The sequence below is a fragment of the Cinclus cinclus genome, chromosome 12 (assembly GCF_963662255.1).
Source record: "Cinclus cinclus chromosome 12, bCinCin1.1, whole genome shotgun sequence".
In the NCBI taxonomy this organism is placed as follows: Eukaryota; Metazoa; Chordata; class Aves; order Passeriformes; family Cinclidae; genus Cinclus; species Cinclus cinclus.
In genome coordinates this window covers 6,547,797-6,674,241 of record NC_085057.1, presented here as the reverse complement: position 1 = coordinate 6,674,241, position 126,445 = coordinate 6,547,797, and the positions used below count along the sequence as shown (strand labels likewise).

The following is a 126,445-nucleotide window of genomic DNA, read 5'->3' as shown; positions in this document are numbered from 1 at the left end:
AGAAATAGCTCTAAAAAGTGGATCTGAAGGTTACCACCTCTCCATTTGCCCTACCTGAATGGAGCAGCAGCTCAAGTGAGAGTCAGCAGAGTGATCTGCAGATCACTGAGTGATCTGATCCACAGATCCGGGTGGACTGTCCCCCTGAGACACGTGGATTTGAGGAGACATGGCATGCTCAGGGATACCCTGGGAGGAGAACAGTGAAGGAGAGACAGACAGCAAAGTGTTTCAGCAGCTGAGCCCCAGCACAGGTAAGAAGAAAGGCCATTGCCTCCCGCTCCCACAGACAAGGCTCAGACTCACCATGCTGCTCCTGTGCTGCCAGGAAACAAACCTCCATGGCCACTGCTATCCTACATCTCCTTTCGGCAGCTCATGGTTTGTTATTCTAGGTCTCAGTTGTTTGCCAGCTCAGCTGTGCTGCATTTTCTGAAGCAGGGAAAGATTGCCACCAGTGTGTACCTGGTTGTTCTAAGCTGGTAAGGTGTCAGCCTCAGTGGGAAGTGCAGAGCTGCATGTTCCCACCACTACACGCGTGGATCCTGCTCCAAAGGGCTACTGAAACCTAGGGCCAAGCTGAGAAACTTCATCTGTGAAGTCCAAGCCATGCATGAGGCCACAGCTCCAGCCTCTGGCAGCACCTGGTACCTGCTTGTATCCTCTGCTGCAGGCGGCCTCGCTCCCACCTGCAGGGAGTGGGGGGACTTGGAGGCACCACTTGTATTTACTGCTACTTGCATTTGCCAGCAACAGCAACTAACCTGGACATGTCTGTTCCTGCCAGTGAGTGTGCAGGGAGCCATTCCCACTTCCCTGCTACCGGGAGTGGGAGCAATGAAAGCGTTTCACAGTCAATGCTCCTTTCTGCGTGGGGCTGGGGAAGGCAGGCAGCGAGCAGTGAATAGCTTCAAAGAGGAAGGTCAGCAAGCCAGCGAGGAAGGATTAGAAAAGGACAATGCAGAAAAGACCTGATTAATTTAATTGCTCATCTGAAATGTAGTCGCAGACTAAAGAAGGATGAAGAAATTATATGAATGGAGCCAAGTAGTGATTTTAAGAGAGAATGTCAGAGCCCTGCCTCTCCTTGCACCTTCTGCCCCCCCATACAAAGGGTTTTGTATTCAGAGATTACTCCAGACTGCTGGCTCTTCTCCTCACACTGTCTCTTCAGAAATGGAGACACTGACTACCAACACATGTTTAATTAGCTGCAGCTTGATCTTGCTGCTGGCGGCTCAGACTGATCATTAGAGCCAGGCGTGTGAGGAGATGTAATGTGGAAACCATTCTGCTCCCAGCAGAACTGAGGTTTTCCGGGTGGAAATGGATTGATGGGCATGGCCTCAGCCTCTGCACTTCATATCCTGCCTTGAAGGACCTGGATCAGTGTCAGAAAGAAGAAATACATTTCTACCTTCCCTTACTTAAAACGGTACCTACATCAGATTTTCTTCTACTTACAGTCAGCAGATCACATCTCCAAATACTTAAAAAAACAGTATTTATACCTAGAGAGGGGCAAAAGTAATTTCATGGAAAATTTCACAGGTGGGGCTTTTTGTTTGTTTGTTTTTCAATTGACACAAGCAAACAAAAGAAACCTCCCCAGGAAATATAAAAGGCATTTGGGTTAGGTCAATAAACTAATTTTTTTTCCCCAAAATCTGTGCCTTGTATTTGCTAATATTAAATAGCTGAAAAATTAAGCCAACTTGGAAGCGGAAACTCAGACTCTTCTGTGAAGGCTGAAAATAACTTCTTAGCATTCTTCATCTCGCTAATGAAAAGAGAGGTCAGAAACTTGTCAACTAAATCTGCTTCTGGAAGGCTACAATTCCAATTGCCTGGATCTCTTCACAGGCGAAAATACTTGGAAAACACCGGGGCGAGACTGACAGGCACCACTCTGGGAGATCAGCTTCTTCCTCCTGCTCAACGCAAGCCGGAGAGCTGCCTCCAGGAATTTCATCCCCTCCCACAGCGTGACCAATACTCCAAAGGGTTGTGGCTTCTGGATGAACTCACGTCTCTTACAACCTGGTTGAAAGACTCCTCCATTTGAAGAGTTCAAGTGATGGGAGAACTTAAGGCATGGGCTGAGCCACTTCAGCTGTTAATGACTCCTGGGTTGGGTTGAATTCCTGTGCCTTTGCCTGGTAATGGGAGCTGTCTCACCTCGGCGCTCTTCCCCTGACAGAATGCTTTTTTCTGAGTCAGCCCTCAATCATCTGTTTGAGTTGTGTTGGAAAGACACAGCAGAACAGGCCTCTCTGCACACTTCAATTAGATTTTCAAAGCGTGGCTGTGAGGAATGGAAGGAAAGGAATCAAATGTCCTGATTTAGGACTAATTCCTTGAGACATGCCTTTCCAACAGCCTTCAACAAAAAGCGCTTTATTTTTCTGTAGAAGAAAAATGCCCATCACTGGGGCAGAAAGCCAAAGCGATCAAACAATCACCTCTATCTCTGAAGCTGCACAAAGAGACTAAAGAAGAGTGCTGCAATTGTCACAGAACCTCAGCACTAAGCACACAGAACCTAAGCACTGAAAGTGTTAAAGTGACCGTTCATTGTACAGGGCTGAAAGGTTACACACGATTCAGAGTCTGTGTATTAATTCCACATCAGCTCACATTTAAAGTCTTTGTAATAATAATTTATTAAGGGTAAATGATAGAAAAACACTTTTATGAGACTGGTAATTTAAAATAAGAATTGAGCTTTTGAAACACGGCATGTTCTGTTTACTGCATCTGACAGTGTTTCAGACAGCACAAGGGAGGAATCCTCTCTCTTTGGAAAACACAGAAGCTGGAAAAGGCTGGACCTGTCAGCACTAAGAGATCTGCAGCATTTTCTGAAACAAAGCATGAGGAATATATAAGGAAAGACAGAAATTGCAACTTCACTCTTCTGTGCAGTATCTGGGGCAGTGGTGATGTAAGACTGGTTGCACTTCAACACTCGATTGCCATCCTGTGAGGCAGTTCCTACATTTGCTTCCTTTTAAACCAGATTTCTCCTGCCTGAATTATAGTGTGTATTTGATACTACTTTTTCCAGTTTAGAAAAGTTTATTTTCTTTTTTGCACGTTCCTTTCCATAATGATAGAAGTGGTGTGGGCCAGCACCATTATCCCAGTTCATCCTTCAAAAACATTTGCAAAATGAACTGCTTGACTCCCTTAAATGCCATGTCAAAGGATGTCCCTGGTCACTGAAGGCAGCACCAGCCACCAGACACATCTGAACAATACATGGGACATCTCTGATTTGTGCTTTGTATGTTATGCACCTTGGAGCAGTCTTCTCTGGACAGAAATTTGGGAGCATCAGTCTCTCCAACCCAAAGGACATGAGTGAGTGCTCATGGCCATTCTCCAAGGTGGTCCCTAGTCCATAGACTCCAGCATAGGTTTGGGGCAGGGCTCCATATAAACAACATTCTTTCCATCCCTCATTCCTTTTGCATGGGACAATCAAACCCAAACCTTGAAAATAAACACCAGCAAGGAAAGGAATGTTTATCATCCAATGTATTATTCCCTTGTGTACAAAGTATTTTGCCTCTATAGTAGCACACAGGTATTGAAATACGATGGCAAATGCAGCAAGACCATACAGACATGTCATACAGGTATTCTCATTTCCTTTTGAGTATAAGCAGAAAGAAAAGAAACATTGTACAGGAAAGTGCTTGCAAAAAAAATACCCCAGTTTGTAGAAAAATAATGGCATTGATATACAAAACCCAGAGTTCTTTCCTGAACAAGAAATGTCTTTTATCTATGATCCTCAAAATCTGCTCTATCTAATGATGACTGTTAAGGAATGTCAGGATCAATGGTCTGTCATTTTTTCCCTTATAGTTTATTTTGTATTTTTTGTAGGTTCTGCTAGCTCTGTTAATAGCTGTTCTGAAACTATACGGTAGAAATGAATGTGTATGGGTCAAAATAGCATTTCTTTTTATAAATGGCCATTCACTTCACTTCACTTACAGTGGTAAAGCATCACTATTTCTTTCTAAAGTCCATAGTGCAATGTTCCCTTTTCCCCTACAGAAATTATACATAAGCAATAATCATTAGAAAATCACTATTCTACTATTACTCCTTTCCCCTTTCCCTTTTTTCCTCTTTCTTTTTCCCTTTTTCCTCTTTCCTTCACCATCCTTTCCACAGACCTGCTTGCCTGTGAGATGTCTCCCAACTGACAGGAACGTGTCAGTCCTTGTCAGGCTGGCAGGTTGCACTCCAAAGGCTGAACACAGCCCGGCACACACAGGTTATGAATCCAGGGATCAGATCATTTATCGCCATTGATCTGACTGTTTTGTAACATACTGATTACACATCCTTTGGGGAGCTCTGTAAAAGACTCACACAAGATCTTGAGGTTGTGTTTGGTAACTGCTAGCATCCAAAATAGAGAGAGTTATCTGGAGCAGCAGATAAGTCTCTTTGGTTTTCCAAACCGCAGGTAATTTTGTGCTGAAAAGCTTCTTTTCCTTGTACTTTGTGCTCCTGGCTGCCTCGACATATAAGGTGAAATGGCAGCATCTCCCTATCACTAAGTGAAGTTGTGGAGAAGGAGAAAAGGGACACAGTCATAGACTACAACAGCCTGGTGACATCACCCCCCCGTTCCATGTGCTACGAAGCTCTGTGAAAGCGTGGAGTGCCACAGGCAGAGGGCTATGTACAGGCAGGACCCACCACACCTAAGGGACATGGCTCCTCAGCCTGATTCAAAAAAAGCCAACAGCAAATGTCTGGCTGTACATGGGAACGAGGAGAGGCAAGGAGCACAGATGCCTTACCAGGAAGATCCGAAGCAACACAGGAGTAGGCGTAAAGCAGCTTGCTTTTGAAGGGGGGGCAGAATCATCTGTAGGTACAGAGTGATCTTGTTGAAAGGAGGCAGCGAAGCCACCCTTTGCAGATGGTCTGGGAGTGAGTAGGAAGCTGGGGAAATGCTGCAAGTGCCTGCAGGGGAGTACCCTGGCCAAGAGAAGGGGTGGCTTGGCTGGGCGTGCTGTCCCCATCCCTGGGCGTGCTGTCCCCACAGCCCTCACCAGCCCCATGGGGAGGGAACACCACAGGGATGCTTTCAGCTTCATGCTAGGATTTTGGAACAAAGTCTGTAAGAAAGTACATCTCTTCTGAGCACACAGCCCAAGGAAACATATGGCCTGATCAGCCTGTCTGGGATGAGTTAATACCCTGCTTCCAGATGGAGTCAGGAAGCACAGTGGCACATGCAATTAGGAGACAAAGATACGTTTTTTTAAAAAAGTGAGTTCACTTCAGAACCCTAAAAAAAGGGGCTTGAGCTGAAGATCAATCTGCAGGAATTTTCCTAAACCCGGGGTAGATCTTAATTGATTTGAAGTGCCTGGCAATTTTTCTGCTTCATCCCCTTCTTCAATGATAAAGGCACTGGATTAACTTAAACTACAGAGCATTAATAAATATCATGTTAGCACCAAACCAGTGTTTTCAGCACTGGCCACAGAGGTCATGTGAAATTCAAAACATACCTAAAGATAAAGATTGCTGATGCAACTAGCACAGTATTCATTGTCATGTTTCCCTTGAGTGCTGTCAGCCTAATCCCTAAAAATAAAAATTTGAGCACATCTTGTCTAATTTCCTTGCATAAAGACAGATTGAAATGCCAAAAATACCCCTATGCAGATTGTGTAGCACCGTGGAGGGCCAAAGCAGCCCATAACTGAAGGAAAATTACAGACTGAAAGTAAACAACTGAACACAGTGACAATAAAGTATCACTTGTCATAATGCTACATATAATGTAGAGTATGCAAAATGCAGTGGTTTGACTGCAGGATTTAACAATAAAAAATAAAAATAGTAAAAGCAGCCTTAATATAATGATTTTACGTACAAAAATATTAAATCAAAATAAATAAACCCAAACATAAATATTATACTGTACATTAGGAATATGCAATCTATATACACATATACACAGATATAAAAGTGGAAGGCAGAGGTATTGCATCACTATCCTTCATCCATCTCTCATCTCCTTTGGCTGCTCCCAGAGAACCTGGAAAACAGAGAACAAGTGCACATTCAGAGTCATCCTCGCCTCTGGCACATGTCACTAAAGAAAGCCTAGAGAAACTGGCACAAGAGCAGAGCAAAAGTAAGTGGGGAGGTGTTTCCAGGTGACAGTGCTGTATCTACAAGGGTTCCTGGGGGAGCAGGGGATCCCACTGGGATGCTGTGTGGGTTGGGTGGCTGTCACCAATGCACTCAATGTCTTTTTGCAAGCATGGCCTGATGTGCTCCTTCAGGGCATTTTGGGGAAGATTTTCCTTCATGCAGAAGCAGCTGAGCACTCACCACTGCTATAACACCTGAATGTCGAGGCCTGTTCCAGATGATGGAGTGCACTTCCCACAGTAACCACCACATCTTCCTACTACTTTGGTACCATCCTGCATGCAAAATCAGAAATAACAGCTCAGCAAGAGCTCAGGGATTCCACACTTAGAAGGGCCAGAGCTGGGTTACTCAAGCCATGGTTTCTAGGGTGTGTAAGAAAACAAATGATGCCAGAATAAATCTATGAAATCACTGCTGCATTCAAATATACACAAATGTAATTCTCTTTAGTGCTAGCAGGTCAGCACTAAAGACAAATAGTGGACACAAATAGGAAAGGGTAGTTTTGATTTTTTAAATTGAAAGCTGCCCAAGGAGAAGGCCATTTGGAGGGAATCTCAAGGGTATCTGCTTTCTCCAGTTTGCCCCACAGTGAATAATAGTAATGAGTAGAAAACTTGGCTCATGCAAGAGCAAAACCACTCTGGGTTTTTTCTGCTCAGCTCTGCCTGACCATGGGAAAGGTATTTGCAGTTAATACCAGAAAACATCCACTGAGAAGAGGAAGTCCTGGAGTGGCTCCAGAGACAAGAAAGGAGGGAAAGTGGTGGGGTAAGGTGATGTCACTTGCTGAGATACCAACCCTCCTCTCCTTCCCACAGCCAGAAGGTGTAAGTATGGAGTGGTCCTGAGGTTAACCTGGTCTCCAGGTGAGCCCAGCAAGTAGGGTGCAACTCTGGGCTTGACTCGGAAGATTAATACCTCCATCTGGCTTTCCTTATCTCATCTCTGCAGAGTCTTTCTCCTCTTGGTCATTACAATGGACAGACAGTCCTTGAGGGGAATTCAACCCTCAATTACCAGAAAATTGGACTTAAGCACACAACAAGCTTGCACAAAGCGTTTATTTTTAAACAAGCTCCACCCTGCCCTTGACATTATCGATCTGTGACTGCAGCAGGCTGCTATCATCTCTTCTCACTATACCGTTCTTTCTTCTGCTCCTGCAGGCAATTACACCCTTGGAACAGCACTTGACAGATGCCACCAGGTGATGGAGGATTTTTGAGCACCCCTGTTCCTTAAAGTTTGTTTTAATTCTGCCAGCCATGATGTTTTCTGCAACCCCAAAGTTGACTTCTCTCCTTTTAGAAGGGGAGAATAGAAAAGCACCTGCTGGAACTGACATGCAGGACCTATGCTGGTCCTCTTCCACTTGGAGCGTGCTCAGAGCTGTGGCATTAGTTCTCCTCTAAAAGCACCAGCACAGAGTAGACTCATGCTCCCCAGAGCCATGGGGAGAGACTGAGAGCAGTTCAGGAGAAGATATTTTGCAAATTGCTGTTTATTAAATGATGGTGACCTCCTTTGGAGAGTTTTAACAGGGGCAATTGGGATGACTCACATGAAGTAACAGCCAAAAACGCAATCCTAGGTTTCTACCATTTCAGACTATGACACAGAAACAACAGAGTGAAGGCACACAGTGACTGCAGGAGGTGTTAGCAGGCAGGCAAATTAAGCAGTACGAGTACAAATTTGGCTATGAGAGATTGTGAAGGGCTGCCTGGCTTACCCTGAGGCTCCAGCCAGCAGAGCCACAGGCAGTGACAAGGGATGGTGCCTCTGCAGCCCTCCAGTGACTCGAGACTTTCCCAAGGAGATAAACCCAGACCAGAGCAGCAGGAAGGTCCACATCCTCCATGCTTTATCAGAGATGTGTTGGGAACAATTCCTACACAGGCCACTTGCTTGGCACCAGACCCTACCTGCAGATCCAACTCTGCTCTGCAGCCCTGACCCTGCCCTGCTGCCCTGCTGCCCTGCCCTGTGATGCACACTCCATGCTGGACATCTCAGGCAACTGATTAAGGATGTATCTGCCCCACAGCACTCAGTGCTTTCAGCTTCACAGTTAAGCAGACTAATTAATTGCAACAACTCTGATCAAGTTAAACCTGCAAGGGCCTGGCCCCAGTACAGTTACATGCAACACTTTAATGTCAGATGTTCATTTTTTGTTAGTCTCTATTGGAAGATGTTGCCATGAATGACAATGTTGTGATTAAAAACTCCTGATGAGCAGGTACAGCCATAATTAAAGTTACAACTTACTGGGGATTTCTGAATTTCTGACACAGCGTAATTCCCTTGTGAGAGCCACTTGGCTGTTCCCATTAGGGACAAGCCTGTCCCATACAGGTCTATGCTGAAGCGACCCTAAAAAACAAGAAGAGCTTGGTTATCCCAAAATGCCATGCTCCAGACTCCTGGCATGCCATGGTGTGACATGCAATGTTTTCCTTGTTTTCCATTGCTTTGACCATGATCACTGTACAAATCACAGCATGGCTCACATTAGGAATTTCTTCTCCTTGGTGGCTGCAGAGAAGCAGGAGCTTCAGATTGCTTTTGAACTGCCTTTCCCCCCGCCAGGTTTTGACTGTTTTACCCCAATTTCCCACTTTTTCTTGGTTTTGCACTGCTGCTTCCCTGCCGGCTGAGGGCATTGTTGGCTTTCCCATAGCAAACTGCAGAGCCTGACGTGCTCCAGCAGCAGATGGGAAGGAACATCAGGGATATGCTGCAGCCGCTGTCACTGCTCCCTCCTCAGCTGGAGAGGGCACACTTGTCCTTGTTTTCCTTATTTTCCACTGGTTTTTGCCCCCCCCCCCCCCCCCCCCAACACTAGTGAAATAGAAACTCTTCCATTTGCTTATTTCTTTAAAACACTTAATTCCACCCTTTCTCAAAACGAAAAAGATGGATGGAAAATGAAGGACTATACCAGCATCCAATGCTCAGCCCCCCCAGCCCTCCCCTCACCCCCATGGCAGATTCCAGCCCTGTTGATTTCTGGACCCGTGGAGGGATCCTTTGGACACATCCCCAGGCTGACCCACAGCCCAGCACAGCCGGCCAGTACCAGATGGCTGTTAGCTTTGCTCCTTGCACTTGATGCCTCGGGAATACTGATTTTCTGTAAGGAGCGAACTGTCTGGGTCGGGTGGATGGATATTAACATTTATGAGCGTTCCTGAGGTAAGGAGTCAATCCCTAAGCTGCTGAGCTGTGCAGGAAAGTGTCAGCTCTGAAAGCAGGGAGGGAAGGAGATGGAGAAGTTTGCCCTCTGCCGTCTGCTGCTGTGACTCCCTGTTAATGCCCTTTGCCAATAACACCCACCCAATACCTTGGACTATCCAAACAGATCACTTATCATCCCCAGCCCCACAAAAAGTAGGTGTGCTGGAAACATGCAGCAAGCCATCCCTAACACAGTGTTATTTATCTCTTACAGACTTTTGAAAAGTATCTACTCCCTACTGCTCTCTCTGCCCAGCATTTCCACCAAGTCCTGTCATGGACTGAACCCCCATCTTCAACTATGCAGGTAAAACCCAGTTTTCCCCCCACAGCCTCTTTCTTCTTCCTTTTCTCCTTTACTGGGAATGCCCTAGGGAATGTCTCTTAACCAGCCACCGGTTCAGAACTTCCCCCATTACTTTCTCTATCTTCACAAAGGGAAAAGTTTCAGACCGCTGAGATAAGGATGTGCCACTCACTGAAGTTGGGCTACTGCGATCGGCAGTAATTAATAGAGGGCCTGAACATAACAAATGGCACCAATTCCTGTTAAATGCTCTTGTCAAATACCTGCGGGCATTTGGCAGCACTGTAGCAGTCCCCAGCAGTGGCATAAGGAACAGGTCGTCCATCATGTGTCTGTGCAAACTGTAAATCAGTTGCTGTGGAGAAGAGATGGTGAATAACATGGACAGAAAGATGCAGGGAGAGAGACAAAATTAATGTAAACATGCCCTTTACTAATGTTTAAATTCACCAAAGCTGGCTTCCCATATTAATGTATGAAGTGAAGACTACTATATTTTTATGAAATCAAGATTACTATATTTTTTAATATTAAATCTTCTGATTCATCCCACATGTGATTCCCAGCACATGAGCACTGAATTTAACAGGACACTTACACTCAGGATTTACAGCTCAGTTTAAATCTGTTGGTGATTTAAGAACAAGGTATAAATAACAACAAAACTCAAACCCTTGGCTTGGGGTTTGTTTCCCTATCAAAAACTTCCCCACTTTCAAGAAGGCTACAGCACCTTCTAAATCTCTCTTTTAAACAAAAGCAAACAACATCCCTGCTCTCCCGGCTGCCCCAGCCCAGGGGTCGGGTTTTCAAAGGGAATTGAAGTATTTTGCTCTGAAGGGATCTGAAGTAACTGAGACTCATTTAGATGGGGATGTGAGATAGCTCCTGCCTGACAGAGGTAGGTGCCCAGCTCCTTTTGAAATTCAAAGGGAGCTGGTATCAAATTCCCAGAGGGTGGTTCCTTTGAGATCTTTACCTAGGAGCTTTTACAGATTATTAGTTGCTTTTTACAGATTGATAGACTGGGAGGTCTTGAAAATTAAGTGATAAAACCCACTTATCAGATAAAGAGTCGTTTTACAGGGAAGGATTTTGATTTGCTAAAAAACCACTTAGCTATTTACAGAATGAACTCCCAACAATATGTTGTATTTTTAAAACATTTGCTGGTAACTGATAGCAGTGGAGTCAGGGGGACTGAAACCATAACCCCGTGGAATGCTAAAGGGTCTCTGGTGGTGGGATGGGCTCCCAGCTCACAGGAATGACAAAAGAGACAGTGTGTTACTCATATTGTACAGCTATACTCTTTCTCCACTGCAAATCCATGTCCCCAGCCCTCAACACAAGTTATTCCCCCGTGGTCTGGCTCTGCCAAGAGACTCCTCTGCCCTGGCAACTGGGAAGAGCATCCCCACCCTGGTGGAGACACACACACTGGGATCTCCTGACACTTCTCTGAGTAAAATGAAGGGGGTGAGGGGGCGGGGCAGCTCCTTCCTGGTTAGGCTTTGTGTCTGAGTCCAGTCTGAAGAGAGGGGACCAAATGAAATAAATTTAAAATCCTTCACAAAATACACTGAGTTGCTGGGAGCATGCAAATAATCATTCTGCAGAGCAGATACACCAGCTTTAGTATCTTCCTGTTTTACAGAGAAGTAACACAAACATCTCTGATGATGTACTCAAGTTGCAGTCTCCAAGTATAAAGCAGCAAACAGGTGACCAAGTCTAAAAATGGCTTTTAACAGGAATTCTCAAGAATATTGCTCACTAGAGAACTATTGCTTGCTTGTAGTTACAGCTATATTTGTGTACAATAAACATTTTTTTAATGGCAAGGCCCTGTTTTTACTCACTTATTATTTGCATAGTGTTCAGGTCCAGCCTTACTTTGCTGAAGGTGGAAAACCCAGCTGCTGTGTAATCTTTCCTACACTGGCAGTCTTCTCGTCTGCTCCCGTTAAACGGACACTCGGTCGGGTTATGCAATCTAAATCAAAAGAAAATCCTTTCTACTCATGACCAGGAAATATTGCCACGGAAAAGAAAAACACTGTGAGGTTCATGATTACGGGATTTCTTACCTGTATCCATACACCTCTGAAAAATTCTCTGCATCCCCGTTTACAAGGGTCACATATTCCTTTGGGCTGTCAGTCTGCATCCCAGAGCAATACACCTGAGAGACAGAAGCCAGAATTGTGTCATGTGCAAAGAGAGAGAACCAAAGCCAGAAAATCCAAGAGTGGAAGTAAAGACCATATGCAGGGTCCTCTTGGACCTTTAGAAAATCAATTAACTATCATTCTGTTGCTGAAATGCACCTTTAATGTCTTTCCTTTGACTTGCAGGAAATATTCACCATCCTCAGTGACACCTTCAAGATTTTTAACATCTTTGCAACTCCTTGGTAATTCACCTGAAACAAAACAGAAATATTTGTAGTCACTGAACAACTATGCTTCAAATTTTTTTTTGGAACACTCTTAGGCTTCCAAAGCATCAAAACATCCTTTTTATTTTTAACAGGTTTCCCTGAAGTGTCTTAGTCCTTACTTGGATGGTTCCCAATGCTTGGAAATACTGCAAGTCTCTAGGAGTGTGATGGGAAAAGATGCTGAAGCCATGAGAAAGGCAAAAGAAGGTGTAAATCTGCAGACTTACAGTCATGGACATTGTGGCATGTCCTCCTCTCTTCAGGTTTCAGGTCCACATAGCACAAGCTGCTGACCTGGTCATCATTGGTCAAACACTGCACTGAGCGGTGCATGACCCCAACTCCACAGGTGACAGAGCACTGCAGGACACAAGACAGAGATTCCTGGTTTATCTCAAGGGTTTATGGGCTCCAGAAGAAAGAACAGAGACAGATGGTTTCCCTTGTACAGAGACAACAGCAAAGACTCCAGTCCTGTGAAGTGTTCAAACACAGGCTTAATTTTAATCAAATGAGTAGTCCTAATTAATCCCTTTCTTATTATCTTTGATTACTTCAAGATACCATACTCTGCTCAGTGTTTGCACACGTTGCTGGATGAGGCAGCGGGTTAAAGTGAACCATGTGCTCAAGTGAAATTGCTTATTTTTCACATTAGGAAGATTGTTGTTTTCTATGCCAATTGCACCAAAAAAAGAAGGAGCATCATAATCTTCTCTTCCCTCACCTGCTGGGAAAATGGCTACATCTGTGCAAACACTGGGTAATCCTCAAATCACCCAGACTAAGGGCAATCCTAAGGCTGAAATTGGACAAGTTACTGGAGCTACCAAGCAGCAGAGCATCCAGCTACTGAGTGTGGGCTATGGAAGATGGGAGCATCTTGCTCCCCATCCACAACTTCTTTCAAATACTTGAAAAATGAAAATCAGCTCTTTCTACAGCTACCAGGTTAGGCTATAAAGAAAATTAAGTTGCTCATCCATTTAGAAACGATTATTCTAAAGGAATACACCATGAAGAAATTAGTCTTCAATGGCTCATGGTATTCACAGCTTGGGCATTTGCCCTTTATCAAGTCCAGTTCCATAAAACTTAGCTAAAGTGTTGAGTAGGACTCTGTCCATCAAAGGTGATGGCATTTTACATTAAATCCTTTTCAAAAACACAGCTGACAAGGTCATGGCACTTGGTGGTCACTGGGACATTCAGCAGCTCCAAGTGACGAGAAAGGTCTTGCTCTCTGAAATGAATGCTCTTTGCAGTGAAGTTGGATTAATGAGTTGGATACTTTGCACTTAAATTCTGAGGGAAGATACCAATTAATTGAGGCTGAGCTCTTTGCTGTAACTCCTCTGTGCTGACTTGCAGGGAGGATCTGAAGATTCCTATGGGGCAGGAGGAACTTATGTTTCAAATGGCTTTGCCAGTTACCTTGACAACTTCTACTATGTTTTACTTGGCTTGACACTCATCACCTTGTAAAGGTTTGACAAATTCCTACAAATGCCTGAGCTGGGTTAATAAATCAAGTTTATGGGAGAAACATCACATTTCAAAGAATGTCAGAAGCCCTAAGAAGTGAAATGTTATCACCTTAACTAAAATTTGATCTTGTAGTTCAGGTCCCAGAAGAAGCTCAACACAAATAACTTTAGCAGAAAGGCCAAGTTCTTTCTCTTGACCCGTCCCAGCAGTTGTGAGAAGGAGGGGGAGAAAAGAAGACGAAAAAAATTCTTCTAAGGCTCAAATGACCAGTGTTTCAGCCTAATGCTGGCTCCCAAGACTTTGTCATACACGTGGCCAAGTGGGATCAACTGCAGTTGCCAGTGACCCACCAGTCCTTCGAGCACAAGGCTCTTTGTTTTCTGCAGTGACCCCACTTTCTGACTAAGCATTCAGCAAGGCCATCAACATGGCCACGAATGTTGGCTACATCCCAATTTTCATGAATGACTCTACTTGTAGCTGCTGGGACTCCCCCATTCAGATGGGTTCAGTGTGAAGTCTGGAGCCCTACACATACCTGCTGCTGCACCAGAGTATTCAATGCATTAATTTAAACAGCTCTAAAACATTCCCCTGCCAAACCTTCAGTCTTAAAAACCTCAGGTTGTTCCTCAGGTTGTTTGGCCAAAAAAGAAATTGCCCAACTTACGCTTCCCCAGTTGCCGACACGCCAGGAGGCTGAGATGGGGCACTCTCCGAGGTAGCAGGGCTGGATGTTGGGGGGCTGTGTGCCAGGACAGTTGACCATGTTCTGGTACCCATACTCGTAGTGGTCCTTCCCGGTGTAAATCTCACTGCAGGACACGAGGCGCTGCCTGTAGCCCTTGCCGCAGGTGACGGAGCACTGCGGGCAGAGGAAATACCAGTGAGCACCACTTCCACTTCAGGAAGGCTGCCCAAAACAGGAGGGGAGGAAACCAGGCCTGTCAGCTTTTAACACAGGAAACTGCTTCAAGGGATCACTGGTATCTATTTAAGGCAGTCATTAATATTTTAAGTGGCTACTATGAGTGGGCTGGTCCCCGACACTATCTTTGAGCACCTAGTTCCTCTCTGGGCTGGATCTACAGCTGGTCCAGGACTCCCTACTCCAGGCTGCCTCCTGGGCATGTGTTATTTCTTCCCAATCACAAAAAAAGGAGCAGAAGATCCTTGGGAATTTGGAAATGTCTCTATTAGTTGGTTTGGTTTGGTGGTGTTTTTTTGCCATGGGATACACAGAGATAGAAAATGGTCAAGGTTGGCCCTGAATTGCAGGTACTTGTCAGCAACTAGAAGAATGAGAAATTTTTCATTGTAATTAGAGGATAACAGCACTTCTGCCCTCCTCCTCAAAGGCCTGAGTGGGACGTGGGGAGAGCCAAACTCTGGCTCTGTAAGCCCTCTTCACCTCTCTGACTTCATGTGCTCTCAGGTGGTCTCCCAGGCACTGGGAATGGGTAGAGGGTGCCTGGACAGGGAACAGCCAGAACTCCAGCCTGAAAGGCACCTCAGTATTTCCCTTAAGAAACTGCTCAGGAGAACAGGCTGCTCTGAGATATTCTCATGTCTCCACGTTTCTCCCTCCTTGTGCTATCTCAGGTGACTTGTCTCTCCTCCCCCTCAGTCCTGGCATGTTTTCTTTTTTCCCTTTTCTCGTTCTTTCTTTTTAATCAGTGCTGTGTCAGCAGCTGCCTTGTCATTTGCCTCTGCTGTTTCTCCAACTGGAAAGTAATCCTTCACTGGCTGCAGAAGGAAACAGGCTGAGATTAGCCTGGGTCCTCCCGCATGTGGCGCCTGCTGCAAAGAAAACTCATCTATTTTCCTTGCCTCTCAGCTGTGAGGGTGAATGTCCTGCCTTCCCTCACTCTGGGTCCTTGCCCCTGCAAAGACACCACTGAGGAAGGATGTACCCTCATGGTCACCTCTAGGCTTGCCTCTCCCCCATGATGCACACCCGGACCCTTACACAACTCACAGGGCCCCAGAGCCCCCAAGGAGTGGATGGGAATCAAACCAATTAATTAAATAAATGAAATAAACCAGCAGAAAACCAAAGAGGGTGCCTGCTGAATGCACAGTGCTTTGGAAGAAAATTGCCTCCAGATAATATTAGCTAGGAGCCTGAGCATGCTGCTTTTAGTCTTTAATATCCTGGTTATCTCCCACAGCACTGCTCCTTTCCATCCAACAGGGAAACTGCCCACCGAAATAAACCAAAAATTAGCAATTAAAACCCACAGCGCTGCCTTGCCACTGTTGATTTGGGTTGCAATACCTCAGCAAGGGCAGTGCTGAGAGGAGGAGAGCGTGGCCTGGTGCAGGGGCGGGGATGGGGACTCACCTCTGACCACTCTCCCGTGATCCAGATGTACTCGCAGGGGGGCAGCCTGCAGCTCTCCATCTCGGGGGGGCGTGTGCTGCCGTCGCAGTAGCCGCTGTTCTGCAGCTGCTTGTCCTCATCCACACAGAACACCTTGCGGAACCGGGACGCCTCCCCGCACGTCTTTGTGCACTGTGGGCAAGAAACAACAGTTCAGGCAACCCCTTAGGGACTCCAGCAAATGAATCCATATCCAGAGCAAGCCCTCCTCCCAGTAGCCCCTGTAAACTGTCACAGGTATCACCTGGGAGAAAATTTTCCACCTGGACCCTGCTGTGCCACGTGCTGCTGTGCCAAACTGCTCCTGACCTCTGGAGGTACTGACCCACATCGACAGGAGAGAGGAGAAACCAGGGTCATAGGTATTGGGATGGGGCAGATGTGGGGTCCAGCTGTGATAAGATCAAAAGATGCAGGATTGGGCATGCTAGGCCAGGAGATAGGGCAAGGGGAGAAGAAAGGGGCCAAACCCCATTATTTCAGCCCCTAGTAAATACTGTTTGGAGAATGACAACTCAACCATCCCCCTTGAAAAATCACACTGCTGGTGGTTGGTATGGGAGGAACCCCTTCCCTAGCTCTCTGCCTTGGCATGGGGGGACACAGAATCATCATAGAACAGTTTGTGTGAAAAAGACCTTAGAGATCATCTCATTCCAACCCTCTGCCATGGGCAGGGACACCTTCCACTAGACCAGGCTGCTCAGAGCTTCACCCAGCCTAGCCTCGAACACAACTCTGCAACTACTGCACTGGAGGCAGACGGGCAGGTTTATTATTTTTTAAACACTGCCCTGCCTGATATTAAGAGCAACCCATGCTAGCCAAGTACAACTGCTCCCCAGATCCTTTTGGAGACTTCAAGGACTCATTTCTTTCTCTACTTGTCTTGGAAAAATGAGCCTGACTGTGAGGCTGTGTTTCTGGGAGTAAGGCTGTCCTTGGAGAGCATCTTAGAAAAACACGTACAACAAAATAAATCAGTGTAAGAGTAGCTGTCTAGATAAAACCCTATTTTCTTTTAGTTATTGCCTGTAATGGACTTCTAACACTTTCAACTAACTGGATTAACAAGGAGAAAAATGCATGAAAATAATCATTTTATAGAACATGTAGGAAATGTCTTCCCTTAAGGAAAAGGATAAAATGTCCAATCAGACCATCCCAATCTGTACAGAAAAAACATTTGAAGTCACCTAGGCTTGGAACACTGTGCCAGTTTAATCTAGTTAGAGCCTTACCCTCCAAACATCATTTTCAGCCTCCCTGAAGCAGCTCCTGCCCTCCTGGCCAGCCAGCAATTAGGAAGATCTTAGTGGGTTCAGCTAATTACAAAATGCAGGTGCTGTCATGGCCCTGTTTCTGTAATTAGCTGTCAGAACCAGGAGTGTAAATTATTAGAGAATATTGAAAAATCAGATCAGTCTGTGGCAGCAACAGCAAACCAGGAGAGCAAAGTGAGCACAACATCATGTTTAGTGTAAATATTTAAAACTGGGGCAAAGTGGAAAGGGATGGGGAAGGAGAGGCAGCTCCACAAAGCAGCATTTATTCCAAAGGAATAACTTAGGAGCTCTTAGGCAACAGTCAACATTGCAAAATCTGCAGTCTGCCAGAAGACCCCAAGGGCTTTGTGTGCTTTCAACCTTATTTACTCTCTTGCTTTGAGTCCTTGGAGTGGAAGCTCCTTCTAGGTCTGTGCTGAAACATGGCAATCCTACAGGGGCTGGAGGAATTTGCTGGAGTGTGATTTCCCCAGAAAGCAAACAAAGTGGCTGTATTTTCCCATCTCTGATTATCTCCCTATTACATAAGTAAAAACTGAAAGGGGGTCATTGTGTGTGAATATGGCACCACTACAGCTCCATCATCAGGGAACTTCCCTGACAGCTCTCCAGGCACCTTTTGGGGCAGCCTGAACTCTGACCTTCCTGCTCCTCTCTAAGGAGGGACTCTCCAGCACAGTGGGAGTGGGGGTCACAGGATGCTCAGAGCTTCCCTCCTCTTGGGTTTGGCTTTTCCAGCCCAGCAAGAGGTCAGCAATAGAGAGTGAATTGCTTCATGGTCCCTCACAGCCAAAGGACACACCCTGAAAGGAGTGGGAAGAACCAAGCCTGATTTTGTCTCATCTCCTTAATGTATACTTCAGACTAAATTTGCAAAGTACACTGAATCATGCTTCACTTTAAGATGGTAAACCATCTATATGCCATCAAGGCATCTTCTAACATTGGCAGTGAAGAGCTATCACATCAAAAGCCCATCCTTGTTTAAAATCATTACTTGCTGATGAGATACTGACACTTCCAAGCATAGGCCAGTGTGATTTGGGTTTGTCTGCAAATAACAGTTGTGTGGCCAAATAAACCTGAGCCAGCTCTGTGCATTTTGTCATCATCAGAAATTGAAAGTTTGGTTATTTGTATTTTTAAGGGTAACTGGCAAATAAAATAATCCCACTGAAATATTAAATGAGGCTCAAAGACAGTGAGACCATCATAAACTAAGTTAAAGAGAAACACTGCAGAGGTTCCAGTCAGCTACCCCCGAGTTATAAAACATTATTCATGTAGAAAGCAGACAGTTCAGCTAGCATGGAAAGGCTATTTTTCCTTTTAATGCAGTGCCAGATTTTGCATGAAATCTCATGTTCAAGACAGATTTTGCATGAAATCTCACGTTGAAGACTGATTTAAATCTCACACAAAACAGTGGGACCGGGCTATTACAGCTATTGATAGCAAAATCTGAAAAGCAGGTCAGGCATTTGACAATATTTGTCTCTTTTGCCTCATTTCCCAAATTCTGAACTGTTTTCCTGGCAGTTCAAATTAAGGATTATTTCAAGCACTCCTGAAACTGTTTTAGAAGAGCAATAACAGTAATTAAAATAACCCCAAAGGCACTGCTTTACAAAAGCATTGATTGTTTTCTTCTTTTTTAAAAATAACAATCTGACACAGATGAAATGTACCCCCCATGCAATGGACGCTTGAAACGTGCCTTGGGAAACTCTGCAATTCAAATCAGGCAAGGATGGCACAATTTCCCCCCAAAAGGCAAATGCCAAAGCTTCAGGAGTTGCAAGGCAGCTTACAGAGCTGTGCACTGTCCTTCCACACAGGCTCATATTAAAGAAAAAAAACCCCTTTCTTTCTCCAAATTTCCCCTTTTTCTTTGTGACTCCAGTCTGAATTTTATTTTGACATTAGCAAGGCTCTTTCTATTGACTTTCTTCTCCCTGGTGAGGGCACTGAGAACAGGTGATTAATGGTGATACACCAACAGAGCAGCAAATGGTTCCCAGTAAATTTCTTATTGCTTCTCATTGTCAAGACCAACACTTTTTTCTAAACAACAAAAACAACAAAAAGGAACAATTAAAAAACCCCAAACCCTCTATGACAGATTCCCTTTAAAGATAAGAAATCAAGAACAAGACAGCACTGAGATGTTATTTATATCCTGCCTTCCATGTCAATTAGGGTTCATTGCTGCTCCCTGCTCTGAGAATACCAATGCAATCTGTGCCTCTTCAGGGACAGTGCGTACGGCTGAGGGGGAGGTGCTACGGTGCTATTCCTTTTTTTTTTTCTTTTTTTTAAACTGTGTACACCAGAACAAAATAAAAAGTGCTTGGAAAAAATGCTTGGAATCAGCCAAAGGGGCAAGCTCACATTGGGCAGCTCCTGCATAGCTACTTATGAGAACTTATGAGGGTGAGGAAACTTCCAGTTCATCCTCCTACTAAAGCTCCCTTGGAGAAAAAAAAAATCTCCACAATATGTTCAAAATTTCCCCAGTGCAATGGGGAGTCCTGGAAAACGTCAGAAAACATCTGTATTTATATCCCATCAAGAGCTTGGAAGGGTCGAGGCAGGCACCTCTACAAACTGCTTTGTGGAGTTGCAAAAATAAGGGAGAGATGGCAAAATTTAGCTGAAAGTTGGATTTCATGATTTTGGAGGTCTTTTCCAACTTAATGGTTCAAAGATTCTACAAAAGAATGGGGTAGGACATGTTTCTTTTCAGGGCTGATTACACTAGTTACGGACCAGCACTACATGCTGTTTGGTGACCTCTTTGCTGCCTTTAAATTTATTAGTTGAAGAAGTTAATGGGCTCTGTAAAACTAAGAGATTGTTGCAAGGAAGTGACTGGAGCCCCCTCAGCCATTCCTACATTTCCTTTTCTGGCTGGGATGTTTCCATCGGGTACCGCTGTGTGACCAGCCTGGCTCTGCCTCCTGCTGCTTCCCATCACACTTCCCTGTGTACTGGGAAGCAGCTGAGAAAAGGCACAGCCCCCTCTGGCCTCCTGCAGTCCTGGCCGGGTTACACAGGATTATAAACCAAATTTCCCAGCACTGCTGAGATTGGGGAAATGAAACTAAACTTGTGTGTCCTGTTCCAGTCAGGCTGAGGTATCACATGCAGGGGCTAAAACCGGAAAAAAAACAGAATGAAAAGAATCATTTTGGTGTCTGGTCTGAACTGCATCTGCCAAAACCTGCCGTGTATTTGAAGACTGACACAGCACACTCTTGGCAGTGCATGGGAGGGCTCCTCCAGATCCGAATCTCTTCCTCCACTGACCACCCATCAGCCTTGAGACCACTCACTGCCCACTGCAGGAGAGTTGGAGTCACTCCCTAAACCACTGGAGCAGCAGCTTTATACTCAGTTCCAGTCCCGGCAGCTGTTTTCTATGGGAACTGATCCTGGTCACATAGAAAAGCATCACCTCCCAGAGAAGACTTGATCTCAGCACTGCTCGTGGCTTGATAAAGGAGCCAAGACCAGGAACTCTTGGCTAAAGGATAGGGACGTTAGATGGAGTAGATGGAGACAGAGTAATGGGGCAGGAAAGAGGGAATTGCCACAGCTCCCTAATTCCTCCAGGCATGGGGCTCAGGCTGGAGCAGCCCAGCAGGGCTCTGTCTCCTGGAAGAGACCCAAATCTGCCTTACTCAAAAACCTGCTCAGTATTTGTATAGGTCCCAGCCAAACACAGGGCAGCACGAAGCAATAAATTAACCCTACAGAGGCATTTCTCCGCTCTTCTTTCAGCCAGCATCGTGCACGAGACTTCCCTCTGCCTCCTTATTTTTTTTTTTGGCAACCCCAGGTTGTAACCCAAACACCAACCAACGCTCCCCAGCTTCGGCATCCAGCATCATCCACGCCTGAGAGCACAGGAGCAGTGACCCCAGGCCGGGGGAAGGGGGGGTCCCCGCTTACCGCCTGCCATTCTCCGGCTGCCCAGCGGTGCGTGGGGCACGCGGGGAGGTGACAGTCCCGCTGGGGGGGTGGCCGGCTGGCCGGGTCACACTCGGCCTCCTCGGCTGCCTTCGGGGTGCTGCTGTGGCACTGCACGGAGCGGCGCTGGACGCCCCGGCCGCAGGACACGGAGCACTGCAGGAAGGGACAGAAGGTGAGTGGAGCTCCCCATCGCGCCCACCGCGGTGAGTTCAGGGGGTTCAGTCTCTGCTCTGGGCTCCAGATAGCGACGCTCTATCGAACTTCCAAGTGAGGATTTTTCATTGTGCGAGGGAAAACTGAATCTGAAGCCAGTGGGAATATTTGCCATTGGCTTCAGTGGGGTCAGGACTTCCTGGACAGGATTTTTATTGAAAAATCTCTTTTTATTGCAAAATAGCGGCATTGCTAAACCACCCTGACACGCCAGAGGCGGCCAGGCTCTGAGTATTGCTCTGAGTATTGCTTCTCAGGCACTGGTTCAAAAAAGTAATAGTTCAAAATACATCAAATGCCACAAACAGAGTGGACTTTAATGAAAAGCAAACCTGGATTGTAGAGAAGAAAGTGTGTAGCTGTAGAGAGGGAAAGGTATGATACAGCTGGGATTTCTTTCAGCATGCATCTGAACGTGCACATGCACCAAGGCAGGGAACACAGTTTTTGAAAACAAATGCCTTTTAGAAATTAACTGCATTTCACATTTCCTTCATTACACCGTGGGTACACTTCTCCCAGTTTAAAGGCACAACGACTAATGCCTGAATTTTTTGTTTCTCAGACATCTTTAAATTATTATCTATACTGGAATACTATTAACAGCTTATTATTTTCTTTCATGCAACATTTCTTAGTGTTGTGACTGCACACTAATATGTTTAGCAATACTTAATATTCCTCTGGAACAGATTCCTCCTGGCTAGATCTTAAAGTATACTATACAGATTTGGAGTAAAGAGAATTTGCATTTATAGAGGAAAGTGCATAAAAATTAAAGGTATATATTAAAAACGCAGCTGAATTAACAACTAATATTACTTTTTAATATATCAGGAACTAAGAAAATAAGTTCATAGCCTGTTATTGCAATGCCCACTAAAATGAGAGTCTTCTTAAGGCAGGGAATTAAGTGCTGCCTAATGGGGAAGCAATTCCCTCTTCTGTATTCCTCCATAATGCTCTTTGCTTTACTATCCAAATGCCCCATAAAGCCAAGAGAACCAGAGGAAAGCTGACTGTGACTATTTGTCTGGCTTCAGATATTTGTAAGAGGGTGGGAGTACTTCTGTGTAGCTTTTGAAAGCAGCAGTGAGATTTCTGTCACTAGTGATGCAAATGCTTCCCATATGCTGCTGCTTCCCTGGGATTAGCAGTGCTCTTTGTCCTACACATTCCATAGGGGACTTTCAAACAGAATAAAGGCACAAACTTGGAGAAACATACACACCATATGAAACATACACATGCTCTAAGATATCTTTTGAGTTGCATTTATCACCAACATAAAAAGGCCAGGTATGGATAAAAGAGAATGAGCGACACAATGGCTTTTTTTATGAGGGGCTGCACTGTGTGTGACAACTGGGTTTGGGGAGTGGATGGTCCCTGAGCTGTGCCAGAAGCTGTACCTGGTGTTCTCCCTGTGTTTTTAGATAGGGCTGGATTTCAGCCTGTAGCTGAAGTATGCAAATAGCAGAATAAATATTGGCATTTTTGTTAAATGAAAGGTAAATGGCCATAATTGACACCAATTAGGAGAAAGGAACACATTAAATCTGACATTTCAGTGTGCAGACATAAACACACTTAAAACTTGGAGAAACAGCCTTTTTAGAGATATATCAAAAATTATTTGCTCCAGGGAAGTGGGTTCTTAACAATCTAGAAAAGAACTAACCACCCTCTGAATACAAAACATGCAAAGCAAAAAATCCCTAGGATTAGAGCACCAAGCACAGCCTGTGTCTGACTGAGATTTTTAACCATTCCTGTATTTTTTGATCTTTGTTTTCTCAGTAATTCCTCTTCCAAAAGGCAAAAACCCTAACACCTAAAGGTATATTGCAAAGGGTCCTGTGCATATACAGTGACACAAGGATGCACTTTTATGGAGAAACCTTGCCTTATTTCTCATGCAGACTTTTGCTGGTTTACTCAGGACAAAAAGCACAGCAGCTCAGCTTTGGGATTAACTTTCTGAGACAATTAGACCTTCATAAAGTTAGGGATTTTTGGATAATATCTAAGTGGAAACTGATCATGGTTCCTATTTGCAACACTGGCACTGGTGATGGGGAAAGTCACATGGCGTTTTCATGCCAAATTTATACCCTGATCTACTGTGTATTCAGAGCACCAAACTGTTTCATGCTCTTAATGAGAAGTTCAAGACCTAAATCCAGTTTGGCTCCAAGGTATTAAATCTCTGGCAAGGCCCTGAACACCCCTTACAAGGGACCCAGGGCCAGCACTCCCAACCTGTGACAGCCCCAACTCTTCATCTGTTACAGGCAAAATAAAAAAAAAATACTGCCAGCACCAGAGAGGCTCACAGATCCATATCACAGCATTTCACTGGGCTTTAAAAAGCCCAATTTGACATTGTAGCATAAGTGTTTCTACCCCTTTATTTTTACCCTAAGCAAGATGCAGGCATCAGGAAACTGGCCCGAGGAGCTCCTCCTGGAAAAGCCTGTTCTTAGCGTTATCATTAGCATACAAATATTCCTTAATTGCCCGGTCATAAGAGATTACCTCAGACTATAAATCGCCTCATCCTCCTACTAACATGGATTCCTTTCTCCAGTTGCATAAAATTAACATCCATGATGCAGCAGAAAGCTGGGAATTTTAAACCACTTACTTTTGCCAATTAATATTCGTGTATTATAATGCAATTGACAAACCATTACATTATCTTGCTTACAATTATTAGCTGTAAAAAGCTGCTTTCAGGAGCAGTCACTTTAAATAAGGTGCAAATTGGATACCACAAGACTGTCTAATGGCCTCGCATTTCATTTCAGTCTGGCTCCTGTATAAAATTGAGGTTTCAGCCCTGAAGGTAATAAAGGTAATAATATTGTCTTAATTTCCAATACGGGAGCAGTACTGTGGATTTCACAGGCTGGATTCGCCTATCCTCAGGAAAAGAACCCAGAAACTCCATGGTGATGAGCACTTAGTCCTTTTCCCACAAAATGGCAAATACTCCTATCTTGTGAATCCAAAGGTGAGGATTAAAAAAAAAAACCTAATACAAGTCTGAAAACAATCATAGATCATTAATGGGTTTATTGTCCTTTTTACTAGTGGACATTAATCAACAACATTCTGTCCTAGTCATAACATTTGCATGTGTACCTGTAGCAATGTTAATGGTTTGTCTTTCAGGGAACTTGAATATAGCAGGAATGGGTGTTTTGTACTTAAATTTGGAAGACAGAAGGCAAGGAAGCAGGATGTTCTTACAAGTTAACAGTTCATTCAGTCTGGGATTTTCAATAATTCCTCTGATTAGCACGCTAATGAGGTAAAGGGAAAAGCAAAGTTCAGAGTTAAAAATGTGATGCAGCAGATTCAAGGTGATGACAAAGACATTCTTTTCAGAAAAAACAAGGATTCAAGGTAAGCTTTCAGCAAGCAAGATGTTTAATAACTCAAAATACTGTTTCATTTCCAGGAGCCTCTGCTCTATGCATCACTGTCTGACTTTTTAATGAGAGAAAAATCAATCAATGAGTTTATTTCCCAAAACTGAGGAAGATTTTACTTGAGATAGGATATTTAAATGATATTAAAACCATGAATAAATAGTAGATTCTCCTTAATATTATATACTAATGATCTTTCTAGCAAAAACCTGAAATACACAACATGGAATATGCTTTCAGGCTGACACTAAAAGCAAGCTGCCTAGTTCTCAGCTGGTACAAATCTGTGCTGCTCCACTGCTCTCCATGAAGCTACACTGTTTTACACCAGAATGTGGCCCAAAACCTTTACCCTGAATAATTCATGAGGACAGAAGTGATTGGAAAACCAGGCTCTAACCAATTTGATGGAGCAAGAATACCAAAAAGGTGCAAAAGGGTACACAACATGGCTCACCTGGCCCCAATCTCCTGCTTTCCACTTCGGACATCTGCCCCCTCTGCATTTCTTTTGCACGTTGGGCTTAGCAAGGTGTTTACAATTCTCTTCTTCTACATGCCTCCCTTCCTTTGACAAACAGTACACACTGCGGTGCTTTTGGCCCCTTCCACAGGAGACAGAACACTGTAAATATAAAGTAACAACAGATCAGCTTTCACACTCATACAGGGGCCGTGGCTACCCAGGGCATTTTCTCTCAGCTGGAGCAAAAAGCACCTCCCCAGGACCCCGCCAGGCTACACAAAGCTTGAGGTGAGGGCAGACACTTAAGATCGCGTGATTTTCTTGGTCGAAGCCCCCAAAAACGCCAGTATCAAAATAGAGAATACATCTGACATTCAGCAGGGATAACAGGCTGAATTCCTGGCATTGCTCCAGTAGTTTCAAAAGAGCAGAGTCATCTTACAGGGATCAAGGCAGGAGCCCTTGGTATCTACTTAGGAGAACTTGAAAGGAACCATTTCCATTTACCTTGGTACAATGGGATGTCAAATATTGGTAAATCAGGAGGGTAAAGTATGCTCTGCACCTTCACAGAGGGAAATAACTGCACAAAGGACAAGGCAGAAAAGTGCAGCATTTCCTTGTCCTTAGTACAAAAGCTCGTGTTTGTTTTATCTGTGTAGTCTGACTTTTCTTTTTTCTTCACTAAACAGACTGAAACCAGGACATGTTCATCCTTAAGATTTATGCATTTTGAAAACAACTCAGAAGGTGGCAAGAAGGCAGAGCCTGGAGAATCAAAGTAAAAAGCAAACCAGCAGGTATGTTAACTGCAAGCTTTGTAGTGAAGCAACTAATTTCAACCTCCCTCTGCAGGTTCACTGAACTTTTTCAAATGTGACCACTTCTGGCATGCAAACCCCAAGCAACTTCACTTTGATTTCAGATTAGTCTCCTCCAAAGATTTAGGAATCAAAGGGGTCTGGAATCACGACATGAATTTAATATGACAGTTTCGTGTAGAACAAGCCTCTTACTCAGCATGATGCACCCAGAGACTCAGCTTCCATTTCTTCATTACATGCTACGTCATAAGCATACTGGTTTAATCCTTGAGGGCAAATACACTGTTTTAACCATCTCCTCACATAAAATGTTCTGCTTTCTTTTCAGAATGGAGAAAACACACAAAAATGAGGCTTCAACCTTCATTTTGGGGTCGCTCCATCAATGTATCTCCCAAGAAATATGTTACTGCTCAAGCTCTTCCCAGCCTATAAATACATTTAAAACCTAAAACATTTATATATAGAGCACCTCTGGAACATCCACTAGAATAGAAATTGGCATATACACTGACACCTGTGAATATTTTATATTACAGCCCTGCTTACAGCTCATTCAGCCCATAAAGAACCAGTGAGAGAACAGTTTTCTAAATGGAAAAGTTTAGACCAATGTGGAGAGAAATGCTCCTAAAACCAGACACTGATGCTTAAAAGCTTGTATAAAAGACACCCTGCAAAAGGTTGTTTTCCTGTTGCAAGAGTGCTACAGATTGACAAAAGATCACTGAGGTCCCACTGATCAACAGGTTTAAGAGCTGTTAAAAGCTGTTTAAAAGCTGAGAGGCTGAGCAGGGATAGTTTTCCTGAGCCCAGATCCAATTCGAAGACAGGCCAAAAAACCCAATAAGCAACATCTAACCTTGCACTGAAAAACAGAAGAAATGCTTCCCTCACAATAAAATAAAACTTCCACGAGTTACCCAGATCCATAAACTTCACTTATTTTCTTTAGCATCAGCAGAAGAAAGATCAAGCTAATGTTAACCTATTTTTATAAGCCTTCAAATTTCATCAGAATTTAATTTCTTCATTCTCTCTACTTCTCTCCCCAGGTAACAAAAGTCAGCATTAAGACAGAAATGCCACATCCAAAAATCCCAGTTCTAAACTTCTAGTATTTTTACCCATTTAACGTCTTTGGACTAAATACCAACAGTGATGCTTAAACAAAAATTCAAGTGCTCCTTAGTAGACAGTCTTCATGCAGGTTGTACCACTTTACTGTGACAGTCAAAGTTAAAGAGTAAATTTACAGCACTGATCAGGACTCTCGTGTCCCACATCCTGAGCTGGTGCAGCCCAGAGCATCCTTAATTTAAAAAATACATGGGATCCCACTTCTTATCCTAAAGTAAGACTAACCATACTTTGTAACAATACAAGCACCTTTCTAGGGACCTGAAGCTGGTTGATAAATACTCGATTTCACAAACATCTTGGTACTAGTTGTTTCCAAAACGATTACTCCCCTTCTACAAGATGCTTAACTTTGGTGTGGAGCCTGATTCTGACATTTATCTCATGATCCCATGATCAAACAAGTCTGCGTGCAAACCTCAGTGCACTCAGGTTGAGGCATAATTTGCTTAATTTTGTTAATACTTAAATGTAATTCCCAAGATGCTGGAATTAATCATTTCTATGTCTGCCTTTAATATAAATCAAATTTAGGCAGCTGTGCATTTTCAGATCTAAACCACCCGTTTGGTTTCATGCACGTTTGAGTTATGATCTCATTTGCACTGACAGAAAAGAAAGGTTGAATAATCTAATTTAACCAAGTATCAGAGACTGAAAATTCCTTTGCAAAGAGTCTACTTAATAACTACCATCTAATTCATCTCAGGTATTCAACTTTTATCTTGCACACAGATTTTAAGCATATGTGAGCCACATGCAAAGCATAATTTAATAGTGGGCTGCATCTCAACACCATGTGAGTCAGGGAAGTGCTACATCCAACTACCACCATCAGCCTCATCATTTATTTTGGACCCTGGAGAAATTTTGCATTTCATTAACAGGATTCTTCCTGGCTGCAAATGCTGCCTGCTTATGGTACCTACCAATAATAGTACCACAATGAGGTAAGCTTTGACCTTGCCTTCCTCAAAACATTTGGCAAAATCACTGTCTTCACATTCCTCTTTTTCTCCACTTCTTTCCCACACCCCCCCATAGAAAATGCTTCCAAGTACTGGGGGCAGACGGTGGTTCTCTGGAATAACAGACTCACCTTATCCAAGGCTCTCTGAGTCAACAGAAAAGCCTCTACCGGTTTTAAGCACCTCTGAGCCAGCCCTGAAGGTGTAGCCAGGTACTGCATGGAATTTTTTCACTAACCAGCTTTCTAGAGTCAAGGATCACGCACTTGAGCACACCTGTGGTCAACTTGCCTCTGCCTCCGCGTGGGAAAATGTTGCTCTGAAAGGCTGTTTACAGCCTGTGATTGAGGCACAACAGAAAATAGCACCCCTGGATGAACCTGGGAGGACAGTCAGGCATGGAGGAGGGTGCGAAAACAACAAACTGTGATTCTTCTGTAAAAAAAACAAAAAAATTTGCGGCACATAAAACAACGGAGAAACAATATTTTAAAAAATCACCTATGGCCATCACTCTAAAACTCTAGCAAACCTTTCCCTTGTTATTATCTACTAAACCCACCACAGATGCACCTGGCACTTTACATGGAGAACAAAAACAAGAGGTCTTTCCTAAGAGCATTAGGATCAAAGCACTTAGCACAAATTTAAGGGCTTTATGTTTATTGCATGATTAGTGTTGTTAACATGCCAAGAACTGAAGATTGGCATGCTGCTGATATTTTCAAATAAATATATTGCCGAGTTTAAACAAATGCAAGGAAAAAAGTTTAAATAAATACAGTGGAAATATTTCCATATCAACTGTTTCCATAAAGGTGCTAAACACGAGGCTAAGCATCTCCTGCAATGCCTTGCTCTGCTCTGCTTGTGTTTTTGTTTCTGCAAAAAAAGTTGTTTTCTGTTTCAGAGTTGAGGAGATGATCATTCTCTTTTACCAAGTATGTGCAAATTGCTTTATGTGCTGCATTTCCTGATCTAATAGTTTGGAAGATGAAGGTACATCTTGTTCATTAAGACCTCCCTAAAACAGAAAGGCTGCTACTTGATGCACAGGGCTGGCAGCACGGAAGAAAAAACACAGAATATGCTCAAAATCTCCTAAAAACTTGTACAAAATTTCTGGTGAATTTCTGGGAGTGGGGTCAGTCCAGCACCAAGAGGACGCCAAGAACTCTGGGCACAAATGAACAGATCTCAGCAAGGAGAAAAAGGCACCACAGAGCAGTCTAGAAGAAGTGGAACGACTGCTCCTTGTGAACTTTATGCTTTGAAGGGGCAGTTCCACAAAGGGCAGAAGAGCATATCCCAAGCAAGAACTTGGGAACACTCTCCCTCAGAAGTGAAAAGTGCAGAAAATGCTGTCAGACCACTTTTCAGACCCACAGTGCATCAGCTGACCATTTGGGAGGTATTTAAGACAATGAATGCAAGCTGTGGTGATCACCAAATGAATTCCCGAAGACTGCTATGCTCTGATAGCTCAGCAAGGGCAGGGCTGGGAAGGATTATACTAAAAATGGCTTTATCAGATTCTGCCAGGAGCAACTTTTTGAAAGGAAATTAAAATCAATCCTTGTAGATTTAGACTTCCCCACATTAAGGATTTGATGGAAAGGCAGCAGCTGTAACTAAGCCCTGGTTCATCCTTTCCAACAAGCTGAGACAAAATGTGTTGGATGAAATAAAGCAGAAAAGCAACAGGGCGGCTCCAACAATGCTTTACACCCATTTTCCAAGAGGTTCCTGGATTCCAGCAAACTTCTCCAACTATCAGCAAACCCAACTACCCTCATAGCTACCTTTCAGCAGCCTATTAGTCTGTATCACCTTTCAATACCACTAACACTACTGCTATCAGATACTGAAACCATATCCCGGTGACCGGTGACCGCTGTGCCTCTGAAGTCTCTTGAGCACAAAGGACATCACCAACAAACACATCACCAAGGAAAGCCTGGATCCTTCCTCACCACATGAACCTTTACCAGGAGTCTTAAAATGCTGGAACCTTTGCGTGCTGTCCAGCAACAGGGGTTCTGTGGCAACCAAACCCAATAAGCTTCACAAGAGCAAGTTATATCAGCAGGTAACTCCCTTGGCTTCAGTGAGACAGGCTGAAAGCAAGGCTTCAGCACTTTAGGAGATGTTTAGGAAATATTTATTGCTGCTCTGAAGCCCTGTGTCTCCCACCAATGTGTTTTAGCATGGCCTTGTGCCTATCTGCATTGGCATGGTGAGAAATCCATAAAATTGCATGGGGATACATGCAGGGCAGGAGTCACCCAGCTTGGCCTTCCTTTCCTGACAAACTAAAGAGCCATGACTTAAGGCACATGGGTGCTGAGTGTGTATGGTCATGGTGATTTTAGCTGGTGTATGGCCAGAAGATACATATGATTCTTGTACATTTAAAAGAGAAGAGGGGTTTTTACTTTCAAGGGAGGGCAAATGGACCGGAGACCTGAACAAAACACACCAAAGCACTGCACTGCAGTTTCAAAAGAGGCTTTAGAGATGTTTCATCCAAATTGACTCATCAGAGAAATGGGGTGGTTAAAAAAAAGTCAAGAATATTAGGGATTTTAGAATGTATAGTCCAAATGCATTTGTGAGCACTGTCCAGAGCCCCTGTGGAAGTGGGTTCTGAGGAACCCTCTTGGAGCTGGAGGACAGCCCCCAGTCTGAACAAGAGCAGGCTTTGCCCCAGTATTCCCACAGAGCCCTCACTGCCCTGGGCATGGGAACTTCCATGCTGACCTGCCCTGTCTCTTCAGTGCCCACAGGGTCTCCATCCTCTAGAGCTCTGCTTTTGACTTGGAGCAGAGGCACAGAGCTTCCCAAGTCATTAGTGCAAAAGGGAGAAATTAATCAATCCACTAAATCTTCACCTTCCCACCACCAAACTCAGCTGCAAGAACTGGTGAGTGGCCACAGATGATGTCTTATAACACGTTAAAAAAAAAAAAAAAGAAAAAAGAGGAAAATTTCTCAGTGAAAAGGGTCCAATTTGATGTGTTGCTGCAGCAAAAGCAAGAGCTGATGTGTCTGGAGCCTATTGCTCCAGCACAAATTGCCCAGAGGAAGAATGCTCTTGGGTTCTTTACTCCTGCAAGATTTAAGGCCCTGCTTGCCAAAGTCAACACAATAATTTTCCCAAGCTGGGAAACCTCACAAGATATATGGGGAGGAAGAGGTAACTGCAGCAGGAGAAGCCATGCATCTCCTCTTCTGCAGCATCCACTCAGTAAGCAGCACCTTGTCCCACTCTTTTCCCTGCCCTGTTGTTACACCACAAAAGACTTCACCAAGCACAGAAATTAGCATGGCCATGAGCACACAAAACTCTCCTAAAATCTGTGTCCCTGCCCTGCTCCCTTGAACAACAAACAAACAAAAGCCTATTGAACCGTTGCAGGTCTCTCCAGGGAGGGAGGCATTAGATGGCATTTCCTCAAATTAGGAGGAGATGTGTGAGCTACTGAAGGATGCCAATACAGTGGGATGTGGAAGGTACTGATGAAACCCATTTTCCATGCTGTGGCCCTTTCAGGAGAGTACCAATTGAAGCAGCAAGGTGCCTCAGCTAACTGACACTTCATATTTTTAGTGAACAGTGGTACTACAATGCCATTTAGATATTCTGTTCCAGAACAGGATTTCTCTTGTGTTGGATAGAATAAAACACAAAGAGCTCTCCAAGAAATGTCAGCCCTGTTTCACAGGTGTGCATCACACTGGGGAGCTGTAGGAGCACTGGGCTGCTGCTTGCTCCCCCATTTTATAAAGAACAATCTTGGCTTAATGCACTTGGGATAAATACTGCCAACCTGCATATATGGTCTTGGGCATCAGACAGATTTTCATCCATGGTGCTGGCTCACTCATCTTCCCTGTGAGCTAGTAAAATTAAAATATGAATAGAGCTTTAAGTGCCTTTAGAACAGGACTGACTATGCCATTTCTTCTTAATAACTGCACAAATCAGTCACTGGGAAAGTTAAAAGCAAAGAAAATCTCTTTGTGCTCAGTATCCCTCATTGTTATACATCTTTGTTTCTAAATACCTAGGATCTGAGCAACAGCAATGATTGCATTGTGGAGTATTCAGTGTGACTCTGGAAAATGGACAAAACCACAGGCAGACCTCCCAAAACCCAGCTCAGAGATCTGCCTGGAGACGCTGCTCATCCCTGAAAGTGTGCTACTGCTTCAATGCATCCCTTGCAGTCTAAAGCATTCCTGTACAGGAGATCCACAGCCAGGGATGGGCCACCCATAACACAAGGACTGAGGCCAGTCATTGCTGAACAGCAGCCTCACCACTTCTTGTTTGAGTGTAGGCCTGGAAAATTACTATTCCATTGAGAAAATGTGTAAGAGAGGAGGTGTAAAAAGGCAACCACAGAAGCATGCCAAATGCAGCCAAACAGCCACTGCAATATGGGACTAAAGAGACTGCTGAGTGGGTAAGTGCACTGAGGAACCTGGGGACAAGATCCACTGTTCTGGGGACAAAGGGATGAGAAGATTTTAAAGATATCTGAAAATAACCTTTGGGAGTCAAACCACTGGCCCAGCTCCTGTCTGTCCTGGCAGTGGCAACAGAATTGTTGAAGGACAACAGATGAGATTCTCTGCAGCTCCTTTCCCTGGTACTTCCCCTGCATTTAGTCACTGGATCAGGAAGGTCAGAAGGGACATTGCTGACCAGTCCTTTTACTTGTCCATCAGACTAAGAGGTCATGAGAGGTGTAAAGACCAATGGAGGCCTGCAAGGGGGAGAGTGGATTGCAACAGCTGACCTTTCAGTTGCAGGAAATCAGTCCTGTGAGGAGTTCATCCAGGAATCACTAAGGAGCTGGCTCCCTGTTAAGCACACAGTGCCCCAGGGTGGTCCCTCACTTGCAGGGTGTAGCTGATGGGCTTCCATGGTTGTTTTCCTGCTAATGGAGCATCAATACCAGCAAAGAGGGGACAGAGAACTGATAACAAAAGTATACCTGTATCGTTCTCCTTATTTAAATAGAAACAGAAAGAGCAATGAAAGATGTTGATAACAAACAAAAAACAAAAATGGGAAGGAAAATAAAAATTGGAGATTTTAGGGTAAAAAGAGAGGAAAAAATTATGTTCCTCTACTGGGCAGATGGGTACCACTGACTTTGCCCACTTGAGATTGCCTTGAAGCCACCAGCTGTGGGCACTGAGGTGAGGAGAGAGATGCATGAGCATCCATCACCACTGTCTCAGAGGAGCAACAGGCTGAAACTCTTCAAACAAAACCCCAACAGCAGTTCAGCAATGCTGCTGTCACAGCAAATTAATTTTCTGCAGAGGAGAAGGGAACAGCAGAGTTATATACACTTGCAACCAAATCTGTCCCTGGTTATCAGTTCTGCCTTAGCAAGACCTGACATCCTGCCTGCTATGAACATTATCAGAACAATGACACAGAGAATATTGCTGTTGAGCAGCCTATTTTCAGCCAGCTGCATGGAGAAGGCATTTTGCAAACAACATGTTGAGGCTTTGGCAGAATTAAACACAACCCAAAGTTTCCACTGACACCGACTTTAAGATTAAAATTCCAGAGTGCCAGATGCCTGACACAAATGTTGGTCAGGCAGTTCTTCCACTTCCCACCCAGTTCAGAGCCCCTTTCTGGCTCTATCCCTGCCTGCAGCCACAGAACCCTGCAGAGCCATCAATGTCACCAGCTTTCCTGCCAAGGGAAACCAATGTTGTCCCAGCCCACACCTGAACTCACATCCACAGTAACAGAGTTTGGAACTGAGCTGGTTAATGTTCTAATTACCTGACAGTAAGCTTCAGATTCTTCATTAGAGCAAAAAGCCTTCAAAGACTCTGATACCAGCACCTCTGCCTACAGAATACAGAGCTGAGAAGCACTGAGAGCTACACAACCACTGAACCAGCAACTTGAACTTCAGATACCCATGACTGACAAGTACTTGACAAAGCAGAGTACTTTTTAAATTATAATACTCTTTTAAAAACCAGGCAAACCCCAAATAAATCTAACCTTACCCACCCATTTTCCAGAGTTTAAAGTCAAATGATCACTGCCCTGTGCAGTGAAGCCCAAAGGACTCACCCAACTGAAGCAGGGTGCTGTGAGATGTAATTGTTTTACCTTATCTATGACCATTTCCTAACTCGGAAAGAATGAGAAGCCCACAACAAGTTAATTCAGCATTATTCATAAATTGTATCAGGTTACAGTTGGATATTATGGCAAACTCAGAATATCAGAGATTATTGCACAGTGCAAATCTGCTCCAAGACAAGTGCTGTAAGGAAGGTTATGCGTATATTTTATATATGTGGTACCTATATAGGTATATTTATTAAAGCCAAACCTCAGGTTTTAAGTGAAGCAATGGGTAATTCTTGTTGTGAACATCTCCCTTATTCTGGAGAACATGGCTAGATTTTCTCTCAGGATTCGAGAGTGTGTATGGAGATCTGTATTCATACCATAAAGCATTCAGAGGAGAAAAAACACTCTCTGTATTCTGGTGGCAGTCAGTGCACATTTTCTAAAGCATGGTTTTAATAAGAAGGTCAGGTCTATCACATGGTATACAATTCTGCAATGGTGAGTACATGTTCTTAAATAAGCAAGGGAATAAAAGTGTCACCTCCTCTTAGTCCTCTTTGAACATACATTATAATGACAAGACATCTCACCAGTCTCCTGTTGTAAAATTATCATTTACACATACAATCTGTTTATCCATTTAATTATCTCTTCCAAACCTGGATTTAACCAGCCAGATAAAGATCACTTGTTTACTGTATAAAATCCCAGTGGAATTTTGCCCGGTGACTGCGGGTTGGATGCTTCAGACTTTCTCTGTTTTAATTTGTATTTTATAGTACTAATTTCACTGAAACTTGAGTAATGCTAAGCCAGTCAGATGATTGCAAGAAATTTGTTATCCGAACTTTGTAATTCATACACTTTTAACTGTGTTTGTTTAATCATTGAGAATGACAACTTCTGTTGGAGAACAAAGCAAGTAAAATAAAAGCTAGATAAAAGATGGAACATTGCAGAACCGTTTCAGAAAATTTAGCAAAGTTACCAAAACTAAGTATATTATCTGAATTTAGCAAAAGACTCAAGAAATCATTATACAAAATCATTTATGATTACATTCTACGTGTCTTTAATTTTCACTGTTCAACATTAACATTAAACATTGTAAATGTATGCAATATTTATATAAAATTAAATAACAGTATTGGAAAAATAAATACACTTTTACATAAATACATAAATCCATACTGCTGAAAAGTTTCAGCTAACTATACTCTTGTTTCAAAAGTGACCAAAAAAATATGGTAGTGACACTCCATCCCAACAGATGAAGTATGTACAGCTACAGAATGATGTTTGCAACCGATGACAGAGCTAAAGCAAGTCCAGGTGATATCACACTAAAGGAGAAAAATTTGGCCGTTACTACCTACAGTAGTAGCACGAGGTAGACATACACGTGGAGTGTTCTGCTGGAGAGGCACGAAGCCCTGGGGAACCCACAGATACTTCTCAGTCTTCAAACAGCTCTGGGTCCCCTATGTCAGAGCCCAAGGACACCTCGGTGAATGAGACTGAAAAATCCAATCAGTTCATGGCAGTGACGGGGGCTCAGCCCTGCAGCCCCTTCCCCAGGGCTGTGACCCAGCACCAGCTGGGAGGACACTGCAGGCAGGACAGGGTGTCCCTGCTCTCCACCTGTCTGCCAGATGTCCCACCTGCTCCCAGGAGAGCAAGGATAACTCACTGAGACTCATACAACAGAGTGGAGCCAAGGGAACTTTTCCTGGGTGAAAAGAAAACCATCAGACTAGGGGACTGCACCCTGTGTTTGCAACAGAGAAGCAGGTGCAGCCCTGGAGCCTTCTCCTGAACAGCCATGAAGAGGCTGAGTGACACCAGAATGAAACACAACCCTGTCCACACATTTGGCTCTTACAAATGGTCCAGCACAGGTAAAAACCAAGGTTGGCAGCATCTCCCAGCTGGCAAATCCTGCAGGGCAGCCAGCACACACATCGCTACCTCTGCTCACCTCACCTTGCTCGTCCTTAGCACCAGCCAGGTTGATGGACAAGGGGTACATTAGCACCTCAAATGAAATACTTTATAGCACTGTCTCTTGTACTGGTGAAGCACCGGATACACACCAATTCAGCAGTTTTATGGCTATTGCAGAACTCACTGAGGTATGATAATACTGAAGAGGGTTACTGAAGGCATCCATGTTAATGAAAGCACCCACAGAAGGAGAGTAGGTTTTGGCAAGATGACTTTCTATGACAATTAAAGAAGTCCAATACATTAAAAAACAGGCCTCTTTTCTTTTCATATAAAGTGCTTTTGAATAAAAATTTAAAAAAAAATGTCTTCAAATGCTTTTGTAACAAAATACACAATAAAGATTGACATCTGTTTGAAGGCCACTCCAGAATGCACAGGTCCGTGGTTTTCCAGGGCTCCAGAAGCACCTCAGGTGGCACTTGCTTTGGTGCAGGATCAGAGCAGAGGTTGCTGCTCTGGGCAGGGAGAATTGCAAAGGTGTGGCACTCAAAATAACACCCCAACCCTGTGGTTCAGGGCTGCTCTGTCCTCACAAGAGCACCTCTGTAGCAGACTCCTCCAGCAGCAAAGGAGCAGTGTAAGACACCTTTGTCCAAACACTATTTTGTTATGGGTAAACTCCCAGGGTTTTAAGCCTTCCAGCACCTTGCTGATCATTTGCTGGTTTAGTGACAGAGCAGCAGCTGGGGATCAAGCTAGACAATTACTCTCCAGAACCAGAGAGATGCACGAGAATAGCTTACAGGTGCTTTTGCACTGTACATCAGAGTCTTTTTATATACACAGAAACAGAAATAGAGCACAGGTGTGAATGCACACGTTTCTAAGCAGGTCTGCGTGCGTGCAGGTAGGGACATCACACACATCTATACATACTTACACATGCCTGGGAATTTATGCTCTTTAGCACATTCTCCCCACTTATCTTGCTTTTGGCAGAGAACACAGTAGGTGCCCAGTACAGTATTACCATTAAAGAGCAGAACAATTTAACTTCAATGGAAATGTACTGCTTAATTTCCAGGTTTAAATCCATATGCAAAAACTTAGTCAGAACCAAGATTCATAATGCACAGCACTTGCACAGTGTAATAAAATGGACAAAGGTGGCTACTTAGCAGAAAGTGCCTTTTAAATTGAAGGACTCGAGCTCTCCTAACGTAAGCCCTTCCTGAAAAGGTGTTATTCTGAATATATTGTAAATAATCCTCTGTAAGTGCAGTTTTAAGACATGAAGCAGCATTAGCACCTTGGTTTGAAGCAAATTAAATGTTGTTAGGGGATATCTACAAAACGGTTCACAAAGAGAAAGAGTTTATGGTCGTACCGAGCTCCACGGACCAGCACTCCAGGCAGCATCTCTAGGACAGTCCTGCACATTGCACTGCTCTCTGTCTGGTGGCTTGTCAAGGATTTCACAGCTCAGATCCGTAAACCTTTCTCCATTAGGGCGCTGGCACACCACCAGCCGTGTCCTTGTCCCTGCTCCACATGGCTTTGTGCACTGCAAGTCAGCAGAGGACAGAGCAATCACCGTCGGGACAGCAAAAACACCACTCACTTGCTGTCCAAAGCACTAGCACCTCAAAAAACCAAGAGCAGTTTCTGTTCCCAACTAACCCACTCCAGCCAAACCCCAGTTGTGAGCCTCAGGTGGACCTTCAGCTGCACCAGCTTCTCTCCCCCTAAAGCTGTTCATGCTGCTCCACCACGGTATTGCCTGACTCAATGTGATAGTGGAGGATTACATCTCCAATTGCTCATCTCAGATTAATTTTCAAAAGGGAGCTGTGCTTTTATTAAGAAAAAGGGCCTTCAGTTAAACTAGGCTTCTCTTAAAAAAATAAGTCTTCATTTTTGTAAAACTTACTTTTGCCTGGGAAGAAAGTTTCCCCATGACAAATGGAAATGAAACTACCACTCAGCAATTGCTCAGCTTCACTCATTTACCAAAGGCTGCCCTTCAAGTTCCAATCTTTCTAATAAACGTCACCACAATACCCCTCTCCTCACCCATTTTTCAGTCACCTGCTAATGAAGTCTTGCCCTGGGCAGGGAGCTCAGATGGATGGTGCACTCACCTCTCCCCAGTTGCCATAGACCCACTGAGGGCAGGGGCCAGATTCGCACGATCTCTGCTCCATGGGTTTGCTTTTCTCATCACAGTTATTTGCGGTGTATCCGTTTTCATCCTGGCACACCACGACCCGCCGCTGGAACCCCCCTGCACATGTGCTAGAGCACTGGAAGACACAATTGCCCACGGCTTCACTGAGTCCAGTTACAGGTTTGCATTCCCAGCTCCTTCCCAGTGCCTTGCACCGTGGGAATGCACCGCTAGAAGTTTAATACAGCTAACAGGCATTATTAAACTTCAAAACCCAGCTATTGCTAATAGCAGTGCAATAACTCAGGTGCTGACTAAGCAAAGAAAGTAAATGCCAGCCTAGTTTTAAGCAGGTGAGTAATCCCTGCTGCAGTGCTTGACATCCCATTTGTGCTTAATTCCCTTTAGAGACTTCCCTGATAAAGCGTTGCATACTGTTTGCAGTGAGAGGAGCTGGCATCCAGGCTCTGCTGTGCTTTGGCAACAACTCTGCACAGCTGTCAGTGTCCCAGGAGACAGCCAAGAAGGAGAGGCTGGCCTTTGCCTCATGGAAAATGATGCTGTCAGGTTTCTGCCTAGACTACCTTGGAGATACCAGGTATGAGAGGTTGACAAGTAATGCCTGAGCCCTTCTGCAACATTGCTTGAGGAGAGAACAGTGGGGAGAAAAGTCCCTCTCTTTTCCCCTTGTGCTGACTTTAAGGAAAGACTGGATTAGCTTGGGAGAGAAACAAAACCCAACAAAACCCAAGAATAAGAGAATCAGGGCACTTACAGCACCCCAGGGGCCAATCCTCCACTGATTGCCTCCCGGTATATGTGCACGGTTTCGGTTAGGGCTGCCCCCAGGGGGCGGTTTGAGGCGATGATCTGGATAGAGGAAAGGGGGGATGGGCCTGCCGTAGTCATGGCTGTTTGGATGACAAGGAGACATGGAGCAGTCTTGCTCGGTGGCAGGGAGGTCATCTGGGTCACACTCGCTCCTATCCACCAGCTGGTCACTGTAATTGATGCAGATCACTTGTCGCGTTGCCTTACCTTGACCACAAGTCACCGAGCACTGCATTACAGTGGGAAAAGGAGACACAGTCACATTTCCAGTTTTGAAAACCAAATCTCGCTAATAATGAACAGCAGAAAACCCAAGTAACATCACTTATAAAAGGGCAAGTGCGACAGATTAATGAAGCACATTTCCAACAGTGAGGTCTCTTGCAAGAGACAGTGTGATGCTTACAGAGCTCCACTCCAAGGCTTTCCACTGCCCGCACGGTGTCACGGTGCACATTTCTGTGGCTGATGGCTTTGGAAGGTGGAAACAAGCTGACTCGTCAGCCACAGAGCCCTGGTCATCCCGGCAGCTGACGTATCTCATCCGGGTTCCCTTTCCGCAGGTTGCGGAACACTAGGGCAGAACAAAGAGCATTCCACTAGGAAGCTGCCTGACATACATTGCAAGGACTTTGTAATGAAAAGTGGGGCATATGCACTTAAAAATATCGTCTTGTCTACCGTAAAATAATCCTGAAAGTATTACAATGTGTGCTTACCGGCGTCCAGGATCCAAATCTCCACTGTGTCCTGTGAATGCCTGATATGGCTCTCTTGGCTTCGGGACTATTTGGATGGGAAGGACATGCAGCTATTTCACAGTCCTGTACAGGAAATACATGGGGGAAAAGCAGGAAATAAAGAATTTGCAGATGTTTTGATTAAACCACCTCTTCTTCAATGTAATTATGAAGAACATGTAACATCTTGAAACTGTGACCTGCACACATTGTGCAGGCAGGCTTCCTCCCTGCCTCCCTTTCCCGAATCAGCAAAATTTTGTTTCAGTATCCTCGGGTCTTCATATGCAGTAACAACCTATGTGGACTTTTGACTTAATAGGAACTCTACAATAGGGATCCCCATAACCATGTGCCATCTCCATGCATTAAAACCAGATGTTTTTGAGGCAAAAGACGAAAGTTCATTAAGGGTTCTGGCATGAACACACATCTGCAAAACAGCAACTTTATCTCTCTTCAAAGCTCTCTTCCTTCAGCGTGAGACCTGCAGCCCACACAATAAAGGTTATGCTGCTGATTGCAGCCCTTTGATTCCCTGCAGCCCACCAGACCACCTGTATCCATGTGCTGATCTCCACCACACACCAAGCAATAGGACAGACATGTCATTTTGGGGAGAGACATGTCATTCTGCTCAGTCTTTGTACAGTGCCTCACAGGAGGGCTCAGGTCCTGTCTGGACCTCCTGGGAGGTCTGGTGCCAGAAACTATGAACAGCCTGACTTTACTCCATTGAGTAATCCTTGCCAAAAAGGAAATGAATAGTGATTGTCCCTATGAGGGGGAGAGCACCTTCTGACAAATTGCAAATCCGATTTCCGTTTTGCTGTGATTTCACTTATGCTGGAGGCATGCATACCAAATGATGGCTGATGACAGGTGGGTTTGTTACCCCTTGACTGTAGTGCAACTGGTCTCCATACATGGGAAAAACTGCTCTTTCTCGAATGTTGTGGCTTTAGTTAAATTCTGAGTTAGTGCAAGACTGAAGCTGGGCTGGGCATGAGCACTACAACTCTCCTAGATGACAGATAGATGGTAATGTTCTGTTTTATTCAGCTCCTGCAGACACCTTGGACATATCCTCTGCTTGAAATGGGAATTTACATGTTTGCTTCCAAGTACACAGCATGGAAAGCCTCTTCAGCAAATTTGCAAAGGGTGTGCAACATTTCTCAATTTATCTGGGCAGGGAGGACGTGTCTGGAACTGTAGCTGTCAAAAACATTCCATTGTCACAGGCAGCAGACAAGAAATTATAGCCTCTCACCATCATTTGTGGTGAGGGGCAATAGAAACAGTCCTGCAGCCACATGAGCCCAGACTGCAGCCAAGCATCCTCGACTCCAGGCAAGCCAAAGGAAATGCCTGCTGTGTCAAGACCTGAACCTCTGAAGCTAGTAAGTATTGTCTCAACATTGTGGTCTCTTGTTATCTCATATTCATCCACTGCAGCTTCTTTAGCTTGTGAGCTCTTAAGAGCCCAGCTTTAATGCTGCATCTGAACACACCCTCACATCCCACTGTATGACTAGAGCTCCTTGGATATAAACCATAAGCAAAGGTAATTAATCTTCACCCACAAAGTCCTGATACCCTCATAGATTGTCCGTTTCCTTTCTGATAATCTGGTGCTTCAGAGTGTAAGGTGAACCACATGGAGAGAATCTGGATGGGAACTCCCTGAACACAGTTTATCTGTCCCATTTCTACCAAAGCAGGGTGCTGTGCTGCATCTTTCCAGCAGCCATGGAGGGCAAAGCATTCGGGTCAAAGCTTTGCTGCAGCAAGATGTCCCCTGAACCTGTAGCCTGGATGCCTCTATACACACACTGGGAAAAGATGGAGACAAGACAGCAGGATTTACCTGGGTATCTGTAGGCCTGGTTGCAGCATTACACTCATTATCATCCACCACTGACATGTAGGTGCCCACGACACACTTCACTGCTCTCATCTGGTAGCCTTGGCCACAAGTCACAGTGCACTGGGAGAAGACAGATGGGAGAAAAGAGCACTGGGTCTGACAAGGTGCTTTGGTTAGAAAGTATTAATCAGCCCAGCCACTCTTGAGGCACATAGCAAGAGCAGCAAAAATACAAGACAGTTTCACTTCTGGCTTCTCTTCACTTCATGCATTTCAGCTTTAAATTAGGTCAAAGTTTTAACTCACTGCAGCCACCAGTGCCTTGCATGCTTCACTTGCTTCTTTGGGAAGGAAGGTGCGAGCACTGAAATGATTTACTTTGCTGCACACATTAGAATCAGAGTCTGGTAGAACCTGCATGATTATCCTTCTTTAAAACTGGTTGTTCAGCCCCATGGCAGCATGAGCAGCTAATGAATAATTTTACTGATGGGAAATATGTCTGACTGGGACAACTGGTCTGGGTTTGTTGCTGTTTTTTAAGTCAAGAGCTAACAGCTTTGTGAAAAAGCAGATGCCAGAACACTCTGGGAGGAATGAATAACTTGTATTTTAACAGAAAAAAAAACCCTCACTAACCCAGAAACTGGAAAACATTAAAAGCAACAAAAGTTATTCAACGTGAGCAGCTTTTCTGTGAAAATTAGGCCACGTATTTATGTGCCTAAATATGGATTTAGGAGTGTAACCTTGGAAACCCCTTTTTTTGGAAAATCACAGCCAATTTAGTATGACAGAGATTAAATTTAGCACGAAGGGCAGGTACTGTTATTGCTGCCTATCCGCTGAACCCAAGCAAACAGAGGGCTGCTTTGGTGTGCAAATCAATTAACACAGTTATGCTGTTGAATTTGGATGAAAGCACAGTGCCCAGCCCCAGCCACCCTTATCCAGGTCTCCCCCAGCCAGGAGCCCTGTGGGGCTGTGTGGTACCTGGCCCCACGGCCCCACTTGCCACGAGGCACACTCCTGCTGCTGGCACATCTGCACCGACTCCGGCTTTGTCTTGGGGTCACAAAACCTGTCGTTCAACTGATCTTCTCCAAACTGGCACCACGTCTGGCGGTGCTTGTGCCCTTTTCCACAGGTGACCAAGCACTGTAAGGAGAAAAGTGCAAGCTCAGGTGATGCTGGGGATGCACTGCCAGTTCAGCACCTGCTTTGGCACTGGAAAATAAACTTGGAGACCTACTGCAACCACTGCTTAAAAAAGCCTGGTGCTGAAGTGCAGCTCTTTAGCTAACATTAACATGTCCTGGAAGACAGGGGAGTGTCTTGTAAACAAGAAGATTGCTCTCAGGAGCTGGTCTAGAGCAGGGGCTGGAGCATGGAGAACACAGCTGGGCCAGAATCCTTCAGCATGGGCAAAGTGAGACCACAAAGGCTCTTGATTTCCAGCATCTGTGAGGCATGGGGCAAAGGCACAGCACTGCCCTGTGGGGTTTTAGCTGTGCACAACAGGGTGGTTCTAAAAAACTTGTTCTTTCTGAGTGGGCATTTTAAGGGTTTTGGCTTCTGCAGGCTGTGAGTGCCTCTTCCACTGCTCTGGTGTGGTTTTGACTGCCACCAGCTCGAATCAGGAGACATGTTTGGTAGAGAACAGTCCCTGTTCTCATTTAATTACTTTCATTATTCCTTGAAAGAACACGACTCACAGAAACAAGAGATTTGGTGATGATGATGAGTACCCTTTGAAGACTTCGCTCCAGCACCCCCAGTCCTGCTGCAGAGACAAACCTATCAAGATTTGTTGCATTGCAAAAAACACCAGCAGCAGTGGAAGAGGTAATAAACAGCAGAGAGAGGCTGAGCAAAACATCAGCAGGGTGCAATCCTGCCCTCCAGTGACAGCCAGAGCTGCCAGGGCTCTTGAGGATAATCTCAAGGGAAAATGAGGGCAGAAGGTATTTTTATTCCCAAATATACAGAAGAACTAGAGAAAAGCAGTGGAGAAATTACTGCAAGATTGGAGAGACATTAAACCCCTGTAGCTTTGCAGGGAGGAAAGTGGACATTTGACCAGGCAAATGACTTTGCTGCCTGTGCACAGGCTTGCCACCTTATGCAGGAGGCACAAACAAATCATGACAAGCAGGAATGGAGACACCTCTTTGCAGATACCAGCCTCTCAGGATGGAGGACCGGCAGGGTGAGACCACTCTGGTGAGCAGGACCTACCTCAGACCAGTCACCAGTTTTCCACTGTGGGCACGAGAAGTCACTGCACCGTTGCACTGTCAGCTTCTCCTGCTGGCTGCACTTGCTGTCGTCCAGGACGTCGTTGTAGGTGTTGACACACATGGCTCGCCGCCGCCGCGTGCCCCCGCCGCAGCTCTTGGAGCACTGTGAGGGACACACACCCAGTCAGTATTTCCTGCCACTCTACTACTAGTGCCTCCTCCCTCTTAGCAGCTACTCCGGAGTGACTGTAAGAAACCTCCAGAACAAAAAATTATATTTCAACTAACAGGCTTTTACTTTATGTATTCCTTTAAAAAGCTAACCTTGCTAAGCTTAATAAAATGTCGTGACAATGTGCTTCACAAATTCTTTTCAGGTTATAACCCCATTATTATTTTTACAAGTGTTGCCTTTCAGTTCTCCTAAATGGCTGCTGCTTGTTCTCATTTTAAGAGAGATTAACTCTCTCTGACCAGCCAGCCTCCCTTCACTGTGCCCTCCCTGGAAATCCCCAGGATCGTCAATCTCTTGGTGCCTGCATTCAGGGATTTTCTTGTTCATTCAAAAGCTAATATATGTAAAGGAAAAAGAATTTCACAAGTCCTCTGATGATGGCAACATGTCCTCCCCAGCTCCTGGCAGTGGTGACAGCTTTGATGGCAAAAGACACCTAGCAGAGCTTCATGTAATGAAGACACATTATTATAGATTAATTGCAGTGGGAGGTAAGGAGTACCAGGCTGATTCAGACTAGAGTGTCCTCCAGAGGAAGCAATGAAAGCAGAACCACTGTGGCCATATTTTACATATATTCTGTTAGCAACCTAAACAGCCCATTGTACTCCTGTGCAAGGAGCAGCATTAGCTGTGCCATGGAGCATCCCTTACCTCAGTCCAGGCTGAGTACCGCCATCCTCCCACGTTACAGTCCCCAGTGCACTTCTCCCTCGTGCTGGGCTTGGCCTGGCTGCTGCAGAAGCGGTCATCCACCTTCTCTATCTTGCCCTCCGGCCTGCTGTACTTGGAGCAGTAAATCTCCAGGGTGCGGTAGCCCAGCCCGCACTGTGCCGTGCACTCGCTCTTCCTCGCGATGTGCCACCTGCGCCGAGGACAGCAGACATCAGCCCTGGCTCTGCAGGGAATGTGCTCAAGGGTGTTTGACAGAAATAAGGGATATATGCTCTTGAACAAGAAGCTTTGGCTCTGGGTCAGACTGCTCAGTGCTTTGGGACTTACTGTTGCCCTGGCATAGTTCCTTGAAGGGAAGGAACTGTCAGAAGGTCTCTCTTAAGCAAAAGAAAGACAGCAGAGCCACATGTAACCCTGTCAGACCAGCCAAAGTGGCAAGGGCTGTTCATGGCCAAAGGAACAGTGCTCTGAAAGCTTCTGAAAGCTTTCTACCCCACGTTCCCCTGACCTGCCACCTCAGCCACTAAAAACTAAAAGCTGGAAAATACAGCATCAGAAAATGATCTGCACAGGCTTGAGAGGTGTTCCACACCCACAAAGTTTCAGCTCTCCAAAGGACAAGCAAATTACTTTCTATAAGCGACTCAAGCCCTAGCTGTGTCAGCAGGGATTAGAAGTGTTCTCTCTTGACAGATTTCCACCCTGCTGCCTCTTCTGTGAGAAGAACAACAAGGATGGTGCTGGAGGCCCCCAGAGACCCACCTGGGGACACACCCCTGCTTCAGGTCAGCCCAGCTCTGGAAAGGGATGCTGAACATGAGGCCTGATCTAGGGAGGATCCTGGAGACCCTGAAGCTAACAGGAACCCATTATACCTTACACCTGGCAGGGATGGCTTCTGGGGCAGGAAGCAGTGATGTCCTCTGGGGGTCCTGGAGACCCTCTGGATGCTGCCTGTCCCTGTACAGGGAGCACAGAGCCGCACTCCTGAGCCAAGAGAGCAAACTCTATCACAGCCCAGAGAAGAATAAGATCAAGGGGATTTGGAATCAATAGCTCCTGACTGGTGGGAGCCTCACATCCCTGCGTGCTTTTCAGACTCCTGCTTTGCCCTTCTCAAGTTTCCAACCTGTTGCAATGGCAACAGCTGTTACCGCGACAACCCGGCCCTGCACAGCCCTGGTTTAACAGGGCTGGAGAAACCCCGCGGGAAACTCCTCCATCTGAATTACTTCACCAGCAGCCACTTAATGCCACCATATTTTAGTCCCAGAAAGGAAAACAGATTGCTTTTTGAAGGAAAGTGGGTTGCGATGATTTAGGCTGTGCTCCATCAATTCCAGCTTGCCAGGAATTGTCTGGGGACAGCCCCAAACCCATTCTACACTTAAGCCTATTCTTTACTTTAAATAAACAATGATAAATCCAAGTGTTAGCTAGGTTTTTGCTTTAAGTATATGTTTTCCCCTATTTGCAGGCTGTATGTAGAATGGTGCTGAGCATTTCTGATCCAGGAGATGCAAATTTCAGGCCCTGTATGCACAGGAAGATTTTTTCAACATTAGAGAATTTTTGTAAGAGGTAGCCCTAATTGAATCCAGCAAGAGAAATGTAAAAACATTGAAAAGTGCCTTTCAAAACACCACTGGTGGATGACAATCCCTCTTAGTTGACAAAGAGGCAACTACCGATCCTTTTCTTTTTCAAAATCTAATACAGGCTGGTGAGAAAGGGAATTATGGTGAGAAGCGAAAGGAAAGAGGAGTAAACAATAACTACACAATGTTATTTATACACATGGCTGAGCACCTTAATTCACATTCTGTGTTACAAGGCTCGGCGGTGGGGTCGGGCTGGGGAATTCGATCGCATCGCTGGTCTGACACTGTGAGCTGATCTGACTCTCTCTTACACACAGGCTTTCTTTTTCGTTCTCCTGCACAGAGAAAACCAGCACTTGGTTTGAGTCATGCACCGAAGTGATCAATTCAGTTATTTCTCTTACATATTTCACAATAGTATTTAAGAGATGCTTAGGCATGCTTTTCTACCTCTGTCAGAAACAGGAAGGGGGTCTAAGACTGAGTGGAACAGAAGGGGTTTATCACAGATGGGATGGACACAGGCAGAGAGCTGCAGTACCCCCGCAAGGATGGGCTCTGAGTGATTATTTAGCAGGGTGGACACTGGCAATGATTGGATGTCAGACCCAAAACCAGACACCGGGGCATTTTGCAGCCTTGGGAAATGCCTCATGACCTTTTCTATGCTTCAGCTTCTTCACCTGCAAACCAGGTTGTGAAGCTCACCTGGCTGAGAAGGGCTGTAAGGTGCCCTGCTCTGAAACTCAGAAGTACCTTGTAGGATGTTACCCTCCACTGCAGACCAGGGAAACAATCACACCCACAGGGTGAGAATCGCAAAGAAATCAAACAGAGAGGGATCTGATAGTAATGCCCAGACACCAAAGGAATCCAGGACAAAACTAAAACTTCCCAAGCACCCACCTTGACAGAGCTTACTGCAGGGCTGCCATGGGCCATGCTCATTCCAGTAAAACTGCTGAGGCTTGTCCTCAATAGGGATATTGAATGTGTAACGAACATCAGGATTGTACAAATTGCCCACTGATAAAACCTGAGAGGAAGAAAAATGAAGCAGAGTAAACCAAGAGATATCACTGCCCACTGTTTTCAGTCCAACAATGCTGGGCAGACTTGTCCATACACACAACATATACGTCACCTGAAGTGTTATTTCTTGCTCAATCCGATCTGTGGAATTAATCCTTTCAATAGTATTATCGGAGCCGCTGTATTCGATCACAGCATTCCCAACTTTGATTTCCCTTTTAAACATACTGACGACAAAGTCTCCATTTAATATAAAGTCTCCTTGACTGTTAGATAAGGCTGCATAGGTGCAAAAAACAAGAACTAAAAAGGCAGAATTAACTCATACGTACACAACAACGTGGGTCATGTGCTCTCAGTGCTCCTTTCCCATGGGGGTGGGGGGGGAAAGCCCACTGGCACTCTCAAACAGAAAGGATGTAAAGTGAGCAGCAGGGCTCTTGCAGATACTGTGCCTTCTCCTTTTTCCACTGGAAAGCCTCCTAAAAATGAAGGCTGAATTCCTGAAGTTGTTGCTAAACAGCTCATCCATAACTCAATGCAGAGATATCCAAAAGGCATTCTGGGCTGGCTACTGCAAGGAGCACACATAGGCTGTATCCCCACATGTACCACAGAAATAATCCTGCCCAAACTTTTCCATCAGCTGTGTGGATAGGGTGGCTTCCCTGGTGTCGCCCAGGTGTGTTCTTAGGGTTAATGTACACATCCTAGTTACCAAAGCATAATTTTCTGGTATATAATTACAGGGGGTTTGGTCAATATCCACCTCTTTGTCTGTCTCTCCCTCCTCCCCCCATACTTTTTATTATTCCAAATCTTAAGGTATGTGAGAGCACTGGAGGCTTAAAGCCTAAATGCTTTATAAAAGGAACAGTTTCCTGAAAACAGCAGTCTGCTGCACAACTTCACACTAATGCGATTATGTAGCTAATTTCCTAAGTTAGTTTCCCCACCATTTCACCCATCACAGCTACGTTACTAAAAAGCCCCTGTACTGAAAAATCTAAACACCAAAACACCAAAGGGAAGGTTTTTTCCATCAAATGAGGAGAGATAATGAAGCAAAACACTACTCCGTGGCAAACAGACATAGATGGAGAAAACTTCACAAAGCAGAGGCTACACTCAACCAAATTTTACACTTTGGAGGTTTTAATGTTATTAAGCAGTAATAAAACTCATTAAAGGATTCCTTCTCTTTTACTATATCTCCTACAACAGTAGGTACATCTTGGACTTGATGACAACATCAAATTCCTCCTAAATTGTTAAGCAACTACAAGGTTCACAGTAACCAAGGGCCCAAGATTTCACACTCAGTGAGCTGCAAAGTAAGTGGACACATGCACACTTCTAATTTTCTTCCAGTCAGGCCTAATATGAAGAGATGCTTCCCCACCAATATTAAAGCAACATTAAAGAAGATTTGACTTTATTGTTTCCCAAGAAGATTAAAGGCCCTCCAGGAAGAGCTGAGAAGTTGGGGGCTCATTCTGGGGTGAACCAGTTTGAATAGGAACAACACAGGGAGAATTGTTTTTTTTTTCCAGGAAAGAGGAAAATTAAAATTTGGCTCTCTCCTCCATGACAGAAAATTCTGAGATCTCAGTAACGCTTTTTTTTTGGTGCTGATGTGCACTCATGCTACACCACCGCAACTTTTTGCCTCAATGAAGGGTCCAGCCACATGGATGGCATTTCAGAGCAACAGCCAAGGCTGTCAGCATTGCCTCCCTTTGGTGAGTGGTAATCTGCTACTTGTTTCTCAAATGAGTCCCTTTACGTTTGATGGGCTAGAGAACGCCAGCCAGCTCCCCTTTTTAACATACCTAGTTACAGGAATTTGGTGAGATAGGACAAGATGAAATGCCCTGTTCAAAGATAAAAGTACAGGACCCTGTGCTACTGGAACACAGCTGGTGTGCAAAAGAGCAAGACCAGAGACTCTGAGAGACCCCAGACAGGACTTAATGGCAAAATCAGCCTTCAACTGGCAAGTGTAACATGAGTCATGTTCATTTGTATTATCTCTGCTATTGAACCCAAACAGAACTATCTGTGGGGTGAGTTAGTGATCACGGTGGAAAAGACATTCACGGCCATGCTAACAACATGTACGTGAATGTAGCAGAGTGGTCTAACACAGCAGCCCAAGCATTTTCATCTGCCTCTAAAGATACAGCCACAGATTAGAGAAAACAGAGACTATGAAAGTCCAATAGCCAAAGGCCAAGTTACGTTAGGTTTAAATCAAACCAACGTCTTTGGTGCAGGGTATTTCTCTACAGTTACATGTCACTATCAGGCAGGGACAAGAAGGCCTCACTCTAAGTGAAATCAGAATAATTATTATTCTCAGAAGAATAGGAAATAATTTCTCCTTGTAAGTGTTTGCACAAACATCTTTCAGGACATGGCACCAGCCAAAGCATGGTGATAGCAGAGATAAAGTTGCAATGAGGAGACTCCAGCAGAGCTCAGAATCCTGTTTGATTCTCAGCTTTGTCCCTTAGTTCCCACCCAGAATCAACAGTCCTACTCAGCCCTAGCCACACCCTAAGGGAATATTTATTAAAATTGATGAACCTCCCAAACTTTGCATCTAGGATGGCATGAACAAAAAATAAGGAAGAAGATAAGGCTGAATGTTTGGCAGATGTAGAAAAATTCTCACCAGGAAAACATCTCCCTTAAGTGAATTCTTCAACCTCCCTAGTGGAGAGCTGCCAGTAGATATATCACCACAACAGACAACCAAGCAGATTTCTGGAGTGAAATAAGGAGCACCACTCACCCAGGTAGTTGTCATCCTCTGGTTTCCCTGAGTAACTGTGCTGACGCACATCAATATTAGTGGCACCAGCTGGGATGCGAACCACAATGTTATAACCTAGGAAAGATTTAACAGAAAGTCAAGGCTATTACACAGGCATTTGATTTGTTTTCTACAGGGGAAGGGAAATGAGCTAAGTTACCACACATTACACAAGCTGATACTTTTCATTTAGGGATAGCATAAATAGTTATAAAATTGAATATACTACAGCTAGAAGGATTTTGTGTTTTACATCAGTGTTTTTGTAGATTAAGTGTCATAATGGCTTTTATAGACCCACATTTTTCACTATAAAGTTTTTAGCAACACATTCTTACCATAATGCACCGTGTTAAATGTGCCTGCAACAGTTTTGCATGAAGAATTATCCCCACCACAAACACCACATTTATCTCTTCTTGCTTTTGAATTCAGCACATGATCACATCCAGCTTGCTTTAAGAGAAAAATTGAAAACAATAGATTGAGCAAATACAGACTAGAACAGCACTGACAAATCTCCTAATTAAGACACACAAAAACTGCGCATGGAAAAGGCTGTGGTGAGATCAACTGGTTTGCTTCCCCACGTTTTTCCACTCATTTACAGTGTGGCCATCCCACAAGGTTTTACAACGAAAGGCTTTTTTTACAAAGCAAGAATCAGAACAATTGTTTGCACCAGGTAATGCCCTCACTAGAAAAATATTCTTGCATCAATTGTTCCCACAGAGAAAAGTTTGAAGAACAATTGTGATTGGAAATTTAGGGCTCTGGGGTCTGATCAGGAAGAACTGGGGCAAAGCACAGAAGGAAGCAACACAAGGATTTAGGCTGAGACTCCACAGCCCTCAGCAACTTCGGACAGATGTGCAAACATCCTGCATTTGAGAGTGTCCCAAGAAGAGCTCGTGAATGGTCTAGAGTAAGAGGAGGAATGGCAGCGGAGCTCAGCCTGGAGAAAAAGAGGCTCAGGAGAGACTTTCTCACTCTCTACAACTACCTGAAAGGAATTTGCAACCAGGTGGGGGTCAGGCTCTTTTCACAGGTAACAAGCAACAGGACAAGAGGAAACAGCCTCACGTTCAATAGGGGAGGTTTAGATTTGGTATTAGGAAATAATTCTTCACCAAAAAGGTTGTCAAACACTGGAACAGGCTGCTCAGGGCAGTGGTGGGAGTCACGCTCCCTGGTGGAATTAGAAGACATGTAGATATGGCACTTGGGGACATGGTTTAGTGGTGGACTTGGCAGTGCTAGGTTAATGGCTGGACTTGAGCTCAAAGGTCTTTTCCAACCTAAATGACCCTACGATTCCACGTGTGGCTCTTCAACAAGTCTGGAGGTTGGCACAAGTTTCAGACCATTTGGGGCTTACAGAGTCTGCAGATGCTGCTGGCATCCTTTGAGAGAAGATAACATGCCTGGAGCAGGGCGCTAAAGCGCCAGGCTGCCCTACAAAACTGCCACGGCCCTTTGGTGAAGAGGAAGGACAGCAATTACCCGGCAGAGGCCCTGCACGCAGATGTCGTCGGTGTCGGGGCCGCAGGGCGTCCCGTCGATGACGCGGTCCCGCAGCTGGTAATAGGCTGTGCTCCCCGCCACCCGGCAGAACAGCTTGCACCGATCCTTCATCAGGACTGCGGGGGAGGGAGGGACACCAGGAGCACGTTATCTGAACACCCTCACCCTTAGGCAGCAATCCAGGAGGCAGGAGCTGCATTCCCCCCAGCCACTTACTGCCGCTGTATTTGGGAACCCAGCGCACGTTTGTGGGCAGCCCGTTGATGTTGAAGTGCTTCCCATCAAATTCGGCACACTGCTCATCCCGGAAATCCTTCTTCAGCTTTGAGCACGGCTCCGTGTTGCAGGATTTAAACTTCATGCGGCGTCCCACACAGTATTTCCCACCGTTTTTGGGTCTGGAGAGACAACACCAGGCTGGAAATGAGGTGGAATTGCAATTCTGCAACCTGCTCAGTACAGTCAGGATTTGCAACAGTGTTTTGTGGGCTCTGTCTTTGTGCATGCTTTAATTAATATCCCAGGTCGATAAGCAGGAAATGCTATGTTGGCGTATAACATAAAAAAGCCCATAGGCAATAAAAAGGGAGGAAAAAGAGAATATTTATTTTCTGATGGATACCATGGTAGTGTGAGAAACCAGAAAGGAAGAGCAACATCTTCTTCCCCACCTGTGTAAGGATTTATTTTCACACTGAGGGATCCCACTCAGGCCCATGTCTCTTTACAACCCCATCAGCCCCATGAATTTTGTGGCTGACAATTTGTCTTTGATCTAGTGGGCTGCAAATAACTAAACGGTACAGGAAAAAAGGCTTCCTTCCCTTCAGAGGCTGAAAGGTCAGGCAGCACTTAGTCCTTCAGGATTTTCAGCCCCAAGTATTAGAAATGTAACGCTGAGCACTTTGAAACCACTTTACCTCCATATATTCCAGAAAGCACCAAAGACAAATAACTTACTCCCATTTTATAGCAGGATGACACAGGTATAAACTGGAAAGAGATATCCCATCCAAGCCATATAAAACCCAGTGGATAAGTCTAGGAGAAGCTGTCATTTTAAATTTCCTGACTCAAAGATTCAGGAGTGTAGTCATAAAACTATTTTTCTCATGTGTAGATGAAGTCTTTGCCAGAGAACATCACTCTGGGGACTGAAGGAGCCTGTGCCGTTCCATCTGCTGACAGCAGTGGTGCAAGAATGAGCTGCACATCAAAATAACCACCAAACCTACATCTTCTACCTACCCCCTGAGAAATGAGAGCTTGCACTAGCAAGAAGTGCAATTAGAAGAGTGACTTGCCAGGCTCCAACATCCTGGCACCCACAGCTCCTGCCTTCCAGGGCTGTTCTTCGGGATCAGCTCTGCCTTGCCTGGGGACCAGGTGCCCATCAGCGCCCCAGGGATGCTGGCAGAATGCTCCTTCCCTTGGAGCTCGGCTGGGAAGGAACACATACAAGGTTTGCACACTTGGAGAACCCTTCAAGATGCAGATAAATGGGAAGCACCCCTGCCTTCAGAACAGAGATGCTCACCTTGAGATCTCCATGTTGCATCGTTGCATGTTGCCAGCACCTCTAACAAAAGGGATGGCACCCCCCTGCACATGCACAATGGTCTCTACACACAGTGAGTCTACAAGTTTCTGCAGCTGAACACAATTTTTCAGCATCTCTGCACCTCCAGCACCTAGGAGACTCAGCAGTGCCTTTTCTCACACAAATAACAATTTTTCACTCTTATGCTTGAAAATTCATTGCGACTTTAAGTAGCAGAGTTCCTGTGAAACGGATGAGACAGAAGCACAGAACAGCTTGCCCTTGCCAAAAGATTGCTTGCAAAACTGGGAAAGGCAGGCAGACTTCCCACCACCCCATCAGCATCACACTAGGGATACTCACAGGTTTGGCAGAAAGAGTTGCCTCCTTGAGCAGCTGCAGGTGAGATGCTGAGCACCACCAGTTACACACATGGGATTTTTCCCATCAGCATCCTCCAGTCACTGAGATCCTCACTGCTGTGGTGCAGACCCCCCTAGTCCTATCCTAAATGCCACGGGGTATGATTTGTCCTCAGGCACAGCCCTGAGCAATAGCTACAAACACCAGCTCTACCTGCTCTCACGGCAGTTCTCACATGCCATCTGGAAGTCAAATGCCAATCACAAAGGTTTCTGGTATTTGCAATTAAGCAAGTACCAGTGATAAAAAACCCAAGCAACTGCAAAGTGCCCACTGCAGATTCCTGATTACAGACTGATTTTACTCCTTTACAGTTCCTAGTGAAGGAATAAGTCTAAACCTGTTTTTTACTGATATAGTCTGTTGTCCACTTTGTTACAACAAACAGCTTCAAGGAACTTACTTGATTACACTTGGGACAGCTCCAGGGCTATCCCAGCACAGCAGCCCCTGCAGACACAGCCCAAACTCCTCCTTGCCTTGCAGGCACAATGACAATTGCTGCGGGTTTCCCAATACCAGGGCCCATCCCATGGACTACTCCAATGCACGCACATGAGTTACCTCTAGCTACAAAAGGGCATCTCAATCATCTCACTACACAGCACACCGGGCAACTTCTTAATCACGGCAGCAGCACACTCCAGATCTGGGTCACTCTGAGTCATCCATGGGGGAACTAACAGGATTCATCATTTTCACTTCAAAAGCATTTATACCTCTGTAGAACTGTTGCAGTTTGACAAAGCCTCTGAGTTATACAAACTTTTAAGAGGGCATTTCTTTTAAAAACAACTGCAATTACAACCTTTTTATGGCAACCACATTGTTTCCAATATAAATTAATTTAACTAAAATGAAACTCCTAACTATTTAGTTAAGGAGAGCATAGAGAACATGCAGGAGCCTTTTTTTTTTTTTAAAGGTTATATCTGATAAAATCCAAGAGTCCCAAGCTACTATTTAGTTGTCTCTTCCCTAGACATGACCCCTGAGATTGGTATAACTTTGACACGTGGACACATCACAAACTGAAGGATCCTAAACCTTGCCACTGTGTTGCAAACCGTCAGCTTTGTAACCCTGGCAGTAAATCTCTTGCAGACAGTGCTGGGGGCCAAAGCACACACTTAAGACACTTAAAAACAGCTCCAAATTCCCTTGACAGTTTCAGAGCGTTTTTAACCAGCATTGCTTCTCACGGAATCTGAGGGACAAAAAGAGCTGACCCTGAAAAATAAGTCGCCCTCATAAAACATCAATTTTCAATGTGATGAAGTAATACAGCATACTCCATTCTGTGTAATATTTTTATGGATCATCAACAATGTACCACAGAAACAGAAGGGAAAACAGTACATGCATAGAAACCTCCTTGTTTTGCTTCCATTTCCCTTCTCTCTGAATTATCTCTTTGACCAATTAACAGCCAGCATGGACTCATTTTCAATTCAGTACCATTCCCCTGACAAGTTCCTGCACACACCCCAGACCCACTGCACTCCTGCCAGCAGCCCAGAAGCTCTCAGTCCCCGGGAATGATGGGGGTCTCATCCCATTCCCACCCCAACAGGTCTGAAATACATGATGCTTAATCCATCACCTTGAGCATATTCACTTGCAGATTTTGAGGCAGCACCCAACCCCCAGCAGTTCATGAGTACCAGGTACAGACACCCTGCCAAGAAGTGTTGTTTTGGGGGTGCTTTGCACCTGCCCCACGGGCAGCAGCTCTGCCTGGGAGCACTGAGGTTGTCACAAGGAGAAGCCCCAGGAGAATTAACTGCAGGGCACATTCGCCCAGGTACCTGTGCTCATGTGTGACTGCAGAAAAATCTGTGAAGCTCCAGTGCGCACAGATCAGTTTGTGATATCCTCCACACTGCAGGAAGCCCTAGGATTGGGAATTGGTTGGTGGCTAGCACATGTGTTTACATGTCAGGCTCAGGCAGTTTTCAGCACAGGTGGATACATCTGTGATGGACTAAAATGCAAATGTGATTTGACTCCCATCCAGAGATAACACTCCCCCAACCAAAAAGCCATTCCTGAAAACAGGGCTTCTGGTATTGACATCTTATCAAACATGCCCTTTCCCATAATTCTGCAACATGTCTTTCTTTGAAAACCAGGGCTTGCACCTCAGACCCTCTGATGAATCACCACAGCCATGAGCTTTGTCCACCAGCCAGGCTCGAATTCCCGTGTGGGCAATCTCAGTGGGAAGGGTCTGCTCTGGTTAGCAAACACATTCAACATTCCTTCAGGGTATGTCAAAACAGTCTGTTGCCATTCCAGAGACTTACAGCTCTTCCTGCAACCCTGCAGCATACTCATCCATGCAGGCATAAGAGCACTCTACAAAGAGAGGAAGGAACTGCAGCCTTAATTTCTGTACCACAGAGGGAATGGATGTACTTTTCAATGCCAGATTTAACACAATTTTTTACTGGACGCAAGATCCCACCCCAGATCCTCATGCACAGAAAAAGAACTTTAAAAATCTAAACCATCTTTGAATAGAAAATATTTATTGAGAATTATTTCAGACCTTCCTCTAGGTATCTAGGTGGGGTTTGCTAACTTCTACAACAGAGGAGAAACCGTCTCTTTTTGAAGTACTTTGAGAAGGGGAAAAGAAAAGGCAAGAGAGTATCCAGTGGGGTCTCATCCATTTGCATCCTTTTAGCAGCCCTATGATAATGGGGACACAGGTGGTGGGAGCTCACACTGTGTTGTCAAATTACAGGCACAAACCAACAATCAGTGGAAAGCTCTGTGGATGGTGCCAGGACAGACTTCTCCCTCCTTGTGAGGGGTTGGAGAAGAGAGGCCAGCACAAGGCTTAGGAAACGGGGCCTGGAAAAGAAACCACTATCAATCATGAGGATTTCTCGGGCAGCTTGGTGCCGAGTGTGTTTAGGTGCTTTTGCAAATCCCAGACACAGCAATACACCTACTGAAGCACCAGGATACAAACCATAAGCTATCAGGGAAGATGGAATTTCAAATCCCTTGGCTAGCCTTTAGGATAAAGGAGATTTTCTATCACAAAAAGCTATCAGTCTGAATAGATGCCTTTCAGAAGACAGGAATGCATCTCAGCTGACAGCAATGTTTCAGCAGAGCTGGCAAGATGCTTTGTTTTTGGCTTTCCATGGCTACCAAAGACCATATGGAGTGTGCTGACTCAGCACAGCCAGATGAGAGCTCTTTGCACTTGTGTTTTTCTTAGCGTTGTTTTAATTTACGTGCTGGTGTCCCACTCTCTCAGCCTCAACTTTTAACACTTGCCCAGCTCAACTTTTGACACTTGCACTGAGCAGCCTTTTCTGTTACTACACCACTAGTGTCATAGGTATAAGCTCTCCCTTCTCCCATTAGCAGTGATGAGACTATTACTGGCACGCCCCTAGTGGGAATTTCCTTGGCAATAAACCATCCAACACCAGTGATGAGGAAGGAATCTCTTTAAGACCCCTCAGTGCAACCAGCCCCACAGACCCCCTCTCCTCTCTGTATCTCAGACTCAAATAAAAGTCCAGAAAGCCTCCTGCCCACCCCTTCTCTTCTGCAAGAAGACATTTAAACAGAAACCAGCACAATTCACAATTCATGTAAACAGGATGCTTTCATACCAGTTGCTCAAGCTATTACTATTGCACCAACTACATATTTGTCTCCTTAAAGCCCACAGCAAAATTCCCTGCTGTTTCAAGGGTGCAGGATTTTGCATTCCATGCTGATAGCAAACATTTTTGAGTGCTACTTTTTAATAGGGCACAGATTTCTGCTGAGGTTTGGCTAGTCTGCACCAGCTGAAACGTAACTGTATAAAGGATCAGCTGCAAAAGCAGCCAAAAGCTGCAAAACCAGACAAAGCAGGAATAAAACAGTAGAAAACTTTATTATAATGGCCTGTAGGAACAGCTGCAAAAGCAACCGAAGCAGGGGTAAAATGGTGAAAAGGGAAGGCTCCTTCCTTTCTGACTCACAGCACTGGAGAAAGAAAAACACCTCTGGAAGTTGGACCCCAAGCTGCACCTCCACAGGAAAACAGAAGGTAATAAACCCATGGAGGTATTAGCTTTTTATCCCTCATTGTTGAACGGATCCCATTCTAGAGCACTTCACCCATACACCAATAACCAGATCCTGCCTCACCCATGCTGGACAAAGCCACCCATCCCCAGGGCAGAGCCACCTGTATTTGGTACCCACAAGGGCTGGGGACAGCCAAAGCTGATTTCAGCCCATCTGAGCAACCCAAAGTGCTTTTCCCCATCTGACCCTCTGGCACTCCCCCTCTGTGCACTCACTCGGGCCTGTTGCACTCTCGAATCGCCGTCTTTATGCCACCACCGCAGGTCCTCGAGCAGGTCCCAAAGGGGCTCCAGGTGCCCCAGGCTCCATCTGTCACCGGCGCCTCTCGCTCCTTGGGCACACACATCCCAAACCTGCAGTGCTGCATGTGAAGGAGAGACATGGCAAAGGTGGGATTGCGCTGCTTTGCATTACGAGTGACCAACCTGGGCAACCTCACTTATTTCTCAACCACACACAACGATTTTGCAATCTAATAAAACTGAGCTACATTATATTTTGTCTGTCTCCTCCATATTTTTCTTTCTCTGTACCCTTAAATGGCAAAGTGAAGGCAAGGTGCTGAATCTGTAGAATGATTTGGGATGAAGACTGAGGACAACAGCAACCACTGAATATTCCCTGTTTACTGGTGCTAAGCAGCACAGCAAGCTCACAACACTGGCTTTTCAAAAACCTGCTCTATCTGATTTCCTGGAGAGCTGTAGAAACTGTGCCATGTCAGGGCAGAAGACAGGCACTGAGGAGAAACACCAGGGAAAACTCAAACCTCCCCACAGATATCCAAAGCAGAAAACTTCCAAATCCAAAAGGCAAATAAAATAGAAAAATTAATCCTCAACCCCAAGTGGGTTTTCTTTTTATACTCAGACATAACACAGGACTTGCCAAGACCTGGTATACACTTCTGTTTTCCAGCTATGACTCTTGTTTTCTTTTGTTTGGAAAACTGGATTAAGTTACCTTGGCAAGCCCCATCCCCGTTTTCGTAGTATAAATTGTGTCCTTTGGGGTATGTTTACTAGATGGACTACACAGATCTCTGCAGAAGTGAGGTCTAGGGAAGAGTCACATTGTGGTCTCACCAGACTAGATGGAAATGTTCTCTCCCAGTCAACAGTGCTTGCTATAGTTGATTTAAACCCAGAGACACGCAGATCCCTAAATCTTTGTAATTATGGAAAGCCCAAACATTGCTGATTCCTCACAGATTAGAAGAGGTTACAAACTACAGAATACAGGTAGAGAGCATCACTAAAATATTCTCTTGCAGTATTTCTGTGTACCAGGTGCTGTTCAGATCTGATGATCTTTATGGGAACAAAGTTAAATTTGTTTTTCCAGCCCTTCCACTAATAGCACAACAAGGTTTTGTCAAGACACACCACAAGCTCATCCTGCTATTTTAGACAGCCTTATAAACCACCTTGGATAAAACTATCTAGGACAATGGCAGAATCAAGCTGTCATGGGGCTGTGCATCCCATGGAGGACACCAGCTCTGCAACACATGGGACAACTTTTGCCTGTCAAGAATGACTTGTTACATAGCTTTCCTGATGAAGAAAGCTGATCTCAGGTGCATTTGCCCATGGACACGGTTTGCAGGACAGCTGAAGAACTCATAATTTGAGTCCTGTATGTAGTGTTTGCTCAGAGACAAGCATGGTCACTGGGCTGCAAGATGCCCTAGATTTGAAGGTCTGATTCCCCAGATAAAACTGAGCAAACCCCATCTGCTACACTTAAGAACAGCAATAAAATCAACTGAAATGCCTGTTTCTTTGCTGCAGGACAAACCCCTACTATGCACAACTCCTCCTGGCATTTAGAGGTTGAAAACCTGAAGGTTGGGGTCCCCATACAGGTCCAAAGAGGTCTGACAGCTATAATTAAACAACAGAAATCCATGACACCAATCCAACAGTGCTGTCCCAGTGGAGAACTTGCAGCCATGTCGATGCTCACAGCTAAATATCTAACCAGAGTCATGCCTGGCACCACTGACCCAGGGAAGATGACTGAATAGCTAACTAGTGAATGAACACTGCTAACAGACCGTGACATGACCTATATGTCTCCCATCCCATGGTTGAGTATTAACCAGGAAGTCATCTACATCCATTGATTTTTTTAAGAATTTGGGGTTTGGAGTTGATGGTAAAGTGAAGCAGGGGAAAAGAGCAGCTGTTTTAAATAAATGGCAAGACTATCTTATGAAAACACAATGGTGCTTCTTGGAACCACACTGTGAACAGTCTGGCTGCGCAACCTTTGTGCCTTTTTTTATTTTAAAAATAATTTCTATGTTGAGATACAGCAGAAAGATTAAAAAGCCTGCCAGGGTTCTCTCTCCTATGAGCTTACAGCTCACAGAATGAAGAGAATAAAAGGCAGACTGTCTGGAGCAAATTCAAAACATCTTAGACACACAGTGGAGCTGGAGAGCACTGACAGGGATGGAAGAATTACAGCAGAGTTTCCTTTCCTTTGTCTTGCCACTGAAGTTCCAGATAATTCCCCAAATCCAGCTCCCATCTTTGGGCTGGCTGGCTGAATGGAGTAGCAGAGGGCAGAAGGGGCTGTACAGCTCCATGCATGCATAACAGACACACTACCTGCTGCCACAGGGCAGCAGGCACAAATCATTACTGATCATCTGCTCTTCTGTTACCATTCTTTAAACAGCCCTGAAAACCACAACTGAGAGTGGCCCAGATTTACAACCCCCTTTATCTTCCTTTAGAGATTTATCTCCACCCAACAATGAGCTGGTTCTGTGGAACATGGTAAAACCATCACCCAACAAAGCCAGACCATGGGCTGGGCTTATGGCTTGATTTAGCAGTATCAGATTCAGTGTCCTCACATGCAAAATATGCCTAAGTTAATACTTCAATGTTTTTTAATACCCTTGATTTAAGGGTAAATTTAGAGAGCCCGGTTAAATCTACATCCCAGTAATTTTAGCTAGATTTTTTTTTAGCTATTCAGGCTCTCTTCTTTCCAAAGATATCTCCATAAAAAATGGTACGGTATTTTCTCCATCTGCCAACCCATACAGCACAGGCTTTAAGCATGCAAACTTGAGGCATTAGTCAGCAAGTAGCAGTTTGGCAGGGCTCTTGGCCACAGCAGAGTACCAAAATAGCAATTTATTCCAAGGAAAAGCACTTCAGACTCTCACCTCAGCACTTTAAAAGCCTAAGTAAATACCAAGCAGGACATCGAGTTTATGACGATCCAAACTTTAAGCTTGAATTAGATGAACACACAGAGAGAAAAATTACTCCATAAAGCCTTTTTGTGAGAACACATTTAAATGCCTGAACACGAGTGGGCTGCATTAGCTTTTCTTAAGAGCCCATCTGTTGTCAGCTGAGATGTTCAGCTCACACTTATCTAGTTTGTCTAAACTTGTCAGAATGTCTAAATTTGTGTCCTGAAATGTTTTTGCTCACACAGTCTTTATTAAGAGTCATGCAGCTGGACGCTGCCTGACAAGGGGCAGCTCTGAGGGGGTGCTGATCTGCTCAGCTGCTGCTGTTTGCACATAACTCTGGTAATATCCAAGGGTAAGTCCAGGTTTGCTGCAGCCCAGATTTTTAGAATTTCAAGAAAATTTCAAAGTTATTGCTGATCTTTCAGCAGTGAGCAGATCCCAAGCTCACCAACAGAGAAGTTGAGGGCACAAGGTCTCAAGTCACAGGGATTCTGCAGATACCTACACTCAAAAACATTAGACATTCCAATTACATCTCTAATGCACATTCTCAACCATAACAACAAATCTGCAGTTGCACTTTTCCCTAAGAAAGGAAGGCAAACTGATACATGATACTCATTTTCCTGAAGGAAATCAGTCAAGTGTCACTGAACAATTGAGTATTCAGACACATGCATCAAAAGATAAATTTCCAAAGAGTTCCACAGCCTGCATGGAAAACTGTATTTAAAATAGCATACAGAATTTTTATTAAAGTACATTTGAGAGACTATGATTTAAAACTTTGACTCTTTCTAAAGAAAACATTAATAATAATGTCGATCTTAAGAACAAGAAAAGCAAAATTTTAGGCTGTACCATGTAAAATAACATCATGCTATTTTTACTAGACACAGATGGAGAATGGTAAGAACCAGTTAGCATTTCTATTCAAAAGCTTCAGTAACTCAATGAAAGAAAAATCTCTCAACTATTTTTCTACAGATATGAACAACTAAAAATTAAACACTTATCCTAGAAAACACAATGCTAGCTGGAAATCAATATGCACATGGAAATGGAAAGTTTCTATGAATTACTGCTAAAAATGTTCCATACAGAAAATGTCAACCAATTCTATATTTTACTCTGAAGTTGTCAAGATGAAAAGCCAGCTGACAATTTTATGTTACACAGAATTACTAATTGCTCACATCACATAGGCAATTTCTAACAAAAGCTTACGGAAGCTTTGCGAAAGTTTTGCTTAAAAGTTCACTCAAGGGCATTAATTTGAAAAGGTAAGCACTCCAGAGGGAATACCTGCTTTAAACAATATTATGCCAAGCAGTTGACTCAAATCATGTTATCTGGGCTGGAGATGTCCCAGGCACCAGCAGGCTTAAAACACATTGAGCTGCTTTGGGCTTCCACCACTGCAGTCAGAGCCATGCCCCACACAGCTGGCATTAGGGTAGGAAGATTTTGACTGATATGCTCAGCCTGAGCCCAAGGAAAAAGAGCCACAAGACACAAACCACAAGCTATTACAGACCTTTCCAGGCTCACATTCTGTCCCATCAGCCCAAGGTGTGTGCTGGGTTCGACATCCTTTGTGAGCACCATCGACGTTGATACACCAAAGTCGCCGACACTGCATCTGCTTAAGTGATTGAAGAGATCAAAACATTAAGTATGTGCCACATGCCTTACCAGACAGATGATCCTTTATGAAATTACCCCCCTAGGATTTATCATTAACTCACAAGCTTGACAGTAAGTTGATGGATTGTGAGTCTGCCATTCATCCAACCCCAGGAGACCTTATTTTGCTCTGGCAAAACCAGGAAAAATAAAGTGTGAAATTTCACTTACCATATAGGGGCACACTTGGGATCCGGGTCCAAAAATTAACTCACATTGTTTGTTGACGTCATAAATCAGCCCTGGGAGCTGCTGAGGCAATGTGTAAGTTCTTGATGAAGGTTCATCAAGCAAACACTCCCCATAACCAGTGCTACAACACAAATCAGAATAATGGTGTTAAACAGGAGGCGGCAAGATCAGAACACACTTGCGTTTGCCTGAATTAGCCTTAGGGTGGTTGCACACCATGTTTGCCATATTTAACAAGCACTACAAGAGCTATTTCAAACTCAAGCACAGGAGGGTGTGTTACGCATACACCACCACCCTTGTGCTGTGACAGCAACCATCCACCACAGCACCATCAGCTACCATGGCAAAAGCATTTCTGAGTGTGCATTTAGTTGCTGAGCAAGCACTGGCATATTTTTATAAATAATTCAGAAAGAAAAATCACTGATTAGCAGAACTGTCCAAGGGTCTGAGCTCCTGGATTTGCCAGAACACCATCATGGCTCTCATTCTGTTCCACACCACAACACAACTACATACATGTGATGTAGGCACGACAGCAAAATGGGCAAATCACTATGCATCAAACTGACCCGTGGGCTCTAGGAAGGGTGTTCCCACCACGGATTAGTGCCAGGGCTTTATCTTGACCTGTGGAGCAGAAAGGCAGATTCAATCTGCCTTCTAAAACACAGCTCTGTTTCTGGCCACAAGGCTTTGAAAAGTCATTCTTCAGGTTTGAGGAGAACACACATTCCTTAAAAGCAATATCCATGGGGGAAGACTTATTCCTCCCCATTGAGAGGCTGGTCCTTGCCAGCTTATCATGAGGCTGAACTGGCAGGGACTGGATGCCAGGGGTGCATTCCTGCTCTATGTAAAGGATGCGTGCACACACAAATCCCTCTGATTTCCTCCAAACAATGCACACTAGGACTCCAAATTAACCGAAGAACTCCATGGGACACATGGACATGTGAAAACAGCCCAACACAAGCATATGCAAGGCCTTACTCCAGAAATTCAGTGATGTATTTCCTACTGCATTTTGACCACATCCAGGGATTGGTATAGAAGTTCAGTGTTGGTGCCATGACATGCTGTTGATTTTTACCTCCATCTTCCTTGCACTTGTGATTGTCATCATGTGGCATGTTAAATCTAAGAGGAAATGAGAAGTGAAAAGTAGAGTCAGTTAAGAGGCAAACATCAAGTATTTAGCATAGCAAGGGCAACAGTGTGAACTAAATGCAAGCAAACCCAGTAATTTTTCCTAAATATGCTGCTGACAGATATTATAGAATAAAAGTATTAATAAGCACATACTCATAATAAATTCAGAAGTGTTAATGAACAGGGTTCCTAGCACTCATCTGGAAAAAGCTGTGCAGCACCCTGCTAAGCCCTCCACTACATGACTGCACATATTTAGCCAGAGAAGTCCTCCAGTGAGCCTGGAGCAAGATGTAAATCCAGCTGCAGTTTTCTTTTCAGCTGATGGCTGCTATCCTGCAGACAGGCTGAAACCTGGCCCCTCCTTCATAAAAATGGCAAATACTCTGGAACTGACCACAGATCCAAGAGTTGACCTGAGGGAATTCTGAAGGAGATGCCTGAATGAGTCCACTGACTGCAGACTCTCATGCACACAGGCAATACCATGTTGGATGCAAAATATTTTGTAATGCAGTTAAATACCCTGGGCCACACTGCTGCTTAAGCAGGGTTGCCCCAGGGATAGACTTGGCTCCTACACTTTATGTGGCAGGCTTACAAAACACCAGCAGGCATTGGTATCAGCAGAAACCAATGTGAAGTTTGCAGCACATGACACCTTGAAGAATGTGGTAAATTTGCTAATGGAGACAGAGCGGCTTAAAGCACTGTGCTGTTTGAAGTGGGGAAGGGGAAGTGACCTGGTGTGATCCTGTGTTCCAAGGCTGGGGAGTTTGTATTCCATTAAGATTACCTCCAACAAACCATCTTTTCACTCTGCTCTCTGAAAAAAAGAGCACAGAGGCGTTTCCTGCTCAGGAGCACTGCTAACCCCCCCAGCAGCTCTGGGGTAGCATTAGTGAAGGAATTAGCCACAGGTTCGGTGTGGGGAACACAAAAACTTTGGGGACTTTCTGTCAGGAAGTCTCATTTAAAAAAATACTACTGTGGTTAAAAATAGACTGTCTCAGCCAGCTCTCCATGAAGAAAAACAGAGTTTATAACAATGAGAGATTTGTTCCCAAGTACTCATCCATCCCACACCTACAGACCTCCACTGCAAAGCAGGCATGTGGTGGTTTGGGACTGAGTCAGCTGCCTAAGGTTATAGCCAGGGGTAAAGGACTATGCGATCTAAGATGATGTTTCTCATGACTGCTTAGTAGTGAGAAAATGTCTCAGTAGTAAGAAAAAGGCAAAAATCGTTTGAAAGACATTTCTGCTGGAGAAGGTGAATGGCAGTGTCTCTTCTGGGGATGTCAAGCAGCATAAGATTTTTCATGGTGAAACAGTTCAAGAGCTGAGTCAAGCCCACTCACACACCTCATCATCTCCCAAATGCTGTGCGTAAGTTCCTCCTTCACACACAGCTGCTGCACTGCCTTCACTAGCAACACACAGAGCTGTGGGACAAGCTGTGGCAGGCTGAGGACCTGCTCTCAGAGAAGACTTCAGTCCCCAAAGATAGTTGAGATGTGCCAGCAACCCTTGCCCTGGTCCTCTCCAAGGCACCCAGCACCTCTCCTCTTTGCCCAAAATCCTGGCTAGTTCCAATGGCTTGGTCAAGACATTACTGCTTAGGTCCTGCTTATGACACTCCATCATTCATCCTCCCCAAAACATGGCCCTGCTGGTTTTGCTGCTCTCAGGTAGGCTCCAGAGCACTCCACAGTTTCATCTACCTCAGTGGTGCATCTTCTAGCCAAGTATATTGATCTCCCCTAAAATAATTAGGCTAAGCAGTACCAGTTCCCAACCTGGCTGGAAAGCCCTAGTTAGCATCAATATTGGGCTATTTAAATGTAAATGTATTTACATAAAACATACACATGGCCAAGTTCATGTGCTATTGTGAAAGCAGTGCTCAGTCCGTTATCTTCACTAATTGAACAGCTCCTGTAGGGGTCACAGACTGTGCCCAGCTCTGCCAGACCTAGGAGAAAACACAGAGGTTTATGATAGAAAAAGAAATGTCACTCACAGTTCAGCACAGGCAACTAACATTGTCACTCCAAAGAAAGTTAGTAAAAGACAAAGAAAAGTTTTTCCTTACCCAGAGTATCACATTTGTCGTGCGCTCTACAAATATCCTGTCTGAAAGCAGAACAGACCTGACACATTAATTCTCAATGAAACAGTAAGTTAAGGTACAACCACAGAAACAACAGCAGAAACAACTCTTGGTCCTCCAGTGGACCTTCTCACGCTGGTTTGCCACATCCAGAATCCAAACTAACTCCCCACCACAGTCTGAGCTTTTCATCTTATGCTAAACCCATGGGCAGACCTCAGACAGTCTTGAACCTCTCAAAATTATCTCTTTTTATGGTGGACACATGCTCCCACAACTGCAAGTATCATTACATCCACATCAAAACCTGAACATTTCCCATGTATTACATGCTCACGGCCCTTGACACACAACTGGCTACAGTTTTCATGAGAATATTCACCACACCTGGTAACAAGCACGGCTGTATCATGCCGAAGGTGACTTCCCTCTGGGTGGTTTTGGGACTGCTGCCATTGGCAGAAGTTTTTTAATGTTGTCTGGGCATTGTAAGATATTGCAGGGCCATCCTGATAAGCAACACACAAAAAGCAGGTATTTCAATTATTCATGACAATGCTCACTACAAATGCCATTGTCAAGCAGAAGGTGAAGAAAATTTTCATTACCTGCTCATTATGTATCACGACCAATTTCACAATAACAATATTAATTAAATTTCCAATGCTTGGGTCTTTGTAGATAGAAGCCACCTGTTTCAAAAAGCAATATTTGGAATTACTGTTAACATTCAAGGAAACAAACAATTAAGACAACACACGTATTTTCCATTTTGCAACTGTTTTTCTCCTGGGCTGCTCTTCTGCCCTGCTCAGTGCTCTGATGCTACTTGGAGAGACCTCTTGGCAGAAGCACAATTTTAGAATGAAAAAAAACCTGCTGGTATCACAGAAACCCAACATTTCCTTTTGCTTTAGCACACATTTCACCAAATTAAAGGATCATTCTGCTCTGAGACACAAAGACCACCAACCAAGACTGTCAAAAGCAACTTATTCTTCCAAGTGCTTGATTTTGACATGGGAAGTTTCAGACCACACATTCACTGCACTTCTACCCTCAAACATGATGAACATCCTTCCAGAGACACAAATATGTTGGAAAGTCCCTACCAGTCACTCTGCATCTACAGAACTGCTTGTCTGGAAACTGCACTACTGCATCCTAGTACCCACAGCTACTAAGGTGCTTGTTCTCAGCCTGGAAAGCCAACTTGAGAACTATGCTAAGGATCAAGGTGACCACAGGCTCCTTCTCCTTGTGACAGCAAGGGAAGTCAAGCTACTGCATAACCTACCAGTAGCAGGCCCCTAGAAGGCACAGTGCCCAAAGTACCTTTTTAACTCAGCTGTTATTTCACCTGGGCATAAATAAGTAAGAGTACAATGTGTGGACTAAACAACCACTGATATTGCTCATGCTGTCTGATGTTCAGAAGGCTGGAAGAGAGAGGTGTGAGAAGGATCAGGAAGAGCGATATATCTGGGAAAGAAGACTCCAACCAACGTTTTCCAGCCACGTTTTATCATTTTTAATGTAACCCCAGCATTATCTCCATGCCTAGGGAAGGCAAACTGATGGTGTTGCATATGAACGCAGCAGAGAGGGGCTCTGTGACCACTAGAAAACGATTTGTGGGTGAAACTACTCGCTCTGGTTGAACACTCACTATTGACATCAGGGTTAAGACATAGTGCTGTAGGTTGGCTCCATGGTAGGCGACCATCCTGCTGTCAGCCACCACCATCACCTCCACAAAACGTGGGTAGGACAAGAACCGCTTTGTTCGCTTGTGGCTCTTCTTTTCACCAGTGGTCCCCGTTTTATTGCTGTCCTCAGAAAAATAATTCACTTCCAGGCTGTGTTTCAACGTCTCCACGTCAGATAATATGCTGCTCTCTGCCCACTGCCTTCTCCAGTGTTTCCGCTTGTTCTTTTTGTGACTGTGGTCATGATCTATGGTTAAAAGGCAGAGAAAACATGCAGTACATTCTGGAATGAATAAAATTAACACCACGTGTATGTTAAGTCAAAATACCTATTACCTCAACAAAGTTGCGTGGGCTTGCTCCGAACAAGCAGGGAACTGAAACAGAAGCACTCTGTGGAAGCCCACCATGTAATCCAACATTTAAGGCTTAATTTTTAAAGCCATCTTGGGGAAGCCAGTAGCACTTAGAGGTGGCCATTCCCTGCAGCAGAGCCAGCTCCTGGCCCATACAGGAGGGATGGAGCCCTGCAATGGTAATTAGCCACTGCAGCAGCAGTGTGAGGATTCTGGGCACGTCCAAGGTGGCCAGGAAACCACAGGAAACAAAGGTCCAAATCCTGTATTTCTAACTCAGGCATGAAGGACGGCAGGATTTGGCCTTCACAGCAAAGCAATTATATATGATTTATTTCTGTCTCTAACAATAACACGGCTGGGCTTCAGTTTCCCCCCCTCCCTTTATTATTCTGTGCTACAGGAATGGTAAAGGTCATCTAATAGCACAGCTGCCACTGGTGAAAGAATAGAATTCAGGAAGTTTCACATATACTGCTTTTGATATTCAATTAGGCCAAACATAAAAGCAGCCTGAAAATATACTCCATGCTGATACAAAGACGACAAAGTGAAGAGGGAGAACAGGCATATAAAACATATGGAACATGTACAATTAAGATTTACCATCTGATTAGTATGTAATTATAGCATTATTTAAATGTAAGAGTAAAATCAGGCTTATTTGATGCCACTTAATTTTTAATCAGTTCATCATAGGAAGTAGCTAATTGAATGTGATTCATCCACAAAAGACTGTTCACTTCTGCATTTAATATAAAGCCAGATCTGAACTACTCATCTACGACTCCAGGCTACAACCCTCATGCTCTTTGTAGCTTTAGTTTAATTTCATCATGGTGGTGAAAAATATCACATTTCCTTATCTGACCTATTGAGTGGGTTAGAGGAAGCATAATATTAGGGAACAAAGGAATAGTCAATGCTCAAACAAGATTTAATGATAGGAAACTTCTTAGTTTTTTTTCCTGTGTAGTTTCCTTTTAGGAATATTTGCAATAATTTCCATAAAAATAAATACATTCTGCAGTGTCATGGCAGGCAAAGGGAATCAGCCAGCTTCTACCTCTCTGAAAAATACTATCCTTTTGCCCTATGTGTAAATAGGCAATAGAGTAGTTAAGAATTAAATCCTATCTACTCTGCACTACCTACAGTCTCTAAATTCTCATTTCTTGGTATAGTCCAGACCACCTTAATACAGCAGAGAGTCTGCAGTTATTTGAGTAAGAATTCGAGAAAGCCAATGGCATTTGTAGTTATAATTGGATTGCCCTAGTTCCTCTGCTCTAATCAATGCCCTTGTGTTGGCAAGGTTGTGCTCTCATGCTGGCACAGCTTCGTGGGCAACCATGACATTATCCAGACTCATTCAGTGCCAATCAGCTTGGGGAGCCAACTATGCATACAAATAACTTAAAGGTGAGGAGAGGACCAGACTGAGGAGAAAGTGCTAACCCCAGCCCTTCAGCCAGCTCCTCTCCTCTCTGCACCCTCAGCCCACCACTCAAAATTCCCTTTTAAATAACTAACTTCCAAAAGGAGTAAGTGCCCAAGGAAAACTGTGTTAAGGATGGGAAGATGCTCAACAGGGCTCAAGTGAGGCTGAACACAAGGCTGTGGAGCGAAGGCAGAGCTCTGCAGGGCCCCACGTGGGACCATGAGGCCTCAGGTGCCTTCTCCACCAACAATCCAGGCAGAGGGAAGTTAGCAAAAAAAGAGGGAATTGCAAAGACACCTATCTTTGAAGACGCCTATCACACAGAAGGTGCATGAAAGAAATTAATTGATATTCACTGGGCTTGCACTGAAATCCTGAAGCTGGTGTCACATGCTAAAAAAAAAAACACAAACCCACCCAAAACCCAGAGAGTACCACACAAAATTTCCCATCTTGTTCTGAGAGCCCTGACCTACCCCTGATCATGCAGGGGAATCAAAGCCCAGCACAGCCAGGTATGCCCAGCACAGAGGAAAAATTACTTTACTTTTTGTGTAGAGATCTGGCACAGAATCACAGAATCATTTAGGTTGGAAAAGATATTTAAGATCATCAAGTTCAATCATTAACCTAATGTTGCCAAGTGTTGGTACAGTATCAGTGCTCTTTCCCCATCCAGCACATAAATGAAGTCAGACACATCATCACTTCCAAAACAACTGAATTATTTCCACTCACAGAGTCACTCCAACACTTGCAGTGTGCTATTTGGACAGGTCACCTGTTGGGTGTTTGTCACTGGTTACTGGAAAACCAGGCACCAGTGACGGGGATGCACTGCATGGAAAACCACTCCTGGACTTTGGTAGTAGCAAACTGCTATCCACACTCATCTTTCTTACATGTAGGTAGTGCGCACTCACCTGTAAAAAATTAAATGCCAATGGCTGTGCACTGCTCTCAACTCATCTGTAAAACCCTGACCACGTTAATGGGAGCTGCACACAGGCACTGCCAGGAACTCTGTGTGCCTGATTCTGTTGATATCCTGCTACATTACGATGGCCACAACAGCAGTGCTCTCACTGAATGGTGCAATGTGCTGCCCTTCCATCAGGCAGAAGGGAAAACCTCTCATGTTATACAAAACTGTGATTTTGCAGCACCAGCTACCAACTGCCACACGTAACACCAGAAAAGGGTGTGATATTTCCCCACCTTATTTTCTGGGTTTTTGGGTTTTTTTTTTTCCTATTGTGTTAACATAGTAACAGAAATCAGGAAGAAAAATGTTTTGCTTGGCAAGCCCTCAATCTTTGCAATGATCTGAAACATATCTACTTACACATGTAACTGGATGAGTTTAAGAAACAAAACTTTTTAGTTTGTAGAAAAACCAAACTCCAGTGAGTAGACAAACCCATTAAAACCACACTTTTAGAACTACAGTTCAATAATTCAAGTATCAGGTGAACCCATGCACTGATTCAAAAGTTAATATTCATTTCAGAGGCAGGTAAAGGCTAGAATAATGTCCATTTTACTGCACACTTTACTAAGACAATCTATGCTGTTTTCACTGTCTTTATAAAGACCTAGTAGTTTATCTTAATTTTGTTTTCTGTTTGGTTTCTTCTTTGTAATGCGGTACTTACAAAGGAGACCCAATCCTGTGAAAGGATATTGCTTCCTGATGGCATCTTCCCACTAATGCCATTATTTTTGCTTGGGCAAGAAGCCTCAACCCATTCAGTTGATTTATAGACGTTTCCTGCTGGTCAATGTATTTTGGATCTATCACAAGAAAGAGGGCAGGAAGACTCAGGCCCTATGTGAGTACTTTGCCTGCATGCAAGGGTGACAGGGCAGAGTCAGAATCTGCTTTTGACACAGTATCTATTGTTATACTAAACCCAAATACTAAAAGATAGAATGACCACTTATCCCAATGGTCCTAATCCTTTCCATTTCTATATTAACTAGTCCTTGGGCTAGAAACCAATTTGCACAGTTAAGTAAGACATGTAACAATTCAAGCAAAGAGCTGCACATAACAGTAGAAAAAAAAAAAAAAAAGTAAAACACAGAGAGCAAGAGAAGAGGGGAAAAAAAAACAACAACTCTTTCTTGAGCTAAGAATATCTCCCTGCTAGAAAAAAGTGTGATCCTCTCAAACTGACTTATGATAATTACTTTTCTGAATGTGACCTAAGATTTTTAACAAAGTTTGCTACTCAGTGGTTGGCCCACATCACTCCCAGCCCCGCTCTGATCCTGTTGCACAGACAATAAAACTATCATTTCAAAGTTAATTATTTATTACACACCTCCATAAAAAAGACCAAGTTCCAGTTGAGCTCCCCTCAGGCAGTCAGTCAGTGTGTGACCTGTCTCCCTCAACTCCACAGGAGCAAACGCTGGCCAAAAGCTTCAGTACAAGCTCCAGCTGCCTGGCTGGATTTGCTGCCTGTAGCTGGTACAACAGCAGCCACCCAAGGGATTGCCATCACCTGGGAAACAGGAGAGAGGCAAAATGGATTTGCCTTCATGCAGAGATCAGACTGCCTGACATTGAACCACATTTTAGGCTCCTCTTGACAAGAACGCAATGGAAACAGGCTCCTCTTTAGGACATGAACAAGTCCTAAGCTGGACCAAATAATTTTACTAGCCCTGGGTCTGTCTTAATTCTATATCAAGATGTTTTGTATCTCTATCTATCTTTCTACGCATCTACAACTGTATCTCAGTTGGATTTCCAGGACGCCAAATTCTCATCTCTGTTACTGTTGTGGTCAGCATAACCCAGAGCTGAACACATCCTCTCTGCCTGTAGCTTCACACCCTGCTTGAACAATAGCCAGGGATGGAAACATAATGGGGGACCAGCCACTGCCTTACCCTGTACTGCACTGAGATGATCAGTCCTATAAGCAGGACTAATCCTGCCTTCCCTCTGGATAGCTCCTTGACTGTGCAACCAGAGCAGCTGCAACATCTAGGAAGGAAAAGAGGTTTTATTAATAGAGATCAATTAGCTACCTTGGAAGGGAAATGAAGGATCTGGGCCAGCAGGGATCCAAACAGAAAGATACTCTGCACTAAGTGTGCAAATGAAAGTTTGCTTGCTTTTTCAAGTAAGAAATAAGAAAGTGTAAATAAGAAAGTGCTCAACTGCAACTTAACCTGAGCCCACACAACTGACATCAACTGGGGTTTCAACCTTCAGCAGCAAGAGCTGGACAAAACTGCATAAATCAAACTTTCATCGTTGGAACTATTCAAAATGCAGTAAAATATCAGTACTTTCACAAATGCCACTCTTAGAGCAATGCAAAGGAAGGAAGCTTTGATTTGCTCATGTTGCTCACATTTTCCTTTGAATTAAGAAACAGTATGGACTCAGGATTGTTCCCTCCCATACTGCTACAGGAGAACCAAAATCTTGGGCTTCTAAAAAGAACTCTTCTTTGTTACTGAGAAAAATATTTTCATGGATGGATTATAAACCCTCAGAACCAAGGGACACCTGCTAGTTAATTTTCTCACCTTCCTCCACTTTGAACTTTGCACACACAGTTTACTAAAGTGGTTTTCTAAATGTCCAGCTGGAGCAATGTTCAGATCCACAGACAGGTCCATGTCCAGGAGCTCCTGCTGCTGAAGTCAGCCCCACGTGTCAAGCCCAGAGCCTGGAATTTGTGTTTTCAATATGTGAAAGTATTAAGGCTAGAAAGCAAAGCTATAAAGCCATGAGCAGTTCAGACTGGCATGAAGCATCCCTGATACAACACCAACAATTCCACCCCAATTCACTCACTGCATCCTGTGTCTATGACCATAGAGACTTGGAGGTGCCAAAGCTCAAGGTGATGTTGAACCCTGATGTCTGTCAGGGTGACTCTGACTTTCTTCTCACTGCTTGAACCAGAATGCCGAGAACCACGGACTTGCAGTGAGCAGCAATCAACTTCCCTCAGTAATAAAACATTCTCCAGTTTATAAAATGCTAACATGAAGGACCACACATACTCCAGATGTTTTCTTTCCTGGTGATGAATATCAGAATGCATTCCAGCCTAAAAGATTATTTTTCTGCCTAAGGTAAAAAGTTGTATGTGAAAGCTATCAATTTTGCACAGTAGACAGAAAGTAGATTAATGAACAAAACAATAAATTGCCTCTTTAAGAAAGGAGATACTAACATACGAGCTGAACACGTGGGAGAAAATTATTCAAGATCATCTTACAGAACTCCCACACATGCTCTTCAGGCAACTTCCAATGCACAACAGTCACAAGTACAACAACCTGCATCCCACACTTGTGTCTAGTGACACCTGTGAGGTACCATGCCAACAAGAACAACACTTAGGCCACCACAACTTTGTACTTAGAGTCAGTAAAAGACAAGACAAAATATCCCATTAGGAAAAAAAAAACAAATTTCCAGCAATTAACCACAGGGTTGTTGATAATGATATTACAGGCATATGGGAAAAGAAGTCACAGAATAGTCAGCCTGTTTATTTTCAGTAGTATATGCCATAGAGAACAGGCAGAAAGCACCAAAGAGATCCTCCCCTGCTTCTCTCACCTGTCTTCCTTCAGTGGATGTCCACACAGATTAGGTAAAAGTATGTCCATTTTGATTCCAGGAGAATAATTTAACTCTGTCCACTTACCATGTTCAAATTGCAGAACAATAACCAGTCAACAATAATTTGTTTAGTCACAGTCTTAAATCTTACACCTCTAGGATGCCATATAGATGCTTAATACATTTTCAGTACTAAGAGTAACAAAATACATGCACCTTACTTATAATTCACATTGAGTAATATTAAACCAGAACTAATTATGGGATCTGTATCATTGAGTGTGATCAATGTTTTTTAACTGAAGTCAGTCTATTACCTTATTTCACTTCCCAGCATCACAAGATACCTCAAACATTACAGACTGATCCCTTTCCCAGCTCAGCACGGTAAAAGCTTGTGGCTTGACCTCCCAGGCCCATCTGACCAAACACCAGTTGGCTCTTACTGTGTTGTTACCTCAACAGGGAGGCAGAAATAGAATTAATTACATTAGCATATGGGAGTTGTGATGTAATTCTCTTCTTTATTCTGGGAGGGAAGGAAACCTGAATTAATTACTATCTGACTAAAAACTACAATCCACTCCTTTAAGATAAGAAACTTTTTTGAGGAAAAGAACAAAGTCAGTGTTTTACCCTGAGGCCAAAAGCAAAGCTGACAGCTTAAACAGACTCTCCAAAGATCTCCAAAGGATTGCTCAACCTGGAAGTAAAGGCTTAAGAAAACCTGCCGGCAGATCTCCTGCAACCATGAGTTTACGTGACACTTGGCAGTACAGAATTTGCCTGAAGATTTGCCTGGAAACCAGACACCTAGAATGCAAAATTCTGCTGGATGAATGAGTTGAAAACAACAACAAAAAAAAAGGGTCACAGTTGGAAGCAAGACAGTGTCCACAAGAAACAGCAAAAACACTAAAGGGCTCTAGACCAATAATCCAAGTGCAAAGGATCTGGGACTTCACCACAGACACACGAGTACAAACATTAAGTTCTGTGGAAAAGGAATTCAAAATTTCTGCCTCAAAACTTCTATAAAGTAAGAACATAACACATACAAAGGGTCTAGAAGGAGCAGGAAATTTTTCATCACTGGCCCCATTTCATTCCACTGCCATTTATAACACCGTAGACACACCTTGAACCACAGCTGGAATGGGAACAAAAGCTCATCCCCTCCCTGCACCAATGAAAGACCACATTACAAAGTCAGGCTTTAGCCTTTAGCACCAGATCCCTAACACATCCTTCCCCAGGTCTTGTCCCTGGTCATGGTACTCATAGCACACTAACAAACCCCCATTCTGGCAACCTCAACCTGACCACCCCTTCCAAGCACACAGGAACATGGGGACAGGACCATCTCCTGCATCACCAGTTCACTTCCCATGCAGCTGGCTGGCACTAGGAGAGCAGGCTAGAGCTAATTATCATGCAGAAACAAGATTGCAATCATTGAGCTGGCAGCATGGAGCATCTGCTTGCTCAAGACACAAGGCAGCACTCCTCTGCTCTGGTGGTTCCCCAATGTCAAGTTTGGTGGGAAAGGTTGTTACGGTTACTATGAAAGGGTAATATATTACAAATTACTCACTAATGCAACCGAAAAATCAGTGACATATTACTGAGTATGCTTGTGTCATGCCAGCTCAGCAGCAAGATGCTGCTGGTTTCTCCTGTGCTTTTTATAGGACCCTTCTCAGCACAGCTTACACACAGAGCTTCTCTCCTCCACACCTGGACCACATGGGGCTCCCCTTTGTAGAACTGTTGTGCCTGGCCACACATGTACTCTCCAGTAGTCAAACTGCTGTAACATCCAACAAAATACCAGCGAATTTGAGACCCTTTTGCATCCGTTTCTGGCAGGTACTGGGATGTGCTAAGCCTGCAGGTTGTGTCCTGCAGCCATCTGTGCTGGTTAATACTTGGTGGATTCTGGAAAGCAGCCTCAGCAAGTGAGTCACTGGGCTTTCCCACCTCTGCCAGCAGTGGGTGGGGGCACAGTCAGCATGGTGCAGGTAAGACCTGCTCTGTCCTGCATTCATCTGAGCCTGCGTCCAAAACTTCATCACCTCAGCATGAACTGCTGGAAGGCCTCTTTGCTGGCTACAGCCCCTTGGCTCCCCTCCAGAAACAGGAACAACTTTAATCATCTTCCTACTAGTTTGGCACCATCAGAGTGTTATTGCTGCTTCTGCATGAGGAGTTTTGCCCATGGTGGATATTCCTGCTTTAAATGCTCTCACTAACAAATGAGGACTTTGTGAAAGATTCTCACATGCAGCTTCAGAGTCCATGTCCAACGCCAGTGTTGGGATGGGCACAGCTGACCAGCACCAAGTGAGGGAGCAGCTTGCGCTCACTATACATTCAGTCTTTAGTTTATTCATCTCAGCCCCAGACAGGTCTTGAATATAAAGGAATTATGATAAATGAGGCAAGAACAGAGGTATTTAACTAATGAAGCTGGGATGGAAACTGGAAGTGCAGATCAGCCATGTGAAGGCAGTGAGTACAAAGAAGGAGCTGCCCCAAAAAGTTTAGTCAGGAGTCCTGCATCAGGGTCACAGTAAAAGCTGTACAGAATTTGCTAAGTTTGGAGCAAGAGCTGGGCAGGCAACAGAAGTGGGGCAACAAATGGCACAATACTTGCAATTATACTCTTGGACACAGGGGAATTGTGGCTCTGTACAGCCAGGCAGGTAGAGGCCACATCTGTCTCAGAACAAGGGGTGGCCAACAGGCAGAATGATTGTGAAAGTTCAGTAAAAGGCTAAAGCTATCACAGACCCCAACAAAACTGGAAAATAAGAGCTCCAGAGAACTCAACAACCAAAATATACATACATATACATATGTGACAAAACCATGGGAAATATTATGGGAAGGAGAAGAAGCAGAAATGGACGTAAGACCCACACCAAGGCGCAGCCTGAAGTGGTTTATTTAAGTGATGATCAAAGGCAGTGTCCTATTGGCATCTGGAGCTGGGCATCTCTCTGCAAGACCAAACCTCAAGGGTTTCACATGGAAAGGGCTCACAGGTCTGCTCCTGGAAGAAGGTCCCAGTGGATGGGGGCTTGGGGAGGTGCTGCTGGCCTCATCAATGTGGCTGGCACAGGGATGCAGGATGCAGCTCCCCGCCTTTATCACTGGAGTCATATTGTTCCTCTGTGGGGCGCAGGAAAGCTGTGCTCTCCAGCATTGCAATGAGCTGCTTCCTTTTTTCTTTTTTTAGGATCACAATTTCTTTTCTCTTCCTCCTCCACCTCAAAAAAGCGGATATTTAATAATTGGGTCGGAAGAGCCTGCTATCCTGAAGCGATGGGTGGTAGTGGTGCTGTACCTATAGTGACATCATGCTGTCAGCCTGGCCAAGTCCTCATCCCGTCAGGGCTATTCAGTAAAACACAACTAATTATTCTGCCAGATCCCCGGCCAGATGACAAACTGATTCACGACACTAACTAGAAGAAAGGAAGGAGAGGAAAATGCACTATTTCCTATGACTGAAACTACATTAACCTGTTACCCCAAGGAAAACTCTGTCCAAGGCTTTTCTTATGGCGGCTGAGCTGTATGCCAGACACCTGAAATGCATTGCCAGAGACCCCAGTGCTGTGCTATGAAAGTTCATCTGCAGAGCACAGCTTCCATTTGATATCCATCAGCATTCAGAGGAAAAAGATCTTTTTCCAGAACACCTGCAGAGCATCTTTTATGTCAGAGGACCTAAAACTGTTATCAGAAACTGCTAATTAAAATACCTGGTTTTCTAAGCTGACCTCAGGACACTGAAAACTAAAAATAAGACCAGGGAGAATGCTGCAAATGAAAGCTTTTACTCAATCTGTTAGTCAATTCACAAGGGAAACCTTCCTCAATACCTCAAGAAGTCTAAAATTACATCATTACGGCAAGGGCACACCAGTATGTTGCTTATTAATCATTTCCAGGAAGATGACTATCAGAAAGTCATTCGTAATAGAACCACTGCCTGGCAACATAGGGTCCCTTGCTTACCTCAGTGGGGGTACCTTATATTTCCCTCACATCAATTTCCTCTTCGAGCAAATTTTCACCCCTGCCAAAAACCTGCAAAGTAAACACATAGTTTCACACGTTCTTCTGACAAAAGACTGAATTCTCACAACACCCTACAACTATGACTAACTCCCAAACTCTCATGAAACTATTCTCCTCTGGCAAGAATGAGAGATACACCTTGTCTAAAACAGTGAGTGCTGCTAGATTTTGCATGTTCACCTCCGCTGCAAAGACATGTGAGACACCTTCTCTCACCAGATGTAACCCCAAGCAGAATGCCAAGGTTCAGCATTGCCCAAGCTGCTCTGAACTTGCTCCTTTAAGGAAATAACCTTGACCTGTTCACCATACACGTACAGCCATAGCATTATTCCCTTTCAAAAGCTTGAACAATGACAAAAAAGAAGAGATGGTAAAGAGGGAGAGATGGAGGGAAAGAGGACAGGAAGACAAGTAAGACTCTCATGCCTATCTGGAACACTTAAGATGGTGTTTGAGAGGTGAGAACTCCTTCCACTACACAAAGCAACTGAGAAGAGCAAGAAAACAAAGACAAGCAAGAAGGAAAGTATATTGGAACAAAGGAGGAAACTATATATACCGCATTGGTAAAATCACAGATGAAGTATTCTTCTTGTGAATTACAATACAGAAGAATAATATCCCAAATGGGAACTATGATACAGTAGGGTGAAATACAGCAGTCTGTTACAGCAGCACAGAGTCAAGTACACAAGCAAAATTCAGAGCCCTCCCAGCTACCTTCGATTCAATGAGTCCTGTGATCTGCTGCTCCGTTCCTCCAAGGGTTACTGATGCAATGTGCCAGATTCCGTGTTTCTTTCCAACTGTTCTGAGTCTCCTGCATCTGATCTCAAAGAAGGGAGCAGAAACAGCTGGAAGAGAGAAACCAGAATGGCATATTCCAGCAGCAGCCCTTGGAAGAACAAACAATGACAGCCTTGTGAGAGGTACACTGTACCCCTGGCACATAGGTTTGCATGTAGAGGTGGGTTCACATGTCTTCTAGAAGAAACACATGTTGCTCTGGCTGGTCACAGAGCATCAGAGCATCTTTGGACTTAGCATGATTGGTGCAATCTGAACAGACTGACAGCTCAACAGCACAGCCATGATCCACAGTTATGGGAGCCAAACAAGTAACACGCTAACTGCAGCCTAATTTGGGCACCATATTTCTCCTCTAGTGATACCTCTACTTCCTGAACAACTCCACCTACTTTGTAGCATATGAGCAGCTTGCAGCCCACAAGGGAACCCAGTCAAGGTCTACTCTGTTTAGGCTTTAAAGTTCCTGTAGATCTAGCTGCAGGCCAAAGGGGGAGGGCAAAACAGCACGTGAAACAGGAGGCTGAAGGAATACACTTCTGCAGATAAAATTTAGGTATTTGCTGCCAAAGGGGTGGATTAGTTGTGAAAATAAGGAAGTCAAGGAAGCAGAGAGCAGCAGGAGGCCACTGCAGATAATAGGGACAGTAGGAGCAAGGCTACTGCTCATCAAGGCACATGAAGAGGGAGAGAAAAAGGCTTATGCTCTTTCATATGTGCAAGGACTAGAAAGAGGGAGTGAGGAGGTCAGGGAGATGGTGCTGGTGGAGGAAGGGCCATGAGGAAAAAAAAAAGCCTTTGAAAATGAACCATGAAAAAGCGATTATTAAGGGAACAACTGTCAGGGTTGGTGTTTCTCATTTCCACTAGAAAGAAGTAAGATGTGGCAACTCACAGCCAGATTTGGGGAGGGAAGACCAGGAGCACAGCAAGACCAAGACAGAAGGATGTCATTTAAAGGACAGAGTAGTAGACAGACAGTATATCAGAACAGGATGGTTGGGAATTATATGTAGGAGAGAACAGAAAACACGTTTAAGGGCTCATAGGATACTTAAGGCAAGACAGACCAAAAGCTCTCTTGCCTGCTTTACATCAGGAATCAAAGGGAAACGGCAACGTTTTTTCTGACTGCAACTTCCTTATAACCAATTCCTAGAAAGCACAGGTGCACCACATCTCCCTAGGACAGCATTACCACCGCCAGCCGAGTTCTAGCCTCACAGCACCATTTCTAGAGGGGTCCCTCAGCTTCACACCCCTTCTTTCCCACACAAACCTACTGCCTTTTAACTGCAAATAGCACTTCCAAGTATCAAGTCATCCAAGGCAGTAAAAAAATGAGTACCTGGAGTATTGCAAGTCTGCCTGTCCCCTGAAGAGTTGGTTGGAGGTATCCGGTGTCGGTAGACAAGATGTGGTTTATTGTGCTCTTCTTCATACTCCTGTTCCTCAAGCGATAGGAGTGGCTCTACAAAATAGTCCCCATCATCAGACTTGAATGTGCCTAGCTGAGAGGGACCAGAGAGAGGAACAGGAGGTCAGCTTTGTGTGATGACAAGTCACCTAGCAGCACTACTCCACAAAGGGAGCAGTGAATGAGGGAGGTGTGCCTAGTTCTGCCGTAACCCCTGTGAAGGCACTGGCCGGAGCTCCAGCTTTGGTCACACTGCTTGCACCCACCCTGGGCTGCACAGCCATCCCACTGGTGCTTACAGAGAGATAGTTACTAACCCACAGGAAGGGGGCATGAGAGGGGCATATCTACCACACACTGTCCTTACATCAGTGACATTAACAAGCCAGTCCTGCCTGAAGGGGGATGGTGTTGCTGTGTGCTGGAGGTCCCAGGGCAACCCCATCATGTGCTGGTTTCACACAGCACGTCTCCCTGAGATAGGCTTTTAACCCACGTATAAGGACCAGAGGAAGGCGTCCAGCTAGTGAAACCCCTGCTTATGAGAAGACAACACTCCTAGCTGCATACAACTTGGCAAGTAAATAAAAAACTATCCAAGACAAAACATTATGCAGCCATCCCATACTGGGATCCACGGCCAGCACCTGGGAGGGAAGCCACACACACACACGTGCCCAGGTGAACACATGCACTCAGATGAAGTCCTGGGTTAATGGAGCCAGCAGAAACCTCCGGGGAGCCCCTGGGATCAGCAACCCGCGGGACTGAAAGGCACCAGGGCAAACAGAAAAGTCACCCCTTTTAGGAGCTTCTGTTCATCCCGCTGCCAACATCCCTGCACCGAAGGACACTCATCTGGGGTTCCAGGAACGTGCCCCTGGTCCGGGGCGCTGGGTGGCTCTGGGGCCAGCGCTCACCGGCACCCCGGGGGCCCGTGCCCGGGTCTGGCCCGCGGACAGCCCACCCGCGGGTCGGAGAGTGGCATTTTTTTCCCCAAAACCCGCGGAGCAGGAGCGACGCACCCCAAACCCGGCGGGTTAAGAGCGGCGTGGGAGAAACCCCCGGGCGGGGCGGGGCGGGGCGGGGCGGGGCGGAGCGGAGCCGAGCCGCCCGCCGCGGTGAGGGGAAGGGGCGGGTCCCACCGCTCAGCCGGCCCCATCCCTCGGCCGGCCCGCCCACCCTGCTCCCGCTCCTCCTCCTCCTCCTCCGCGCTTCCGCCCCTGGCCCTCAGCGGGGCGGGGCCGGCCCGGCGGCCGGGGCGCGGGTCTCACCATCCCGGAGCAGAGGCTGATAACGGCGGTGAGCCGAGGCCGGGCGTTGACGTGCCCCCGGTAGAAGCAGTGCTTCACGTCGGCGTCGGCCGCCTCGGCGTAGAGGCGCCGCTGGTCTGCGGCGGGCTCTCCCAGGAGGCTGACGGTGAAGAGCGGGGCGATGAAGGCCGAGCTGGCCGTCAGGTTGAAGAGGAACTGCTGCCCGAAGGCGGACAGCCTGTAGTGTGCCTTCGGGGAGGAGGCGGCGGCCGCCGTCCAGGCGTCGGGGGCAGCACTGGTGCTCCGCCGGCGCCGCCTGAAGTGGACATCGGTGGGGAAGGGCTCACCGAACTCATTCACTCGGGTAGGAGTCACGATCTCGTACTCGCTGAGCTTCTCCAGCAGCTGGGCTGCGAGGGGACAGACGCATGTGCCGCTGAGTGAGGTGGCCGAGCCCCGCGGCCCCGGGGGGCGGCAGCGCAGCGCTCCCCGCGCCCTTCCCCGAGCACCCCCTTACCTTGCCTGGGGTGCAGCTTCTGCCTCCTCGCTCCCGTCCTCAAGCCGTCGATGAAGAGCGTGGTGAATGCCAGCGCCAGCGGCGCCAGCTGCATGGTGCTGCGCGCTGTCCTCGGAGGAGCAGCCTTCCCCGCCTCCGCTCCTTCTCCTCCTTTTTGCTCCCTTTCCCTCTTCTAATTTTTTTCTTTTCCCTCCTCCTTTCTCCCTTCCCGGCCCCCGGAGCGCTGCCGCGGGAAGGCGCAGGAGCCGGGCAGCGTTAGGGGCGCGCGGGCGGGCGGCGCGCGGGGCGCGGGGGGCCGCGCATGGTGCGCGGGGGCGGACGGGCCGGGACCGGGACCGGGACCGACGGGCCGGGACGGGGGAGCCGCCCGCCCGCCCGCCTGCTTGCTCTCCCTCGCTTTCCGCCTCTCCCCCCGTCGGGCTGGTGGACGAGAGCTGCCGGGACTCAGTTTAAAAAGGGGCGTGCTCCATAGATCAAGCAAGAGAAAGCCCGCCCTCCTCCGCTCCCCCCCGCTCCACTCCTTCCAATATGTCACTTTCTTTTTTCATTGCCGGCAAACTCCGAAGTCGCAGGTTTTGGTCAAGAAAAGCCATCGCTGGAGACGGACGGAGCGGGCGGGGGGAGTCCGAGCCACGGCTCTGCACGCCCGGGTCCGGCGCCCGCTCCCCGCCGGCTCCTTCCAAAAGGCTTTAAAATCCCGAAGTAGCCCGGGCAGAGCGGCACCGGCAGATGCCTGCTCTGCCAGGTCCTGGTGGGGATGAGTCACTTTTGTCACTCACTGGGAGGAGAGCTGAGTTTTCTTACATAATTAACGTTTTCCTTTTTTTTTTGTTTTTTTTTTTCCCTGCCAAGGCAACTTGAAGAAGTGGACCAGCAATTGAAGAATCCCCTGTGTGGCACTTCTTATAGCAGTTGCTTTCTTCTTAATTTCTCAGATAAGAGGCAATTCAAGCAACTTTTGTTCAGAATTAGATTTGTGTTGTGCACTTTTCAGGCACCCTGAGGGAAAAGAAAGATTATATCCATCTGAGTTTATTTTGGTTTGTTTCACAGTTTGAAAGGTGTCTGTAAAGAATTAAGATATCCTTTAGAGCTAAATGTTAAGTGTTGTGTTCTACTCCATCCTCAATCAAAATCTCCCACCTTGGTGTAAAAGGTTTTTAAACCCTGTAAGCAAAGCAGAAGAGAAGTTTGGAAGTTCAATTTGCACTTCCATAGAAAATGTCAAAGTTCTTTGCATTCTTTGCTCAACTTTGGGACAATGGACAGAAATGTTGGTATTTGCTACAGAAGGGGAAAGTTTTAAAATAAAAATCAATTCAGAATCCACTTGTGGGCAAAGTGACACCTCCTGACTCTTCCAAGCCAATGGTGAAGTCCTACAAACCTCAACTATTAAAGTCAATTATTATTTTTTTATGATGAATATAAAAGAGTAAGTAAAGCATCACCTGCAAAGCCATGCATCTTCAACCCTACGACTGGCTGGCCAGGGTTGCAGGGCTGGGAGGCAGAGCCTCAGCAGTACAAGCATCTCCGGGATTGTGGAGACCCAAGTCAGCACACCCTTAGGGCAAGGTGTAATGGCACGTAACCTCCCTGCATGGCATTGTGCCCACCCTTATAAACCAGGTTTAATTAAAATCTCGGATACTTGCTGTGAGATAACTCACCCATATCTTGGGCTGCTTGCAAAGCACCCTGAGTCCTGGCCACCTTCCTACAATGTCCCTGTGTACCCCAAAGCTTTCAGTGTTCACAGGGAGAGATACACACAGGGTGCTTAGCTTGGGATAATGCTCCAGAAATCGTGGCAGGAGAAGGAAGGGTAGGCTGTATCCCTAACTCAGGGGGGTGTGGACACATTTGCCAGGAGTGCCAGGGGCAGCCTGTGCTGCCAGTTGGGTGTGTGGAGTAATATTAAGCAGCCGATCAGCAAAGGGGGAGTGAGGAAAAGTGAACCGAGTTGCCTGAGGAAGGAGAGGTGAAAAGCTGAGCATAGCATTAGGGCTGAGTCAGAGGGGAGGGGAGGAGGCTTACGTGGAGCTAGTCTTGCCAGTGTCCTGGGAAAGAGGGGTGCAGCCTTCAGTCCTCAGATCAGCATAGTGTTGGGAAACAGTTCTGGTTTACCTGGGGGCAGGGTGCCCCGGGGTGTCCCAATCTCGCAAACATCCTGCATCCCACCATTCAGCCTTAGCATCCCCCGTGCCACATCAGGTGCTGGTGAGAGCTGCCTTCCTTTTGTTCAGCTCATTGTCTCAGGAAAACCTATCAAAGCTATGGAGTTTTTATTATTTCGTTTTCTACAAGGTGGCCAGTTAATCTGGCTCTGGGATGAGGTTTGATGAAGCTCAGGAGCTGGTACAGGGTGAGAAGAGACAGCACATACCTGTGACTTGGTTGGGTAGGACACTTTCCATTTTGGCACTCAGCTGAATGAAGCAAGGTAGCTTTGTGGAGCATCGTCACGGCCCCACCCACTGATCTGAAACCACCAACCCGAGGGAAGGCAAGAAACACAACTCCATTCAGAAAAGGGGAGTCAACTCATAGGACTCCATTATGAGGCAGAGTCGGGAGTAATCCGAAGCCTTCCAGGACCAAATCCTGGCTTTGCAATGTCACTAAATGTACATTTATGCATGCCGTGCAGCATGGCATGACTTCCAGAGCCATTTCCATCAATATGCACAAGTTGTGTGGCATTTTGAATCTTTACAGCTGGAGATTAGGAAGTGCAGAATGAAGGCCATACTGTAAGTAAATAGATTATGTGGAGTTTAGAGAAACTAAGCTGCAATCTTAAATTCAAATAACTTTCCTATTAGGAAGGATCTATTAATACTTACGGTACGGTAATTGTGCAGACTCCAAGTCCTCACCCAGTCAAAAGTAAGCTTAAGAGCCCATACCTACCCATGGAAAAATCCCCTTAAAGCACTGGGAATTTTGCCTATGTAAATACTGCAGAACTTGAGTTGCAAATGCCTCTTCTATAAACCGCAAAACCAGAACCCGATCACAACAGCAAAACTTCAGTAAGAAATTTAATGCAGTGCACACTGCTGCAAGAACACACTTGAGGAACCCAGATTTCCTGAGGTTTTGGCACTGCTTTTCCTCCTTGTTACAATTTCCTTTTCCCTATAGGTGAGGCCATCCCCAGTACTAATCTTTGTTCTTTGAGGCTCAGTTTCTCTGGGTAAGCATCATCTTTATCTGCTGCATCCTCTTGCTTGTTCAACGATTATCCCACAAGGCAGACAGTTTCCGTTTGATGGTTTCTCTTGAATGCTACAAGATATCTGTAAACAGCCAACTTTTCTCCTTCTGTCCAATCTGTGGTCGGAAAGTGAAAGATTTAATTCCCTTATCTGACCACTCTCTCCTGCCTCCCTCATTCATCTGCTGATGCTGGTAACAAGGATACCACTCTCTCAGCCTTTCTGTTCATTTTGGAAGCTCTCATAAAGGCTTCTCTTTAAAAGACATTTTCAGCAGTTGTACCAAAGCTGGATTTTTAAGTTGTTGCAAGCCTTTCACATTTGTTTGGAGGGACCGAAACTTTCAAGTTCTTCGTGTATACTTAATTTTCAAACTTGTTATCTGTGCCAAGCCAACTCTTTTTGGTCCTCGTTAAAAGGATTTAAATATACTCATCTACTTTAGTCCTTTAAGCTCCTACTTCCTCCCTGGGGTTCTCTTCTTACCCTATGTAGTGTGCTGCTGCCATCAAGGTCTGAATCACTGGGTTGTTTGGGAGTTTACTTCTCTGACCCATAGGAGGCTGGGAAGTGCTCCCTGCCATTCCCAGCAATACCAGCACATCACTGCTGTCACAACTTGCCCTCTGTGAGCCCATATCCTGGTCCCCATTTTAGGGCCAGTGGCTGAGGGGGATGCGAAATGATGTGCCAGGATGCTGCATAGCTATTGGTACCATCCCACTCCCCTGATTACTGAGATGTGCACACTGAGGTGACTAATTCAAGGTTGCCCAGGGAAATAATACCCAGTGTCCTTCATCTCAGTCTTGTGTCAAGCTGTGCAACTCAAACATCTTCCCAGCCAGTGCATTGCTGTAGGAGCTGTGTCCAGTGGGAGCCATCCATTGTTTTGCACAGAGGTGCAAGGTGGGGCACAGTGGAAATGCAGGATAGTCTTGTCTTTGCAGATATCATCCCTGCTCTTTGCCTGGGTAGGGAACCACCACTTGGGACCAGAAGGTGAAGGAGGGAAAGCAAACAAGTCCATTCCAGTGCTCCACTCACATGCAAGGAAACTGGTGCTCAGTTTGCTTCAGAAACAGCTTTGACCTTGGAAAACAGATACATGAGTAGGAACTAGGGACTGGGTGGGAAGAACAGCAAAGCCCACGTAGACACTGCAAATGTGTGGGATTTTCATCTTCATGTCAGCATGGATGGACATAATGATCCCTTGAGGCTCTCCACTTGAAACTGCTGGTTCCGGCTCGCCCCTCCCCTGCTCCCAGCATTGCTGCTGAGTGTGTTCGCACACTGCTCTTTTCCTTACACCTCTTATCTGCCACGTGGAAAGTGCTCAGGGAAGCCCAGCTTCTGGGTCTTGCTGTAGCCTGGCAGTTCTTCTGGCCTCATAAGCAATTATAGATCCATCTCCCTTTTTACTACAGGTAAACCTGAGACAGGTCCTGAAGTAGCTAAGAAACACTTAATTCTGAGTCTTCCCATTTTTTTTTGTGAATTTGGCCTCATCAAGCTAAACATTATATTGGTTTATCTTTTGTGTTTGACATGCTATAAATCAAACAGGGCCTAAATACACTCCTCATGACTTTTGATATTATGTATGCATGCATCTATGCTGTGTTCCAGGTGCCTTTGCCAAAACATTAACAGTAATACTAGGAGGACTAAATAGAGCAGATGTTCTGTAATCCCACACCAAAATGCAACCTGGGAATGTAGGAAATTATGCAGGTACAAAAAGCTGTATTCCTAGAGCCATGTACTTTTATTATATAAACAAATTATCGTAACGGCTCTGTGAGGTGTCACCATCACCTTATGAAGAGGATACTGAGATATTTGATTTGGCAAAGAACATGGGGTCATGGAGCTCTGACCTCATGGTAGTTCCACCCTCCCTCTCCATCTTGTATGCAGCCTAAGTGTATAATGTAGTATTTCAGTGCAGGGATCATTAAACTGTAAAACTCTATTTTAGGAGGGTTGTTTTCATTTTCCCAAGTAGTAGATTGTCTCCAGAGATAACAAAATACAAATATCCAGTAGAGCAGGGAAAAAGCTAAGCAACTTTACAGATATCAAGTTATTTTTCCCTACACTGTTTGATTTCCCTTGGGGTATAACAAGGTGCCCAGCTAAAAGCAAGGATGTCTCCCTGAGGGAAGTCTTTACAATGTTGTCATATTTGTATTGTGGTAAGGAGTCTCTACAGGTTATAAAACTGTCAAAAAAATTGTCAATGGCCAAAAAGTTGGGAATGTTTTAGGCCTAATCCAGTGCCTGTCAAAACTCATCATCAGAACTTCCACTGACTTGGAGAAGTACAGAATCTCTGTCATTTCTGGGAGCTATTTTACAGCATCACATCTTGCTCATTGATATCTACCTGACAAACATATATAACGTCCAGTCTTTACCAAGATGCAACAGCTTGAAAAAAAAAAAATCCTCATTTGTTTTTAGCTTAGGAAAATGTCTGCACTTGCTAAGTTGCAGTACCCGAAACTAGGGTGTTAAAATTCTTCTCAGGTAGGTGAGGGTTCCCAGAACAGATGGGCACAGGGAGGGAGAAGATAATATAATGGCAGCCCATCACTTTGTAGCACTACTGGTACCACATCATTACCACAGCCAGAATGTGCAACAGATCAGAGCCATTGCCCCCCATGCAAAATGATTAAGAGGTGCTGTTTAAATGTGATGCTTCAGATTTGTCAGCAGTCTCCAGCTTGCAGGATATGTTGAGGAAACAACTTTCTTCTCATAGGTGCTCCTACACTCTTGCACCCAGTTTCCTCCTCTCCTCTGAAAGCAGCATTGATACAGAATAGCAGAAATGCTTAGGGTTGAAGATTCAGCGTATAAACACAGGACAAAAATCCAAAAAAGGATTTGGTCTCTCCCCAACTATGCTGTGTTTGCCCTGGATGAAGGAGTGGTGAACAAGTTCTATTTTCAGCCACTCACCCTGCACTGTTACTCACAATGGCTGTTACTGCCTGAGCAGCTGGGCACACCTAACCCAGGATCCCTCCCTCTGGTTTGTGCCTGAGGTACTACTTTGCTGTCAGGTGCCTGCAGCCTTGGCTTTGCTACTTAAATTCACTGTCAGGCTCTGCTTTTGCAACCAAAATAGGGGACTTAACAGTAAGAATTCATTTTCTTAGAAGACAAAATTTAGGTGAGATGCTAAAAAGCAGGCACAAAAGTAGCAGGATGCAACCAAGGGAGAGCAAACTCTGGATGATCTGCAAAGCTGAAACAAAATTGTCTTTTTCTTCCCAGCTGTTTCCAACAGACACCTCTTCTCTATGCCTTCATGCCTTCTCACTCACTAAATACCTTTTTCTTGATGGCAAAAGCTGTCTAGGAGCAAACTTGGAATCCATACGTTCCCCTCGCAGGTGCGGGGAGAGCTACAAGAATGATGTGAATTGGCTGCAGCCTTCCTAACCACATTCATGTCATGCCACTCTGGCTGGGATGCTGAGAGAGAATTAATGGAGTGTAAATCCCTGTTTGGAAATCTCCAGCTTCTCCCTGTAACTCCTTCATTCCCTTTGCAAACCACGGGAAGAGGGGATCTCCCCAGAGAACCACAGCTGCACATTTTGGGTCTTGATTAAAAGTAGTGGAGAATTTACACAGCCAGACCTGCCTCTCTAATGGGTTCAGAGTGAACTGGGATTCTTCCAAGAGAATCTGTAGTCCTGAGACTAAACCCTGCAAGCTACAATCCTCTTTTAAAGTTATTGTATGGCTTGGCTACAAAGATAAGGCACCAGATGGCTTGGGAAGAATTTTTTAGGAGACAGTCTGCTGGTATGCCTGGAAGGATCTTGAGAGTTTACATTTACAATAGACCATTTCTTTGGAGGCAAATGTTTGTCAGGAACATCAGTTTTAATTACTTAAAATGTAGGCTGTTTCCAAATGCAGAGAGTGTTAAGAGGAGTTATTTTTTTCCTGAAGAGAGGACAACCCACAGAAATCCCTTCTTTATAGGTAGCAAATTGACTTGTGAGACTAGTTACGCAGTTTTCATCCCAAATACTCTCCTGCAGCATTTTCTTTCACTGATGAAATATTCATAGCACAAGTAGATATTTCTTTTCATCTGTTTTCAGCCAATGAAGTAAGCAGCTAATTTTTCGACTCAAAGCACACAAGAACATGGGTCAGCCCTCAAAATTCCCAAGACTTTTAACTGAGCCCTACTTTGTCTTTTGCATGCAAGGAGGGATGAGCTGGGACAGGAGCCATAAGGATGCCAGTAGTAATAAGCAGCCTGTCAGTAATCTCAGTGTTACTTTCATACACACAACTTACTTCTAAATCCAGGGGTGATCAGTTTCCAGTAAGGATTATAGCACTGTTACCCCCAATATCGGGCTGAATTCAATGACACCAGGAAGTGAGCTCCCATATACCCAGTGTGAGGGCGTGACATTTTTTTCCCAGCTAGAAGTGTTACCCAAAATTATCTAAAGGATTTGGACCTTCCTGAGAACCATGGCCCTGCTGGAGCTCCTCATCACCTGCAGGTGCGTGGCAGACCCCAGGAGATGTGCATGTGGGTAGCACACCTTGTATAACTTGTATGGCAGCTCTGCTAAGGGAGTAATTTCCTGCCCTACAACACGTGGATGTTGAGGTATAGATGTCATGCTTTTCAGACCTTTCAACTTTCTCATATCCATTACAACATAAATAAGATTAACAAATGCTGGTGGTGGGAATCAGGCTCATGTTTGTAAGCCAGCTGTTTCCATGCTGTCTCTCCATATTTTATCATCTTAATTCTTAAATATCCCTAACCTTTCCATTCAGAATTTTTGAAGGGAAAAAGCATGTTTTGGAAATGAGGACTACAAGGATTTGGAACATGAGGATATTTGTTGACTTAACTGATATTGTTTTGACATGTCAGGGCCTCCTAGGGGACCAAGACCCCATTGTCTAATGGCAGAGCAAACACAGGGCTGAAAATGGGGTCAGTATCGGCGTTCCCTGCCTTATCACACTCAGTTAATGCCTTACTCCACACCAGCCAGCCAGCTAAGAATAGCATTTTTTGCAGGGAGGAGAAATCTCATACACACCAGCAGCATTCTTTCTCTCTGCTGTTTTCATAGGCGGTTCCAGTACATGGTTCTTTGTAACACAAAGTCCATAGTCAAAGCAGAGAATTGTCCAAATCTGAGCCATTTCATCTACCAACAAAGTGGATATTTGTATTCCTACAACAGCAGGACGGGGAGATGCTCACCCATGACTGAGACTTCGAGACCTGTCATAGCTTGTGAAACACATGGAGACCCAAAAGAGCAAATTCCCCTGAACACAAGTAGAACTGGGCGCATTAAAACAAACACATTATCCTGCTTGATTCTGTGCATCAATTAACTCCTCTGAACAGTGAGAATGGAACTTTGTAGCCCTGGTTATACATATATAAAACCATGTGGTTTAGGGAAATGGTATCTAATTGCACGAAATTGTTTTATGTATAGAAGATAGGCCTCTGGGCCAGGAACTGGCACTTTTCAGAAGCTGACATGCTTCTGCTGAAAGCATTGTGAGGGATCCAGCATCAACTCCTTTCTGCAGCATCATAAACAGCACTGACCAAGAACCATCCCTATGACCATTCTCTCTTGCAGATATCCCTGAGTCGCTCTCCTGCAACCCAACTGCGCAGCACAAGGAAGAAAAGAGGAGTTTCTGCATTGCTTGAACATGCAAGAACTACTGACCTGGCCCTCTCAGAGCCATTTCACACTCTCTCCAGGGCACATCAATGGTGACTGATGGCAGGAATAAGGAAAGCTTACAGGGCCATGCCTGAGCATCAGTCCCTCTTGCAGAGACCTGCAGTTGGGTGACCCGTGCCAGAACTGATGTCCTTGTGCCCTTCTGCTGAGTTGCTCTAGTAGGAGAGGGACACAAATCCTGCCTAGGGACACACAGATGTCACTGTAACTCTCGCCCTTGTGCACATGCAGTGCTGGTGTTGGAAAGCATAACCTTGGACTGCCCTACAGTCTGATGTCAGTACCAAACATGATGGCTTAGTTTCCACTTCCACCACCCAAATAGACCTGGCTGTGGAAATCCCAGAGTAACAATTCTGATTAGGAATACCCACCACAGTCTCAGCGTGTGTGTGTGTGTGACTGCCAGTGGCTGAGAGATCTCTCAAGGCATGGAGATATAGTTACAGCTGTCAAGTTCAGAAGTTCCCTTTTACTTTTTTACCCCAGACCCTAAAACTTTTCTCATGCCCCAGCCCTCTTCTTGTGTTGTTCCCTCAGGCCACGTGTCATCTATCCTGCCCACCAAGGAATTTGGTTCCCGTGCCTAGAAAAACTTTTGTGTTATTGGCAGCTCTTCTTTCTGCATCCATTGAAATCTATAAAAATAAGACAATGCATGAGTAGCTTTTAAATCTAATTATTTTTGTGTTTACTTGGCATAATCTTGGATATTTTGCAACCAATTTGCTTGACCCGGCACAGAGCTTCCAGGAGAAGATTTGAGCGTGAGATACAGTGACACGGATGTTTCCTGTCTGTCTAAAATGTGGCACAAGTGTGTCTTTCTCTATCTAAGCCCTTCAGCAAAAGTGCATGTAGCTTGCTCCTTGACTTCAGGAAATGGGTGCAAATGCATCCAGGGTCACCCTCCAAGTGTAGGTCCAGCTCATCTCTCCCTCACATCACAGGCATGAGCACCTGGCCCTGAGCATTGTGTGACTAGCACAATAGTCAGAAAAATTCACACAGAAGATTTTGTAAGCACATTTGCTGGTTTAAACTTTGCCCTAGAGACTGGAGACTCCCTGCAACTGTGAGAAAGAAGGGTCCTTGTCATTTATAGCTGAGGTCAGCGGAGGGCCAGAGCAAGGAAGTTTGTACTGCAGCAATTTGTACCTTATCTTGTTTATAGATGTAAACAGAAGGTTTACACTTCCGTTACTGAACTTTCCTACACCAAAAATGTTGAGTGCAAAGAGGAGAAGAGGGATAGGCAATGTGTGTGCACTCGTTTCTTGAACTTATTTCAAAAAGTACAGTTAAAGAGTCTGCTGTTTCTGAAGTGCTTGAAAATTCGGACTCCCTTGCAGGGTTTAAAAACCCATCTCTGCAGACTGCAAGGGTCATTCCAGGATCTCTATAAGGTCTAGATATAAGTCTGGTGGACCTGAGTCAACATTATCGAAGCCAAGAATCCTTTATGAGCTTTAGGTCACTCCCAATTGCTTCTGAAGTCATTGCCCAGGCTTTTCTCATTTTGGTCACAGTACCAGGGTTTTGTATCATCTGACAAGCTCTAAGGCAAGGGACATATGGAGCTTACAAAAGCATAGTTATTATGCTAGCTAGCTCCAGTTCCATGCCAAGCAAATTATTCATGCACATTCTGTGGATAGGAGGCACAATTTTCATGTGGTTATATGGATAAAGGGAGAAGAATTTGGGCCACTGACACAGCCTGTCAGCAATGCTTCCCCTAAATTCAGCCATGGAGCTGTAAAACAGATTTCTCACAACACTGACGGTGGGGCAGTGCTCTCTTTGGAAAATGTGACCCCTTATTTACATGCCACTTGGAAACCAGTATGATACAAGGGAGCCAAATTATTCCTGAAGTCTGGCCTTTTGATTATAACCTTTCAGGAAAGTAAGTAATTGAACAAAAACAGCTTAGAGATAGCATTTCAAATGAGAATCAATCAGCTTGGCTGGAGCACTAGCAAACTGCCCAGCCTGTTGGAGACATGGCCATGCCGTGCGATGCTGCTGTCCTGCATCCAAAAGGAAACCTGACATCCTACAGGTGTCCTAATTTTTGAGTAGTCTCATGGAAGGAGACAGAGTTTGAGGAGACACGCTACAAAAGGTCCCTTTAAACAGCTGCTGCTTTTCCATTTCAGCTCTGTGACCAATGTGCTTTTTGATTTTTCTTTTTTGTCTCAAGCAGATTTTATTCAATTACCATTGCAGTGGGTACTGCAGAGTGCAGGGTACGTTCCTGCTTCAGTTGTCTTTCTGTGCATTTGGCAGCACTTCTGGACACCCAGGAACACAGACCATTGCTATTTTCCTTTATTTCCACTTTCCCTTTAGAAATATTTCTTAAATGGCCTTCCCACATTGGAAAAAATAAAAATAATTAATTTTTAAAAAATAAATAATTAATTAAAGTAATTAAATTTTCTCTATTATTCTAGTTAATGGAAATAGAAAAGCTTATCGGCTGACTGTTATTGTACAATAAAGTCAAAATTAGTTCATTTCAATCCGTGTTCCACAATACTTATATAATTCAGACCTGGAGACAAAAGCACCAAGGTCATGGATTAGCAGGGGCTTAAAGTTGAAAATAGCCTGAGGAAGTAAGAGTGACAAAATAAGTATGAGTGGGTACATAATATGTTAATGGGAATGGGAATTACTTAGTGTATGATATTTTATCAATGTAAATGGAAGAAATACAAAAGCAAATTCCATTTTTAAAGTCTCAGTAAATATAAACATAAACAACCAGTCTCTATACTTGAAACAGAGGTACAAAAAATTAAATTTAAAATGGCAATATAGTAAAACAAATAATTTGGTAATAATTAAAATAGCTGTTGAAACTGAGCAAGTTCTCATTAACAGTGTTTTATAAGTTTGCTTTTTTTCAAGCTAAAACCTGTGTTATTCAACTGATGTGCCAAGCAATTCAGAGAACATACTGAGCAGTTCATCCCAAAACACCAGCCAGAAACCACAGTTTTCTAGATAAAAGATCATGGTTCATAGGTAAATAATTATGGCAATTTACCTGGATACAGCATGTGAGGTAGATGACATCAAAGCCATCACATCCATACCCAAATGAATTAGCATAATCTATAATAAAAGCTCTGGTGGGGTCCATACTCACCAGTGCTGGAATTTCACAAGATGCCTACCAAAGTTGCATTATGATCACCTTTTGCAAGCATTGCAGCTGGTACGATAATAATTGCTGTGCCAAAGAGAATTGTGAAAGTGCAAAACACAGGAAAACTAGAAAAGGAATTCTGTGACAAGAATGCCTTGTGATTTTTCACATACCAGCAGAGAAAATTTGATTTCTAAACAGTGGATGAACAGTTGCTTGCCAGGGTAAGAGCCACTGCCTGCACAGAAACCACCCCTTAGAGTCCATGGGATGTTCACAACAAGCAGCAGCTGAACACACCCAAGGAGAATGGTGGCAATTAATTAATTATCTACTGGTTCTGTGCTAAAAGAAATGATACCTGCCTGTGTTACTAGTGGGTAAAAACTCACCCATCTGTAAAAATGCATACAGAGTAGTTCTGTTATTGATCAGAATACTTCCGGCCATTTTTACCAGGACACCTCCTTAAGAGGAACATCTTTACCCAGTAATTGGGACTTACTGGGAGAAATTAATTGTGTTGGTTTGGCAAAGCCTGGTTTTTGGTAGTGGAATGGGCCACAGGGGTGGCTTCTGTGAGAAGCAGCTGGAAGCTTCCAGCCAATCTCTGATGGCTCTGAAGATGAACATGCTGCTGGCCCAATTAGAGAGGCTGGTAACACCTCTGTGATGACTTTTAAGAAGAAAATCACATCACAAGGGCAGTTTGTTTGTTTTTTTTTTCCCCAGCACCGCTGCTGGGACCATCCCTAGCCTGGCACACAGCTATGTGTTTTTTACCCAGTCCTTATCTCATGAACCCTTCATTAATTCTTTTCTTTTTTTTTCCTCCTCTCCTCTGCCCAACTCTAGCAGAAGGAAAGTGAATGACTCTGGTGGGTGTCTGGCATTTGGCCAGTGTCAAACCATGACATTCACCTTGGCTTCAATTCACAGCTCAGTCAGAAAGTTCACAGAGACCTCTTGGGTGTTTGTAACACTGTGTTAAGTAATAGCACAAATAAAATCACTGTCTTGGGATAATGCACCTTCTTTTATACAAACATTTAATTTCAAAGTCTTAAATAGGCAATAAAACAATATTTATTCTTGGAAGTCTTTTTTGGTTAGGTTCATAATGTACCGGCCTACCAATTACATTCCTTGCATTCAGAACACCTAGAAACCTCTATTTGTTAGCAATTCATCCCAAAATAAATGTTCCACTTGAGTCAAAGATAATCTATTCTGAAGGAGACTGCTAAGACAGCTCCTGGGGATAAAAGAGTTTAAGGTGCTCTTGAATATTATCATTAAAAAACCAGAAGTGTTTTCCATTTCAGAAGTGAATTTTTTCACACTCTCATTCATTTTCTTCATTCAGAAATAGACTGTGACCTCCACTGAGGTCCTCACTGAAGTAAATATCCACTGACACCCTTCTTACTGCAGCCTTTGGACAGCAACATCTGGAAGATGACAACACCTCGCATCCTTTGCCCATATACACAACACAGCACCTCAGGCTGTTTCAGTATTTTACCTGCCCTTCAAGGGCCCCATACAGAAGCAAAATGCTTGTTACATGTATGTAATACAACTTAAAGGCTGCTTAACTGGCTGTTTCTCCTTCCTCTGCCTTATGAGCCACATAATCCTATTTAGTGTTTTAGCTGTGTCATACGTGAATTGGTGGCTCTGTGTAGTGCCTTGTCCAGTGATGGCAGATAATGATACTTTTGGTGTGCAACACTCAGCTGAGGCAACCTTGGAAAGTGTTAAACTTTGAGGCAGGATAATATCCTATTGGGTTGAGGTAAAAAGTAAACCAATACAGGATTTACAGCAATTTAAGGCTTAAGATGAGATCAGATGCCTGTCATCTCCCAACACCTCTCAATCAGCTAAAAAGAATCCTTCATGAAGTGGATTATTCGATTTTGGTGCAAGCTTTTTTGGGGAAAATTGATCCATATATTATTGTTCTGTAGAGTGGAGGGAGGTGAAAACTTATCCAGGGCTTCTGGCAGCACGGGCCAGAAGTGTGTGATTTGTGCTGCTTACCAGATCTCTGCAATTCATGAATCCCAGATGACGATTTGCAGGGGGATCTCTTTAAAAGGGTGCAGGAAGTTAGAACTATCATCAGCTAACGAAGAGGGCAGAGAAATGAAAATGGAGCCAAAGGGAGAGAAAGATGTACTCATTTTTCTGAGAATTAGTGCATTAGAGCCACCTGCTTACAGGGTTAACTTTCTTCCTCTCTATTTCAAATGACGGGAGTCAACCTGACCTTTACTTCAGATCTGAGAGAAGCCTTGAAAACGAGAACAGTGAAGCTGTCCAAATGCAAACACTGACTGCAGCAGACCTATTTATAAATAGTTTAGAAGAACACCATGAACTACAGAAGGAGGGGAAATTCCCCCTGCAAGTTTGCTGCCTCACTGAACACAGCAACAAGCTTGAATTTGCTTTCTTACATACCAGGAGGCCTTTAGCAGAAAAGGAAGTTAAATCCATAAACAGAGGACCCAATGCAGTTAAGTGGCAGCATTCTGCAGAGAATGCCCCTGATCCAACATGCTCAGGCTTTAGTTAATGGTCCTGCTTCATGGGAATAGGCCCTGGACAGAGCTGCTAAGGGGAAAAATCCCAAATTAGCTCAAGTGTTTCAGAGGACATCTACCTCTAAGAAGGGAGGAGTTTGGTACAGCCTCCCAGGCTGCATTCATCATTCTCTTCCACCTTTCTCCAACCTAAAAGGTTTTTTAAAATAAAGAATAAACTACAAACCATTCAACTGCAATAGTAAGTAATAAACATTCATAAAATGAGAAACTAACCCAAAATAGCAGCACCTCAGCCCACATATATTCTCATAAGAATTCAGATTTATCATAGCCCCCAACTTGCTACACAATTCCCTGTCACATCTACTGCTATACACTTCTTCTGGGCTGCTACTTTCAGTTTTGAACTTTAGCCCTACAAGGAATTCTCTGAACAGAAGGTTAACGTTTGTTTTAAAGGATGCCATAAGTAAAAACAAACTCTGGCCTTCCAAAACTCCCCTGTTTGTATGTTTTGCCCCAGTTACTAAGAAAAAGTAATCCAATAGATTAAATTTCCCTTTCTGAGAAGTGTTATCTAATTACAAACCAGTGGTAATAACACTGTGCAGATGATACAGTCACTGAAGTGGTTACTTGGTCAGCAGAGGTGGCTTAGATGCTTGAAAAGACATTACAAAAGGAGCCTTTCATCCCTTTTCTGTCTGCCCTCCCACACAAACACTGAGGATCAAGGCAGATTTCTGGGGCCTCACAGAGTAGATGACAGACTTGGCTGGTTGAATTCTGCGTGATTTCAGAATAGTATCTACCTACCTGTAATTCCTGTCATGTTTTGGTTTCTCCTATCTGCAGACATCATAGGCTCTCTCTCTCTCTATGAATCACATCAGATGCCATTGGAGCATACCAGGATTGGGAACAGAAGTCAGTTAAGGGTAAGATGCAGGGAGAAGAGGAATGCACATATTTGACACATCTCTATAAACAAAGGTTAACCCATTGTCCCTTCTTTTGCAGGTTACTCCAGAACTGGGGTGAATTTTACCAACCCAGACCTTTCCAGCTGCTTTAATTTTCCCTTTTCCATCTCATTTCTCCTGAAGCCTCTCTAACAAACTTCATGAGTGATTTCTGGGCTCAGGGTGATATCTTTCTATTTGTATGTCATAGCTCTCTTTTCCATGGACTTATCTGGTTACTCCTGAACTCAGGAGTTTTACAGAGTCAGCTATAGAAAAGACTGAAAATAAGATTTTTTTTTTTTTTTGCCATGAACAGTAGTCACAGATATGCCCCTCTCTCCAACCAGTTGCCTGAAACATCCTCCTCCATTTAATAGAAAATGATCTTGTATGTGGGTTAGCTTGAAGGGTCGTTGAGCAAGTTGCTGGCTACATCAATGGCAGACATGCTTTTCCAGGATAGCTGTAGCCAAGTTGCTTTAATTTCTCACAGGTCCACTCTCGGATTCAAGGAAAATATGAAAAAAATAAAGACAAGTGGTGAGCTCACTCTATTGGTAGGCATGTAAGTCCACATCTTAGACAATCTGCTGATGAAGAGTCAGAATTCCCAGAAGTTCAAGGATGTCTCAGGACCTCTGAAAATCAGCTCCACCAGGGCCCAGTAATACCTGGAGTGGTGAGCAAAAGAACCCTGACACTCCTTTTGCCTGCACCAAAGTCCCTGACAGAACTGGCAAAGCACTGAATTTATTTGCTTTAGATTGAGCTGATTAGGACAACAGCTGGAAAGGTGTCTTTAATTAAGTGGACAATAATTTATGAATTGTGTTGGATGTCTCACAGTAAAAAATAAACTATTTATTAATACTGGTTTTAAATCTCAGTTCCTGTTTTAAGCAAAATAAAATTAAGTAAGCAGTCCCAGCAGAACTTTTGGTAGGAGGGAGTTTACTGGGAAAATTAGGTTAAAAAAGAAAAAAAAGCTACTCAGAATTTACTAGTGTTCATTTACCATCCTTAAGTTTTGTGAGGAATGGAATACAATGCAGCACTCACACTTCAAAGGTTTTCATAAGTCACTGGCAACAGGCACAATTCTGCCCTGGATGAGAATTTGGACTCTTAGAACCTCTTTCTCATTTCTTATTTTCTCAGTGCTGTAAATGTATTTTGTACACACACATATGCATATGTACATATATACACTTCTATATACTAATATACAGGTATACATATAAATTGTTCCTGATGCAAAGCATCAGGAGTGTTTCATTCTGTAAATAAAGTGTCCATTTCAAGCTGGCAAGCTCTCCAGAATGCAGCTTGTGAGATGGAAAAGACAGCAACTAAACACTGGTTTTGTTATTGGAAAAGGATCAGTTTCCTTTGATACGTCAAATTCTGTCTGTAACCATGGGTAGATGAGTTAGTACCAGGCATTCAGAGGGATTTCGGTTAGCAAGGTTGTAAATAGAAAACTTATAGGAATTTCTTCAATACCTGATGCTCAGAGGAGCTGGACATCTCAGGGAAATTCTGAGAACTGCTCTGTGTGCCCCTTCCTCTCCTAATTTGCTGCAACAGATGAAGCTTTCTCTGTCTTGACTTTTCCTATTTAGAAAATGTCAAAACCACTGATTTCCATCCTCACCAGGAAGGATCGGGAGAGTGAGGCACTCCAGCAAACAAGTAATTGAAAAAAGGAGATAGATGATGGAATATGAAAAGTTTAATGTATTTCTGCTCACCTTTATCAGACATGAATGACCTATGAAATATTTATCATCAGAACCAATGTCCTCACATGGGTGATGCTACCCAGAACCTAGACAGCATCACTGCTTTCCTTCTGTTCCACTGAGCAGGAAATGCTGCTGCAGATTTGGAGACGAAAGCTTCGCACATGAAAGCAAGGCTCAGCCCCAACACTTTTCCTCAGCACTGACAGGGTGTGTGGTTGGTCCTGAGGGTCTACTAAACAGATGAGGCTGAAAACCAGCCCCCACGACACAACAGACCTGGGACCTGTCAGGATTCACTGTTCTGTCAGTGTTCATCACAGGACCACTATGGTCCAAATGTAAATGTCCCAGGCAGAGTTCTGGGATTGTGGAGTCCTTGCACTATGTTATATGAATCTGGCACGCTTACATTTTATTTTTCTACAAGCTGTGGTCCCACACAGAGATGTCCTCAGATTGCCATCCTCTCTAATGCAATAAAACTTTCTATGCTCCCTGCCTTCAGGTGCGGTTTCCCATCCATGCTCAAGAATTATTACTAAAGTAAGAACTGGAAATGCACCTCCCACCACAGTTGCACAATATTTAATGGAAAAAACACCTTTGTATATTTAAAACAAAAGCCCAAAAGTTGACACACATCTCTGACTGTGAAATTAGGAAGCAGTTTAACAAGAAGCCCATCTGTGAGCAACAGAAGCTGCAAAGCCTTGTTTCCTTTGGCTCCCTGGTTCTGGGCTGGGCCAGTCTCTGGGTAGTAACACACAAATCCCAAATCAGAACATCTCCTATAGCAGGAATACTTTTCCTATGAATAGTCTGAGGGATTTGGAGATTACTTGAGATTACAGGTCAACTTTTGTTCCTGACTGAGTGGCATGGATTTAATCTCTCCTCAGTGGCTTATCTTGCTATTGCTGCCATACCTAGCTGTCTGTCAAATTTGGATGGAGCTTAACAACATATTCAGGCCTAGAGACTTACAGTGTGATGGTGGAAATCTCTTTAGGAAACCAGGCTTCAAAATCCCCCAACAAAATGAAGTAATTGTAGTTTGACTTGTCTGCTTCAGCTGTGTTAACTCATGGGAACTTACTGAAGCAAGTTCACGAACCGTCACTGATGCACAGCATGGGAACCCTGCTGATTGTAATTGCTGGGAGGATTGGTTGGAGCATTAAGTGACGGCCATTTATTGGACTAATAAACACAGAGCTTAGTGCTCCTATAGGAAACACCAGCAACTTTGGAATCAAGGCAAGTGAAGATGGAAGTTCTTTCCTTGTGGATGTAGTATCTGCAAAGGAGCAGCTGAATTTGTTTCATTGAAGTCATAACATCTTCTGAGTAACATCTCCAAATGAAAGACTACTGAGAAATCCAGACATTGTCCATTTTCTCCCTAGGATATATCCTGTTGGGGCTTTGTACAGGTCATTAATACATTATCTGCTGAGCATAAGACAACAAGCAAAGCCAGAGAAACGCAGTCTAGTGAAATTTGACAAGAGTAGAGGATGCATGGGTTTGCTACTTAAATAAATAAATGTTTAAATATTTAAACAAAAATTTTGGTTTGAAAGGAAAACTCCATTCAAGGTCAGATGAAAGCTGTTGTTTTCTGGACCAATGACAGATATAACTATTGATCCAGAAAAACTGGAATACAGGAAGCTCTGCCAGGTTCCATCTGGATGGATAATGAATGGCTGGAGTAGTTAAGTGAAAAGAGATGTTATGTGATGCTAATATATAAAGCTCTAAAAGGAGGTAATTGAATTGCTTTGATCAAGTAAAGAAAGAGATCTCCACCTTGGCTCTTCCCAGCAGAGATGGTTATCTTGGCAAAGCTGAAGAGGAGACTGGCCAGGCTTGCTCTGAGTCAGTGTCAGCAGTCTCCTGCTGGCTCCTCATGTGACGTTGCTGTACAGGAAGGCCACCAGACAGAGGAGAGCAGTAGCCTGAGTAGGAGTAATTCCATGTAGTTACCCAGACCGCGTTATTCACACATGGCAATGGGATCTCCTATTCACCACATACAGCATGGAGCGTTTCACAGCAGCCCCAGGGATCCTCTCTGAGCACGACTGTCAAACACGACCATTCTGTTTCCTAGGCTTCAGTAGAAAAGCTTCATGTGCTAGCAAAACACTTGAATTTAGGATTTAATTCTACTCTGAACATTAGCAACCAAATGGCCAAAACATGCATTGTTTCCCAATCCTCTCACAGGGAGGGTGATGCCCGGAGCTCTGGGAACTCCATGTCTTTCCTTCCTTCATATTCTCACCAGTAGAACCTCTCACCTACCTCCGTTGTATTTTTACCTCCCACACCCCTTTGACTCCAGATTTTTACCAGACTCCAGCCACTTTATTGGGCAGAAATGGAAGAATAAGTGATTGTGAGAATATCTTGAGGGAGTGCAATCAGAGACTGAATCCAAATACAGTTATTCAGTTATTGTTCATTCAGCACCATGCCCGAGAGAAAATGAAATTCTGACCTTTGGCTATTTTGTAATATAAAAACTGCTTGTAATATAAAGACAAACATTTTCTTGCATACTTGTGGGAGACATCTGCTGAAATTAAAGGAAAGTTTCCCACTATTTGAGAGTTTAGTGTGTCAGAGCAATTGAACTTTTCAGAACTCCTTGCAGGTGTCCAGCACATCACCATTAAAAGGTGTGCTCCCGTTTAATGGAGTTGCATGTACAGTGCTTGCTAAAAAATCAGGCATCTTTGGCAACAGAAATTCTGAAAGCTGCTTAAACCTGGCAATGTTCCTGAACCAAACATGTCTCAGGTCTTTATTCCTTTACAACAATATATGCTGCTTTATTAAATAGCACAGGGCTCAAAATCACAGTATATTTTTAAAAAATTATACAAAATGTTTCACATGTCAAATTAGAAGTTGCACAGAAAACTTCATGTGGACCATCTCTGAGATAATATTAATTTCTGGAGTTCTGGGTCACAAAATTCTATTAATTTCAAAAGCTGGATAAAATATCACTTGGATTTTATCCTGTTGGCTTGAATTTTGTGTATCTTGTACAACTTCCTGGCTGTGTAGATGACATGTTGCAGCAGTAAGCACAGAATACTTAGAGGAATAAAACTGTGCAGTATTTGAACACTGGGACAGTTTTCAAAGGGCATTGCAAATACACTCAATCCATCATTTGTTTTGCTTTGCTCTAAACCACATGTATTTCCTGGTAAATATAAGCAAATTTTGATGGGGAGAGGAATGGAAGAGGGCAAGGGAGGGAAAACAAAAAAATGTAAATACTTGAAGTGGAAATTAATATTGAAGAAATAGTTATTTGTGCTAAATAACTATTCCCATGCTGAATATTAAACATTTTCTGTTCAAATATAAGCCAAACTATCTGTGTAACATAAGCACAGTTGAGAAACAGGAGTTTAGTTCAAGTAAATATATATATTTCAATTAAAATAATCACTCAACCAATTTTACAATTTAATCATGACTGCTGGGATTTTGTGTACATACCAAGCCTTTGGGTACACACTGGAGCATGGAGCATCAGAGGGCGGGGACTGTCCCAGTGCCCAGGGCTGTTCCTGGAAATCCTTGAGTTTCCTTCTCAAGTCCTGCACATGCTTTCTCTGTCACAAACTGATAGCGATTCTATCTCACTGATGTTGGGCCAGGAAACTGAAGCATTCAGTTCACCTGTCTTGGCCAGAAAGAGCTCCCTGCCTCCTTTTTGCTTCCCATTCCCAATTCACACACAGTGTAGTTTACTTTGTGTAGCTGCCTTCCCCCCCTTCCCCTGGCTTCTAAGGTTTTACCTGGCCCTAAAATGAAATCTAATAGATGAAGTAGGAAATATCAAACTTTGGGAAATAACCTGGACAAGAAGACAAGCACGGCTGTTCTTCCTGTTGTCTTCCCTATTGCTAGAAACCTTGGTACCCATGTTGTGTCTGAGACATCATTCAAAAGCCATTCATGAGCTGCCAGCCACAGGCTGGTGCAGTTCCTTTTGATCCCATTCATGCTTTGGCTTCCTCAGCTTCCAGCAGCAAGAAGCTCCATCAACAAATCGTGCTTTTTCAGGACAAGAGCACAACAAGCCAAACAATGCCCCCACAGATGGTGTTTTGGCTTTCCTCCCTGCACTCCTCAGTGTATCCCCAGCTGCAGACAGTCATGGGAGAGATGCAAAACAACCTGTGCAGGCACAGACACCTCGAGCTGAGCACGGGCTCAGAAGACATGCCAAGAGCCTTGATCCAACCAGCCACTCTGTACTGGTCTGCTCACAGCTCCTCCTCTGTATTGCTAACATAAATCAGAGAATGGAGAAGGAAGGTTTCCAGTTCATGGCCATGCTGTGCAGTGGAACCACTGCAGTTCCAGAGCTTACCCCAGTGCCAGTTCTGAGTCTCCCTCACCCCTAATCTTTCCTGTAGTGCTTTCTATAACAATGTCCATTTCCCTTCCCTTCTTCTGGGACAGGGAAGGATAAAAGGAGAACGTACAACATTCTTAGGTGGGGAAGAAACTCTCCCTGGTGGGTTTTCAGAGCAGGCTGACTGTCTTTGGAACTATGGCTGTGTTCAAGCCTCACTGTGCCTGTCCATACCCACAAACTCCTCACATCTCTATTAGTCTTTCAAGGTGGATGGGGAGCAGAGATAAGCTCACTCAGTGCTTTTGAGATGGTGATCAGGGGCAGGAGGGTATTTCAAAAAGCTGTTGCTAGTGAAGGTCCAAGATTTCATTCCTTAGTCCTTCTCCAACACATTTAGCTCACTTGTCCTGCAAAGCATCCCATGGACCTAATGATGTTGTACAAACATGATGTAGCATCACATTTTTGCAAGACGAAAAGCAACAGGGGATGAAAATCAAGTGCTGGCAAGAAAAGCCTTGCTAGAACAAAACAGTTTCCAGACTGGAGAGCTGAGGGAACATTATCTTCAGAGAAGTGGGTTTCTGAGTTGCTTTGATCAAATGAGCTTCAAAGGTGATTGCAGCCCCAGAAGTGTTTTCCTAAGCAGTATCCTGTGGGATGGGGAAGGACAGAATTCAGGCAGAAGCTTTCTCCTGTACAAAAGCCTTGCCACTGACATTGTCAAGGGATCTGTTGCACTCCATTGTGTCCATAATCTTCAAATTAAAGCTCCCTAAATCCACAATAGTCTAATAAACCACAAGCCTGTAACAGCCCCTTCAATTTTCCACGTTAATAATCCATGGATTAAGAGTCCCTCTGCTGCTACAATAGCCAGAACTGATCTTCTCTACTGTGTCAATGACCCATGAATTATAGGGCTGTGTCTCAGATGGTTAGATAATACTTCACTCAAGTCTCAGTGATAGATTTTTCTAACAGGGCAGATTCAGGACTCTGTTTTGAAGTAAAAGCACATCATGGCATTCTCATTTTTGGGAGTGCTCTTCCTATTCCTCTTGACAGTATCCCCACACAAAAGCACAGCCCTCTTTCTATCATATCAATGCATTTGTTTTGCAATAAATTGCCTAGTCGCCTTTCATTTACAACTGTACATTTCATATGTCCTATGAAAATTTTATGAGAGGCAAAGCTTCATAACTGGTTAATCAACTGATGCAAAATCCTCCTATTTTCTTGTAATAGAGCCTTATAATAGCCTAGAATATTTTATACTGATTTGTGGATAGCACTTCTTAACACACTCGTTTCACTTAATAATCTCTTATTACCCATTTACTATGAAGTACACACAGCATCTCCAGCAGTCAAATCAGAGGGCAAAGGGAAGCAGAGCAGAATCACTTTAGAACTGCTGCCCAAACCCATAATCTGTAAAATGTTTATTGACTTTTCCAATCAGGAGTGAGCAGGCTTCAGTAACAGTTGCACGATTTCACCTTTGCAAATACCACTGCAGCCAGAAGCCTGGATTTTGTGTATGGATTGAAGTCAGCCGCTGGCATGGAAAGCGATGTGATGGGTAGGAGCAGACACATTGTCTCCATGGCATTTTCACTGGGGGTATGGTCCCAGTGCCACCTTGTCTGCTGGAACAGAATGCCAATTCAATTACTGTTTTTATCCTTTACTTTTTAAAGGGGAAACCTTCATATTGAACTCAAAGCCATACAACTCATTGCACTTTGTTGCAGGGTTGTTAAGCCAAGGAATGCCTGTTAGGTTAGCCAGCTATGTCTTCATCAAAGCCTGGTTGTTCCATACCATATCTTTTACAACATTTGGTTCAGACTCCTATAACTTGGACCATTTAAAACAACACTGTCAGTTCTGCTAGACATGGGAAGAGGCTCTGCACTGCAAGTAATCAGCTACTTTTAACCTCTACTGCAACATCTTAATGTGCACTGAACAAGAAGTTTAGGTTTTTTCTGCCCTTTGAAGGGCAATAAACCATCTACTCAAAAGTTAGAGCAGAAATGCTTTGGGGCAGGTAAAGCTGTGGCCATGACTCAGTTACAGTGATGATTCCCAATAAGGAAGCACCCATTACTTTCTGAAGAAATGTATTCTCCGATTTTCTGCTTTTGCAGCCAGTGAAGGTCAGTTTTGTAAATCACTCCTAGAGACTATAAGAGTTTATTAAATAAGGGTCCCAAGTAAAGACTTGTTAACATCGATTCTGGAACTTAACTCTACTCTTAAATCTTTCAGTGTCAGAAAGATCAGTGCAGGATCTATAGACAATTAAAATTATAGTCAAAGTCACAGTGAGGCAATCACTGTGGTGGCTGATAGAAAGTGAAGACAAATCTCTTCTGATGCAACAAAGAGAGAGTGATAGGAACATGGAACAGTAGCAGATGATGAATTTTTACTGTTTGTTTAGCAACTGTGACAAGCATCAAGCCAAAGTGAAGTAAATTTTGTGCTGCTGGCTACCACTTGTGATGTGATCCTGCACCAAAACCCTGCAGTGCCACAAATAATTGGATTCCCCTTAGCTGGCTGCCTAGTTTACAACTATCTGAATCTCACCTCTTATTTCACTCTGGTGGAGATTTTAATAACTTACTTTATCGTCTTTTAGGTGGTGATAAAACAAAGGTCTGAATTGCCTATATATATATCTTGGGTTGCAGCTTGGGTTTCAGAGACTAGATGTACTGCTCCAAATGGCAAAAATAAAGAAACCTGACCCATTTGCCTCATGGAGAGGCACTTAAATTCTGTCAATTCATTTCCCTTTGCAAACAGGTGTAAGAACAATAACTGTATTGTCATTAACCAGCATACAGAATTGAAGCTAGGAACAAGCCCATACTAGCTGACCCACAAGCAATAAGTGCTGTTTTACCTCCTACAACTGCCAGGACCAGAGCAATCAGAGCAATGACTCTTTCCCTGACGTTGACACAGCGTCAGCATTGTCTTCTGAACCCATCTCAGCCTTTAAGGTATCCTTGCAGTATTTTTCTTGGTTGTCATACTGAGCACAGTGTTTATGTTTCCATACTGTTTATACAAAGCAATCTATTTTTCTGTAAGGAAAATATCAAGTGTCAAGCATCTGAAAGTCCAGAGGACCATATACTCAGCCAGGGTCCCTGCTCCAGAGATGGGGCAACCAGTGGGAACACGGTGCCAGGGTGAGCTCCCAGTGCCCAACGTGGTGTGACTGTCTTCAGACCATCCTGAGACACAAACAGCAACAGCATCATATTCATTCACTCATCCAGCCCTCATTAGAAGACTAATTGCTACTGTGAGACCTAGGGGAGCTTTTCAGGTTTGGCAATGCTATGATTCCCATTTAACGATAAAACACTAAGCCTTGAAAAGTGAGGATATGCACTTGTCACACAAACTGCAGAGTCTGTCACTCCCCTCATGCCGAGACAGCCCAGTTCCCAAGGTGAATGGGGTCAGGAGAAGCCCCACTGTTGAGTTCCCCAGCCAGTCCTGTGGAGATGAGGGCAGGAGGATATCCCCAAGCACACTCAGGATATCCCCAAGCACACTCAGGATATCCCCAAGCCCTGTGCACTGGAAGGGCACTGTGCAGGCTCTGAATTACTGAGCCTGCCCACCCCTGTGTCCGCCCTGCCTCCAGCAGATCCCTGCTCTCAGTATACACACAGCTTGTTAGCAGCTCTGCAGGGTTCCCAGGAGCAGTGAATGAACAGAAACCGGGATTGTATGATCATAACAACCAGCTCAGTTTCTTCTGTCTCCTAAGCCCTCCTCTCCAAGCACTGGAGGAGTGGCTCCGGAGGAAAGGCCATGAATTTTTTATTTCCCTGACCAGAGGTGATTTTTGCCTGGTCGAAGCTATATACATTGTTCCTCGTTACTAGGGCAACAGGTACCTTACAAATGCTGATAATACATAAACTAATACAACTCTGCAGTTTGCTCTTTCTTCCCAGTGCAGCTTAATAACCCGTGTGGATGCTGCGAGCCGCCTCTCTCCCGCTGGGATAAATGAGCACTTCAGGAAGTATTATCTCCCTCCAGCCTGGACTCCATGGTGCCCGCACAAAGAGGAGGCACTGAACTGGGGAGCTGGGCCACTATCAAAAGGCAGAGTGATTTCAGAAAGCTCCAGGGAGGAGTGGGAACGGCTGTGGAAGCACCGCACAAATCTGTTGTGGCAATGCTGCCTTCCTGAAACAGCAAAAGCTCCTTAGTGCTCAGCGTCCAGAGGGAGGAAACCATGGAGCAAACGCTCCTCCGTTCAGTGTTGTGGCCCCATCAGCAGCATCAGGAGCTAAGTGGATTAGGGGCTCTTTGTCAAACCCCACCTCATTCCCCCTCTCATGTCCGAGCCCCTCTGATGCACATGCCCAGCTGTTAAGAGAACACTCCAGTTCCCCACTGCTCTTGCGGTGAGAGCAGGGTTAAAATGCTTCACAGCTCTCCTTAATCCCTCTCACATGATTTAGTCAACACCAGTAGGGGAGAAGGACTCGCAGGTTTTGCCTCCGTGGCTCCCTCCCCTCCAGAATTCGGGGAGGAGGGAGCGCAGCGCGGCACTAGGGCTGGATGCGGTGGGAGCTGCGGGATGTGCCAGCCCCGAGCACACCCAGAGCCCCCGGGAGCTGCGGGATGTGCCAGCCCCGAGCACACCCAGAGCCCCCGGGAGCTGCGGGATGTGCCAGACCCGAGCACACCCAGAGCTCCCGGGAGCTGCGGGATGTGCCAGCCCCGAGCACACCCAGAGCTCCCGGGAGCTGCGGGATGTGCCAGACCCGAGCACACCCAGAGCTCCCGGGAGCTGAGGGATGTGCCAGACCCGAGCACACCCAGAACTCCCGGGAGCTGCGGGATGTGCCAGCCCCGAGCACACCCAGAGCTCCCGGGAGCTGCGGGATGTGCCAGCCCCGAGCACACCCAGAACTCCCCGGAGCTGCGGGATGTGCCAGCCCCGAGCACACCCAGAACCCCCGGGAGCTGCGGGATGTGCCAGCCCCGAGCACACCCAGAACCCCCGGGAGCTGCGGGATGTGCCAGCCCCGAGCACACCCAGAGCTCCTGGGGACTGCAGCACCCAAGGGCTCAAGAGCTGCTGCTGCTCCTCTAGCCTTAAGGCTTGATTTCCCGCACCACTCAGCGCCGTTTAAAGCTGGAAACAGGAAAGGCGAAGAGAAATTTAAAATACACCTTTCTGCTCCTGTTACATTTATTCTGTGATAGGGAGTTGGTCACTGTGTAGTAGCAGAAGGAAAAGTCACCAGGAAACAGGGGCAAGTGCACAGTACTGTGCTCGATGCCCTTCTCCTCAGTGGACCAACACACCAGAGATCCAGCCGCAGAACTTCATTTTCAAATGCAACTATTCTGTTACAGAAACTGAATAAGGGGCCTTATTTCTGGGGAAATAAGATAGCTTGACATGCAGTAGGCTAACAGGAGCTCAAAAGAAAAAAAAAAACAAAACAAACAAACAAACAAAAGCCAACATATAAACCAAAGCAACTCAGAACATAACAACTGATCCTCACTTCCCTCCCTCTTCCTTTCCTGTTTTGGGAGTTTGTGTTGTTTAGTTTTTTTAGAAAAAGAATCATATATTTCAACTATTTTATGCTTGTTACCAGTCAGCCCTTTTGTCCCCATGATCCAACAAAACCACAAATAACTTAAATAACGTATGTTTAACTTCCTTCCAAAAACAAAACACAGGATGGGTAGTGTACTCTCTCTCATGGAGCATTACAAGCACAAACCAGGACAGTTTTACAGACCCCATTCTTGTCCTGGATGACTTGCTGCTGCTGCTGTAGGACAAGGGTCTTTTATTGAAGTCCCAGCAGAAAAGTAAACATTTGAAATAAAGCTAAACAAGAGTTTAGTTGTTGAGGGAAAGACAGTCATCTGTCAGCATATGGCAAGCAAGCTCTTATGAGTGGGGTGCTGAACTGGGACTCCAACATTTGGGTTTAACCTCTGCAGTCTGAATCCCTTCTACCTAATGAGAGGGCTCCCTGCTGGATCAAATTTGAAGTGCTGTTGGCTGCTGGAAGCACTATTCATTTGCCAAATAGATCTAAAGAAAACAAACCTGGTTTCCAAGTCTCAAAAACACTGAAACATGCTACTGGAGAATTCCCCCCTGGAAAACACCATGAGCTCACCACCTCCCACTGACAGCTGCCAGCCCAAGGTGCCTGTCTTAGCTGTGAATTTATTGCCTTCCCATTTTACCCCCCAAGACCTTGACTGCACTGCTCTCTAACCCAATCCAACTTTTTAGGCTATATGTGGAGACACCAGGTAAGGGGAAGAGGTTGCCCTGCATTCCCATAGAAAGTAGTTCAGTCAAGAAAGACATGAAAAAGCTGTAACCAAGTCAGACAAGGACTGGAGCACTCGACAGACCAAGAAGAGCATTTTTTCAGCCTGGAAGGGAGGAAGCTGAGGGTAGGTGCATCTAATTGTTTTCTCCAGCTACCTCATGGGTGGCTATGATAAAGACAAAGGCAGATGGTCTCACTTTGTGTAGGGATTGGTCTAAATGACCTTTACATTTTCTTTCCAACCTCAGTTTTTCTGTGATTCTATGAAACCATTCCAGTAAGAATTGTTTGCAGAACATGACATTTGAAGTAATTGACCCCTGGAGAATGTGTAAAGCTCAGTTTCACCATAAACTCAAAGGGAAAAAAAAAAAAAAATCTATGAAGTCCTTCCTTTGCCCCTGGTTGACTTGCCAACCCAAACACCTGTTTCATATGGGTAGAATGCAACAAATAGCTGACCCGTATCTGTAATTAATCTTGAGGGCGTTTTGATTTTCAGAGGATTAATGCACCCAACATCTTTAATCAAAAACAAAAAGCCAAAACAATCCAATCCTTCTTGAAATCAAGCAAAACCTAAAGCAGATGGCTAGACAACAGTTGCAAAGCAAACAAATATTCTATGGTTCAGCTCAACTTCAAAAAATTCATCACTAAGAACCTGAGTAAGCACAGAGAATGTGTTACCTTTGGCAATCAGCAGGACTTCAGATTTTCAGTATCATTTCTGATCTATGCAGACTGCTAATCAAAAATGACTATTCAGATTCTAATCAAAATAAACCTTCAGATTATTTCAGATGTAAACCATGGTTGAGACTGAAATGTCAAATATTCAAACTTCTATGACTGAACTAAGGATATGCAGACAATCTCATGCCAACAGATTACGCTTCAGTTTTTGGTTATATAGAACATGCAAAAACAAATAGAAGTGGCCAACCAGCCCCATTTCCCACTCTACTTTATCAAAGTGCCACCACCTGACCTTGGCAAAGGCAAGGCACAATCCAATGTGTCTGGAAATAGCAAGACCAGGCCATTTTCTTAACTAAATTTTTTCTTCTTGGCAAGGTTGGACAAGATTATCTTTCTAGATCCCTCCCAGTCTGGGCTGTGCTATGATTCTATGCAGCATTTCTTATGAACAAGAACTGAATTTTCAACATACGGTGCCTTACTGAACTTCCCTCTTCCTCAAGATACACTTCTGACTTGCTTGTTCTAAAATTCGTCATTTGGAGAACACTTACAATGAAATATTTCTTTCCTTCCTCTTCAGAGTTTCAGGTGTTACCCAGTTTCTCTGGCAGGCAAACGAGTGACACCATGCCTTATTTATGGGACAGAAGTGCTCTGGGAAATCCATTGCTGGGATATATGGAAGGGGGAGGTGGTGAGAGGAAGAGAGCATGATCACTTTATACCCTAGATGAGACTGGAATCACTGTGCAGACCCCTTTACACCACAGCTCCTGCAAGTGCTGACAGGCACAGATGATTTTGCCTAGAATGGAGGATGTGGGAGGGAAGGATTATTTACAATGCATGTGACTTGCTTCAAACTGAAAAACCTGCTCTGGGGCTGCCATTGAGGTGGCTTTGGTGGAAATACTTGTCACCAGATATTCCATTTATCCTTTCTCACATGCTTCTCAATATCTACTGACAAAATAATATCTGGCCTGCACAGAAGTACAAAAAGGCAAAGTTTATCCTCCCTGTGCCCCAGATAATGTGAGACATCTACAGTATTTCTCAAACACCTATCCTGTTAGATTTGTTTGTTTTGGGTGGTTTTTTTTTTTTTTTTTTTTTTGGCATTTTAGTACCAGCCTCTGCAAGACACAGCTTAAGTTTCAGCATATTAATCAAACTCCTCCACAGCCCGTGAACACTGATTTTGGCACATGGCTACTTTAGTCTCAGGGACTCCTTGAGCTGTATGCCCTGAATCTACAAAAATTCCCTCCATCCCTCAAACCTCAGGAGACAGACAAGGTTATGGTCCTGGAGGGGAATTCTCAGAGACTGTCCCAGGAAGAGGAAAGAGCACTGGGGGCTCACAGTTTTTAATATTACTACTCTAGAAAGAGTTTTAGAACTAAAACAAAGCCTAAACCATGCAGAATCAATTCATAACATTAGAAAATGTAAGGATGAGACATGGGATAGTTAAGTGCGATTTTTCTTTCCCCGTCATTCTTGGACATGTCTGATATGGAAAAGGGGAAACAAGGGAGAAAACACAGCTTTTGTTTCTCTCTAAAAGTCAGGGTATCTTTCCATGAGAAAATACATCTGACAGTTTCACAGCTCCTCCCAGGTCTCTCCAGTTGACTGAAAACTCAGCTTGTAAGAGAAACTGGAAATATGTGGCAGCAACAATGTGTATTTTCCTCCTAACACTGGGTCAGAGTGCCCAAGACCAGAGAAGAGAGTCCTAAAGCCCCACGTGTCCATCAGTTCATCCCAACCCCTCCTGTCTGTGTCACTGATTGTATTTGCTGCTCCAAGACACTGTAGGCCATTGCTTGTAATCAGATACACATAACAACAGTTCTTTTGATCTTCAAAGGGGTTTCACTTCTTTGATTATGACTTTATCAGTAGCACATACTCAGGCTGCAGACACACACAGTTTAGTCTTAACCCATTTTGAATGCAGGTACACAGCCAGCAAGTGTCCTTTATGCTGTGTCCAAGTATCTATCGAGATAAACTGCCTTAGCTTTTCCAGGAGACAGCCTTTCTTGGCAGGTGCAACAGGGTGAGCTTCTCAAGATATCAAGAAGCATCACGGCTAATTATCTGGTTGTACTGTGACTTTCCCCTCAAGATGAGCTCTCAAATACACCATATTCCATATCAATCCCAATCACAGTACATTAAACCTACAGCATCTTTACATATGGTTCGACTCTTCAGCATTGTCTAAGCAAAAGGGTGTCAGGTAAAAAACAAAAGCAAAAAACAACCCACAATACAATAGTAGCATTTAGAATTAGGGATAGCAAAAGATCATCTTTTCACTACACCAAGCTGTAAACAAAGTCAGACACTGCGTTGGGAACTGCCACACAGGCAGGTACAGCCCAAAAATGAAAATAAATGCAATATCAGCAAAAAGAAAGAAGTACTGCAGGAGTAATTAATTAATCTGCATCCATATTTGGTAGCTGATTTAGTTTCTGACCCATATGGAAACACTGACAGGACAGCCCAGAGCACCTGCTGCTGTTTAGGCAAAAAACCATTCAAATTATGGTAAAAAAACCCCAGCAGTTGGCTATTTCATGTTTGCCACCCTACAGTTAATTCTACAAAATCTGGTTGATTTTAATAGCAATCTACTCAGCTCCTCACTCTTTACAAGGAGACGAAATTCTGTTTGAGGTGCATGTGATGAAATTGGGGTACTCAGTTGTATGGGGAAGAGGGATTTGCCATGGAAGCTCCTCTGTCCTTGCCCTGTGGTCTGCTCCTGTTCTCTTTGCTTCATCACCTCTTCCTCCAGCCTTCTGCTGCTGGTCCAGGCACATGAGCTCTTTGAAGCTCTTTCCTGTGGGCATCATCAAGCCAAATACAAAGATCCTGCCAGAAAAGTAGAATATTTCTATAGAAATGTAGACTATTTCTAAAAATATTCAGAATCTGAAAAAACAGGCCCTATTTTTATTAAAGGGTTAAAAATACCTTCCAAAAAGAGACTTTTTTTTTCAGGAAAGCTCAACATGCTGTTTAACTTATTCAAATATCTCAAAAAACCGTGGCCCCCATTACAGCATTGAACACCTGGAACTGGACATGCTTGGGTTTGGATGTCTGCTCCTAAAAACAGCAATAGCTTGTGCTGTTTTGGGTAATTCAGTTTTGGAAGCAGAAGCCTTGATTTATATGAACTCCATGCTAATGGAGAATTACTTCCAGTTTGTTACAGATTTCAGCACTGGAATTAGGTGGTTTTCTTGCCAAATTTGGGTCCAATGTGATTCCAATCGAATGAGTTTTGAAGAGCTCCAGTCCTTTTTATAATATTGCAGCATGGCTTGCAAACCAGCTTTTACATGTTTGGGGTTACCCAGCACTACAAAGTGTTCTTTTATCAGATGCAGCTGACTGAAAAATGAAAAAAACACTCCCTCTTTCCTCCCACTCCAAAAGCATTTAAAATGCAGTGTTTCCGGCAACCTGGCTGGGTGGAGGCAGTTGGCAAAGTGGTTTGTAATGTATAAAATACAGAAGGACAGATGTTCAGCTGATAGCTTTAACAGATACAACAGCAGCATGAGGATGACAGCTCTATTAGATTTCAGGAGGTGATGTGTCATTTGTGCAGTAGGCTACTCCACATCTTCATAAAATCCACTTTTTATGGGGTGAGATGAGAGAGATCCAGATAAAAGTGACATAAGGCTGGTCATGAGCTCGATTAAAGATTTGCTGGAAATCACATTAAATAGGAACTCACATCTGCAGATGAGCTCTGTGGCATTCCCAGTTGGTAGCAGAGCCTCTCCTTGCAGCCCACTGCTCCCTGGTGCATCCTTCAGACCTTTTACACCCAGGTGTAGCTGATACTCAGAGAAAGGGAGCCCATTGCCCAGAGCATTGCCACATGATGCACATTTACTGAAGACACTTTCAAACCAGTAATATCACAACATGGTACTATCACAGCACGGTGTTGCCAGTGACAAAACCAAGGCTGGAAATCCATATGATCCATGAAGCAGGAACAGTCTCATCCCCAGCAATGTCCATACCATCATTTTTAACAACTCCAGTTTTGCTCTTTGCCTGTGACCTTCTTCCACTTCATCTTGTATTTCCTTTTAAAATGTCTTTTTCAGCTCTTGAATCCCAGGTGTTTCTCTTTCTTCAGCTGACACTCAGGCTGTGCATCAGGCAGCCATCATGACTTGGCAAAGGTTTGCTGGGTCAGTGAAGGAAGACCCTCAGATCCGGATTTTTGCTATTAGACTTGTCAGTCATGTACGTCCTTGGAGACTGCAAGAGCATGAAAATTAAATCTACAGATTGAATTATCCTGTGCTTTTATTTTTTCTGCCTTAAGTGCACACGTGGTCTTGTCATCTTGTCATTTTTATCACTGTTAATGATAGTCCTCAAAAAATAGTGAGCTAAACCATCCAGTTTCTTATTCTTGCTGTGAGCTGAATACCAAATATGAACTCTACAAAGTGAACTTATTCTACTTCATCCATCACATTCTTACATTCTATCATACATAATGCTTATGTAGCATTTGTAATGCTTATGTAGCATTTGTATTCATGCACATGAGGAGAATTTGCCTAATGCAATAAACTACAAACTGATGTTCTGATATCAACAAGCAAGAGAACCTGAAAACAACAGTGTCCTGCCTGGCAATGAGTCAGAGAAGGTAAAACTACACTGGTGATTCTGACCTGTCCATCTCAGTCCTTGGCCAGTCACACTCAGTAACCAGGAATTAAAACACAAGAGCCCCTGGAGAACCAGGGCAAAGAGAATGCAGACAACAGCTGCACAAAAAGTGATGCTGTTTATTTTAAAGTTCACTTCTACCAACTCTAGTTCACTCTAGCCAACTAAGATAAAACCCAAGCCCATGAAAACTTCTGCTTCATGTCCACATTCTGCAGCAATCTCCTTTCTGCTAACGGTAACAAAACAGGCAGAGATACCTGTACAGTTTTTACTCAGGAAAGAGAGAGCAGATGACAACCACGGCCTGTGCAAACCCCACACGTGGTGACCCAGCAGAATGGTTATGCAGGACTATTAGCAGAGTTTCTGTCCCTCTGCTGTAGTCATACACAGCTTGAACAGAAACGAGAATCTGGTGAGAATTCCTATAACTAAACAACAGCCTGGAGTTTCAGGTGTGATATATAAATTGCTTATATGATTTTTGGTTGTCAAGTTTAAGGCTTCTTAAAAGACCCAAACAGCTGGAGCCCTTCACCCTTGCTGGAAAATCTGTTTCAAGCTGGGCAATCTTAAATAGTGTAAATAATAAAACTGGGTCTCTTGCAAAGCTGCATTTCCTGGGAAACTTAGTAGGAAAGGACAAGATTTTGGAGGATAAAGTCAGAAAAATTAGGGGGCTGAGGACTATTCTTCCTGGGTCACCCATCTTCTGTTGAAAGTCAAAACTTGTTGAGTTTGTCTGGTTAAAAAAAAAAAAAAAAAAAATCAACACAAAGCAGGTCCACAGCCCAAAGCAAGAGATTTGAGCACCCTGCTATCAATTTTGACCCTCTGTGATTAGGAATTTGTTTTCAAGTTCCTAAAGCACAGACCAGCATGTGGCATCAATGCTAACAAAGCAGGAAAGATTTTTGCATATCAACTAAGTTGCTAATCTGTTCTGTCTTCTGGCAGATGTACAATATTTACACTTGTTTAAATTGTGAATTTTATCCATGAGTGGTATAACTGTAAAGTTGCATTTTATTTGCAGTTTTGTACGCTGCCCCAGTGGTTCCCTGAAAAACCCAAGAGGAGGAGTACATGAAGGATAGCAAGTGTTGTGCAAAGTGTCAAGGCTGTTTCAGTGGTAAGTTTCTTTTCCAGGCTGGATTGCAGCAGAAAGGTAGTCTCAAGGGGGAAAATCAGAATGAACATATGTACTCAGTAAATTCTTGATGCTTCGTGAAAAATCTTGGCCCGGATACAGCTATGGCTAATAGTCCAAAGTAAAGCTAGTGGGAAAAAATTTCTCATACACAAGCAAAACAGTTTAAAAGTTGAACTTAAAGCCTTTTACTGAATAGATGTCCAAACCACATGAATTATTTCATGCACAAAGTAGCTAGGCAAAGAACTAAGAAACAACAGCTGAAAATCCTGAAAAAAACCCCAAACCTCTAAATTAAAATGATAATACTATAAAGATATCTTATGATTTTCATGTTGAGAGCCAAGAGCATGGGACATCAGCAATGGGGTATATAAAGCGTTGTGTACCTACTCTGCCTGCATGCCCCTGTTTCCATAAAAACCTTTTTCAACATGCAATACATGACACTGGACAAGCTCTGGGGAGATGTTTTGGGAGATAATATATAAACCTCTCTCAAGGGTAAAATGATTACTGAGCAAAAAAAACCTTGCTGTGGAATTTGTTTAAAAAGCACATCAAAGCTAGAGATGTTAAAAATGAACTATTTTCTTACTAAAAAAAACAACTAACCAACAAACCCACAAACCCAACAACACAAAACTCCAAAACACCCTCAAAAGTTCATCCAAGCCCCAAATCTCTGTCATTGGAAACCAGCCAGAGGATGAGTTTATGGTCCTCCCCATAATGGATGTCAGTTCAGCCAGAGAACCTGGCCCATGGTGAAGGATGAAAGAAGGAAGTTTCATATTCCCAGCTAGGAGAAGTGGCACCATTTTGAATGAAAATATTTAGGTTGTTAATAACATATTATTGTGCTCATAGGAAATAAAAACTTGAGCAAAACAAAATATTAACTTTTACTAGAACAGTCCAATGTTGTTTTTTTTTTTTAATTAAGCAAACTATTTACATTAGGCTTTTTACCAGACACGGGAGAACAACTTTTGTGCAAGTATTATACTTGTAGTTTGACCCTATCTCCACAAGGAAAAAAGACCCAAAGCCCACCAAAAAATGAACCTATCCGAAGTCATCGCCTCACAAAAAAACGAAACAACTTTCCCACAGCTTGGTATCTCAAGCAGCATTTTCCATAACAAAAGCAGGGAGAACAGTTTTACCCACTTAGAACAACTGAGATTTGGCCCCCAGACATTCAGAAATCAAAAACACACAGCAGATGCAATTATGTCTCACAGCAGAAATGAATATTCAACTTACTGTAGGAATGTCCCAATGGACAACTTCCCTAGAAATAAATTTTAACTAGAATTCATTTAGTTTTGCAACAGATGCTTTGAATTTGAGTCTGCTGGTTCTCAAAAACCACGAGACAACAGCTGACCTTCAGCCATATCTCCCTATCACCCTCATTCTCATATCAACTTATAAACTGCTGGATGAAGTTAAGAGCAGAATCCATCTTGGATTTAGGATTTACAAACCATTAGGAAGAGCTCAGCTCACTCTGCATTATTTTGCTCTCAGCACTAAAGCACATTCATTAGCTACTGGTAAAGAATCCCTGAGCAGTTTCTAGAGATTGTAACACAGCTATTAAATCCCTTTTGGTTCCAGACAGTAGTTATCCATCACCAATCTGTCTTTCCAGCTCTTGACAAGTATCATATAGGCAGACACCAGAAAGGGCTGAGTATCTGATGAAAATTTTACCAGATGATCTGGGAGCAGCAGAAAGGTTACAGACTTTGGTGCCTGCACAGGGCTGAGATTGCAGGGCACAAGCTGGAAGTGCCCCTGATGTACCATCACAAGATTTATGCTCCGTATCTTTAATCATTCCCTACAGTATTTAAAATGGGAATAAATCTAAAGCCTCTCAAACGAACATTGTTCATAATCTTGGACAGAAAACAATGTGGGAGTTAATGTGCATGTAGAATACAATATTAAAACTCCCTTCCTATTTTCCTGTTTCTTTGAAAGGGTCCAAGTGAAAACAGCACTGTTCCCTGTTCTCTGAGTTATCTGTCAAAAGGAAATGTTTCTGTGAATGTCACCAGCTGTTTTGTGTTATAATTAAAGGATTAGTTTGTTATTACTACTTACAGAAAAATATATTTTACTGATAACTACAGCATAAATATTTATGTCAATTAGTTATAGCAAAACAGAAATAGTTAAGATACAGCTTTTATCAGTTATTACACTACCTGCTAGCAGTGCAACTCTGAAAGTATCATGAATGGCAAATAGAAAAAATAAATGTTGAGAGTAATGGAATCTTCATACTTGCTCTTTTCTTGAAGATAAGGAGAGACCCTTGTCCAGCTCTTACTGTGCCCCTGTGAAGGGCTTTTTTAATCACATATGTGTTGAAACGCAAATGCTGTCACTAAAAACTGAGTGGCTGCTCTCTGGTGTAACTTGTGCACTTTTATTTTTCTATCCTGCAAATGAGTTTGCTTCAGTTTTGCAGTTCTCCAGCTATAATTTGTTAGCAAACCTCTCTGCTAGAAAATTCACATTGTAAGCAAATATTGGAACATACTAATGACAGACAATATTTACATTTACTAAATATATTTTCGAAACCCAAGTCCAGATGCCACAACCACTTATCCAAGGTTAACTTTACATGCAGTAGGGACTTTACAGACCTCAGGACCACTGCAGTGCTTGAATAAAATGACTCAGACGAGACCCTTCAGAAAAAAACAGCAGTGTGAACTTTCAGTTGTTTACATCTGTGAGAAACATTTGCTTACACCCTTAGTTTCAGGCACCTATTTAGGTCTTATTAAACTGCTTTTACATTCTCAACTGCACAGAGGTGGAACCTAACTCAGAGATACCATTAGATAACAAAAACAAAATGAGCAATAATTTATAATCGGAAAGTTGTTTAAAACTAGCGGTAGACAAAATTGCTGAGTGCAAACATACCCTGTTGTTTTTACCCTATTTCTTATTTAAAAACAGACAGAAAAATTAAAACAAAATTCGGTTATGAGTATGGATTATTCAAAGCATGAATGAAAATACACTTAGAGGATTTCTGAAAGTAGAAATCCTGTGTGGGTAGAACTAAGAGATCTTTCAAGTAAATGAAGATTTTTTTTTTTTTTTGTACGTTGCCATCCCACAGAGATTTTTGCATACCAAGGACGTTTGTCATCCCCAGTTTTTGATTGGCTAAAAATGCAGAGAAATAAAGAAAATGAATGGGCTTGATTTTTTTTTTAAAGGTGATGACATGCTTTTAGTGTTCCCCATCAACCACAGTACAGGTCAGTCTGACAAGCCTGCAAACCAGACTGATCAGAGAACACAAGACCACTTCAGTGCCCATGTTCTGGTAAAGCTTCTGCAGTTATATTTTTTATTATGTACTGGTGCCCATGGAATGCATGTGTTTAAGTACCCTAAAGAATCAATACTATTGGAAAACCAGCTTATACATCTCAGACATCCATTTTTGAGCACAAAAAGTTAATATAAGGATGAGCTATTCTGTGCTGGAGATTTTTGAAAACCAGATTTTTTTTGTTTTTAGATTTTTGAAAATATCCCTTCACCATCCCCCCAAAAGATGTATGTTGCTTTGAGAACTGTAGGCTTTGCTATGATTTTGACAAACACATGGAAGGAGATTTCCCATTTATGCCAACACTGGCAGTGAAAATTGGATTTGAGTAGGAAAGAACAAAACTGAGTATAAAGCTGGTCTCAAAATTCCTATCCAGGAAAAGATCCTTGAAAGCAAATTAACCTGCAACTGCACCACGTGCTTGAAGTAGGGAGGTCAGATCAGAGACATGGTTTAGCATGAGTAACTAACAAGAACAGATGTGGTGTCCTCAGCTGTAGCCACAGGCTTGACTCGGGTGACAAACAAGAGACCTGCTTGGAAGTTCTAAAGCTTCAAGAAGAAACATTTTTAGCTAAAACAATTCCATCATCATTGAGATATTCCTTGTATGGAGTCTGATGGTTGTGGTAACCTCACCTGGGACAAGGCTGAGGGGTTCCTTGGTTCCTGAGCCCTCTAAGCTTATCCAGCTGTTTCACTCCAGTGCTGTTGTACCCACAGCAGCTTCTGTGGGATGGGAATATCTGCACTCAGGTAGCCAAAAGCAGTGGAGCTGCATGCCCAGTGACCTGCTGGGAGCTGCCCAGGGAGAGCAGGTTGGTAGCAGACATTCTTGAAGGTTGTTCCAGCTCCAGGAGTTACCAGCTGCTGGGGTGGTGAACACAAATCCTCTGATCAGGTTTTAATTTTCTTCCAGGTATTGCAACTACATGAAATGCTACAATTCTTTTTGTCCATCTTAATTCTTCATGTCTCTAAAGAGCATGACCTAGGTGACTAAAGAAGCAATTTCCTTGCACTGCTGGGAAAAAAAAAAAAAAAAAAATCAAGAAGCTCTGAAGAGAAAAAAAAAATAAATAAGCCCAAACAAAAAAACCTGAACGTGGGATAAAAAAGAGGTGCAACCTCTTGAGTGCTGTTGAGCAATAATCCCCACCCAAAAGTTTTTTCCAAGCATATTTCCGTTACCACAAGACAAAATCAGGGCTTTCAAACAACACCTCCTCAGGACAAGCCTTTATTTTTCTTGGAAGATTCCATTTGGAAATCTAGACTAATAGATTTGGGCTGTGAAACAGTCCAAGCTTTTTGGGTTCTGAAAGGAAAGGATTTCCAACAAACTCTCAGTAAGCTGATATCTACTACCTGTCATCACTTCCATGCTCTGTGCACCTATTGGAGAGGGTTCCCTCTTTTATTCTTCCCATGAACTTGGTTGTGTCTGGTATGAGAAAACATCCAGCAAGGCTGTGCCAGGTATCTCCAGCCTCATGTGTTCAGGCTCTCAGCCCTTCCTTACAGATAAGGAAAAAGTGCTCTGCGTGAGACCATGGCACAGTCACATTAACTCCCTCTCCTCCAGGCTCCTCTCCACGCCTTCCCCCTGCTATTGCTGCATTTCCTTCCCCAGTACACCAAAGTGGCAATGCTGAAATCTAACACTGACCCTATCCCTGGCTTCTGCAGACCCAAACCTCCAAATCAAGGTTTCACATTTGCTTCCACAGAGTACTTTGGGGATGCTGAACAAATCAGTGAGAGGTGTATGCTCACATAATTCTGGTATTCTGTGTTGCCAGTGAGCTGCATTTCACAAGAATAATGATCTGTTTATCTGTTCTATCCATAAGAAATGGCTGACCAAGATTTCCTATTCTAGTTTATGTCAGTTTTCATTAAGCCTTTTGTTTCTACTATCCGAAGCAGCAAGCTTTGAATGGGGTATTATAAATGAAGATCATTTACCCCTCATAGAATAGACTCCTGCCTTAATTAAAAAAAAATTGAAAGAATGAAATCAGACAATGATGCTATTAGAGAGTTCCATATCATTGTAAATTGATGTAATTTTCTAAGTGGATGAAGAAATCATAACAGACAAGTGGCTGAATAATGCCACAGATGACTGTCTTAACAAGAAATATTTTTCCTATTTCCGTCTGTGATGTATACACAGACAATAACAATAGCATGGAAGTAATTTCTTTAATTACTGTGTGATAGACTATAATGACATAAAATGGCTATTGTTGGCTGGGATTAGGATCAGATGGATGCCTCAGAAGGAAATCCCCAAGATGTGGCTGGACAAACACCAGGCACAAACACATGCACAAATTCCACAAGGCGCTTTATTAGCAAGGGCATTCACTGAATGGCAGCTGATAAGGTTTTCAATAACACAGAGACTGCTAGTTGTATAAAGCTCTGTAATCTAAACGTAATTCAAAGTGTTAACAATTTTGTAGCCTTTATCTGAACACATTTTTCCCACATGCTTTAGGTGACCAGGTCATAATCCAAAGACAAGCAGCTCTCTTGTTTTACACTCTTGGTCTAGCAAGTGGCAATTTTTTTTCCTGCACACAAAGGACATTGTACCCCAGACAACATCTCATTTTGGTGTCTTCCACAAATCCAGGATGCACCAAAATAAACACAGATGGATTACATGTTGCCTGTTAACTCAGCATTCCTCTTTCTTTCCTCAGATGCCAAAAAATAATTAAAGAGCATTTGTGTGTGAGTGGTGGCAATGTATTCCTATAATTTGGCAATTATCTTGTCAGCTACCTTTATTAGATTCTCAGTACTGGACATTGCTTTAAAGTTTGTGCTATGTGCTCTACCATGCTTACAACATCAAATTCTGCAATTGCAAGCTTAGAGATAACTTTTAATGGTAAACAAGCGTGAGTGACATGCAGGGTGTATTTATATAAAACTTTTCTTTTTTCTACTTAAAGTCAAGGACCTAAATCTTTCCTAGGAGGTTAAGTGGGATTTTGTTTTGCTCTGCTTTTTTGAGAGGAACTTGGTTCCCTTCCAGTCACACATGCAAATAAACCAATTTTTAAAGATGTTGTGTGTCCCAAAAGCTCTCTTTTGGGCATCATTATGTACACTAATGAATTTTCTAATCCAGCCACAAGAACATCACACCAAGCCTGGGGAGCAGGAGATGAGGTACCCATGTCTGACTGTGGGAGCCCATCTTAAGGGAAATCTTCACCCCAAATCTGTGGCTGTGGTAGCAGACCTGGGCCATTGCCAGGAGGCATATGGGGCACAAGAGCAAGGTACCCCTGGGTAAAGTGACAAAATTGGAGACAGATAAAGAGTCAAAATAATTGGATTTTGTGAAGAACAACACTTTTTCCTAGATCAGAATTAGCTGATGAACTATAGTTGCAACATAACCGTGATCTTAGTGCGCCCCAAAACACCTTTTCTCTATTCTCTCAGTGAATATGAAAAGTTAAAATAACAGTTTAGAACATGAAAAGTTATAATAACAGCTTACAAACTGCTTGTCCAGCTCCATTTCTCTCATGCTTGCTATGTATTTTAAGGGAAGATTTATCTATCTACAATTTCCAGTACTTACTAACACGTAGAGATGTACCATACCAGCAAAGCCCAGCTCATGGAATCATGTTGTGAGGCATGGCCAGCCTGTTCCAGAGCTACTCAGAGCACTGAGGGATAGTTGGAGGGTAATTATCGGCTCACTTTAATTTTCAACAATTTCTGAAGAACTGGGATAGTTGAACATGCAACAAAACCACCAGAATTATTTGAACATTGCATTCTCAGTGTAATGTGCACCTAAAAAATGCAGGTGTTTTTTAGGGTGTATGCTTCCCTGCTCTCTTCCTGATATTTAGAAACATGCAAAATTTTTCTGCACTGTAGCAGTTTGTTTTCTTGTTTGTTTTTGTTTGCTTTTTGAAATATAGGTAAGGCTGAATGTACTACCTCTCCCCATGGAAATATTTCCTTCCTGGATTACACACAGATGCAAGAAAAATACACATGTGCAAAGATGAAGAAAATATCTCAAAATGACCATATACAGCTGGTGTTTCAAGTGTCCTGGATCCTTTGGAAGAATCTTACTAGGACCATACCAGATTTAGATAAATATCTATTTAGATACATAAATGTACCAAAATACTTGGTAACCTTGATATCACAACAGGATCTAACCTACAGCCTAAATTATGTATTTCATCTGCATTTAAACATTACCATGTAATTTCTACTGGCCTGGATCCCAGTATCACCACTTCCAGGTGAATATTCTTACCAATACAGTCCAGGAGTCCTTTCATCCTTTTCAAAATTATTCTGTGAAATTCAGAACAATTTTAGCTGAAGAAACCTTCATAGCCAGATGGATTGGAACATGGGATGGGAACAGGAACTTAATGGGCAGAGGTGGGAACTACTCAGTGGGAGCCCAGAGCCAGAGGGAGGACTTTCCCAGTCTTGGAGCTGGTGAGTTTAACAAGACCTGTCTCAAGGTTGTCTTCTCTTCAAGTTTCACAGGGACCAATAAATTATGTTCCTGGCCAAAAACGTAGGTAGTAATGTTGTTGCGGTACGTTTTTTAATTCCAAAGCCACTGCTTCCTCTGTTTGTAAAGGGAGGAAGTATTGCAAACAAAACAGTTCAGCTTTTCCCCTGGTGCTACCTCCTTTGTGTAAGCAACCATCATTTAGCATTGCAGAGTCAGCCCCTTTTATGATTCTCTAACACTTGCAGATATTTCACAACTAGAACCAATCTCTGCCAGCTGGCTCCCAGATCTCAAGTTCAAACCTGAGTGATATTGTGCCTAATTCTTGAGATGCCATTAGCAATTATGGGTCTATTAATACAGCTCTTAAGCCACTGTATTTTGGCTACAACCTTGTGACCCCCCCTCACAATGTCACTGTCACTTAAACAAACTGACTGCAATATCCTTCCCCGGGATAAATTTCACTCCAGCCTGGCTGTCCTCTGTCCTGCTGAGGTAGATCAGGTGGTAAACTTCGCCATAACAATACCACAGTTTGGGAATGGGATTAAGGAATAAGAAACAACCATCGCAGGGCCTCTGCTAGAGGTCAGCTCACACATGCCTCCCTGGATGTGTCTGGCAGCCTCACAGAGGCAAACCCAGGATCAGAGCAATATGAAATCCAAATGGTAAGGTCAGACCAGATACCACTACACCATCAGGAAGCAAATAATCATCACTCATATGCAAAAAGCTTCATTAGCAGGGGACAGTCCTATATCTCTCCAATGATTTATGAGCTATAATTGTAATTACTACTTTGAAAAAACAAAGAATGGTCTCCCCCCAAATGTGCATACAACACTCTCTTCTTGGAGGACAGAAGAAACCCAGACAAAGTTGATTATTTCATTTTAGCAGCAAAGACCCTGCACAGAGGGAAAATGATTCACTTTAAACAATTTCCAAGT

The 126,445-nt window shown here is 44.0% G+C and overlaps 1 protein-coding gene across 1 annotated transcript; it reads right to left on the bottom strand.

Annotated features, from left to right (window-relative positions):
- Window positions 1–5,980: 5,980 nt before the first annotated feature.
- ADAMTS9 (ADAM metallopeptidase with thrombospondin type 1 motif 9) lies at window positions 5,981–82,328 on the bottom strand. The gene is made up of 39 exons (XM_062500388.1): window positions 82,311–82,328; window positions 80,968–81,130; window positions 68,284–68,570; window positions 67,223–67,306; window positions 67,002–67,123; window positions 66,597–66,637; window positions 66,371–66,476; window positions 64,343–64,489; window positions 63,326–63,467; window positions 63,006–63,110; window positions 58,461–58,606; window positions 52,395–52,576; window positions 52,158–52,294; window positions 50,993–51,110; window positions 50,634–50,729; window positions 47,949–48,115; window positions 47,711–47,840; window positions 47,013–47,139; window positions 45,183–45,393; window positions 44,292–44,456; window positions 43,047–43,211; window positions 42,054–42,173; window positions 40,163–40,267; window positions 39,850–40,017; window positions 39,388–39,672; window positions 38,587–38,748; window positions 37,833–38,009; window positions 25,434–25,601; window positions 21,306–21,479; window positions 16,027–16,197; window positions 14,353–14,547; window positions 12,422–12,554; window positions 12,082–12,176; window positions 11,842–11,936; window positions 11,614–11,747; window positions 10,015–10,106; window positions 8,476–8,580; window positions 6,379–6,473; window positions 5,981–6,079 (listed from the first exon to the last, which is right to left on the bottom strand). The coding sequence occupies exons 1-38, from the start codon at window positions 82,311–82,313 to the stop codon at window positions 6,384–6,386; spliced, it is 5,313 nt and encodes a 1,770-aa protein (XP_062356372.1). The 5' UTR covers window positions 82,314–82,328; the 3' UTR covers window positions 5,981–6,079; window positions 6,379–6,383.
- Between the last annotated feature and the right edge of the window lie 44,117 nt (window positions 82,329–126,445).

What these genes read in the sequence shown, in the direction of transcription:
- ADAMTS9 (XM_062500388.1), bottom strand. An exon ending in GCGTGCAGGGCCTCTGCCGG is followed by an intron (nt 51,111 to 52,157) that starts GTAATTGCTGTC and finishes TTTCTCTTAAAG; the next exon opens with CAAGCTGGATGTGATCATGT. An exon ending in AAGTGGGGCCGTGGGGCCAG is followed by an intron (nt 42,174 to 43,046) that starts GTACCACACAGC and finishes GTCTTCTCCCAG; the next exon opens with TGCACTGTGACTTGTGGCCA.